The 120457-nt window shown below is 33.0% G+C and overlaps 2 protein-coding genes across 4 annotated transcripts in view; one reads left to right on the plus strand and one right to left on the minus strand.

Moving 5' to 3' along the window:
• Positions 1-4333: 4333 nt before the first annotated feature.
• Positions 4334-101169, minus strand: LOC132741887 (A disintegrin and metalloproteinase with thrombospondin motifs 18-like). Its single transcript, XM_060730152.1, has 24 exons — positions 100365-101169; positions 93761-93812; positions 68486-68826; positions 34285-34852; positions 33519-33688; positions 28736-28819; positions 27318-27477; positions 25055-25160; positions 24348-24485; positions 23525-23678; positions 22716-22811; positions 20984-21132; positions 20481-20544; positions 19728-19845; positions 16623-16753; positions 15284-15407; positions 14328-14575; positions 12839-12974; positions 11685-11811; positions 10250-10457; positions 7380-7568; positions 6780-6974; positions 6118-6262; positions 4334-4449 (listed from the first exon to the last, which is right to left on the minus strand). The coding sequence occupies exons 1-24, from the start codon at positions 100413-100415 to the stop codon at positions 4334-4336; spliced, it is 3870 nt and encodes a 1289-aa protein (XP_060586135.1). The 5' UTR covers positions 100416-101169.
• A 3882-nt stretch (positions 101170-105051) lies between these two features.
• The window catches only part of LOC132741895 (serine/threonine-protein kinase Nek10-like), a 28663-nt gene continuing 13257 nt past the window's right edge, over positions 105052-120457 (plus strand). Inside the window, exon 1 of one of the 3 annotated variants that reach the window (XM_060730161.1) lies at positions 105052-105174. The gene's annotated coding sequence lies outside the window, so the exon portion shown is untranslated. Of the gene's footprint in view, positions 105175-107146; positions 107251-109650; positions 109672-120457 lie in introns of those variants that run through there. The other 2 variants (XM_060730163.1, XM_060730162.1) reach the window with 2 other exon arrangements.

The raw sequence follows: 120457 nt of genomic DNA on the forward strand, positions 1-120457 counted from the left end.
TACTTTTATTTTATCCATTAAACAATAGTAGTATAAATTTCATAAACTGGTCAAAAATAAGTTGGGTAGCTGTGCCTCTTTTCATTGTATCCTAAAACTTAATAAACACGCCCAAGATGGGTTGGGTTATCTCATGCCTACTTCAATTGCTTAAATCTCTCAGAATTGTCTTATTTCAGAAGAAAGAAAATAATTCCATAAGTTAGCAAATAACAGGTTTGGTAGCCACGCTTATTTCTATAACTATTACAAATGTACTACACAGTACTAGTTAATTTCATAAGTTGTTTAAATTAACTAACTTATGAAATTGACAGTAGTGTGATGAAATCAATAGAAATAGGCGTGGCTTCTCAAGACAGATAAAAGGTAGGTTGTGTAGCCACGCCTTTTTCCACTGATTCCTTCGTATAATTTTTTACACTTTAAATCTTCTAGTGTTCCCACATGGTAAAAAAACAGCTGAGTTTAGAAAACTAAATTCATGGTCTATAAGCAGAGACTTTCTATATGACTATGTTTTTGTAATAGAGTAAGTGTTTAATATACATATGTTTTCAGATGGAAAAAAAGATAAAATTAATAAAATTTTCAGAGTGATTAATTATTACAAACTTGACTCTTAAGTGCCCACAATTTTAAGACAAATGTTACATGAGTATTAAAAAGTCAACAGTTAGTGAAGCGATATGGCATATATAATAATAGTATATACATGTACAAATAATACATAAAATACACTTATAATATAAAATACACTTATCCTAATTATCAAAATAAATCAGAACATTATAAATATATACAGAAATACAAAAATATTGTAGACGAATTATAGCAGAAAACTTTACTTAATGCTGGGATCCTTGCCAATAAAAATTGAGTGTAAAAAAAGTCATCAAAAGGTTTAGATACATCAAAAATTGCTTTTCTCCAAACATACTCAAATATATTAAGGACATGTTTTTGATAATTATAAAAACAGGACTTATTTAATAGAGTAATATGAAAAAATATTTTTCATGAGTGAAATATGATAATTTGCATAACCCCAAGATGAAATTAAATCCTGTACGTATTTTATTTATAGAAAACCTTCATTTTCTGTTTATTATATACATTTTACTCTTTTTTAACATTACAATTTTGGAAGAATTCCCTCTAAATTTTATGTATTGGCTGAAGGTGGAAGTAGTCTGGCAATACACCAGTGAAGTTACGGAAAATATATTTCACTAACAGCGAAAAGTAAATTTTTGCAATGAGAATACAGAAAATGTAAAACAGCATTTTATTTCATCAATATTTCTCAATACATACATGTATTCATTTATAAATATATAATATACTGTAACATCTTGAAATACTTTTAAATAGAGCGTAATTATTATACTTAATTTATTTTCTACTTTAATTAAGATATAAAGTTCACTTCAATGTTATAATGGGAGTGGTAAGGCTTAAATGATGTCAGAAAACATTTAATTATAATAAAAAACATGACAATCTTCATCATGAACTCAATGTTTCAATGTATTTAGGTAAAGTATTTCCCAGGTACTAAACTTATAAAAGAAATTCCTCGGCACTTGTCAAAATCAAATTATTACCAATGTTTTATTAATATAGCAAAATTTGAAAAAAAAAATGTACAAATATGAATTTACAAAATGTATGCATCTATTGAAATAAACAATTATGAAACAAATTTGAATAAAAATACAAAGCTTTATTCACTGGTTAGTTCTTTTCGAAAAATAATTTGACATACATACATGAATATCTTTTTAAAGGCACACTATGCCTCGAAAATTAGGTCTTTTTGCAATTCATAAAAAAATGTCAAACATGTGTTTAACAGATGATGGAATTACAGCGTATTAGACGTTTAACCCATTACCATACAGTTGTAGAATTAGACACTCACTACCTATAGTGCTATAAGTTTTATCAATAGACAAACTATCTATACATGTACACTGTACTGATAGGGGTTTATTGAAACTAATTAGCGCTGAATGTGCAGTAATGTGACATAAAGGTAGCAAAATGTAAACAAAGTATTGTGACCTTCCATACAAAATACTTATTCACTATAACTATACCGATTGCCAACAGAACTATAGTTGCAAAAGATAGTTCACGTTACATGTATATGGCAAATAAGTATTAGTTTGAATATTGTAACAAGATACCAAGCAAGCTTTTGAGAGAAAAAATAGTGGTATTTCTGAGGAATAATGGGCATTTAACACTTACCATTTGAAATAGTATCTTTAAATTTTCATCATGACGTCCCGAAAATTGATAATGGACAGTTTCACAAACGGTAACTTTTTAAAAGTAAAGTTTATTTTAGAAATCCAGGAGGGTGTATAGGTTAAAAAGTGAACTAAATAAAAGAATAATGAATGTATATGCACAATTTCTATTTTTCTACTACTACAACGTTAATTCTATGTACTTTTAAAAAGCAAAAGGTATTTAAACAAATTTCATTTCTAATCTAAATTTATGTGAAAGTTACAGCAAAATATACAAATTCCAAGATAATACAATGTAGTAAATTAAATACATTTGTTTTACACACATTTTCAGTATTTTTAAAAATAGACATAAGAACATAACATAATATGATGAGCTAACCGCAAAGTAACAGCTCATCTGTACTTCAGTACTTTGATTTGTTTCCTCGTCTGTACTTCAGTGCTTTTGATTTGTTACTCTATATAGCCAGGTCGTCTGTACTTCAGTACTTTGATTCAAAAATGAATTTTATTATAAAACACCTTGTATACTGTGCCTCATAAGGTTTAACAACAGTTAAATAACAGTTTTTCTTATGCTGTAAACTAGAAAACAAATTTTGTTGGTGCATATAATAAAATTGCAGCATATAAAATTTTGTTTGCCTAAACAGTTTGTTTAAAGCTGTCACTCTTAAACTGATGGCAAAATCTCTGATAAATAAACAGTACAGCATTTGTAACAATGTTTGATGATAAAAAATATCCCTGACATTATACCGATATTATTTAATCAACCCTGATGAACTGATAATTCACTCATTTACTGGGGAAGTTTACCCTGATAATTTTTTACATTTAATTTAACAGTTTCATTCACAAATTTAAAAGACAAAATGTATTCAAAAACATGACAAAGTTACTGAAACAAAACAAAAGATATCTACTATTTACTCAGATAAGGAAAATAACCATTTATAAGGTTTTACTCAATATATGGATAATATTTAATTATTGAGTAAGCATGCTTTGACCCATTTAACTACTTTTTAAAATCTTTTCTTACTGTCAAACCTTTGGAAAAAAAGACACCGCCCATTCCAAAAAATACCTCAATGTCTCTTTGACAAGTGGAATTAGTCGGACTAAGGTATTTATGAAGTTTATTGTGTACATATTCATTTTTGATAAAAATGAAGGAAGACAAAACGTTCTATTTATCAATAAGTGCAAGATCACTCACGCCCCTTAGCCCCAGCTTGAGCGGTACTCAATTCTCAACACTTAATAGTGCTGTCATCAACGATCCCGAAGGACCAGAAGTGATATGAAGTCTTACTAAGGGAAAAATGGTATGGCTGTTATAAAGAGGTTACACGGTATATATTATTAAGGAAAAACATTTTCAAACTCTGAAACTTCGTTAACTAAATGTATGTGAAATTTGATTTGTCATTCTCCAAACACATATCTTCTTACAAACTGTTTAATGTTGATATGTTGTTAACACACGCTTACACAAAAAATAACATATTTTTCTCATAATTGTTGGATAAGGTAGAGAGAAACAGGGGATGACGGGAGGACAGCATGCTCAACTATTCTCGGTGCTTGATGTGGATAATGTAGTTTTTTCTTTAAGTTCAAAAGGACAATAATTTTGTCAAAATCCATGTCTGATACATGCCATTGACCTTGGACAGTGACCTTTTATGCTCTCAAATAAGTGTTGAAGTTTCAACCCATTCCCTTTTAGCAGTTTTGGAGAGACCAACTTGCATGCAAAATCTGAACAAAATTGAATGCCAACGTTATGGCAGACGCCTTCCAGTTTTATTTTCCTCAAAAATAATAACCTTCATCAGTGCGGAAAACACCAAACAGTTTTTTTAAAAACACATCAACAAATTTTTTGCTAACTATTAATCTATTCTTACAACAATTGCTTGGCACTGTTTGAGTATGAATCATAGAAGAATTGCATTTTTTATTATTAAATAATGGCATAATAAGAAAATAATGCGAGTTTCCATCAATATGCAGTTTATAAGTACAGGCTGTCCGCCTCAAATATCTAATGGAAGCAATCATCATCTTTTGTTTGACAAGAGAGACAACAACTTGGTCCCGTAGAAAGAATTGATTACAGATAATTTGTGTTTCGGCACGAGATGACACCATGAAAACTCGTCAAAACACGAAGGACCTGAAACGAAAACAAATAAAACATGTTAAAATCTAAACACTAGATACAGTTTATTTAACCACAAATATGCTAGATCCAAAAGTGCTCAGCCTTTAGTTCATTTAAATTTCTTTAAGGATCATCACATATTAATTTTAGATAGCACAGTGAATCAGCTTAAAGTGTATGAGCTACTTTTCCATTTACCAAAGAATTATTTCACGTGAATACACATGCCATCTCGACTTCTTGTCACGTATTGCTATGTTTATATTTGTGTATGTATATATATTGATGCTTTGTCAATTGCTCTTTTTAGGGCTTTAGTGCAAATAAAAAGTTCTTCTTCTTCTTCTTCTTCTTCTTCATATTATGTCGGAAGCTTGTTGAAAGACGAAATGATGTTTGGAGATATTACAGTAGAACTTTTGTTAGTCATGAATTGGTTTTAATTTATTGAAAATATTACGAGCGTTCAACGTTTACAAGCGAGTTACAAAAGGTGTAACAAAAGGGACGGGAGATAACTAAATCAGCTTATATAAAAGTAAACATATCCTGTGTGATTATCATGCGACACAGAGTCACGGTACTTTGCAAACAGAACTAAATCATACTGTCTTATGATTTTCAAACACAACTACAACAATTTGAATGATAACAATTAGAGCATTTTATCACACATGTTAAGTTATATAAAGGCTGTTAGAACACACTGCTGTGTAATTAACACCTGTCACACAAAGTGATTGGAAATCATCTTTGCGACCAGAAAAGAACTAAAAAATGTCTCGAGATTGAAGGTTTCAAAATAATCCCAGAACTTTGACATATTAATGGTAAATTGAACTTTTGAGAAATCACATTGAAAAATTCGACACATAAAATGTCAACTCATCTGTAGGTTTTTATAAAAAAATTTTAAAAAAATCAAGACGGACATTTTACTTTGACACATTGATAAAATTGGCCAGTCGAGGTGGACACCTCATTAAAATTCCACTGTATTTGATAATGTTTACCAAAGTATGATGATTAAATTTGTTGGGATTAGGTTTAAACAGATCTCTTGAAGCCTGATTGCAAAACAAGTTCTAACAACTTATATAAATCACTTGTGAGTCAGCTTCCAGGAACCAACCAGTATTGGTGTCATATGAACAAACATTGTTGTGACCTGATAAGGGCTCACCCCATGATCCCTGGGTTGAGAGGCAGTCACCTTAACCACAAAGCCAACATTCTCCTTCAATATGTCAGGTTTCATGTGACACCAATTCTTTATTGATTAAGAAAGACTTGAGGTGCCCCCTGCACATTATCTCAGGTAAAAACTACTAGTAGGACTACTTATTTTTATTTAGCTTACTAGATGGGTTCCTCACAAGAAAGAATCCCAAGTCTAAGACAGGATTCGAACCCACAGCAAAACAGGGTAAGTAAGTTGAAGTTGACAATCTTAACCACTCAGCCACAAAGGCCAAACAGTACGTCTATTAGCTATGCCACTTTGGTCCAGAAGATTATCTGCCTTATTTTCTCTAAAATGATTTGACTAGGAGGGAAGGAGCTAATGTTTTTTATAGTTATTCTCTTCAAAATAATGCTTATAGCACTATAGCTCCCTCTACAGCACTTCTGATATGATAAGCAAGGAATATGCATATATCAACTAGATACAAATTTTACCTGGATCCAAACATTTTTTCTGAAAGCAGCTCTGTTTCGCTAGAGGCTTGACAGACTGGTCACAGTTAGTGGCAAGCTTTCTGTACTTTTGATGCATACAGTGAACCAGTCGCGTCTGCTGACCACGTCCACACGACACTGAACACTAAAAACAAGAAAATTACTTTAATATTAAAATAAAATCGCCACCTTAATGCTGTAACAGGTTAACTCCTGATATTATTTAATGGGAGTTAATCCTCTACTGCACTAAGGTGACAAAATAATAAAATTTAGATAAAACTGTTTTCAAATAACTTATGAATTTTTCTTCAAATCACTTTGATTCCTGGCTATTTCTATACTGTATACCTGTGGCATTGAGATTGATTATGTTTGTTTGTTTTGACTGGTTTTTATGCCCATTTCAATAGATGTTTTGGGTCATATCACTGTGGTAGATCTCACACTTTAAACCAACTTTATTAGATACTTAACCAGTAAGTATCATTACTACTAATTCCAGGATTCAACTATATATAAAAATAAAATATCTGGTCTCAACAAATTTGAAGTGTAGTCATGTATTCTATTTCTAAATGAAGAGTAAATTTCCGAAATTCAGAATCTCAAAAAAATGATTGCACGGACAACTACATGTATAAAAGCTGAAGACAACTTACAGTCGACCAAGGAGAGGCGTACCATTCTGGTAGCTCTGGACACGCCTGAACCTGACAAGACTCTGTCAGGGTTATTTCTGGTTTATCTAGGTGATTACAGCGTTTCTCTTTGGTAATTATTACAGTCCCGGACTCTGTCTTCCTCATACATTTAACAGCTCGAGTTCTCGTGCCTACATCACACGTTCTTGTGCACTGAAGAACACATAACATAGCAAAATATTGTAGAAATGATAAGATAGTAAATTTTATTATAGTAATATTCAGCTATGTACATACATAGGGAGGATATAATTGTTACCCAATAAAACAAAAACATCAGGTAATAACAGTTTTGTTATGTTTTGTTTGTCATTTTCAATATGTCCTATTACTTCTGAATTTCTATGGTAAAGACAAATCCTTTGTAAAAAGTGTTGTTGTTTTTCATTCTAACAGATGGATGCATTACTAAATTCTTGACCCTGAGGCATAAGAATGATATATAAGTTACAGGTTGGAAGAACTTGAACTACAAAATTTGAAAATAATCCGATATAAGCACAATCAATATAAGCACAATCATAATAATTAAAAAAATATTTTTTGTAATTTCAATACCTGGCTCCATGCAGTGTTGGCCCATTTAGCTGTTGGGTCAGGACACCGTCTACGCCTGCAACCTTTCTGTGAGATCGGCTGCGGATCACCAGCGTACATCGAAGCCGGATATATGACTTGACCCTTTAATGTCTTACTTCTACACACAACTGTCCTTGACATTAACCCTTTACCACAGCTCTTTGAACACTGTAAACAAATGTTCAACTTTATCTATAAAAATCCTATAAATATTATAATTTGTGTAATGGATTTGCTCTGCTTTGAATTTGGAACAGTGCATTTAAAATTCAAGAAATTTCAAAATCAAAATACAAAAATTCAAGGCACGTTATGCCTCAGAAATGATTATTTTTTTTCTTCTTTAGAAAGTGGACACACAAGTTTTACAATGTATAAATAATGGTTTAAGAGCATGTTTGATGTTTGTTACTTGAAGAAAATAGCGTGTAATGTAAAATGATTTGTCATATAAGTAGCAAATGTAAACAAAGTAGTATTTTGACTTTCATACAAAATACTTAATAGCTTTATCTCTACCAACTGCCATAATGTAACAGAAGCAAGAAATGGTTCTGAATCAGATAATTGACTGATTAGTAATTTTTTTGAGTTTTCACAGAACACAAAAAACAAGAGGGCCATGATGGCCCTGAAGTCGCTCACCTGTATATAGGCCCCCGGAGCGGGGCCAGTTTAAACCCCAGGGCTTTCATTTGAACAAACTTGGTAGACACCCATTAGAAGATGTTTCATGCTAAACATCTAAGGTCTAGCTCATTGGGTTTTTTAAAAGACGATTTTTTCAAGTTTTTTCTTTACACATATAGTTTAAAACAATGACACACCTGGGGCAGGGCCAGTTTTTTAAGTTTTTGTTATACACATATATATACATGGGTGCAAATTGAAATTTTGAAGAAACCTGAAAACTGTAATTCATAATCATTTTCCTACATAATCTTATAGTAAAACATGATGAAATTTGTCACAAAAAACCTAAGCTTCAGGCATATGCCTGAAAACTTGCACCCATGCATATAAGAAAAATGAATGACCCCCGGGGCAGGCCAATTTTGACCCCAGGGCTTTTATTTGAACAAACTTTGTAGACACTCACTAGAACATGTTTCATGCTTAGTATCTAAACCTTAGCTATTTGGTTTTTTTTTCAAAAAAGATTTTTTAACTTTTTGCTATACACATATAAGGAAAATCAATGACCCCCGGGGTGGGGCCAATTTTGACCCCAGGGCTTTTATTTGAACAAACTTGTAAGACATCCATTAGAACATGTTTCATGCTAAATATCTTAGCTCTAGCTTGTTGGGTTCTTTAAAAAAAAATTTTTAAGTTTTTACTATTTGCATATAGGGAAAATCAATGATCCCCTGGGGCAGGGCCAATTTTGACCCCAGGGCTTTTATTTGAACAAACTTGGTAGACACCCATTAGAAGATGTTTTATCCTAAATATCTGAGCTCTAGCTCTTTGGGTTCTTTAAAAGGAGATTTTTTAAGTTTTTACTTTATGCATATAGGGAAAATCAATGACCTCCTGGGGCGGGGCCAATTTTGACCCCAGGGCTTTTATTTGAACAAACTTGGTAGACACTCACTAGAAGATGTTTCATGCCAAATATCTAAGCTCTAGCTTTTTGGATTTTTTAGAAGAAGATATTTAAAGTTTTTTCTTTTGGTTGCCATGGCAACCAGAGTTCTGCATGGAATTAAATTCTTTGAACAATTTTCAAAGGTGACCACCAAAGGAACATTCCTGTGAAGTTTGGACGAAATTGGCTTAGTGGTTTATGAGGAGATGTCATTTAAAGTAAAAGTTTACGGACGACGGACGGACGACGGATGGACGCCAGACGAAAAGCGATCACAAGAGCTCACCCTGTCACTTTGTGACAGGTGAGCTAAAAACTAGAACTGGGACTGTCATAGTGTGAATATCCCTGCATACCGCTTTGTCAGAATCAACAGTGATCATTTAGAGCTCAAGGACAACCTCCTTGCCAAATATGAAGACTGTGGGTCAAAGGATTCTTAAGTTATTGGGCAGACAAGCTTTATGAAGTCAAGGCCCCTGTGACCTTGACCTCTGACTCAGTGACCTCAAAAGCAATAGCAGTCATCAAATGGTCATGACTAACCTCCATGCCAAGTACGAAGACTGTGGGTCAAAGGATTCTTAAGTTATTGGGCGGACAAGCTTTTTCTAGTCAAGGTCCTTCTGACCTTGACCAATGACCTAGTTACCTTGGCAATCAATATGGGTCATCTACTAGTCAAAAACAACCTCAATACCAAATATGAAGACTGTTGACCAAAGCAATTGAGTGGACAAGCTTTTCAAACTAAAGGTCCATATGACTTTGACCTTTGACCCAGTGACTTCAAAATTAGGAGAAGTCATTTTATGGTCATGACCAACCTCAATGCCAAATATAAAGACTGTGGGTTAAAGAAATCTTAAGTTATTGAACGGACAAGCTTTTTTTTTTAGTCAAGGCCTCTGTGATCTTGAACTTTTACCCAGTGACCTCAAAATCTAATGGGGTCATCTATAAATCATGACCAATATCAATACCAAATATGAAGACTGTCGCCAAAGGAATATTAAGTAATTGGGCAGACAAGGAAATCTGATGGACAGCCAGACTAACAAGCTGATTCCAGAATAACCCCCTTACAAAGAAAAAGAGATATGAAAATAAAGGCATTTTTAGGCATAATGGGCCTTTAAGCTACCAACAGTATTGAACCTGGTCAGACTGTATGAATGTGCAGGCAGGTCTGGCTCTATACTGGTGACAAGGGCTGATTACTTTTTGTTCCAATCGGCAACATAAAGGTCAACTTTACCTGTGACCATGGGCTTTTGTACCAGACAGGGGAACACTCATGAGTGTTACATTCTCTCTTCCTAACAGGTTTCTGTTCAGCATCACAGTACTTTCTGGGTACTCTCCTATCTTCTGTCTTAGATAGTTTCTGTAGACAGTATATTTTACGTTTCTGATGACCACCTCCACAAGATTTGTGACACATACTCCATGGCTCGCCAAACCATCTGTAATAAGAAAATAGAATAGTAACACACAATAAAAAGTTGCAATATAGTTGTCCAACATATTCTATAAGTATACATATATATATATATGTTTGTTTGTTTGTTTGTTTGTTTCATTTTACGCCTTTTCCCGACAGTATTTCAGTCATATAGGCGGGTAGTTTCCTAACCATTGTTCCTGGAGAGTTACACCAGTACTAGACTACCTTCCTCCGTGCTAAACTACCAAAGCATCTCCCGATATATATATGTATACATATGTTAATTTCATGTAAATATTTTATGATTCAGTTTAATGTTGTGATTATTGTCTTTTTAACAGCAGTATTTATTGACTTTTCTCCTTTGCATATAGTTACATAATAACAAAATATATGCATTGAAAATCTAGCTTTAGCGATTCCTTGGAAAAAAAAATCTTAATTTTTCTTAATCATCCCCTTATAACATTATATAGGAAAGTAGCTGTATTCTTAACCCTTTAAGTGCTGGACGCGAAAGCATAAAGTCTTTGCACCCAGTATAGAGCCAGGCCAGCCTGCACATCCGTGCAGTCTGACCAGGCTCTTTACTGTTGGCTGACAAATTTTAAATATTCAAATTAATATCCCTAAAATTGATAATGGACAGTTACAAAAATGGAAGTGGGACCAGTCCATTTAAGATATTCAAGCATGTTCAGGGATAATCCAAAAATACTATCTGAAATTCTAAAAGATTTTGATGTTTTGAATGTATTAATTTCTAATGTTGCTATTCATTAAAAAAAAATGAAGTAGTGGTATTTGGAAAAGAAAAATCATCAAATCCAATGACAGAAATAAGGCAGTTTTTTTTATACTCGCCACCGGTTGCTGGTATAATGGGCGAGTCCTCCAGAAGAGTATAAGTCAGTTTAGATTTAAGAACAGAAAGATGCACCAATTCCAGAAGGTTCTCCTGGTTCTTTAGCATGCCAAGTGTTTAGGCACTCATTCCATGGACAAGATTCAAAGTCTCATCGGAAAGATTGATTAGTAAATTTAGTTGGCCAGCTAGGGAATTCAACCCAAAATGTCAAGACTACAAGTCTAGCGCTGTAACCCACTGAGCTATGCCGGCCTGCATTTTTTCATTTTAATTCATTTAAATCTAAATGGACTATTCGAAATTTTAAGCAGGTTAAATCCATGACATAAATTCAGTAGGTTTTAAGTTAACAGTTTATGTAAAAAAACATGGACTGACCTTGGCCTACATGGTTGAGTATTACAAGGATAAGTTCCGGTTCCTGGTTTCTGCTCTCTGGCACAATAAGCCGGGTCCACTTCCACTCCCTTGTCTCTATGGCAATGAGCCGTAACAATCTGTTCACCTGTTTCAGAAGGGAGAAAACAAAAATTCTAACAATTTTGGACATGGAAAAAAACATAAATTTAATTGGTTTTGGAATTTAGATTTCTCCATGCTTCCCATATGCTTGAACATTACTGGTTAGTGCTATGTCATTTAACAGTTGTATTCTGATAATAAAACAACCAGAGTCATAATGGCAACCTGAGTCATGCATATTAAAAAACATGAAACAACAGCATGACTGTGCTTGCATAATTTTATCTGTTATTTATTATTCATGTTTTCTTCTCTGATTTTAAATGCAAGAATGATTATTATGATATAACAAATGAACTTATTAACACCAGAAACACTTGGAACAGCAAAGGAAGGAAATCACATCACTCTTTTTTTCCTCATTGAACACACTTTTTTCAAAAAATTTCTTCATGGTTTTTGTTTATCTGGTTTTTATGCTGATTTCATTACAATCTTTGGCCACATCTCCGTGATCGGTGCACCTAACTGGCTTTCCTGGAAAACTTATTAATTAACCAGTAAAAAGCAATTTCTCCACAAGTGACCAAATATTATCCTATATGCTTTTTGGATCAGAAGTGCAAAACAAATGAGCCATGCCATGACAAAACGAACATAGTGTGTTTGCCATCAGCATGGATCCAGACCAGCCTGCGCATCCTTGCAGTCTGATCAGGATCCATGCGGTTCGCTATCAGTTTCTCTACTTGTAATTGAGTTTGTAAGCGAACACTGCATGGACCCTGATCAGACTGCGCGGATGTGCAGGCTGGTCTGGATTGATGCTGGTTGCAAACGTACTATGTTGGTTTTGTCATGACACGGCTCATTTGATCATTAGATTGAATGTTCGATATCAAAGGTCACAGAGAAACCTCGGCTCCCCTAGGGATCAAACCTGAGCTATTCCTGAATCATAAATCCAACACACTCCTCAATGTGCTAAGTAGAAAACCTATTCAACATTTAAGGTTACATGAGAAAAAATATCAAAATTTAAAACAGGAATTATAATGTAAACATTTTACCTCCGGCACACTGTTGACTGCACTCAGTGAGTACAACACTCCAAGTAAAGTTGTACAATGATGGAGGATTATAGTTCTGATTTCTAGGCACGGTGAAACTGTAGTGAATGCCAGGGTTCTCTGATTGAATCAATACCTTTAAAGAAAATATCCAGTTTGACTTAATTACTACAAAAAACATCGCAATGTGACAAAACCAGATTTACAAGGGCCATAACTCTGTAAAATCTGTTTAAATCCTAAAACACTAAAAATTTGGGCCAGAATACCGTAGGGCCAGAACACTTTATGAAAAAGACAGATGGATTCCATTCAGTAACTCTATAAAGTTGGATTAAATGTTGTAGTTGTGATTAAAATAATATTACAATATATAATACATATATGAAGAAAAAAAAAAGGGCCATAATTAGGTCAAACCTTATGTAATCAAAATCCCTTGAGAAATGTAGGAGGTGTTGCACAAAGAAGAATTGTTCACTATGTATTACATACATGTATAAGGAAAAAAAAAACAAAAGGCCATAATTAGGTCAAACATTATCGAATCTTAAAACCCTGACAATATGCCCTAGGGCACTTTATGACAAGCTTCTGTGAAAAATCCATCAAAATCCCTTGAAAAATGTAGGAGTTAAGCACAGAAGAAATTGTTCACTATATATGCCATATAAGGAAAAAAACAAAGGGCCATATTTAAGTCAAACATTATCGAATCTCTAAAGCCAGACAATACACGCCAGGGCACTTCATGACAAAGCTTCTGTGAAAGTTCCGTCAAAATCCCTTGAGAAATGTAGGAGGAGTTGCGCACAGAAGAAACTGTTTACGTCCGCCCACCTACCCGCCCATCAACATATCTCAATCTTATAATCAGTTTTTTCCTTCAGAAAACCTGGTTAACAAGATACATACAAAATGTTGCTACAGACCTACTTTGATGACCATGAATGAAAAACATGTACTGTTAAAAAAGCTTTGGAATGTTATTCCATATATATATTATTAAGGGGTAAATTGATCTAATGTATCAAGTTTCTCCCTCTACACAGAATCCACCCCTTCTGTGGGTCACAGCAATTGTTCCTGATATAACACTAGTAACATTTATCCAGGGCGTATACTAAAGTATGTTTGATACAAGTTTCCAGTTAGGGGGTGTGGTTGCTTCAATAAAACAGAACCTGTGACATTTTCAATTTTGCTGTTTTTGACATTCTTTAGGGATTCTTGTTTTCTCTATTAATTTTCATCATAATCCAGCTCAATTAATGGTATTTCATCATAATCAATAACTGTTTAAGTAAGAAAAATATATATTTAAAAACTTAATCTGATATATAAGATATCTGATTGTCTAAGTATATTCTGCATGACTACATGATCTACCAATTGGTTCTCAAATCAAAACCTACAGTGCCAAATATTTTTGCCTTAGACATCTTTACAGCTGAAAATACAAACAATAAACTCCCCACACTTGTCTTACCTCTAACACCAAATCTTCTTGTATAGGTCCATCAGCGACTAGTGACTCGGGAAAGTTGTAAGGTCGTCGGTAAATAAACTTGGTCCCGGCTATACTGTACACTCCCTCTGGGTCAAGTTTCCAGTTTCCGTTCAGATGATATTCTCCATGCCTGTCTCGTAAAGCCAGGTAATTGCTACGGGCAATACCCACCTCTTCTACCTTAATACTACTTGACCCTCTGGGTAAGTATACCACACCCATATATGCTAAAGTAAGATAAAAATATGTGAACACTTTAATATGGCTAGTTTATCTTTAAGAACATGTGCAAATGTTGCCTAAATGTGTTGTTGCTTTTTACCTAGACAAAAGAACTTACATAGTTTTCCTGAATGTTGACACAACTGCTAAAACACAAAACCTCAAAGCCAATCTGTTTCTGATATTGTATAAAATCATGGTGAAATTTAAAATATTGAAAAGTTGATACTGATTGGACCATCATTCAGTAAATTCAGTTCTGTTCAAAAATCAGACTCTAGCTTACAGATTTAATAAAGATGGTATGGCCAGGTTTATAGTTAAAAATATATATTAATAATTATAGACAAAAACAATATGACCATTAAACAAAAAAACATCTTACAATAATGCAAGTTCCTTTTGTTTCCTTTGATTACTGTGAAAGCAATATTTTGGGAATAACAACATTTTAAGAAAAATCAACATTTTGAATTTAAAATGGCTAGGCTGTATATTCCGATATTTATACCTTTAGTTCCGTTAAATTTATATGATACCATAATACTTTGTATTTATTTGTTTTCAAGACAGTATTAAATTCATCAAACAAGCGAAAATTTAATCCCAAACAAAAATTTGTAATTTACAGTATGACATTGTAAAAAAAAAATTCTCAAAGCACATTTTTCATCTTTTATAAACAGGAATTTTATATAGAATGATAAAGTTACCATTTTTTCTAGGCTGTTGTGTGAATGTATTTTCCACTATTTTACAAGTAGAGTTGTCTCCCCTACAAACACCACATCTGTCCTTCCTAGCTGATGATCCAACAATCAGGTCACAACCAACATGCTGAAACAGTACAGGATGATACAATAAATGACGACATAATACAACATAAAATACCATAGCTTGACAATGAAACTTAACTTTCAACCTCTTAACCCTTTACCTCATATATATGCGAAACAACACACTTTTGACCCCCCCCCCCCCTCTTTAAGGTCTCAAACAGTGAAAAAAATGTCCTATTTGGACCCCAAACACATGTTTTTGTTTGAGAAATGTTGCTAAAAAAGTGAGCACTTTTTTGGCGCCGCCCCCCATCCAAAAGATACATCAGGGGGTTGCCAGAAGGGGGATGTGCCCCCTTCTGTTTGGGGGGTTTGAAGGGGGCAGCAATCCCCCTCATCGCCAAGAAAAATTTGAACTTGAGAGCTAAAAATTACCCCAGGTCGATCATAAGGTAACGTGTAACCAACGCTGAAAAGCCTTTGACTCTATCTCAATCCATTGATAAGTTGCAGCACTTTAAAATCAATTTTGATGGAAAAAGTCAAGGCAAAATAGTGATTTTTGGCAATTTTGAGATGTCCCCTTGTTGCCATGGTAACAGGAAATTTAAGACTGAGCATGTCGTTACACAGGCAATGGTCCAGTCAACATTTGTGCCAAGTTTGTTTAGTATAGAAACATTTTTCATAGTTTCATAGCAGTTTGAACTTGTAACAGGAGGCTTTTCAATGAAAACAGCCATTTTTCACAATATGCTCATGAGGGAAAGGGTTAAGGTAGTCTACCCCCCACCACCTAATGCATAACCTCCACTTTGAAGAGTATTTAAATAGGCTAGAATTACTGTTGACTGAAATTAATAATTATATTTTGTTTCCTGCGACTGTTCCACAAAACAAGCTGACAGTGATGTACAACTGAAATGGCAGATATCTACATGTATTACCGATATTTCACAAATATAAAATTAAGCAGTTACGGAGATAGAAGTAAAACTTCGAAACATTAACCAGGAATCCTTTCTAGGTCCGCAAGTATGTATAATTCAGGCATTTTCCATTAATAATATCAAGAGTCTTGGTAAGTGACTAACAATCATGACCTTGAAGAAATGTGAGGAATTTTCAAAATGAAAACATTCAATGATGTTTCAAGATTTAACTTTTGAAAAAAAACTATAAATTTATGTGGTCTTTACTGTAAGGTAATATAGCCACCATCCTGGAATAAGTTGATTTAAATATCATGAAAAATATAGAAGAGTTATCTTACCTGACATTTTCCCTGGACACAAATGTCTGTAGTATAGTCATTACACCTAGTTCCATCAGTTACCTCCCTTGGCATGGCATAGTAAAAATTGTACCCATCTGCCTTACAATACAGCTTACATTCATCTTCAGCTGAAAATATTATTCAGTATTGTAATTTAGCAACATGTTTTCACATCAATTTAAGGGGGACAATTAAAGGGAGCCAATTCTATGAAACTTAAAGAGAGACATCTTAAGTCAATAGTTGAAGTGAGACCACTTATATCAACAGTTAAAGGGAGAAAATTACTATAAAATATAAAAGGAAGACAATTGATATCAACAGTAAAGGAAGACAATTAATATCAACAACTTCAGGGAGAACTTAAATCAAATGATAAAGGGAGACAACTTATACAAAAATAAGCACAAAAATAGGTATCATAACCCGTGGAGTCTCTACACTTAACAAACATTATTTAGAGTGGTGAAAAAATAAAAACCTCTTGACATGAACAAATAAGATAACACTTACTTATGGCATGAAAACTAAATTTTTCTTACATATTTTGTTCATGCTAAAATCTTTATACAATATTTTATCATTTCTAATTTAACTTCATTGTGAAGAAAGGTCGAGACTCTTTAAAACCACTCTTGTGCTGGAAATAATTTACAGGGCTGCCGATTTTCCGCGGATTCGCTGAAATCTGTGGATTTCGTGAGCTCCTGGGTCATTTTTGAGATCGATGTAAATTCGACAAAGACAACTAGAACTAGTACTAAATGTGATTAATACCCCCACAAGACTGCTTCGGAAATGAGGATGTTACTAGTAACAGAATACCTTGTAAAAGAATTGAAATATAGAGTTATGGTTGTGGGCAATTAAAGATAGTTGTGGTTCTTGTATGTTGCATTTCCTTTCAATGTGGTTGGCCATTTATGAAGTTTAATTAAATTACTCTGTAAGAAGTCCAGAAAGACAAAGAAAAGGAACAAAGGGCAATAACTCTATAAATACTGAAGATAGAGTTATAGTTCTTGTGCACTGCACTTCCTCTTATTGTGCTTGACCATTGTATGAAGTTGTTTTGAATTCCAACCAGTACGTTTTAAGTTATGCTCCTGACAAGGAAAAGTATCAAAGGGCAGTAACTCTGTATTTTGTCAAAATGGAGTTATGGCTCTTGTGCACTGCACTTCCTTTTAATGTCCTTGACAACTGTATGAAGTTGTATTGAATTCCAAACAGTAGTTTTCAAGTTATGCTCTGGACAAGGAAAAGTAACAAAGGGCAATAACTCTGTAATTATTCAAGATGGAGTTATGATTCTTGTGCACTGCACTTCCTCTCAATGTGCTTGACCATTGTATGAAGTTATATTGAATTCCAAACATTAGTCTTCAAGTTATTGTCCAGACAAAAAATGCAATGAAAAAGTAACAAAGGGCAATAGCTCTGTAATTACTTTAGATAGAGTTATGGTTCTTGTGCACTGCACTTCCCCTTATGGTGTTTGACAATTGTATGAAGTTGTTTTGAATTCCAACCAGTAGTTTTCAAGTTATGCTCCGGACAAGGAAAAGTAACAAAGGGCAATAACTCTGTAATTAGTCAAGATAGAGTTATGGTTCTTATGCATTGCACTTCCTCTCAATGTGCTTGACCATTGTATGTAGTTATATTGAATTCCAACTTTTAGTCTTCAAGTTATGGTCCGGACAAAACAAAAAGCAATGGAAAAGCAACAAAGGGCAATAACTCTGTAATTACTTTAGATAGAGTTATGGTTCTTGTGCACTGAACTTCCCCTTATTGTGTTTGACAATTGTATGAAGTTGTTTTGAATTCCAACCAGTAGTTTTCAAGTTATGCTCCGGATAAGGAAAAGTAACAAAGGGCAATAACTCTGTAATTAGTCAAGATAGAGTTATGGTTCTTATGCACAGCACTTCCTCTCAATGTGCTTCACCATTGTATGTAGTTATATTGGATTCCAACTATTGGTTTTTAAGTTATGGTCCGGACAAAAAAAAACAATGGAAAAGCAACAAAGGGCAATAACTCTGCAATTACTTTAAATAGAGTTATGGTTCTTGTGCACTGCACTTTCCCTTATTGTGTTTGACAATTGTATGAAGTTGTTTTGAATTCCAACCAGTAGTTTTCAAGTTATGCCCTGGACAAGGAAAAGTAACAAAGGGCAATAACTCTGTAATTAGTCAAGATAGAGTTATGGTTCTTGTGCACTGCACTTCCTCTCAATGTGCTTGACCATTGTATGTAGTTATATTGAATTCTAACCATTAGTCTTCAAGTTATGCTCCGGACAAGGAAAATGCAACGGACGTCTGGACCGACCAACCGACCGACCGACCGCCCGCCCGACCGACCGACCAACCAACCGACCACCGGGTGACTCCTATATACCCCCCCCAAACTTCGTTTTTGGGGGTATAATAAATTCATTCGTCATATTTTATACAGTACCCAAAAACCGGCACGCTTCTGCTTTTATCGTTACGCTAGCCGCCTATGGTACGTCTGTAAGCACTTTTCTCATTGGTCAAATCGAGTCTTTTCCGGCATTCTATTTTAGAATAACCAATCAAATTAAGTTTACATTGTTGCTCTTGTCTGTTGTAAAAATGCGTCAAAATGTCGGATATTTGTTTTGAGGGCTGATGAAAACCTGAAGTCCAACTAAAGTGTCTTTGAATGGCTTTAAAGGCAACCAAGGAAGTCAAATTTAGAGTCCAGGAAATTGATTTTAGGGCATACCAAATCATCAGAATCCAGGAGCTGCAGGGGGCTTTGCCCCCTGGGCACCCACCAGGACTCTACTTTGGATCCGCAAAGGGGGCTTGCGCAGCCCCCTTGACCCCCAGCGTATTTTCCTCTGATTTTGCAATTTGCGGTTGGCAGCCCTGAATTTAGAGGAAACTTGGTTGTTCTCCTATAAACTTTAAACCCATGATCCCATGATTGAGAGAAAGATACCTTTACCACTAGACAACATCTCCCTGTAACAGTTTTATCATCAGCCTTAACATTGTTTGAACCCAATAAAGTATCAAACAAAAATTTGCATGTAGTATACCAATATAACTAAAGATTTACCGTCTATCGCAGTTTGTTGTCTATGTCCTCGCCACCTGTAACTCCAGCCTCGGAAATTCTCTTGCACAAGTTGCTCACATTGTAATGCACGGAAATTCTGCTCCCTTCCTTCACATTCCTATAACATGACATAGAGGCTATGAAAATCTGTGATAGATCGACCTTCTTAATCAAGACAAACCTTTAAAATGACATTATGCCCAGCCAAGTGTAAATGGCGAGTGCTCAGGTTTTACTCAAAATAACTTTATATTTTGCTATAATTTGTGGTCAGTTTTATATTTCACTAAGCAAAAATAGTCAATAATCCATATGACTCATGGAAATTTTTATGAATATTGTTCAGAATATTGTTCAGAATATCGTTCAGAATATCGTTCAGAATGGATAAGTAGAGGTCAATTTATAAAAAGAGTGGAGCAGTTTTTATATAACTTAGGTTGTTTTCATATCTTATCCTAAACATTATTCATCATAAATTATTGGTCAATCACTATAATTAAAGTCTACCACAGTGCCCCTAGCCATTACAAAATTTTCTTTCCTTTCATAACTATATCTATTAATACAGGTACAAAAAGAATCCTGTGCAGCTATTTTCTAATGAGTGTTAAGCAGTTTTTTTTCTAATTAATAAATCCGAACTAATATTGACCTTTCACAGGCAGAATTTAAGTTTGGGTTACATAAAGCTGGTAAAAGATGAAACTGTTTACAATATTTTATTTTTAAAATAATAATTTGTCCACTTACATGCAGGTTGCACATCTTATGGGTAGAGTCAGGCCCCTGACAGTTCTTCCCTCCATATTGGGGTCTATTATATAAATTCATATAAATTATTCACTAAACAGATATTCATAATTGGCATCATAGAAATATGTTGATTAAAGAAATTATGACTAAAATTTCATTGAGAAATTTTCAATAGTTAGCTTTCAAGAAAGAAGTTTTGCTGTGTAGTTAAATTTTGCACAGTTATAATAACTTATTGGTCTAGACCTGCAACTAATGGAACATTAATATTTGAAAATTGTTTCCAGGCCCGTCTTGTTGGAAAACCTCAGTGGAGTCCCTTTAAATAAGCAATATTGATAGTGAAATAGAATTTGGCTGTCAATATCCAGTTTTCTATTCATAAGCATTAAGGCAAGTGAAAAACTGTTTTTCAGAATTTTTTTTTTTTTTTTTTGGACAAAGGATTTATTAAATTATTCCATCAATATTATGAACATAAGAGAAAAAACAATTTATACCTTGGATTGTTGCACTCTCTTTTCCTTGTTTTGATACCACCACCACATGACCTTGAACAGTGTGACCACTGTCCCCACTCCGTCCACCATCCATCTATAGGGGTCGGGCCAGATTTTCCATATCTCACACATTGACCTTGCTGACACCACTGAAATTAGAAAACTGATCCTGTTAAATAACTATGTATTAAATTGTATCATTATCAATATGTTTATTTAATAAATGAAGTTTTTTGGTTGGGTTTTACATTGCACAAAGCTGAATAAGTCATAAGGTGACTTTCCAACTTTACTGGTAGAGGAAAACCTCTAATTTAAGGTGCACCTCCATGCATTATTTAAGGCATCAGGCAAGAATGGAACTCGTGTAGGATTTACAAGATGGATATTTCATATAATCAAATATTACATTACATTACAACATTATATTATAATATGAGTACAACATGTGGCATTAATACTTCATTCAATAGGAAAGAATACATAATGTATTGTAGTTTTTGTAAAAATAAAATTAATCTTCTAATACTTGAAAATTGGGAAATGTATCTTCAATTTTATAACTTATGATGTTTTAACCTTTGCCATCAGTATAGAGCCAGCCTGCACAGAAGATGTCCTACAAATTTTACATTACTATAGAACTATATTTGCGAATGATTACATATTAAAAATGCAATACAATATATAACATGTTTAACAACTTGACAACCTACACCAAGTAAAACAAAAACAAAGAAAACACCAGAAAACAACAGTAAAGCTTACTCAGAGATAGATACATATTCACAAACATTAACATTAGTAGTTATTGCATTTGTCTAGACACATTTTGTATTTTTGGTTTTATTGCACACCAACACAGTATATGTCATATGGCGCTGAGATAGGAAAGATGATTTTGGCTGACCTCAGGTGTTACAAACTTAAAGCAACACCAGGGGTCAAAACCACCTCACCTGCTGGAGCTTAGAGATGCACACACTCCAATAATTTGAACTTATTTAGTCTCCTCACATTATCACACAGGCTTGAACGATGGCTGCATTTCTGATGCCTCAACCCGTTCAGGCAACCCCTCAGCAGCAAGGGAAATCAAGCCGCATGTATTAGTCATGTGGCAAAAAAGCAAAAAACATTGATAGCTCTACTACTGGGGGAAGACGCATTATATGGCATATTCATATAATGATTTTGGCATGAGTTAGTACCGGAGAATATCAGTGATCAAGATGAATAGCACTGTCACATTAAAAGAAGTCAACTTTCCTTGCGAGTTTTGAATGCATGGTTGTAAGGGTACGATTTTGTCTCACACTAACACAGTAGAGGTTATATGGCAACATTCCAGCTTTACAGATGGAGGAAGACCTCACATGCCATTCAATGCATTATTTCAGGCACAAACAGGCACCTGAATAGATTTTTTCCACTGATGTGAAATAATTAGGCTAGTTGGATAGCTTTTCTCACATACATGAAACCAAAGTCCCTGGTGGGATTCTAACCTCAAAGTCCCTGGTGGGATTCAAACCCATAGCAGTGAGGGAAAAGTGGTATGAAGTCAAAGGTTTTAACCATTCAGCTACTGACACCCCAAAAATATGACTGTGTGGAACAGTGTTGTTTCTTACTAAATACCTGTAACCGTTACCGCTAGGCCAAGGATGCCACTTTTTACATCTATGAGAAGCACAGAGGGAAAATACATTTACAAATGGTGCCTACCTACCCTACCATTACCACAAGATGTACCCTCAGCTGCTGGTAGAAACTTCGTCTCACACATCCCTGCCCTCTTGTGACAAAACAGATTTTTACATGGATCCTGAAAAAAGAATATATCTCAATACAAATACATGTATATACAATGTTAAAATGTTTTCCTACGTAGCTAATTACTTCCTTACGTCCACCTATATAATTGAAATGTATATTCACGATTTCATTTGTTTTTAAGAAGACGTTAATTCAAATGGGCCATCTTTACTTACTTAACTAAAAACTGTAAGTAACAAATGGGAATAACTCCAAAATAAAATATAGCTTTCAGAATAACTTCCCTTGTCTTGACAACCCAGCAATCATTATACATGTAGTTAGACTTTTTCTTCTAAACAGACGATTAAAAATGTCACCATTTAATATACAGTAATTATTTTCAAAATCAAAACACTACCTCTGAAGCTCCATTTTAACTATGCAGAAAAGTTTGTTTTTTTTAATGGATTTGTTTCGCAAAAGTAACAAATCTTTCAAGAAATCAGTGAATAAAGGCTTAACAACAATTTTACTTTACCAACTCAGGTTACCTTAAGATGCAGATGTCTGTTACAAACAATATAGAATTTAACAAAATTTTACACCCGACACTCCAGCTGTAACTTAAACTACTGATTCATAATTTTCATAAAGAATCAAAACCCGCTGTGTAATTGTAGAGTATAACTTAAATTAAGACATTTGCTTTCTTTTTGACATACAAGTAGAATCAAATTTGGTAAATAAATACAAAGTAGATCTGCCATGTATGCTACACACCCGTCCAAATATAATGGTGCACTGTTTAGAGTGGCTGCCAAACTGCCATTTACACTGTGTGTCAGCATCGAATATCTCCCCGGGCTGCTTGTTCGGAAACTTGAGTTCGGCTGTTCCGCTTGAATGACTCGTCAAACATTCCGACTGCACAGCACTACAATACAATATTGAAATTGTATAATGATTGCTGGGTTGTCATAGTTGTCGTCATGCAAAAAGTTTTATTGTAGCCCCCAATTCCTCAAAACAATTTTACAGTTATCATTATGAAATGTTCATTATTTGATTATCATGACAATAATAATGAACATTTCATAATGATAACTGTAACTCTAGACACAAAAATTTGTAAAAATGTATGTTCAATAGTGACCCTGTCCTATATCACTTATTTCTTTTTGGTTGGGATATTAATCACACTAACAGTCTAAATATCATATGATGACTTCTTTGTAAATTTACTGGCTAAGAAGACATTAAGCCCCCCCCCCCTCCCCACCCCCCCACTTACAGGCATTATTTAAGGCACCTTAGTAGAATCCACCAACCACAATTCAATGTTCATGTGTTTACTAATGCCTGGTAACCAGTGGGAATATTCCACTTTGTGCTAAAGATGATTCTAACTCAAAAATTTTCTTACTACTGAACATGTAAATTAATATGCTTATATGGGTGAAAAGATATTAATTGCTATGAAAAGTTAATTTATTGAGCTAAGCTGTTTATTGTACAAGAAAAAATATCGCAGTATCATTAAATAAATCCTCTATAGATCAGTGCAATAACAGTTTCATCAACCAAGTTTTACATATTAACTTACTTCAAATAATTTCTCATATATTGTCTGCTGCAGGGAGACCAGTGGAACGTTCCACTTTGTGCTGAAAGGGTAGGTGACATGATATAACCAGTGGCATCTTTACAAACATTGTCATCCCCATCATGCATCATTCCAAAACTGAAATAACAATCAGGATTTTTATGTATATCCATAAAGATATAGTGTAACCATCTCGAGTACAACTATTTCATCTTCTTGTAAGGGATGTTAGCAATTAAATTATTTTAAAAATTACATTAAATGCAGTAAATTAAGGATATGTTGTAATTTCTCAGCTTTTGACAAGAAAAGTCTTATTGATACATTACATGGGCAGAAGACAAAGTCCCTACAAAACCAATGTCTTTCAAATTGAAGAGCTGAATGTTTGATATAAATAACTCACATACGAAAGCAGATGTACATAAATTTTGCTAGATTTTAAGTTTTTTTACTCATATAAGTTTAGATTCCTTGTAAAGTGATTAAGATAAAGTAAGATCTAAAAACTAAATTTAACCTTTCAATTTTTATTCATTTTTCCTTAGTAGTACAAACTTACACTCATATATAGTTTTGACAGTGAGAGAGAGAACGGTTTATTTACTTAACAATAACATGATACATCATAGGAACAAAAAGATTTAAATTGTAAGGGAGACAACTTGTGTTTTTTTAGAAAAAATCTATATTTTGTATATACATACTTATGTCCCATTTCATGGGCAACAGTGAAAGCAGTGGAGAGTCCTGTATCCTCATTTACTATACAACTTCTCAACTCACTACACATCCCATCTATTGGTGCAAAACCTGAAAATGTTTTTAAAAAATACCAACACTTTAATTATAAACAAAACAAACCATGACCATTTGAGATACATAGGAGAAAATGGAATGAAACTTAAAGGAACTCCAATGAGGTCCAAAAGCCTAAAGAAAAAAATAATAGAATTTCTTATACAGATCAGCATAAATTGAAAACTGTCTTTATGTGATATTCTTAGTCCAATTAGAGTGAAAAGAGATCACAATTAGAATAATTATTCTGGAAAAATGGTGCAAGGGAATGATCTGAAATTTTGCACACAAGTTATTGGTCTAGTGGCACATTAATTTCAAAAATTTATTTCCAGTCCTTTCATGTCAAAAAAACCTCAGTCGAGTCCCTTTAAGGTTCATATATATATACATGTGTATTTATATATATAAAGTAAGCAACCTTATTTTGAAAAAAAAAAAAAAAAATGTGACCATGTTATATAAATGAGCCGTGTCATGACAAAACCAACATAGTGCGTTTGCGACCAGTAGTGCGAATCCGTGCAGTCTGATCAGGATCCATGCTGTTCGCTTACCAACTCTATTACAAGTAGAGAAACTGAAAGCGAACAGCATGGATCCTGATCAGACTGCGCGGATGCATGCTAGTCGCAAACCCATTATGTTGGTTTTGTCATGACGCGGCTCAAATGAGAGGTCATACATATCCGGAGAAGGTCTACCACAGTTCTGTAATACGACTCTTTTTTTTGAAAGTGAGAAAAAATAGGTATAGATTTCTTCAACTTTCAAATGGTACCGGATACAAAATCCTCCTGATTTATGTACAAATCTAAAACCATGTGTAGAAAGACAATACTGTTATACTGTAAAATTATCCCCGGCTTCCTACAGTAGCCAAACGTATATCACTTTAATTTATACACGAAAAACTAAATGAAATGTCTGTCCATTTAAGTGTCTAGGATATAATTATAGTAGACTTATGATGTCATATTGATGTATGCGTCTAGCATTAATGTACTTTTTAAACTATTTTAAAAGGGTTGATTTTTTATTTTACTTCACAACTATCGTGTAAATTAGAGAATTTTAATTCTGTGCCAACAGGAAGCACTTTTATATACTGTTGAACTAGTGGTGTCTTGTCAGAAATTTGGTCCGCTATAAGAGCCATTTCAAGTCAAATTTATGATGTCTAAATGACAATTTATAACATATTTCAAAGATGTGATATAAATTATGACATATACTAATATTTTCCATGCAATATTTGTAGTTACCCTATCTCTGCAGTTTCATTTCTTTGCAGATTTATTTATTTGCAGTTTTATCTATTTGCAGTTTAATTTATAATTCTATTTTATCTGCAGTTTTATTTCTTTTGCAGTTTTATTTATTTGCATTACTATGTCTTTGCAGTTTAATTTGCTGTTTTATTTATTTGCTTATTTAATTCTTTGCAGTTTTATTTCTTTACAGTTTTATTTATTTGCAGTTTTATGTCTTTGCAGTTTTATTTCTTTTTAGTTTTATATCTTTGCAGTTTTATTTATTTGTAGTTTTATTTCTTTGCAGTTTTATTTATTTGCAGTTTTATTTATTTGCAGTTTTATTCATGGCTCTGAGCCCTTACTTGGGACACTACAGTACAATCAGAAATTTTTGTTAGGGATTAAATTTTGCTGAATTGGCAAAAAGAAGATTTCCATGAAAATAAATGTGTACATATCATATAGATTTAACATAATTGAAAATAGAAATTCCAAAACATTTATTCTAGCCATTTAGTCCAAAATATTGATTTTGCAAACTTTGAGTCTCACGAAAAGATCCGATTTTACATTATCCCTGGTATGAACCCAGCCCTTAGTAATTCCAGAAAGCTGAATCAGTGTTAACAATTAAGTTGCTAGACCTTGCTTCATTATTGAACTTAACTATCAACTAAAATGTTTAAAGTTAATTATATGTATTTACCACTATAATATTATATGAAATTATCTAATAAGATTTAATCTTGATATGCAGGGAAAATATCTTGGATGGACTGAAATTAGTCTGAAAAGATACAGAGATATTTAATTCAGGGGAAGGTCGGGCAGTCCAGACTGTAGATATAAAATTTTGAAGTGACATAATATACTCAGGGTGTTTGTAAGTAACTAAAGATGGCCGTCTACCTACCAAGAGTATCACAGGGAGCATCCTGGTACGAGCAGATGTCCTTGCCCGTCAGAAGTACCGCATGATCATGAAGCTTTTTACGGCCATTGTGGATCCCCGCCTGCCACTGACAGAAACTGTTTAACGTCTTGTCAGCATGATGTGTAATTCGTAGTCCTGGCTTAAAGTACAAATAACTTCATTAAAGATAAAGTTAAACCTTGGATTAAAGTACAAATAACTTCAGTAAAGATAGAACCAAGCCTTTTCTTAAAGTACAAATAACCTTATAAAAGATACAGTCAAACTATGGCTTAAAATACAAATAACTTCATTAAAGATACAACCAAACCTTGGCTTAAAGTACAAATAACCTCATTAAAAATACATTTAAACTTTGGCTTAAAGTACAAATAACCTCATTAAAAATACAGTCAAACATTGGCTTAAAGTACAAATAACTTCATTAAAGATACAGTCAAACCTATCTGTGACGACAGCTCTGGAAAATAAAATACAAATTTGTTCACAGAAAGGTCTTTCAATATAAGCTGTTAACCTTTCCCTAATATAAGAGTGTTTTGACGGCTTTTTGTCCCGCCAAAAAATTTTGGACATGTGACAGGCTAAAAATGGCCTCAGGTCGATCTTAGGGTAACTAGTAGACGACACAGAAAAGCCTTTTACTCTATCTCAATTCATTGAGAAGTTGCAGCACTTGGAAATCAGTTTTGGCAGAAAAAAACAATGCAAAATAGTGATTTTTGGCAATTTTGAGACGTCACCCCGTTGCCATGGTAACAGGAAATTTACAATTGAGCATACTGTTACAGAGCTTATGGTCTAGTCAATATTTGTGCCAAGTTTCATCAGTATTGAAGCATTTTTCATAGTTTTATAGCAGTTTGAACTTGTTACAGGAGGCTTTTCAATGAAATGGGGTAAAAGGTTAAAATGCAAGTTCATATTATATTTGACATTTTTATTTGGCACAATGTACAAATTTGACTGACCACAGGTACTTATCTAAAAATTCAAACATGGTTCACATTATGTATTAATTAAACAAATGCTAGAGGGTCTGTGGCCAAGTGGTTATGGTTGTTTACTACAAACCACCTGACCCTCACCGCTCTGTGGGTTTGAATCCCGACAAGGACTTTAGATTCTTTCGGCACTGTTCCTGGGAAAGCTGTTAGGCAGTTTACCAGTACTAGTTGCCTTCACTTTCGCAAGGAACTGATTACTTCCGTACATGCCAGAGGTACAGTGTCAATGACCGTAGACAGAATTTCATAATCAATCACTGCACCATCCAGGAATCGAACCCAGGTCGACCGATTCACAGTCCAAGGCTCTACCTACTGATCTAACCAGACAGTTACACAATAATACACTGATCATAATTCATTACATACCGGTCTAAAGAATCAACTTACTTCTCTACCGTCTAGGAACACCAGGCCTACAAGAACTATCTTAATTGGATATCCTAGACTAGGATCTTGATATAACTGGGATACCTGAAATAATAAAACACCACATGAAGAGAAGTTGTGTTGTAAAAATGGTAACACATTGATATTTCAACACAACAGGGTAAATGTTGTGTTGCCACATTAATGGCTGCAAAGCATTGCCATATTTAAATGGTTACACACTGGTATTTGAACAGAGTAATTGTTGCGTTGTCACAGTAATGGCTGCTAAGTATTGCCCTATTGAAATGGTTACACATTGATATTTGAACATTGTAAATGTTGTGTTACCACATTAATGGCTGCAAAGCATTGCCATATTTAAATGGTTACACACTGGTATTTGAACAGACTGTAAATGTTGTGTTGTCACATTAATGGCTGCAAAGTGTTGCCATATTTAAATGGTTACACATTGATATTTGAACAGTGTAAATGTTGTGTTGCCACAGTAATGGCTGCAAAGTATTGCCATATTGAAATGGTTACACATTGATATTTAAACAGTGTAAATGTTGTGTTGACATAGTAATGGCTGCAAAGTATTGCCATATCTAAATGGTTACACAATGATATTTGAACAGTGTAAATGTTGTGTTGTCTTAGTAATGGCTTCAAAGAATTGCCATATTTAAATGGTTACACATGATTGATATTTGAACAGTGTAACTGTTGTGTTGAGACAGTAATGGCTGCAAAGTGTTTCCATAATTATTTAAATGGTTACACAATGATATTTGAACAGGGTAACTGTTGTGTTGTCTTAGTAATGGCTGCAAAGTATTGCCATATTTAAATGGTTACACATGATTGATATTTGAACAGTGTAACTGTTGTGTTGAGACAGTAATGGCTGCAAAGTGTTTCCATAATTATTTAAATGGTTACACAATATTTGAACAGTGTAAATGTTGTATTGAGACAGTAATGGCTGCAAAGTTTTGCCATATTTAAATGGTTACACACTTGTATTTGAACAGTGTAAATGTTGTGTTGCCATATTAATGGCTAAAAAGTGTAGCACACAACAATGCCCACAATAATGGCGCAACACTCATGGTAACACCAAAACTGTGTAAATAATAATGTTCATGCCACATTCAAATGGCTACATATTGTGATTTTAACACAACAGTGTCAAAACTCAGTGACCTAGAAGAATAATTTATTATATGACCACCTTTTTATAAAAATAAATCTCTGACATAATGCTTTGTCAACAATAACAAACATTCTGTAAAACAAGAGCTGGCGATATGACTATTCTTAGTGCTTGATAGTATAACAAGAGCCTCGATAAAGTAAGAATTAGAGCCTACATAAAGTAAGAATTTTCTAAGTTCAAAGAGGGCCATTATTCTGTCAAAATCCGTGTTATAGTTATGGGCCATAAGACTGTGACCTCCTGTAATGCTCTCACGTGTGTTTCAACCCAGACTCTCTTCAGTAGTTTTGGAGACAACAAATTGTACACAAAAACTTAACCAAAGTGTGATGCCAAGTTGAGGCCTGGTTGAGCACAATAGCTCTTCCTGTACTTTAAATAGTCGAGCTGAAAATATAATTTCCATCAAATCCTTTCTTTTTACTATAATCTCTACCAACCTAGCATGTTAGGAAGTTTTCTTCTTTATAAGGAACAAAAGAACAAAATCTTTCATCATTTCCTTTCCACTGGAATCCCGCTAGATAAAAGATCTTTTTCATGCTCATCAACAATAAAAAAAAATCACCTTAGAGCAGTAATGGAATAAGTCCTTCTAAATTTATAGGAGTTAATCAGTTATTGCACTAAGGTGATAAAATTATAAACAAGTAGGTACAAGTATAAATCTAACATTAATGTGTTTGCTAAGCTTAATGTAATTAGCAATCATAGCCCATTAACTACATCTGCAGGTTGCAATCTTAATTAACAAAAATAAAATAAATGTTTTCATAACAATTTGCTGTCTATTACATAATTACAGTTATTTGTACTACAAGCATAGTGGTTTTTAATGACGTCAATACCATGTATTCTGTCACAGAAAAACATTCAGAAAATTGCTTACATCTGAAGAATACGAATTACTTTTATATTTCATTCCTTATTATAAATAAGACTTGTTTAAAATATAGCATAATAAAAGGTTATTTATCTGAGGAAGTATTCCTCAAGAAATTATGTATATATTGTAGTAAGGAACCAGGTGATGCTCCATGAATAGGTTTAAGACACAGGAAGGTATACCTCTTGTAGTGTCAGTGTAATTGTCACAGACAAAGTTCAAAGTGTAAAAACAACCCAAATGTTGTGCACGACACATTGTCTCAAAATGGTGATCATTTCTGTGAAATAGTTTTAAAATCCAACATCAAATAACAAAGTTATGGGCTGGACACGAATTTGTTACATAAGTACATATGTACGTACGTACGGATGGACTGACGAATGGACGGACGGACAGACAACCCGACGACTATATGCTCCCCCCAAATTTTTTGGGGGGCATAATAAAAGTATACCGGGGAAAAAATTATAATACACCTTTTGTGGTTAAAAACTAAAAATAAGTGTTAAACGTCCTCTTTACTATTACATGTATCTTTTACAAAGCACTAGATGATTATGTTAACTCTAACTGTACTAATTTTTTGGCATAGTAGAATAAAAACTAGAAATGTGTCATCATGCCACGGATGCCCCCGCATGCAGCCAAAATTTCAGATGGTGCATTAATTATTTTTTTCATTTTTAGTTCAAAGCCCTTAAAACTTTTCAATGTTAACACAAACCATTTTCATACAATGTTCAAGGCACTGAAATTATTCAGTCTTAACCTTTTAAAAATAGCATATTGCATATTTGTAGCCAAAATAATGGCTAAAAGTATGAGTGCTGAAACTGAAAGTTCAAAATTTTTTCAACGTTCAGGAAAGATAAGTTTGTCTAAAATCATTGAACCACGACCAAATTCAAACTTAAACTGCTTATTCCTAAGATGTATCTATATTATTTTCAAAGTGAAATTAGGGACATAACTCTGCCAAAACATCATCAAACCATGACCAAATTCCAACTTGACCTGCCCATTCCTTTGACATATCTATATGTCAAATTTAAGTTGAATATGTAACACTGTTGGGTAGATTATAAATGAACAGAAACTGTAAATTTCCTATTATTTTCAAAGTGAAAGGGGCATTACTCTGCCAAAAATCATTGAACCATGACCAAATTCTAACTTGGTCTGCGCATTTCAAAAACATATCCATATGTCAAATTTGGGTTAAATGTGTTGAACCATTGGGGAGATAATAAACGGAAACTGAAAATTTCATATTACTTTCAAAGTGAAAGGGGCATAACTCTGCCAAAAATCATTGAACCATGACCAAATTTGAACTTGGCCTGCGCATTCCTTTGACGCATCCATATGTCAAGTTTGAGTTGAATGTGTTGTACCTTTGGGGAGATAATGAACGGAAACTGAAAATTCCATATTGTTTTCAAAGTAAAAGGGGCATAACTCTGCCAAAAATCATCGAACCATGACCAAATTCAAACTTGACCTGTATTTTTTTCATGACATATCCATATGTCAAGTTTGAGTTGAATGTGTTGTACCTTTGGGGAGATAATGAACGGAAACTGAAAATTTCATATTATTTTCAAAGTAAAAGGGGCATAACTCTGCCAAAAATCATCGAACCATGACCAAATTCGAACTTGACCTATATTTTCTCATGACATATCCATATGTCAAGTTTGAGTTGAATGTGTTGTACCATTGGGGAGATAATGAACGGAAACTGAAAATTTCATATTATTTTCAAAGTAAAAGGGGCATAACTCTGCCAAAAATCATCGAACCATGACCAAATTCGAACTTGACCTGTATTTTCTCATGACATATCCATATGTCAAGTTTGAGAAGAATGTGTAGTACCGTTGGGGAGATAATGAACGGAAACTGAAATTTCATATTATTTTCAAAGTAAAAGGGGCATAACTCTGCCAAAAATCATCGAAACCATGACCAAATTCGAACTTGACCTGTATTTTCTCATGACATATCCATATGTCAAATTTGAGTTGAATGTGTGCAACCGTTCTTAAGATAATGAACGGAAACTGATGATGACGGAATGACAGAATGACGGAAGGACGGAAGGACGGAACAGGGTAACACTATATGCCCCGGCCATTACATGGCGGGGGCATAAAAAGTTTATTCCATGATGAAAATTTGTATGATAGTTTTAGTCATTATAATATTATGTCAAGGATGTTTCATTCCTTGCTTGACCTTTAAATGTGACCTTGACCCTTAAGCAACATTTGCAGGAATTTTATCTGATTAAAATTTATTGAATTATAATTATATAACATATCTGAACTTTAAGAAATATTTGCAGGAGTTTAAATGAATGAAAATGGCATGCTTGCTATATATGATATCCAAGTGTAACCTTGACCTTTGAGAAATATTTGTAATAGTTTAAATGAATGAAAATACCATGCTGGCAATATATGATATCCAAGTGTAACCTTGACCTTTGAGAAATATTTGTAATAGTTTAAATTAATGAAAATACCATGCTGGCAATATATGATATCTAAGTGTAACCGTGACTGAGAAATATTTGCAGTAGTTTAAATGAATGAAAATGACATGCCCACTATATATCATACCTAGGTGTAACCTTGACCTTTCAACAATGACCTTAAATATGCATATGATATAAAATATAAACTTACAATATTAAATATACTAAGGACATAGGTTGTTATATTTTCCCGTCCATGTTTCCTGTACATATCTTGATCAACTACGACTAAAGTTTCTACTCTACGTTCCGAACTTCTGTACGATCTTTTCCTTCGTGCACGATGAAACATTTTCGTTGACTTGGCGTATCTATTAAAATCTGAAATGTAACAAATGCTATGTAAAATTTAGCAGATAAATACTATGATGTAAATAAAATCTGCTTTAAATTGGAATAAAATTGTGCATATTTGTCTTATTTGACCTTGATTGTTGTTTGACCTTTGTACTCTCCACTAACTATAAAGGGCTTTATCTGAATGGCAATTTTAATTAGATTTTCCACAGACAGGTTTTAAGTCCAATATACACTGTCCTGGCCACATATGGCAACTTTTGCACTTACTGGAAAAAAGGAGTACTCAAATTGAACCTTAGGGACTATATGACTGCAGGGCAAACCTTTCAGCGGTCTATGAGCTCATACAGAAGAATTCAATTTCCATGAAGAGAATCAAACCTACACTTTAAAATATTTTAAATGTTACAATATGTGCCTGAAAACATTAGGCTAACTAAGATCATAATGGAGGTCTTTCATCAATATGTTCTTAAATAAATGAGAAAATGCAAATACTAATAAAACACTTTTTAACCCATACCTACACATAAAGAAACAATTGTCCTATGACAAACAGGGAATGAATTCTTAGTTTTCATATTGACAATGTACAATGTACTTTGGCTGACACTCACCTTTTGATGTTTGATAATTATCAGGTATATGCTTGAATAATGCTGATCTTCTATATATGATATGAGCACTTTCCTTCCCCTTGTGACGCCTTTCATCTTCATTTGTTTTACCCTTGTTGTCATGGCTAGCTATACTCTCGTTTTCTTTTAATTCTAATGCCTCATTTGCAAGTTTATCATGATTATGCAGAACTCTATAAGATTCATTTAATGATTTCTCGTTATAATATCTACTTGTATTGCTAGTTTTAACACTATCTGTGTCAAGGTCATTCTTGTTGCTAAGGTCATTTCCTGTGTTGTCATGGTGATGGTTGTCAGTAGCAACACTAATATTGTCATGCGTTTGTAAATGTGTTGAGGTGTCAAGGTCGTTCAAATACTGCTGGTTGTCATGGGAACTGTGAGAACTAGTTTGATGTGCGTTTCCATGACTATTTTGATGTGTGTTACCATGACTCCTACGAAGGTCGCTGCCATGGTGATGACGATGTTCATGTAAAGATGACAGGTGACTTGGTAATGGCTCTATAACAAAGTCATCATGAGGGAACATCAGGACTCCTGTCTGAAAATATAAAGAAATAGTCAATTTATTTAGGTCATCTGCAAACAAAAAGAGCTCTCCTTTTTTTTCATGCATATCAAGTTGCAATATACACATATAGGCATTACACCAAATCTTAAACAAGATTGCATTTATGAAAAATGCTTTGCCACCGCATTATTATACAACACTAAATAGTAATGTAGGAACAGAATTTTTTTGGATTAGTGGTTAAATCTATTGTTATTCAAATAAAAGATCAGAGTAGGAATCTATCAATGCAATTGAGTCTAGTGAATTTAGTGGTGAAAGTCATATTTCACATGGCCAAAATTCCATGACTGTACATCAAAGGACAAAAATTTATTGTGGTTTTTCACAAGAAGATTTTTTAAGTTCACTATATAATCTATGTAACACACATACATACAAACACACACAGGTGAATCGCTATATGCCACCGCATAGCAGATGCTGCGGTGGCATAAAAAGCTACTATTCTATACTTCCTACCTGGTCATTAACCATTACAACCTAATATCTTAAATCAACTTGTCCATATTTTAACCAGGGTATAATCATTTCAGGGAAAATTTTAGAGTAAGTTCAGTAGCTAACAGTGCAGACAATGATCAGATGGCACTGGTCGCATGCATATATATTATTTTGTTCCCGGCCAGCAGCATCCAGCTTCACTGGTGGAGGAAAACCTAAGGTGTCCCTCCGTGCATATTTTCAGGCATGAATGCACCTGAGTATAACCACTTACATGCTGTAAGCTAGCTGGATAGCTTACATGGCAGGCTTTAAACCCACAGCTGTGATGGACAAATGGTTTGAAGTCTAAACTACATTGACTACTTGGCCACAGACGCCCCTCTTCAATCAATCAGTCCTCAAAAAAGGTTTATATGCCAACAGATTTCACTATATTTTCACCATGGAGTTGCAATATTAAATTATGCCAAGACTTTAAATTCGACAATTCAAATAATTATCTCAGGTCATGCTTGCATAACCACTAAAATATAGGCTCTTTTATTATGTTCTTACCAATTTTCTGATATTTACAGTATATAATCATGCTTATTTTATATACTCACAATTCCTTTTTATTTTACAGCAAAAATACCTGCTTAGGCTTGTCATTATATATAAAATGGCAAATATCTAAACAGTAGATTACCTATGTTTTTGCCTAAATCGCATGTCATATACACCATGCATTAATACAATATCATGTAAAATAATAGTCACACCATCCCCCCCATGCATTCTTGTCAAATAAATTGTGGAGGTAAGTGAGAGGTATCCGATGCGGAGAGTAATTATCTGACCTTTAATTAATCTTCTTCGTACCTATTTCTGACCTTTGACCTGTAGTTGGTGATAAAAGGTGAAGGATAAAAGTCATGTCACACAGTATTATGGTTATTTGCTATGACATAATTACTTGCAAAAAATACCCCTGAAAAAGACAAATGATTATAATGGCTATGTTATAACCTTGTTTTGTTTTTTGTCTTGTCGGTATTTTAGATATGTTAAAAGTATTTCAGCTACATATTTTAATGGGTTATAATCCTTTGCCATTATTAAATGATACTGTGCAAGGATTTTTTTCTATATGTCTTTTGGAATATATTTCTTTTGGATTTAATTTTTTTGTTGCATTTTCATCCCACAACACATTTAAAGGTCATATGGCGTCTTTCCAGCTTCACTGGTGGAGGAAGACTTGAAGTGGATAACTTACTCACATGAAAGAATCCAAAGTCCCTGCCCGGATTTGAACCCACAATGATGAGGGGCAAGTGATTTGAAGATAACCACCTTAACCACTTGGCCATGGAAGTCCCCTTTTTTAATTCATCTTGTTGTTTTAAAACTAACGATGTTGCATTAATTTAAAGCCATGAAAGTAAAGGCTGGCCTGGATTTATATATCCAGCCCTTACAAGCCTTCAGAGTGAATATGAATACAACTTTACATAATCAGCCAAGTGATTTTGTTTGGTTTTATGGTGCACCAACACAGTAAAGGTCATATTGCACCAAACAGGAAAGATTCTTTTGGCTTACCTTGGGTGTTACAAACTAAAAGCAACACCAGGGGTCAAAACCACTTCACCTGTTGGGTCTTAGAGATGCATAGACTCCAGTTATTGGAACCTATTTAGTCGCCTTTTACGATCACCCAGTGATTCAATCAGTCTCGGAACAACACACATGTAAAATATTCTTTCAATTGTATAAAAAATTTCCTTTAATCATATTTTCCTTTAATTATATATCTCCTGAAAGCGTCAAGAAAATCTGAACAATACCAAGAGAATGTTTTCCAGGTGTATGAATATCATGTCAATGCATATTCATGGTACAGCACAAATTCAGCAATACAAGGTGTTAAATACAGAAAAATGATCCGGAAAAAGATCTGGATGTAATTGTACTTATCATTCAAAATAACCGAAGAAAGATTATGTAACTATTATTATAAAAAACATATATTCTTCATAGTAGAGACAGCTTTATTCCTTTAAAAAATATAACAGTAGTGTAATTGACAGAAATTATGCTCTCCTCCTAAATTTAGCATATAAAATAATCTATTGCAGACAAATCTATCATTCCATCTAGTAAATCAAAATAATTTCTTGAAAATGACGTTAAAATAGTGGCAGAATTTGCATATTTTGACACATTATCAAGCAAATGGCGGCAGATTTTGAATACTTTGACAAAGTCGAGAAATTTGACAAGATAATTTCTGTTTATATGACAGGTTACACAACTTCAGTACAGTGACCTGTTCACCTGTGTTTATCTCCCTTATTTCTCATTTCCTAAAAATTTTACAAATCTCTCTGGCGACACTGATCATGCATTATTAAAGTAAAACAGTTATCTAAAATGTTAATAATTTAGAAGCTTAGCCCATAATCTGATAATCTTGCTTAATAGTGCTAAATAGATCTAATGGACTTGCCCGAAGCTTCCATTTTAGGAACTATCTATTATCAATTTTCGGAATATCAAGATGAAACAGCTATACAGGCTGGCGTCTTGCTCAGACTATACTGGCAGCAAGGTTATAAATCTTTTTTCTGAGTTCAGTCTCAAATCTCAGCATTTTCATTGGTCAATATATAGTTTGTTTGTACACATTTATAAGCTTGGAAAAGGCAACATTTACCCATTTCTGGATAACCTTTATTAGCTTATCAGCCATCAACTAACTATTCAATGCAACATTTGATCTATATCCTTTCACACATCGGAGGATTTGTCAAAGATAAAATTTTGTAAAATGATTGATATTTTTTGCAACAACTTGATAATTATGTGTCCTTTGTGATTGAGAAAAAAAACATAAATGAATTATAAAGATTACAATTTAAAAAAGAAAATCATTTAATTTTTTAATTTCTTCACCTAATCGCAGGGACACCTGTAGACTTTATCTAAATATCACTTGAAAACACCATCATATAAATAAATTTAATGAGCAATTAAAAACCAATCACTGCTTTAATAGGAACATCAAATAAACATCCAGTATAAAGCCATCTATGAATGCAGTTGTCAAATATAAAAGAAACATGCTATCAATTTTTGCTCTTACTTTGAAATCGGGAAATTTGAACAAGTTTAATACTAAAACTACTGAGAGAGTAGTTGCCTGAGTTACAGAGGTTCTGGCCTGTCACTCTATACCGGTGCAAGAATTTTTTTCCCCTTTTATAGCTGCAACCATTTTCAGCCTTCTTTCCTTCACAAAAATTCTTTAAAATCTCAAAAAATTCAATTTCTTTTTTCAAATTCCCCTCTTTTTCACTTCTGTAAAAACACAGTCTTATTGTACTCCATAATTTTAGGACCTGTGAAAAAAAACCTGCTAATGGCACAGGCCTGTCTACATAGTTGTTTTAGCAATTAGATTAAGTTTTTCTTCAAAAATTTATCTCTTATTACACTTAAAAGAATTTAAGAGACTGTTTCAAATAAGCACTATAATAAGAAAATTAACAATTTTCAACAAGAGTTTTTATGATCTTTGGGTTAACCACATTCTTACATGACTTATTTGTACTTACAGTCAAACCTGTATTAAAGACCACCTCTGAATAAAGATCACCCTGTCCTGTTACTTTTATTAGGGCCACTCCTTAACAAACTTTCATTGATTAAATATAACACATTAACTGTTAAATAAAGACCATCTCACTATAAAGACCATGTTTGGTCTCCTCTTTAAATGGCCTCTGTTCACAGGTTTAACTGTATTTAATATGCACATGGTTTGTACTTGTATCAAATTAATTATATATGTTTATATCACCAGTAATTATCACTTAAAATGATTCCTTCACAGAACCATTCACTTCATGCTGGTTTTCCAGGAAACACTCCCACACAAGAGACATAATTACACACTCAATACAGGCTTTAAATAAGACCTGAGACTGGCTCCAATAAAAATGTTTTTGGATAGCTACTGATCAAAATTACTGGAAAAATAATATTGGTACCTCAGATAAAAAGTCATAATAGAAACAGCACTGATGTACCACAGAATATTTTTTTCTATCAACTTAAAATAATCAATTTGAAACCAATCGGTTATGTTACTAAGTAATAAAATGTCTAGAAATGACAAAAGTTCACCCAAATCAATCAAAAACTGAAGTGCTAGTACTTGAGTCTGATGACCCCTATCAAAGGATCATGTCTAAAACCATGCCGTTATTATGTGAAAATGGACAACTTCATTAAATTTTACATATTTCATAGTAAAGACACTTCATCCGGTGATTATATGCTACAGGTTTTTTCTGTATTTTGGTTAACTTTGTATTCAAAGGTGTTCAGTTAAATCATTTGTGAATGCAGACTATCAATTTGTATATGTCTTGAAATTAATAAAAAAAAATTTCAATGTACTATAATTATGGTATTTTATCTTGAACTGATATATCTTAAAATGACCTTTAAAATGGGTTCAAACCACATTAACCGGCAAAATAGGTGCACTACTTTTAACTTTACGCGCAAATGTATTATTAATAAAAAATGCACTCCGGTACATGTAATTAACTATACATCTTATCAAGCTACTTTTTAATCATAAAATATGAATCTTAATTAATTTTTTTCCTTTGACAAAAAAAAAGGAAATAATTAATTAGTTGAACATTTATCACAATTTGTTAATTATAAATTTAATGATTATCAATTGCTAGTAGGTAAAATACAAAATTTCTGAAGAATTTCATTGAATTTTTTTTTTTTTTTTTTTAAACTTAATTTGGTATTAAATTGCCCACTTACAGGTCTGGTATGGGGGATGGATTTTTATGTTTTGTAGTACACAATTCATAATAATCACAGTAAAAATGCAGTCAATTAATATATTCAAAAGCTATTTTTTTCACTTTTTTATTGAAAGATTATTTTACTTTATGAGTCATTCCATCAAAATCTTGTTTATCCTGTAAAAAACAAGCATTTGATAGTATTGCGGGCAATACAGTAGTCCCCTACCGGTCCCTCAAAAAGTTCTTTAATTGTCATACACTCCTGTGTATTGCCATTTATAATGAATTTGAGGATGAAGTCTGTATTTGAAAATATCGACCACAAAACATAATAAAATAAGTTTGTTTATATCACAGTAATGTGTTAAGTTTCCATGCTTAGTAAGGAAATTATGTTTATACAACCTTGTCATATTATTACGATGTGGGATTTTAAAGTAAATCCTATAAGGAATGAAGAAGTTGGAGTGAAAATACCAGTTTCTCGAAAAAAATCTAAGTTCAAGGGGGACATAATTCTGGAAATAGTCTTGCTAGAGTATTTAACCTTCTCAAAAATGTCGAGTGATAATAAGAAACATATATATGAAGTTTGAAGTAGATACATTAGGAAATAAAGAAGTTATTTAAAAAAGACAACATTTTTTCCCCTAAAAAATCTAAGTTCAAGGGAGGTAATATTAATATTTTTTGTGCTAGAGTTATAAACCTTGTCACATATGATGTGGTTGATGACCAGGAACTTATATTTAAAGTTTGAAGTAAACACCTTAAGAAATAAAGAACATATAGTGAAAAGGCTGAAAAATTTAAATCAGAAATCTTGAAATTCAGGCTATTTGTTGCCATAGCAACCAGAATTTTCAACATAGGAAGAAAATAAAAAGATGTGCATAATCTCCAGACTGCCATCTACCCATATTTCAAGTTTCATAAAAATATTTTCAGTACTTTTTGAGTTATCACTGGATCCAGTTTATGTGTTAAATTTGCCATATTTTCAGACTATTTGTTGCCATAGCAACCAGAATTTTCAACATAGGAAGGAAAAAAAAAGACGTGCATAATCTCCATACTGCCATCTATCCATATATCAAGTTTCATAAAAATATTTTCAGTACTTTTTGCGTTATCGCGGGATCCAGTTTTGTGGACGGACGGACTGACGGACTGACAGACTGACAGACAGACAGACAGACGGACAGACAGACGGACAGACGGACGGAGGGTAAACCTAAAGTCCCCTCCGGTTAAACCGGTAGGGGACTAAAAAGTTAATATATCAAAATAAAATTTGAATAAGCATTGCAGAAAGTTAATTTACTGTAAAGAGTGAATGATAGTGACAAAGAAAATCTTCTGCCATATTACTCTTCACTGGGTGATCTTAACCCGTGATGGTTTAAATTAAGGTGGTCGCCAACCCATCTACTTCAAAGTTGTATCAAACTGGCTTATTATTATAACACCATTAAAAAAAATTTAAGAAATATTCATCAACTAGTGTTGCTGTGAGGAATATTATGTAAAAATTTTGACTTTATGTAAAAATTGCGTAACTTTAATGTGACATCATACAATAATCATATTGTGACATCATTATGGTGTGACATCACTGTACAAGTATGATAATCCATTGTGAGACCAATGTGACAACACAAACTTCTGGTGTGATATCACTGCAACATTATGTCATAATTGTGTGACATCATTACTAATTTGTGAAGTCATGATGGCAAGATATGAGATTATGATGTGACATCTGACTGTGACAATGAGATTATGATGTGACATCACTGTGACAATGAGATTATGATGTGACATAACTGTGACAATGAGATTGTGGTGTGAAATCTCTGTGACAATGAGGTTAAGACGTGGAATCCCTTTTGCTGTGAAATTATTATGTGATAGTTGACGAAGACAATGAGATTATGGTGTAACATAATAAAAATTAAGATAATGTGAAATAATTGTGACATAAATGAGTTTATAGTGTGAAATCCCAATGATACTGAGATTGTGGTGTTACATCATGTAAAATGAAAATGAGATTATCGTGTGACATCACAAAGGTAATGAAATTATGGTGTGACATCACTAAGATAATAAGAGTATGATGTGACATCACTGTTGCAATGAATTTATGATGTGACAACACAATGATGACGAAATTATGCAGTGACATCATAATGGTAATGAGATTATTGTTTGACATCACAATGGTGATGAAATTATGGTGTGACATCACAATGGCAATGAGATTATGGTGTGACATCACTGTTGTAATGAAATTATGCTGTGACATCACAATGGCAATTAGATTATGGTGTGACATCACTGTTGTAATGAGATTATGTTGTGACATCACAATGGCAATTAGATTATGGTGTGACATCACAATGGTAATGAAATCATTGTGTGACATCATAAAAGAAATGAGATTACTGTGTGACATCATAATGGTAATGAAATTATTGTGTGACATCATAATGAAAATGAGATTATGGTGTAACATCACAATGGCAATGAGATTATGTTGTGACATCATAATGGTAATGAGATTATGGTGTGACATCATAATAGAAATGAGATTACTGTGTGACATTATAATAGAAATGAGATTATGGTGTGACATCACAACGGTAATGAAATTATTGTGTGACATCATAATGGAAATGAGATTATTGTGTAACATCACAATGGTAATGGGATTATGGTGTAACATCACAATGGTAATAAGATTATTGTGTGGCATCAAAATGGAAATGAAATTATTGTGTGACATCATAATAGAAATGAGAGTACTGTGTGACATCATTATGGAAATGAGATTTTTGTGTGACATCATAATTGTAATGAAATTATGATGTGACATCACAATGGTAATGAGATTTTTGTGTGACATCATAATGGTAATGAGATTATTGTGTGACATCACAATGGTAATGAGATTTTTGTGTGACATCATAATGGAAATGAGATTATTCTGTGACATCAAAATGGTGATGAGATTATTGTGTGACATCATATGGTAATTAGATTATTGTGTAACATTATAATGGTAATGAGATTATTGTGTGACATCATTATGGTAATGAGATTATTGTGTGGCATCATAATGGTAATGAGATTATTGTGTGACATCATAATTGTAATGAGATTATTGTGTGGCATCATAATGGTAATGAGATTGTGTGTCATCATAATGGAAATAAGATTATTGTGTGATATCATTATGGTAGTGAGATTATTGTGTGACATCATAATTGTAATGAGATTATTGTGTAACATCATAATGGTAATGATATTATTGTGTGACATTACAATGGTAATGAGATTATTGTGTGACATCACAATGGTAATGCAATTATGGTGTGACCATCATAATTGTAATGAGATTATTGTGTGACATCACAATGGTAATGAGATTATTGTATGACATCACAATGGTAATGAGATTATTTTGTGACATCACACTGGTAATGAGATTATTGTGTGACATCACAATAGTAATGAAATTATGGTATGACATCCCAATGGTAATGAGATTACGGTGTGACATCACATTGGTAATGAAATTATGGTGTGACATCAAAATGGTAATGAAATTATGGTGTGATATCACAATGGTAATGAGATTATGGTGTGACATCACAATGGTAATGAAATTTTGGTGTGGCATCACAATGGTAATGAAATTATGGTGTGACATCACAATGGTAATGAAATTATGGTGTGACATCACAATGGTAATGAAATTATGGTGTGGCATCATAATAGTTATGAAATTATGATGTGACATCATAATAGAAATGAGATTATTGTGTGACATCATAATGGAAATGAGATTATTGTGTGACATCATAATTGTAATGAGATTATTGTGTGACATCATGATGGTAATGAGATTATTGTGTGATATCATAATGGTAATGAGATTATTGTGTGACATCATGATGGTAATGAGATTATTGTGTGACATCATAATTGTAATGAGATTATTGTGTGACATCATAATGATAATGAGATTATTGTGTGATATCATAATGGTAATGAGATTATTGTGTGACATTATAATGGTAATGGTGTAGCATGAATGAGATAATGATGTGACATCAATATTACTAAGTGTGACATTTAATAGATTATTTTGATAATCTAAAGTATTACGGTATACGCTTCTTCTGCATTACAAATATATCCTAAAATGAATAAAATTCATCAACAATTTACTGCCTTCAAATATAATACTGCACTACAAGCACAATTCATGTATTCAAACATTTTTTTCTATAGAAATAAGTATTCCATATGGAAAGACAATTTTGACAAAAGGTTTCTTGTAGCCTTTATACATCTTGTCATTCCAATTGGTATTAAAGTTTAAACAGGCTACTAAATGCATTTTTATTCCATTAAAAACCATGTAAACATTTCATATTATGTAACAAGATGACCTGACATCAAACGGGGACAAACATTTTTACGTTTTTATTATTGTGACGAAGCATTGAAAATGCATTTCGAAAGAAGAGTAAAAAACATGTCCATTGTACTTGTAAATGTATAGAAAGAAACCATTGTGTGTTTTATGGGTTGATAAATAATTATAAATCGCAACTCAGGGCAATACTATTCTAACTCATTGAACTTCAAAAAACAAGGTAAAACATTTTCGCAATTAACACTAAAATTATGCTTTTGTATCAAAATGTTTAACTTTGTATCTCTAGATGTATTCATTATTTGGGAGGCGGAAAAAAAACACGCACACAATGCTTGTTATGTCTTCACTAGCCACACGCACTTAATTTAGTAAACCCTTTAAATAATAAATTTGTCACCTTAGTGCAGTAATGCAATATGTCCTTCTAAATTGAATAGGAGTTAATCAGTTACTGCACTTAGGGGATGAAATGTTGTCTCTTAACTGCTGAAGTATTTTGTAATTTTAATAAAAACATTTTTACTGTAACACTTCAAGAATATAGTGCAAGTGTGGTACACCTTCCAATTTATCATAAATATGTAATTTAAACTGTCTCACGTGTTGGTGATTGTTATGTACGAGAAATCATAATTATAAGGATTTAAGGATTTTGTAAACCATTCTGAAAAACAGCATAAGAATGGTGTGATGCATTAAACATCAAAGCTGAGCAAGGTAGAGTTATTGCCCTTATTATTAGAAGTAAAATATAGTCCTTTAGAATTTAATACTCCTTAAGAATTTAATACTCTCAGTGAAACAGTAATAGGTAACTTTTATTTTCTGGAAGAGTTATGGCCCTTACATTTGGTGGAAGAACAAAGGTCCTCATTATAAGTGGAGGAAGAAAATTGGCCCTTACTATTGATTATGTATTATAATTATCATAATACATAAATATTATGTAATAGTGTACTGTCCATTATGATTAGTGGAAGAGTAATAGCCCTTACTAATAGTTGCTAAGTAATGGTATTGAGTAAAAGACCTTACTATTAGTTGTAAAATAGTGGTAGTGACTAAAAGACCTTACTATTAGTTGTAAAATAGTGGTAGTGAGTAAAAGACCTTACTATTAGTTGCTAAGTAATGGTAGTGAGTAAAGTTGTAAAATAGTGGTAGTGAGTAAAAGACCTTACTTTTAGTTGTAAAATAGTGGTAGTGAGTAAAAGACCTTACTATTAGATGTAAAATAGTGATAGTGAGTAAAAGACCTTACTTTTAGTTGTAAAATAGTGGCAGTGAGTAAAAGACCTTACTATTAGATGTAAAATAGTGGCAGTGAGTAAAAGACCTTACTATTAGTTGTAAAATAGTGGCAGTGAGTAAAAGACCTTACTATTAGTTGTAAAATAGTGGCAGTGAGTAAAAGACCTTACTATTAGTTGTAAAATAGTGGCAGTGAGTAAAAGACCTTACAATTAGTTGTAAAATAGTGGTAGTGAGTAAAAAGACCTTACTATTAGTTGTAAATAGTGGAAGTGAGTAAACAGATTTTACTATTAGTTGTAAAATAGTGGTAGTGAGTAAAAAGACCTTACTATTAGTTGTAAAATATTGGTAGTAAGTAAAAAGACCTTACTATTAGTTGTAAAATAGTGGAAGTGAATAAAAAGATTTTACTATTAGTTGTAAAATAGTGGTAGTGAGTAAAAAGACCTTACTATTAGTTGTAAAATAGTGGAAGTGAGTAAAAAGATTTTACTATTAGTTGTAAAATAGTTGTAGTGAGTAAAAGACCTTACTATCAGCTGAAAAATAGTGGTAGTGAGTAAAAACCTTACTTTTAGTTGTAAAATAATGGTAGTGGGTAAAATACCTTATCATTAGTTGTAAAATAGTGGTAGTGAGTAATACACTTTACTATTATTTGTAAAGTATACCTTAGAATGTGGTAGAATATAAGCACTTACAACTACATTTGTATTGGCAGAGTAATGGCCCTTACTGTAAGTGGGAAAACAAATGCCTTTTACTATGAGTGGTACAGTATTGTCCTTTATTATTTATGATCATAGGTACAGTAATGTCCCTTATTATAAGTAGTAGTAGAGTAATAGCTCTTACTTTAAGCTCTAGAGTAAGATCCCTTACTATTAGTAATAAAGTTATGACTTACCACAAGTGTACCATGGCATAACCCCTCCCTCCCCCACCCTCACCCTATGAGATTAACTTTGACTTGACAATGCTGTGGTGACCATCAGCCGCGAATCAATATAGACCCAAACATGATAAACTCTGGCCTGAATGGTCCCAATGATGTGGCATAATCTCAAGACTATATTTGTCCTGAACCTTTGACCATAAAGAAAGGTTGACTTTTTATAAACCCAGTAACTTACATACACTATGAAATTGGTTTAGAATAAAATTCAAAAATTGTAATGTATAAATATAAATTTAGAAGGCTTATCTGTATCAAAATTTGAGCAAAATTGGCAATTAAAATCACAGACTGTGAAATTATTACCGACTGATCTTGTACATCACAATTTCAGATAACCCCAGACTGGTCTACACAGTTCTACTATACAGAGAAACAATCGGTACAAGAGGTGTGTTCTTATTAACCTTATCCGTGTTGTCAAGTACGCCATTATTTATGACTTTTTCATCAAAGTAAAGATCAAGGGACATAATCCTTAATTGCCCGATTCAAATATCGTCAACTTAGCTACATTTTAAAGGTATCTCTTATACCCACTTATTAAACAGATTTATGTAGCATAAATCTACCACAATCCTTTGATAAAAAATAAACATTTGCCTCATTCAGGTCAACACGTCTGATAGGCCAGACTAGAGAATTCGGCCTAAATTACGGCCTAAATCACGTCTTCAAAAAGTAGGGAACGCATAAACCAAGATAAAGTCAAAGGTGACATCTTAATAGGCTAATCAAATTACATGCATCATTGTAGCATTATCTAGAAGTACTTAGGTATAATTTTTATGTACAGTTTCTGTTTAATTCGTGTTGTCACTCGCCTATCTGCGGGAATAGTGGACTACTGTGGAACTTGTCGGAAGCAATTTTGATGAAATTGTAAATCTGTTTCTTAATTAAAGAGACTGGTTTGAGTAAATTGATAGCAAAGGAAATAAAATAAAAAGACCCAAAAAGGGTGAAAGCATATAAATTTGATGTTAGAAAGAAATTTTAAAACAATATAAAGGATTATAACTGTAAAATAAAGAATTTGTAAAAAAATATATAATAAATATTAAAATACAAAATAGGTAGACAGATCCACAAATTTTGGTCAAAGTTCAAAATAATTTATTATGAGCACTTTTAACCTTTTGTGTGGGAATAAAAATCCATGAAAATAACAAACTTAAAAGAAAAGAAGAATGAATTAAAACTTTAGACCTAATTCTCAATATTTCTAAGTCAACCCATTTCGTTTCACAGTTTGGTACTTAAAGATTCTGTAATTGACAGGTATAAACAAACTGACTATATAAATTTTGGTAAATGTCCCAAAATTGTGACAGAAATTTTAACCTGAAAATGGGACAACTAAAAAGTCTAAATCCACAATGAAAATTCATATTTCCTCCCTGTTTTACTTACATTTGTAAACAACTGTTATAAATACATAAAAACTGATGGCAAAAGGATTCATTCTTAAATGATTCAAGCATTGTGCCATCTTAAAATGCAAAGGGAAATAATTCAGAAAATGTCCAAAATTGACTTAAATTATAAAAACAAGAGGGCCATGATGGCCCTGGATCGCTCACCTGACACAACCCGCATCCAAGCAATGTCTTAAACAAGCATCATGGCCAAGTTTGATGACAACTGAGTCAAACATGTGACCTCTAGTGTGTTATAAAGATTTTTCCATATTTGGGCAATGTGATCTAATTTTTGACCGGACACAACCCATATTCAAACTTGACCTAGAAATCATCAAAACAACCTTCCTGACCAATTTCCAGGAAATTTGAATCAAAACTGCAGCCACTAGCGTGTTAAAAAGATTTTTCTATTTTTAGATCCTGTGACCTAGTTTTTGACCGGACATGACCAATCTTTGCACTTGACCCAGAAATCATCAAAACAACCTTCCTGACAAATTTCCAGAATAATTTAATCAAAACTGCAGCCACTAGAGTATAAACAAGCTTTTTCTACTTTTAGCTCCTGTGACCTACTTTTTGACCTAAGATGACCCATCTTCAAATTTGACCCAGAAATTATCAAAACAACCTTCCTGAAAAATTTCCAGAATATTTGACTCAATACTGCAGCCACTAGAGTGTTTACAAGCTTTCTCTATTTTTAACTCCTGTGACCTAGTTTTTGACCGGAGATAACCCATCTTCGAACTTGACCTGTAAATCATCAAAACAACCTTCCTGACAAATTTCCAGAATGTTTGGATCAAAACTGCAGCCACTAGAGTGTTAACAAGCTTTTTCTATTTTTAGCTCCTGTGACCTAGTTTTTGACTGGAGATGACCCATCTTCGAACTTGACCTAGATATCATCAAAATAATCTTCCTGACAAATTTACAGAATATTTGGATGAAAACTGCAGCCACTAGAGTGTTAACAAGCTTTTTCTATTTTTAGCTCCTGTGACCTAATTTTTGACCGGAGATGACCCATCTTCGAACTTGACCTAGATATCATCAAAACAACCTTCCTGACAAATTTCCAGAATATTTGGATGAAAACTGCAGCCACTAGAGTGTTAACAAGCTTTTTCTATTTTTAGCTCCTGTGACCTAGTTTTTGACCGGAGATGACCCATCTTAGAACTTGACCTAGATATCATCACAACAACCTTCCTGACAAATTTCCAGAATATTTGGATGAAAACTGCAGCCACTAGAGTGTTAACAAGCTTTTTCTATTTTTAGCTCCTGTGACCTAGTTTTTGACCGGAGATGACCCATCTTCGAACTTGACCTAGATATCATCAAAACAACCTTCCTGACAAATTTCCAGAATATTTGGATGAAAACTGCAGCCACTAGAGTGTTAACAAGCTTTTTCTATTTTTAGCTCCTGTGACCTAGTTTTTGACCCGAGATGACCCATCTTCGAACTTGACCTAGATATCATTAAAACAACCTTCCTGACAAATTTCCAGAATATTTGGATGAAAACTGCAGCCTCTAGAGTGTTAACAAGCTTTTTCTATTTTTAGCTCCTGTGACCTAGTTTTTGACCCGAGATAACCCATCTTCAAACTCGATCTGTATTTCATTGAGACAAACATTCTGACAAAGTTTGATGATGATTCAATCAAAACTGTGACTGCTAGACTGTTAACAACCCAATTGTTAGAGTGTTAACAAGCTTTTTCTATTTTTAGCTCCTGTGACCTAGTTTTTGACCGGAGATGACCCATCTTCGAACTTGACCTAGATATCATCAAAACAACCTTCCTGACAAATTTCCAGAATATTTGGATGAAAACTGCAGCCTCTAGAGTGTTAACAAGCTTTTTCTATTTTTAGCTCCTGTGACCTAGTTTTTGACCCGAGATAACCCATCTTCGAACTCGATCTGTATTTCATTGAGACAAACATTCTGACAAAGTTTGATGATGATCCAATCAAAACTGTGACTGCTAGACTGTTAACAACCCAATTGTTGACGACGAATGACGCACAACGCACGACGACGGACGCCGGACATAGCCCCATCACTATACCTCACCATGACCACTTCGTGGTCAGGTGAGCTAAAAATACATAATTGAACTGGGCTGATCAGAGTTTTACTGTTAGGCTTTAAATTCCTAATGAAGTAATAATGAAGTCTGAAGCACTTTCTACTATTCTTATTCATAGATAATTCATTGTGCCATCTTAAAATGCAAAGGGAAATAATTCAGAAAATGTCCAAACTTGACTTATATGTTTTTATCAGTAACCTGCAGGTCTCAAAATTATTTGAGCCGCATCATGACAAAACCAACATAGTGCATTTGCGACCAGCATGGATCCAGACCAGCCTGCGCATCCGCACAGTCTGATCATGATCCATGCTGTTTGATGTCAGTTTCTCCACTTGTAATAGAGTTGGTAAGCGAACCGCATGGATCCTAAACAGACTGTGCGGATGCGCAGACTGGTTTGGATCCATGCTGGTCGCAAACCCATTATGTTGGTTTTGTTGTGATGCGGCACAATTTTGTTATGTGGTCATCTACACGTCATTATGTTATAAGCTTCCCTACTTGATCTGCAAACTATAGACTTAAGCCTTTTCTTGATATTAATTGTTGACAGTCTGTCAGTGTCAGACCAACTTACCAATGTGAACAAAGCACTACACCCTCACTTGTTTATCATAAAGAGGAGGGTTGGGGGGGTGCACAACAATTATTAATGTATCACTTTGAGAGGTGAAATTTTTGTCAAGTTACCAAAATGTCATGTCTTTGCCTTTAAGAGTTGATACTTTGTGCAGCCTTTGGATAATTTTCGTTGACACTATGGGGTGTTACTGACTCAAATGACCAGCTGATAAATTTTCACACCAATTTCAGCAGTACAATGAAAGTAATCTAATTTGAAGTGTTCTTTCATTAACACTGGAGTATTCACTATAAAGACCCACCACCCTAACTCAATTTCCTCTGAACTTTGTAAAAGAGAACCCGTAAAGGTTAAAAACATTTAAGATGCATTATGCACCTTTTACTCAATTACTGTGACATGTGTACTATGAGTGACTCATAAGTTCCTTTTGTCCCGAGTAAATTAATTTTGTGCAAATTTGATCTGCGATGCTTTTATGAAACCGTCCATTAAATGTTTACATCAACAGCATCGAGCCAATGGTCTGATTGCACTGATTTTACAGACTGACGTGGCTAATATGATGCAGTACTAAAATTACTTTCGGTTAAAATGTTAATCATATTGCATTATTTTAATTATCATCATAAATACATCATAAATAAATCTCTTTACATTTTGTTCAATGAGGAACACTATGGTTTCTAAAAGTTAAATGCTCATAGAAATAAAATACTAGCTGTTATTGCAATACTAAAAATTATGCAATAAGGGCAATAGAAACCATATTAAATGTACAGTAAACTCCACTTTTAATAACAATATCAATAATAACCATAAACCGTTCGTAACGATCCAGTTGCCGCGGTTTTGACTATAATTGTTTTAAAACTGATTTTCTCTTGGATTACGATATCCCAATAGAACAATATAAATTTGGCTGTCCCCTGAATATCGTTATAAGCAGTGTTTACAGTTTACTATATTTAGAAATAATTAAAATATTGGCATATTTGTGATGAAAACATAAACATTTAATGTCCGAACAGGAAAAAAAAACATGGTCACCTTAGTGCAGTAACAGGTTATCTTTTTATACAATTTAATACAAGTTATCCCGTTACTGTACTAAGGTGACGAATTATAAAGAAATGTAAAATACATATAACTTAATTACACAACTATTTTACAATTTGAAAACTCAATATGGGTAATCCAAGAGAGGGAGGAAAGTAAAAACCCAACAAAATGTGCAACGTAAGACCATTCACTTCCATTCTCACATTACAGAGGGGCGACTTAATTTGAAAATTTACAAGCCTAATATGTAAATGTCCCAGTAGGGAATCCGAGTTCTCGAAGAATGATGTCTTTACTGTAGATAATATGCAAGAAATTCGATACAGCCATCAAAGAACGCTTTTAAAGAGTGTCCAAAAACAGCCATCAGAGTGTTAGTCAAATTTATAACTAATATACCGACAAAAATCACCGAAAATTGTCAGTACAGGGCTATCTGCTTTCCAATATTTGGACAAATTTTGTACGAAGGAAGATTAACGGCTGCTTTAGAGACACTATCAGTTGTAATAATATCCATTTAAGGCGGGAGGTTGGGATATACGAGCAATTTTCACAGCATTCCAACATCTAATTATACATTTCCCTGGCAATTTGTCAATTTTAAAAAATGAACGAGAAAATTAGGCGGGGTCTCGAAGTTTAATGCAAGTAAACTTAACACATTATGTTGTGAAAAAAAAATCAACGATCTAAAACCATTAAAGAGACAAACAGCTTAAGTTGAATGTCCTAACAAGAAGACAAATGTCCTGAACAAGCAAACATTATCACAAAACATAGAGGTATTAATCTTACATTTGAATTTTCATCAAAATGTCTCCATTTATCACCAAAAAAAACAACGTGAAGCATGAATCATTCTTATAGATTGTTCATCATTGTAACTTCATATTATTATCAAAAGTGCGGAAATAAAACCTGGAAATGATTAACGACCAAACAAAATTTTTACATCAATGTATAATATATATCTTAAATTATATATACTGCTGAGTGCTGACAATTCAAAGGTCGATGGCACGACCAACGCACAGTGGTTAAAACATCAGAAGAGTAATCTAAGGTTTATACTGGCTGCATGGGTTCAAACCCTGTCAGGGGCATTAGCCAATATTTTTTTCCGATGAGCAAGAAACTTTACATTCATTGCAAACTACTGATAGGTTCCAGGATGATGATGGCTTATTTTTTTGAAGCTGTAACTATTAAAGTTTGTTTGTACCTACAAATTAGCTGGGAAAAACCAAAAATATCTTCAATTCGGAAGTCAAATTCTTTATTAAATTCATTGATGCATGTCATTGGCTGCCACCTGTTGAAGCTAATAAAACCAGTGCAGAGAACAATAAAACATTTAAAGAGAGGATTTACATTCTGTACATTTGTTTAACTCCTCCCATTTCCATACCTTTAAAATGCCTAAAACCCACCCCCTTTTTTATTTCTGACAAATTTCAAATAAATTCAGGAAGTGCAAAGCTATATAATTTGTTATTTTATTTCATTTAATAAAATTCTTTGCTGACATACAAACAATTCTCAGTGTGTTCTCATAATATTATTGTAACAAGGAACATTGCAATGCGATGCAACCAGGTTTTCAGCAAAATATTTCACAGAAGCTTTGTCATGAAGGGGCATTTGTTTTTAATTGAACTTTTAGGAGGAATTATGGCTTTTTTAATATTCCTCAAACAAAAATGATTGAGAAATTTTATGTTGTCTATTCGCCTTTTTTTCCCAAATGTTTTAGAAAGGTAAACAGTACTTTATTTTTGCTTAATTTTTGCATTTTTGCGTCTCTTGTCATTTTCTTTTGTCAACAATATTGGCGTGTGGTGTTTTGTGCGATATCAAGAAAAGTATGTTCACAATTTTAAAAAAATACTTGAATGATGTCTTGGAAGAAACATGGGAATTTAGTGAGCGCCAGGGCACTTGATGACAAAGCTTCTGTGAAAGTTTGGTCAAAATCCATTGAGAAATGTAGGAGCAGTTGCGCACTGTAGAAATTGTTCACTATATATTCTGTATAAAGAAAAAATATACAAAGGGCCATAATTCGGTCAAATATTATCCAATCACAAAACCCCGACAATATGTGCCAGGAACTTGAAAACAAAGCTTCTAAGAAAGTTTGGTCAAAATCCGTTGAGAAATGTAGGAGGAGTTGAGCACAGAAGAAATTGTTCTCTATATATTCTGTATAAGGAAAAAATATACAAAGGGCCATAATTCGGTCAAATATTATCCAATCACAAAGCTTCTAAGAAAGTTTGGTCAAAATCCGTTGAGAAATGTAGGAGGAGTTGAGCACAGAAGAAATTGTTCTCTATATATTCTGTATAAGGAAAAAATATACAAAGGGCCATAATTCGGTCAAATATTATCCAATCACAAAACTCCGACAATATGTGCCAGGCACTTGATAACAAAGCTTCTAAGAAAGTTTGGTCAAAATCCGTTGAGAAATGTAGGAGGAGTTGCGCACAGAAGAAATTGTTCACTATATATTCTATATAAGGAAAAAAAACAAAGGGCCATAATTAGGTCAAATATATACCAATCGCAAAACCCTGGCAATATGTGCCAGGGCACTTGATGACAAAGCTTCTGTGAAAGTTTGGTCAAAATCCGTTGAGAAATGTAGGAGGAGTTGCGCACAGAAGAAATTGTTCACTATATATTTTATATAAGGAAAAAAAACAAAGGGCCATAATTAGGTCAAATATTATCTAATCGCAAAACCCCGACAATATGCGCCAGGGCACTTGATGACAAAGCTTCTGTGAAAGTTTGGTCAAAATCCGTTGAGAAATGAAGGAGGAGTTGCGCACAGAAGAAATTGTTCACTATATATTCTATATAAGGAAAAAAAACAAAGGGCCATAATTAGGTCAAATATTAACCAATCACAAAACCCTGACAATATGTGCCAGGGCACTTGATGACAAAGCTTCTGAGAAAGTTTGGTCAAAATCCGTTGAGAAATGTAGGAGGAGTTGCGCACAGAAGAAATTGTTCACTATATATTTTATATAAGGAAAAAAAACAAAGGGCCATAATTAGGTCAAATATTATCTAATCGCAAAACCCCGACAATATGTGCCAGGGCACTTGATGACAAAGCTTCTGTGAAAGTTTGGTCAAAATCCGTTGAGAAATGTAGGAGGAGTTGCGCACAGAAGAAATTGTTTACGCCCGCCCGCCCGTCCGCCCGCCCGCCGACATACCTCAATCTAATAACCAGTTTTTTCCTTCGGAAAACCTGGTTAATTATAGAACAGATTTTTAAGGGCACATTTATTCTCTGCAACATTATAAAAATCCTTAAAAGTGTTAAGTCTGTAACAGGATTGTTACTATTGGTTTATAATGGAATATAATTGCTGGAAAAAAAATCCCACATGTCATTGATGATGACAGTTTATTATCATTAGTACATCAATAATTATACTCACCATTGTTTACAGAACATTTATTTGTACACAGAATATTACTGACTATAAAACTATACAGGACTAAAATTGGAAACTCATGTTTTAACACCAAATTATCAGTATTTTGACCTCTATCCGATATCTTTAATATACAGATTTAACATACATGTATTATATTTGTTGTATGAATTATTTTTGCCTAGTAATTATAGATGACTCATGCAATGCCATAACAATATGTTTTTACAACAAGAGGTCTGTAATGGCTCTTGATTGCTCACCTGACTTCCAGTTTTTAACAGTGTTATCAATGATTCAATTTTTAGAATAGCTACTGTTACAGTAATTTAATATGCTATCCTTGGTCAACAAAATGTTTTTTAAATGATTTTACAGACTCTTTCTCACTGAGATTATTGTGTTGAGTGTTAGCATGTTTTGGTAATGAAAGTGTAAAAAAAAACTCACAATTAGGATCCATGTTTATGTAAGCAAAATAACATAACATTGCTATAAATCCAGACTAAACCAGTATGTAATCATTCTTTCAATCTTCTTAGTATGATTGCGGAAAAATCATATAAATATCAACTTGCAAACTTCGAAGAAAGAAGAAAAAACATAAACTTGGACCTAAACTACTATAACTACGACAAAGAATGTTTAAGTAGCAAAAAGAGCTGATTGAACAAGAAAGGTGACTGACCAGTATTCCATCAACCTAACACAGACTCTGCTAAGATATTATCAAACTAAACCCATGTCCATTTCTTATCATTTGACAAGAGTAACATCAATTTCAAACATGATAATTTTATACTTATCAATAAAATGCTTATCTTTCGAACAAAACTTCTGTTTACTGTCTGTTACTGTCTGTTTAACCCGATATCAAATTTTCATCATCATTTTTTATCTTTTCATTCGAAATCGTTGACCCACACTGATTTCATATTTTTGTGAAGAATTATTTTAGCATTCCACTGCAATATTTTCTTTGTTTGTTATCTTATATTTTCATATAATAAATATTTAATCAAATTCTTCAAGTGAAAAATTTTACACATTCCTGCCAAAAATTGATAAATTTGCAGCATAGAAAAAGAATTAAAATAAGAATGAAGTCTGTTTTACTTGAACAAATTATAAATCTGGACCTAAGATTGGAGTCCCTATCTTTTGCTTTTACTTAAACAATATAATTATTATTAGTGATGGAATTAGGATGAAATTTGTCCCTATCGATCATCAGTTCAGTCCGATGGGTCAAATCGATAACTTTTCGAATAAAGTCGCGTTAAAAAGAAATAGGGAAGGAATATTTTTTCCCAAGGCATTTGATTATATCCGGTAACATGAACTTCATTTAGCACTTTTCAACACAGTTTTAACCTTATATAGTCATAATTTTACAAAATTTATTTTTCATTGGATGTCAAATAATAACATTCACGTCACATTATATTACTCTTGTTTACATCACTTATTGATCCTGTTTAACTCCAAATTGTCTCTGAGATGATTTTTTGCGATCGGCGAGGTGTTCCTAAAAGAAAATTACCGTCAGAATTAATTCCCTTTGATACTTTTAAATATTTTTGACGACGTCGCGGGACCATTTTTGTGAATCGATTATTGTCGCTTTACATAACAGTAACTGATTTATAATTGGTGACTTGCGACAATCATAACATCACTCATTATTATTGTAAATTGGCCACGACAGAGTTGTTCACACATTGCGGACTAATTATCTTATGATCGCTAGCTGCATCACCCAGGGTTCAAACCCTGTCAGGGGCAAGTCATTGTTTCCTTGAGCAAGAAACTTTACACTCAGTACTGATTGGTTCCAGGAACGGATTGGAAAGTATGTCTATAAGCTTACAGCTTTCCTCACAATCTTGGTCTGCACTGGTCACCTGGACAGAATCTGTTGCAGCCCACAGGTTGGGGGTTACTAACTATATTATTATAACATGTAGTTTACCTCGAAAAATTTGAGAAACAACCCAATAATAAAAAACATGTTTAAAAAAACCCATACATCTTTGTTAAATGTAGAATTATCGGAGTAAGGTATTTAGTATTTAAGTGATAATCGCAAAGTTTGATATCTGAACGGCCATTGAACCACCGCGTTTTGATAAAGCCTATGATTAGAGCCCACAAATTTAATCTTTTCAAATGTGAATCAAGTAACAACCTCTTCCAGATCAATATTGTCCATTTTACGTCAAACATGTCATCTACCATAGTTATAGTTTCGACAACTAATATAAACATTTCAACACAAAATACTGCATAGTCATTTAACATTTTTTTTTTTAAATATTATTTTGTGATATTTTGTTTTTATTGAAAATTAGTTTATAATAGTTAGTTTGATATTCAAATTGAACAAATTAAACATTCTTGTCATTTTAAATATCTTAAACAGACTCGTATACCTTTCAATCTGCACGAAACCTTTCTTCATTTACATGTAATTAAAGGAAAATTTCAAAATATGTACTGACTGAAAAGTGAACATTCAACAGTGCCATCTGCTCGTAGTCTGCACTGGCTGCATGGGTAATTTTATTCAGTCACTATCAGACAAATAGATAAGAAAGGACTATCTTTAAAGTAAAATTCTATTAATCATAAATTTATGCATGTTATAATCCAGGAGTTAAATTCCATAAAATAATAATAAAGGACTGGAAAAAGGGTGATACATCTCGGAAGCATTAACCAAAACAAAATTACATGAAAATTGCACACTCGGTTTAATATATAAGTCAGTTTGTACATGAGGGATAATGAAAAAGTGCAACAATTTGCCCACGCCCCATCAAAACATCGGCTAAAGCAGTACTCAATTTTCAACATGTAATAGGCCTTATACTTCATTATTAGAAAAATTTAGCTCAATAGAAAGTTTTTTCTTCCTATCTCAGTGCAGAGATGGTTCATGTTTTATTGGACAATAAAACACCTCTAAAATACTTTATCTACTGATATTTTTCTACCCTTGTTAAAATTCACTAAACCTAATGCTTCCTTGATAATCTTTTTTTTTCTTTAAACTTAAGATAATATTTTTTACAACTATAATCTACTTTCTCTTTCCAGAACTCAGAGTCTGATGTTTTTCATGAAAATTATAGGGTGGTCGGTGCATGGCAATTATTTCCATATCATGAATTATCATATGAACTCCCAACCTGTGAAAAATTTATTGGGGCAAAAAAGCAACAGTTTTATACTATTTTATATCAGATAGAAAGGTGATTTTTTTTTTCAGTAGAAACTTCATGTACCCTATCAGTGTAAAGTATAGAGTAATTGGTTATAAACCTTCCTAAAAGAATTTAATAAATCAACACAAGTACAAGATGCAAACCAAAAAACTGTGCCATTTTTATCATTTTAATCCAAAAGTTTGGGTAACAAATACAACTTCTCACGACCAAACTCTGACAATTATTTTTTTTAACGATATTTTATCGGGCAAATTTTTCTAAATTTCTCTTGAATCGACTTGCATGAGTTGTTAATTTGTCTTTTTTCAAAGAAAACGCAAGACTTATCTAAAATGCAAATAATGGTACTTTAATTATCAATATGTTACCCTTTACTTGGAGATAGGTATCCTCTAATTGATTTTAAATTAACTTTTCTACCAGTGTAAATTAGGTGCAGATAATTATTTATAAACTGCATCATTCTACAAATTTTATATTGGGATCAAATTTGAATAGAAAATTTAACATGTTTTTCTAAAATAGTGAAAAAAAATATCAATTATTATTTTTAATTTGATGCAAAGATTAGATCAAAATCATTTTGGTAAAAAGTTTCAATGAAAAACAAATTTATCTAAAAATCAACAAGCACTAGAAGATGAATATTCTTATTATTTATCAATAATTTTATTAAAGGCACATTACGCCTCAAAAATGAATAAATTTTTACTTCTTTAGAAATAGATAACATGAATTTTATTATGTTTAAATAAATGGTTTTAAAGCATGGTAGATGTGATATAATTACCTGAAGAAATCAGCACTAAATGTGAAATTATATGTCATATAAGTAACAAAATTAAACAAAGTCCATAAAAACTACCTTTATACTAACTCAATATAACTGTTTAAATTGCCAAAAAAGCAACAGAAGAAAAAGAATGTTCAGGTAAATGACTAATTAGTAACTTTTTGGAAAATTTAAAATTACACCAAAATAAAAATGTTTTTTTCTTTTGAGAAATAAAATTAAAAGTTACGATTTCTGGGGCATAATGGACCTTTAATATGGAGGAAGACTTACTGGTATATCAGTTTGCAATAAAAAAATAACCTGATAAATCCTCTGATACTATGCTGTGAAATCCAATTGAATATACCAGTTAAATTCAATTCAGTAATAAGTAAATTCAATTCAAAACTAATATTCAATTCAATACTTGCAAAATTCAGAACTCATAAAAAATCAATGCATGTCACACTGAATACTTATAAAATGGAAAAGCTTATACATTTATTCTTGATGAACAAAATAATTACCCAAAGAACCAAACTTTATTTTACTTGGCCTAATCATAATTAAAAAATGCAGAAAACCCAATACACCCTATATGATTTGCCTTAAAATTGCCACCCGAGTATAAACCCAGGCAAGCCTGCAAATCTTCCCTTAAACTTCAAATGAACTGTTCCAAATTCAAAGCAGGGCAAATCCATTACAAGGGTTAAAAAACAGGTTATGTTAGTTTTGTGCTAAACTCTTCTTGTCTGGTTGATAATCTACAATAAACAAGAGCTGTCCGTAAGACAGCGCGCTCGACTTTTTTATTGCTTGCCAATAAAAAAAGTTTTTGCAGTAAAAGGCAATACAAGAATCTCTGTATTTTTAAAGTGAACAATGGCCATGAGCATTAAGATATTTAGTGAAGAATTATTTTACTGAATTGTGTGATACCCTTGAACACTGCTTGCCTATAATACAAAACATTGACAGTTAAGGGCCATAATTCAAATAAAATCTTTGACAGAATTACCTTCTCCTGGACATGTTTGGGAATCATGATTGTAAACAAGTATTCCAACTTTCAAATTAATATCTCAAACAGTTCAGTCAAAAAGTGGACTGGTACTAAAAACTTAACCAAGATTCTAAGTCGATAAAAGGCCTTAATTTTTAAAACAAATCCTTGACAGAGTTACCTTCTCTTGCGTACAGATGGGGGTAATGATGTGAAATAGCATTAAAAGTTTCAAAGCAATATCTCAAAGGGTTAAGGCAATAAGTGGATTTTACCCATATTCAATGTATTTTTTTAGTCAAAAAGGGGCATAATTCTGTCAAAAACCTTGACAGAGTTATGTCCTCTTGTCTGTTGATGAAGGTCGTGATGGTAAACAAGTATGGTCAGTTTCAAAGCAATACCTCCAATGGTTTTGAAATAAAGTGAGGTGGTACAAAAAACTTAACCAAGCTCAATACACTTTCTAAGTCAAAAAAGGGCCATAATTCTGTCAAAAACCTTGACAGAGTTATGTACTCTTGTCTGTAGATGGAGGTTATGATGGTGAACAAGTATGGTAAGTTTCAAAGCCATACTTGTAATACTTCTGAAATAAAGTGGGGTGGTACGAAAAACTTAACCAAGGTGTGACGCCAACGCCGACGCCGACGCCGGGGCGAGTAGGATAGCTCCCCTTTTCATAGAAAAGTCGAGCTAAAAACTGCACATTTTTCTTGTGTGACATTCCGTCTTTGAAGAGGGTCCCTCAACCTTCGCAGCTAGAATGCATCGGAGAAAACTTCAAAGGTTCGGTAATTAATTTATTAATGACATATCTTGATACTTCATGTAATCTATAACAACTTCTGAGATAGTAAACTGTATTTCTTTCCTTGAATTCCAAACAGAAGCTATCAATTCTAAACTTACGTCTGCTGCGAAAAAACGAAATGTAGACTTATTTCAAATTACAAACAATTATCAATATATGATGTTCAAAAATATCATTTTAATCAACAGAGATATGCTATAAATAATATTTTTAGTACCTATGTAAAGCCATTATTTTAAAACAAGGCAGTTTTTTTTATTTATTATCTGGCATGAGAAATTCTAAGAACCCAACAAAAAAATTATGCAAGCATCTGCTGATGTTTCTAAAATAAAAGAATTAACCATCTCATGGTAAATTTTTATTTCTGCTAAAGCCTAGGTGCTGGGGGCATGGATGGTAGCTAAATGTTTTTTCCAGTACTGTCCATGTTTGTTTGTTTTGTTTGGTTTTACGGTGGACCAACTTAGTTTACATCATAATGGCTCCAAAATAGGAAAGATAATTTTGGCTTTCCTCTGGTGTTACAAACTTAAAGCAACACCAGGGGTAAAAACCATCTCACCTGTTTTAGCTAAATTAGAGATGCATTTAAGACTTCAATAATTTAAACACATTTAATTGCCTCTGTAACAATCAAGCAGGGAAAATTAAATGGTGGCTGCAATTCTGATGCTTCAACCCGTAAAGGCAACACCTCAACCACAAAAACAGGCACTATCAAACCGAGTCTGCAACATTTTCAATTTTGCAGTTTTAATTGTTCTTAAGGGGTTCTTTTTTTCTTTTCTCTATTTCTGTTTTGTTGTTAGACATGGTGACCGACTTTTAGTTAATTTAGTTAGATTCATGTTAGATATACATCTGTTTAATTAAGTAATTTCAGTCAGTATTATCGTTAACCATTTCCTTGTTGTTTTTTATGCAATAGACGTGACTTGCTGTGAATTTCTAATTTTGCTAATTTCAGAGATTTCCAGATTGAATTAAGAAATAAAACTTAAAGCAGTCAACCACTTAACTGAAGGAAAATCTGAACAGTTACTGCACAGGGATGTTGCCTGCCCACTTGCACCTACTGTGGTTGCTCAGTCTGGTTGATTTTCATCTCTGTTAAATATGTAATTGACCTGAAATAGTAACTGAATATATTTGTGAATTAAATGTTTCTGGGATTGTATGTAAAGTGCTTATGTCAGCATTTCTTTAAGTCTGATGTTCCTTAAGTAATCAATCCATTTAAAATGCAGGTACTGCGGTGTGCCATTCAAAATTCATGCAGGTAAAATTTGTAACTTTAAAGGTCCCTAATATAACATGGCAAAATTGGAAATGTTTCACACTTAGTTTGACTAAGTCTGTTCATAATGGCTGTACCAGCAGCTATAAAATTCACAGCTGTCAAATTTTTCAGCAGATAATGCTATCTTGCTTAAGATAATTTGAAGCCCTCTTTTTTAAACAATATATATCTAACAAGTAGTACTTAAGTATTTTCTAAATTTGTATGTCATACTTTAGACATAATTCAATTTTTAGTCCCCAATAAATAAACTAAATGTTTTTGTTCTGAGTTAGCAGTCCAGATAAAATATGACATATGACTGATCTTAAAAGATCTGACAAAATTTTGACAGGTGTTTAAAGGACAAATTTGTATATAATTCTTGTATCAACAGAAAAATTCAAACGCTTAATTATATCAATATCTCAAACACCTGTCTAATGTTTAAAATAATATAATTTACAATTGTTCATAAATAAACATTACCTTTGTACTCCGGCAATTAAAATTTACAAATGACTTTTAATCCGTCATTTATTATATATAAGCAACATTTCTTTGCTGGCATGGTGTATAGAACATTAAAAGAATGAACAAAGATGTTGAATGTTTGTTAGTTTGTTTGTTGTTTGTTTCACAAAAGGAAACATGATTGTGCATGTTGACTATTATGGTACTCACACATAAGGTTTGAAATGTCACTCAAATTTAATGTGTACAAATGTTGAATATATCTCACATGTCAGGTATATATATGTTCAATGTCATTTACATGTACAGTATACATATGCTGAATGTCACTCACATGTAAGGTAAATTAAAATGTATGTTGAATGTTACTCATATGTTAATTATATATGTATGTTAAATGTCACTCATATGTAACATTGGTATAGAATGTATGTATGTTGAATGTCACTCATATTTTAGTTATATAATAATATGTATGTTGAATGTCACCCATATGTTAATTATCAAATATATGTATGTTGAATGTCACTCACAAATTAACTATAAATTATATGTATGTTGAATGTCACTCACATGTTAGTTATATGATGTATGTATATTGAATGTCACATATTAGTTATATATGTGTATGTTTGATGTCACTCACATTTCAGGTATATAATGCATGTATGATGAATGTCACTCACATATAAGGTACATATACTGTATACATGTTAACACTGATTGTCACTCACATGCAATGTATATTTATTTGAAATATCACTCCAATTAAGGTATATGCATGTTGAATGTCACTCACATGTAAGGTATATATATTTGTAATGATTCACTCAAATGTAAGGTACATGCATGTTGAATATCACTCAAATATAAGGTCAAATAAATAGTATAATGACACTGGTATTTGTCTGCACAGTTCACTACTAAGTCAGTATTTATTTTATAAAAATTTACCTAAATATGACAAATGGTTTTATCCAGAATAAAAGACGAACAAGTCCATTTTAGCTTTTTAGTGGGGTTAGGGTTAAAACAAATCTTATAAATCAGGATACCTATAAAAACAGTAAATCAATTATGTCTTTTTTTTCTCATAGATTTGACAGATAACAATCATGTTATTCTACAGTCAAGCCAGTCAATTTCTACCTTTTTCAGCATAGCTTTGTATTAAAGAAACTGCCGTTAAAATCTTTTTGCCATAAATTGCCCTTACGGCAATCTAAAACCTGTCAACTTGAAAGGGGATATTTCTTCTTTATTGTAGCTATTGATTCTATACCGTTTTGTATTTCTTTATTTCCAGTACGTTACATTAACTTATTAAAATAGACGTTTTATTTGACGTGACAACATCTGACCTTGCAAGGTCACTATCCAGTTGCAAAATCGGCGATAGCCGTGTCGATAAATCATTGAGATTCCATAGTTTATCATAGTGTAAATGTCAAGCGACGGGTATTGAATGATTTATTTGTGTAATCAATATGTAATTAATAATAAAATTCATTACAAAGAAGGTCTTTGGCTGACAGGCTAATTGTCCATGCTAAGGCCCCTTGGAAATCGAAAAATCCTTTCATTGGACATTTTTTCGAAACACGCAGCGCAGAAGGTCAAGAACCTCGCAATTAATCTAAACGTAATTTCTTACTTTTTAACATGATTATCTCCGGCAGATAAAGTGAGAATTATGTATGTTTCTACTTAATTGAAAATTTTTAAAATGGCATATTAACCTATATAAAACATTAAAGATTGCAAAATCTATAATCTTGAAGACAATCAATATTACATTAGTCAACAATGAAATTACGAAGCCGTAAGTGACAGTGGCCATGCCAAATTACAAATTAACCTGTAAAATGCCAAGTCACAGTTGAAATTATCAAGTCAAAATGCAAAATTACTGTGGTAAATTTCCAGTCAACATGGAAATCAGGCTGTAGCCAAAATTGCCATGTCACAACAGAAAATGTCAAGTAACAATGGAAATTACGAAGTCAGAGACTAAAAAAATTCAGGTTACAATTTCTCTTGCCTTTTAGTCTAAGTGAAAAAATACTAAATCATTTAGAAAATGCTTGTAAGTCCATTTAGAAAATGTCTTTTATTAAGTTAAAGTAGAAAATGCAAAAATGTTACAGTAGAAATGCCATTTAAATAACAGTCAAAAATGTCAATTAAGTCACAGTAGAAAGTCCAAATTAAGTCACAAAAGAAAATGCCAATGAAATCACAGTAGAAAATGCCAATTAATTAAGTCACAACAGAAAATGTCAATTAAATGCCTTAAATTCTGAGTAGATCTGTAATAATCACCACTGATAACGTTCAAAATTTCAAACAGTCTCAAGAGTCTTTTTAGACATGAAAAACTTGCAAACTTGTCAATTTTTCATTTCATTAAAACAAAGAAACTTTTGATTATTCATGATTCACATGCATAATTTTTCTTAAAATCATCGTGCACATTTTTTTCAATACAAAACTCCTACATGTCAATTAATCAACCGTCTCAAGTAGTCGGAGACTTCAAGCCAACATCTCTTTTATTTCACGACCCCATATCATAACATTAATAAAACCATTAGTGTTTATGACAACAAATCTTTATAAATTATACAACATTTTTATCAGGACGGTGACTCATTTCTACGGAAGACATCAAAGTGCTCGTAAATCATCTTATAATTGTAGTAAGTATCTTATGTAGCTGTAGTCATCTTTTCAACGACTGACTAAATTTAAGAAAGGAGATAAATGGGTAAAATATAGCAGGGTAACAGGGACTGAGACTCACATCGAAGTGTACAGGATTACTCTCTCGCGGATTGAAGTACTAGGTAATAGCTGTCGACAGCAATGACAGGTTTTACACCTGTAAGGCTACATAGATATAGGAAGTCACATGTTAAATTATCACTGTTCATGTTAAAAATCCTGTAACACAAATTTTTTATGGTTTTATATCATAAATGATTCTAAAGCTACAGTCTCACTAACATCCCGGCAGAGCCCCGGCAGAGCCCCGGTAGACGTCCGGGGTGATCCGGGAACGACCGGGGTACGACCGGGAACAACCGGGGTACATCCGTAACTCTGCCGGCAACGTCCTGGATGATCCGGGATGATCCGGGAACATCCGGCATTCGACCCCGGATGGAATAAAATATTTGATATCACCGGGATGATCCGGGAAGGTATAGCTTTGCGGGCTTCATCCTTAACTCTGCCGGGAACGACCGGGGTTATACCGGGAAAGCACCGTAGCTCTGCCGGCACAAACCGGGGATGATCCGGGGTATGATATTGCCGGTAGAGCTACGGTAGAGCTACGGTAGAGCCCCGGTATATGCCGGCAGAGCCCCGGTAACTACAGGCAGAGCCCCGGAGGATAAAGGTAGAGCTACGGTTGATCCCGGTAGAGCCCCGGCAAAGCCCGGATCATTTCAAAAGAATAAGGACAATTTGCGATGATTGAACTTGCTTGTATTAAAAGCCTTCCCATTTCCCTTCTATCCAGTATGGCATAAGGATTTTTCAGAAAATCATCATGAATTACTATTCTGGAACAATAGATATTATATTAAATAAAAATTATGTATCAAAGTTATCATTTTCGGGCGTTTTCAATCCACCGGGGTTCTACCGGGGCTCTGCCTGGATCGTCCTGGGCTCTGCCGGGGCTCTGCCTGGATCGACCGGGGCTCTGCCTGGGTCAACCGGGGCTCTTCCGGCGTCATCCGGGAACGACTGGGGAAGCACCGGTATGAACCGTAGCTTCACCTGGGCTCTGCCTGGATGATCCGGAGCGCATCCTGGATGGATAGTAGGGAACTACCGTAGTGCTGCCGGGGTAAGTGTGACCGCAACAATAATTTCATCCCGGATCGTCCCGGATCATCCCGGTAACTTACCGGGATGTTCCTGGGCTCTGCCGGGAGTAAGTGAGACCGAGGCTTTATGCTTAAATTAAGATTTATCAATATTGTAAGTTCCAAAAAGCATTATTTATAAAAAATATTACTGAATTTAACATTTCATGTTAATAAAAGGAGGCACTAAAAAAAATATTTTTTTTAAAGTCTAAGTCAATTTTTAATAAGAACTGAATGTATATATTTTAATGATAAAATATAATATGGACAAATATTTGCAGAACATATTTTACATATTCTTCCATGTTTGAAAATTGTTTTATAAGCATAATAAAATACATATATAAAATTTCATTTAAGTGTGGTAACAACCTCAATTACAACATACAGGATCTTTAAATGATCACTTAATTATTTAAATGACCACTTATCATGTTAAAAGATAATATATTATGTTAAATCATCAATATCCATGTTTATTGATAGCTAATCATGTTAAATCATACATATGAACTTTTTTTGATGATCAAGAGGGAGATTTTTCTTCAATAAGAAAGAAATTTTAGAATTTGCAATAAACAAAGAAGGAATTTCTGACATTCAAAATAGGGAGATTTCTTTAATTTGTGAAAATACCCCTTATTTTAAAAAAATTCTTAGAAAATATGTCTGCAGAAAGCGGGAGTCTCCCGCTTAAAGTGGGAGAGTTCACATGTATGTGTTAAATGTTCACTTATCATATTAAAAGATCACTTATCATGCCAAATGATCACTTATCAAGTTAAACGATCACTGATCATGATTCATTGATCACAAATTCTTGTAACACATTTAGTTTACATTTGGTAGCAATTAAACTAAACTATATAATAAACCGAAGTTCTAAATATCGCCATGTTTTTTGTATAAAATGCATTTAGATTTCAAAACAATTGTCAACTTGAAAATAATTGGACAAAATATGCCAATCATTTTTTTTTTTTAAATATTTTTCTTCAGGAATAACACAGACAGACCTTACTTCATTCTTACCTATATCATAAAAATATTTATATGGGGGGGGGGTAATTTATCTATTTTACTTATTTTCATAACTAACAACAAACAATCTACCTTCTGAATTAGAATTTAATTGTCACCTTAGTGCAGTTACAGTTATAATTTGATAGGAGTTAACCCATTTAAAACTGTTCTAAGGTGAGGAAATTAAATCAATTATTTTAGACTAAGGAATATTGAGTAACTAGAATCAGATCCGACTCAATTAAAAGAAATGTTAAAACAAGAACTGTCGGAGGAAAGTAACACTCGACTATTCGAAAAGTTGTCACAAAGTGTGTTTCATTGAGTATAATAATGCTTACCTATATGAATACATAAAATTGTCCGAAAAGGTACAAAGGCTTGTTATTAAGATGTTTTATCAAGTTAATCACTGCTTTATTATTATAAAATGCATAAAATTGTTCAAAAAAAGGCACACGTAACATATCAAGACAGTTCTGATTAAAAAGAACAAGTGTACCATACAAACATTGCAGAGAAAGAAAGAGAGATTCGTTTAAACTTACAAGTCCGTTACAAATGGAGAAAGCAGCTGGAGCGTTGTCATGGGACACCACTTCTCCTTTGTATAAACAATCTGTATCGGTGATGTCATCAGTGATGTCATCATTGCTGCCTGTGACATCATCATCGCTCCAGTTACCATGACGATGATAGACTTTGAAGCTTGAAGCTAGCAAGTCTTTATTTGGCGTAAGCTTGATATGGTACGAGTCTTGATGCGTGCTGATGTTGATGAATATTTCAGACGTTATGCTACGTCGTTGTCGAATGTGCGATAAAAGATGCGATGCAGAACTAACCACACTGTCATGTTGAAAGACTTTGGGTGAAACTATTTCAAACTCTGAAATGAATAACAAAAAATGTTTCTTAGCATAATGTCATAAGACTGATTTTTTTCTAGGTTTTTATTTTCTTTAAAAATGTTTGAGCTGATAATCAATCAATTAAAAAGAATTAATCAATTATTGCCAATAGTTAAGAGGCAAGATTAAGGATGCATATATTCAAAACTAAATTAAATGTCACACAATTTATAACTGTATGATGTTATAAGAATATGGGGGGGGGGCAAACAAATTGGGGGGGGCTAACATACCGAGCAGGGGCAAATGTCCGCTTACCTTTGAGAAAAATTACTTTATTTAAAGGAATTCTGATATAACGTTTCATATGCTCAGGTAGACATTATGTTGAAAACAATAATAATAAGCAACTCTAAATTGATTTGAACCCACAATGATCAGAGATAAAAAAGATTCATAGAGTGAAAATGCAACACCTTGACACTGACAGCCAAGGTCAGACTCCACAACAGTTAAATACACAGATTATTATTAATAACTCAGAGTAGGTGATCTTAAGTCTGTCACTCAATTTTCTATTTCAAATTAACAAAATTATTCTATATTAATATTTTGATAAACAAATGCATTACTTAACTAAAATAATTTTACTTAAACAAGTTATGTGTCTAACAAGTTACAGACATCATATCAAATACATATGTACTGACTTGATAGAATACAAAATACAATGTAACACCTTTTTTGCATCAAAGGTCAGTTTCATGTAATTAAATTACTTTGATACAATTATGTTACCATAAAAGCTCAAATTTACAACTATATTACATAACATCTTCAGATATTCCAGTTACATTACATCAAAGTGGTTGGGGAAAAAAATTCCTCTGACACTGGTTTACTGTTAATCATTTCATCTTTTATAACACCAAAAGGCAGACAAATAACATCATATTTTTATTTTCTTAATTACTTGTCACCAGATCATTTTCCAAACTTAACACTGGTGTTTTCACACCAGATTAAACACATACAAAAGAACAGACAGACGGTTTTCTGTGAAATATTTATGATATTCACTAACCTTGTCTCATTAACAAATCAAATTGTAACTTTATCATGTTACTAGAACATGTTCTGAAGTTTTTGAGATCATTTAATAACAATCAAGTGTGCTGTGATTGCAGAGGCTGCACTTGATTCACTAGGTCATTAGGTTTTCTTGATAAAATATTTTTTTACAAGCAGACAAGACATGGAAACATGCATCGTTGGCAACAGATCTGTGTAAATCAAATTTAAAGCAAAAAATAACCAAAAAACAAGGCAATGAATTTCTGATCCACATTTCAAGGACATGGGAGAAGTGATAGTAAAGCAGAAATTAAAATAAACAGTGAGTTCATGAGAATAAAGCAAACAAACAAAATGAAATGAACAAGTAAATAAATAAATATTTACAAACAAACAAATAAATAAATAAAACAAGAATATGTAAGTAAGGGAGCGTGTGTGCTGCGTAAAGTACAGCTGTTAAAGTTAGTGAGCTTAAGTACCGTAAGTAAGTGTGACCTTGAAATTTCTTGCAAAGGGTATAGTATACTAGAAAAATTATTTTAAATACATGCATGTATTAATGCATTAATAAGTCAATTGTCACCACATCACCTTCACCCCTGGGGTAAATTTTAGATTTACAAATCCCTCTGGTAAAGACCCAACCGTGAGGAATCTATGAGCCAGACAGTGAAAACCCCACTACAATAGAGTATTAGAAAAAAGGAATCCATAAAGAACGTCCAAAAGGACAAAATTGAAAATGTGGCAGGATTGGGCTCTGAAAGTTTGATTGATCCTGTTCATGGACGATACTGAAAAGTGCAATTTACCGTCCACGTCCCCTAGCACCGCCTTTAAAAGCCTTGACACAGTAAATTTCGACATATACTCAGCCATCTTAGTGTCAAAATAACAGCAATGCATTGATCTGGCAGACTGATATGGCAGACAAAAGGTAAAAGCTTAGCATATTAAACCCCATCACCTAAGCTTATTCCTGCCTTTTCCTACAGGATGGGTGGGCTGTGGTCATCACAGCTCACAGACCTGAATCATTTTTACCTTTACTTTGATTTGTACATCAAAGCACAAGAATAAAGCATTAAAGTTGCATGATATGTTAGAGTAAAAAGAATTTCATATCCATTTAAAAATCAATTTTCTTCAGAAACATGGCCTTTTTGTAATCATTAGAATTAAAAAATGCAAGCTTTTTGCATTAAACTCTTAAAGCCCAAAAATTTCATGCCCATGACTCAATCAGATAAAAAAAAAATTATATATCATAAATACACAATTTGCTCACATATCAACTAATATATCACTACTTAAAACTTGAGGTAGATGCTCAAAAGAGTTTTTTGTGTAGCGAAAAATTAACCGCAAATATGAGTGATTATACCAGCAGCATCTTTTTAAGTAATTTTTTGTGGGTAACCGCAATACTGCAACCCGCCTTTAATAATATACGAAATATAAATTTTATAACATCAAAAAAATCTCTTATCAATAATAATTCTGGCGTGAATTTCTTCTTATTTGAGTCACTGACAGAATGGAAGAAAAAATATGGTAAGAAAATACCAAAATTTCTGTATGAGTTTTAAAGATAAGCATTGTTTTTTGTCACATCACATTACAAATAACGGCATTTTCAGACAGGAATGTCAACATAAAAATTCTTTAATATTTAACACCACTTTAAAAGTGCACTTTAAAAGTGGTGACCGTGAACATGCGGTTAAGGTTGTTGACTTCAATCAAACTGCCCCTCACCGTTCGCTAAGGGTTCAAATCCCAACAGGGACTTAAGATTCTTTCATGAGATGAATATTTTCAGCAACCTTATAGAATGTCGCTGGTTTTAGTTGGATGCCCATTCAAGCCTGAAATTTGGCCAATAGGGCACCAGAGAGTCACTCTCCCTACCCCAGTAAAACTGGAAACGTTGCTATAAGTCACCATGACAGTGTTGGTACACGTGCGATGTAAACTCAAAAAAAAAATGTGCAAATAAACCTACTTTACCCTTAACCATGCTAAATTTGTATAATGGACTTGCTCTTCTTTGCATTTAAAACTCGCTAGCCCTGACCACCCTAAATATCTTTAATGAACTTGTCCATCTTTCAATCTGGACAAAACCATTCATTATTTTCAAGGAAAATATATCAAATATACACTAAAATAGTAAACAGTGCAGACCATGATCAGACAGCACTGAAACTGGTCACTACACTGAATTGCAGGTCTAAGCCTGGCTCTTTATTGCTGCCATAGGCAAGTCATAATCCATTACGCCTCGCAACCTGCAATTTCATTAGGTTAACAAGATGTGCAAATAATGAATATAATATTTCAAAGGTGTATTCATAAAATTGTTATCTCTTAACAAAAATATGTTAAGCACATTACAGGGTGCTGTGATTCATTTATTAAGTATTCATTTATTGGTAATTTATAAAATAGCAAGTCTTTATGCTTATTACACTATACAAACAAAAATACCAAAGATAAACTGGAATGAGCAAAATTTTTAAAATATGACTCCTACATCTTTTAACACTGTTTAAAGGAGCATGATTCACCCAGATTCATCGTTTTAATTTTCATAAATTTTAAAGGAACTCCACCGAGGTTCAAATTTTTTTAGCCTCAAAGCATAAAATTTGATTTTCTTACATAGGTATCTGCTGAGGAATTAAAAAGATAGCAGACAGAGATATAAAAGATAATTAAGAATAACTGAAATATTTGGGGGTTGTTTTTTTTTTGCTATTCTGAGCCCAATTTGACCATTGGGTCAATTTTTTTTACTATTCTGAGCCCAATTGAGCATTGGGTCATTTTTATTTTTTTGCCTATTCTAAGCCCAATTTGAGCTTTCGTCATTTTCTTTTCTTTGCTATTCTTAGCCCAATTTAAGCTTTGGGTGATCTGGTAATATTTTCTTATTTCATCATGATTTATCTCCCTTTTTTTCAACATTTTAATGCTAAGAAAATAAGTGATTTTGCCATTGTCATTTCGTTTTAGTTTTACTGTTTAATTTTACATTATGATCTATCATGATTCCTCTCCTCTTTTTTAGGTTTTTTTTTCCGGACTTTCCAGAATTGATATAACTTAAAATACAATAATTATGTACAGCATGTTCTCTTGGCAGATTTCTGGTCAGAATGCAAAAACCAATTATCAAAACATAAACTGAACTGTTCACAGTAATTATCATTCATAGACTATAAACAGTAATTATTAATTACACCTAATTTATCACTTGTAATTTACTTGTAATTTACAACATGTAAACAGTATCATAGGTGTTATGTTTTTTCTTCAATCAATCATACATTAGGTAGCATGATATAGAGCTATCTGGTATTATTATATAATGATGACAAGTATGAACTTTTCTATACTCTCTAATATATTATACTTTATTCTTATTATATTTATTACGTATTAAAGGCCCATTATGCTTCAGAAATGCTTTAATTTTTATTTCTGAAAACCTTTTTAATTTTGGTTAACTTTTAGGGTCCGAAAAGTTACTGATTGGCCATTTTTTTTATCTCTTACTTTTTGGCAATAATAAATAAATTACAGGTATAGTGAATAAGTATTTTGTATTGAAGTCAAAACACTACTTTGTTTACATTTTGTTACTTTTATGACAAATTATTCACAAACATCGCTACTTTCTTCAGGAAACAACATTCACTAAAACCATAATGGCATTATTTAAACATTTGTCATTTATACAGAAGAAAAATTTATTTGTTTCTGAGGCATAATGTGCCTTTAACAGAGAGAGTTTTTTTTAAAAAAAAAAGGCTTTTAAGCTGCATCACCTACTCGTTCTGTAAAATTTACTTTATGTACTTGATTATGTAAATGAAAAGATTACAAATAAAATATTGTTTAACTAAATATTATGTAAAATTGAAATCTATTGAGGGTGTTTGGGCCTAAGCAAAGATTTACATTGTTTATTAAGGGATTATAGGCAGGCGTGGCAGATGCTGCACCCTTTCATTACTTAGATAGACTGAAATAAAAAAGATGTGTCACTGCTCTTCCAGGATCTTTAAGACACTGTGGAAAATCTACAGACAGGTATCTCTTTTACACTTTTTCATAAGCGGTTTTCAGTCAAATCCTGTCAGCAGACATTGCATAATAAAACATATTTACAAACGGCGGCATTTTTGGATTCCATATTTATGTCCCAACATTGTAGTTTAACCAGATTTTATATTCTTCCAAGCTTTTTCAGATATAAATTTCTCAATTTATGTTAAGTTAAGATCTACTTATTTAGCGTTTTTTAGGAGCTGATTTAATCAGATTGTAAATTTCTTAAACAGTATATCAACATACCATTAGTTACAATTTCAAAATCAAACCTATAGTTTCATAGAGGCCTACTTATTTATTTTTTTCACATGAATTTTGAAGTAACTGCCTAAGTGTCTTTTTGAACAAATAGATATACATATTTGTGACTTTATAAAGCTTATTTGAACTTGGCTCATTGTTATTTATTATACATGTACATGTAACTGTATCAAATGGCAAAGTAAAATACGATGCCAAGATTGTAACATCTTTTTTATTAAAATGAATATATACTTTAATTTTTAACAAGAAAATCAGCTGCCAAGTATTATGAAAACAGGCCTTCCTTTAAAACACTTGTTTTAAAAGAAGAACAGAAACAGCATTTTAGCTGCATTTTTGTCACATAATTATGCACACTTCAACAAAGAGTAGAAACGGAACACAAAAAAGAAATGGCTTCATAAAAAACATTAGCTCACCTGTTTTAATTAACTTTCATGGTTTTTTATATCTATCTAATGTGTCTGGAAGTTTTTTTTCTCTCTCTCCTATTACTTTATGCTATTAAACCATTATCATAACATCATTGTAGCTTCATTAAAAGATGAAATACGTCCTGAACATTGTTAAATAGGCCAAGAAAAAAATAACAATGTTATATAAACCATGAAAAGAATAACATTGTTTTATAGGCCATGAAAAAATAACATTGTTATATAGGCCATGAAAAAATAACATTGTTATATAGGCCATGAAAAAATAACATTGTTATATAGGCCATGAAAATAAGAACACTGTTATATGGGCCAAGAAAAAATAACATTGTTATATAGGCCATGAAAAATATAATATTTTTATATACGCCATGAAAAAAATAACATTGTTATATAGGTCATGAAAAAATAACATTGTTATATAGGCCATGAAAATAAGAACACTGTTATATGGGCCATGAAAAAAATAACATTGTTATATAGGTCATAAAAAAATAACATTGTTATATAAGGCCAGGGGAAAAAAGTGTGTTTTGTTTTACAGATTTTTAAACCAATTTTTGGTCATATCTCAGCTGTTGATCCACATAGCTTGCTTTTTTAGATAATATAAACCAGTAATTACAAATTGCTCCGCAATTAAGACTTGTGATTGACAAACCTGCATGATTTCTGTATCAGAGGTGTGAGAGACAAATGACCATAAGACTCCATATCCCAGATCAAATTGTCACTGAGAAATTACACATCGCCGGAGGATCGTACCAGTGTCTCCTGGATTACTAATCCTATACTCTCTCTATTGAGCTTAACTTTGCCTTAAGCCTCGTGCTTTTCACAAGAGTCTTAACAGTGTTGGCTACTCAATTCTTGCACTTTGATAATGAAATCCAATAGACTAGCAATACTCATTGCATCTGATTTCACATAAAATTTCATCTCTCAAGTTTTGTTGTTTTTGTCTTTGTAAATATGACTTAAATCATGGACTTTTTTGAAACCAGCCTTCACTTGTGCACTCTCAACAAATTCCAATTTGATCAGTTTGCACAAAGTCTAATATTATAATGATTGAAATCCAATAAACAAAAGCAATAAATAGAGGATATTGAATGAGTGTAAGTTCAATACTGAATTTATTGCATGAGTTGAATAAAATTATATTATGCGAGCCTCTGGCGAGCATAATATTATTTTATTCAACGAGTGCAATAAATTCAGTAATTTGCTTACACGAATTTAATTTTCTATTTATCACATACCCAAAATAAAGACCCTTTGAATTGAAATAAGAGTCAATTTTCATTGACGCGCTTATAGTATAACGCTAACATTTAGCGCGTCGTTACACTATGTTTATATAATGCTAATGACGTCACGTCAAAATATATGCACGGCCGTGCAATACCATATTTACGGAGTCGCAAAATCGGCACGGGTGTGTGATAAAATGTTTTAAAAAGACTAACTCTGGAATTAAGAATATTTGGGTTTTTCCCAGCTAATATCGTAGGTACAAACAAGCTTTTACAGTAACAACTTTGAAAATAAGCAAAGTCAGGTTGACTAATCTATTGTGACCGGTAATGCACCTTGAAGATATGTACCAGTAAAAGTTTAAGTTTGTACCTACGGATTAGCTGGGAAAAACCTTCATATACCAGTTCCGGATTATAGCATCTATTGTGCTTATCTGAAAAGATTACTGCCAATTGCCAGCCTTTAATTATCTGTAGCCTGTGACCATCAGAACCCAATTCTTTTGTATCTTAAAATTTAACTAAAGAAAAATTCAGCATGTTAACAGTTATGAAAATGACACTTCAGCGCAAATTTTCAGAAACATGGGTTATAGCCAAATGATATTTATTGTTGCTAATTGAAACTTGCAACTGATGTAAGCTGTCTGTGAACAACAGGTGGTAATAGGCACTGTAGTCTTATTATAAAAAACACTCAAAGTTTTAATATATGAATGATAACTCTCAAAATATTTCTGCATCTTTTCATATTTTTCATAATTTTTGGCAGGGAATTAACCATTATGATTTACCACAAAAATATCTTTCTTTGTAGTTTTTTTTTGTTCATTTTTTTTTTTTTCATTCCTAATGATTCACAGCAAAGATGTGTAATACAGACAAACATGAGTCAAGAGTTCTGAACTTCCATGAAGTCTGACTAATTAACAAAACTACAAAATTACCAACAGTCTTAATTTTTAACCGTCAATGGCAATAACAATAGGCTTATGTCCAAACAAGGCTCTTTACTTTTGGAGGTAAATCTTTGACTCTATGAAATCCTATAAACAACAAGTGAAAAGATCTATAATGCAGACAAAGTGTATTATAACAACTCATCAGTGAAATGGTTTACAATAGATGTGTATTTATTACAAATCTCTCTTTAAAAACAAATTTTTTCTCCATAAAACAAATATAAGAGCACAAATTGCATTCATAGACAAATTCTTTGCCAAACACGTATTAGAACGGTATTCTCAAGCAGACGTCATATTAAGAAACTATTGCTATCTCAGACGCATAAAAAATATCGAACATCTCCCTTTAAAACAAGTATGTTGTTAAGAGTGCACTCCAAAACACAAACAGAGACAGCTAGGGACGTGAGAAAACCTCTTCGGAAGCAGACGCCATATCAAAGAGCTACAGATGTAGCAGACGCATTCTCAATGATACATTTTTTTGTATACTTCATACAATATATTAAATTCTTGCAGCTAATCCAGCAAAATAAACACACCTGTACAACCTTGTGCCGAGCCGATGAAAAAATTACGTACCACTATTTAGTCTGATGCAAATGAACCGAATCTGGATAAGTTATATCTGTCTGTCTTACCAACAGGTATCAAAATCCTATAATTCTCCAAAAACACATATCTATATAACCTTACAAGCCCAACAAAATTATTTTTTATTAATGAAGGTTTATTCAAATACAGTAGGGAACTACTAAAATGTCTTAAAAAATAGCTTTTTAAAGGGCATTAAGTTGATTTTGTTTTTAAATTCTAATATCTTACAAATTGTTGTAAAAAAATTTAACGAAATTGGTGAAATAACAGTCTTTTATAATCAGTGGCTCTTGATATTTTTGTTTAAAATCATTAGTGAATGAAAAGGACATTTAAAGGTTTTGAAAAAATGAACACAAATTAACCTTCACACGGGCAATAACTCTATAAATATTTGTTTAGAATAATTTGGAAACCTACTGTAAAAATGATAAAAAAATACAAAATGTGTATCATGTATAGAGAAATTAGTTCTTTAAGGCCAAAGGGCAGTAAACCGTTGATTCAAAGTAAAGTTTAAAATAATTTCAGAATCAAATATGCATTTAAAGGTTTTAATGACCAAGTTCTTTACTCGGGTAATATGTCAATGAACTCTTTACTTTGTTTCTAATCAGTTGGCTAGTCTTACTTTATGAGTTTGTATGTAACAAATTAAATGGAAAAAAAATCATAATTCTTCTTTTGATTTCTATACCCCTTGTTTCTTTGATGGCTCACCTTTAATTTTACCAGATGCATTGCAGAAGAACAAAAGCCATTTTTTTTCTTTAAAACTTACATTTGATACTGCCAAAATTATACTATGCCGAATCAAAGTGAACATTTTTATAATGTAAAATACAAGGAAAAAACGCAGCATGTATGGGCAGGCATATTAGCACATGGCTTCAATAATATATTTTAAATTCGTTCAAGAGACATGCTGTTTTTATTTAACTTTTTCTATTCTAGTTTTGAGTAATGGACTTTAAATTTGAAACTCATCCTGTGTACAAATCAACCACTTCTAGATTAGAACTATGTCAGTAGGACAGTAAGACATAGGTACAAAATGAATGAATCTTGTCTGACAGACATAATGTATGTACCACAAAAGCAAACAAATTTGACCTACAAATAAAACCAAACCTACTTTTGATTTTCGACCTCTAAGTGTGACCTTGACCTTGGAGCAACTGACCAGAGTTTTACACATTACATAGCAACTGGAAACAAAAATAAACCCAATTTTTCATCACTGCCCTTAAAAATGTGACCTTGACCTTCAGGCTAAGGAACTTAGACATTTGACCTTTCAAAGTTCAGTGAAACCTTCACCTACAACTTGCATGAAATACTTTGTTTCATGATGCCCTATAAAAAAGACTAAGTCAAAATCAATAGTAATTAGGACTTATAAAAGCCTACTTTAAACTTAATGAGGAGTTACAAATTCTCATTAGGACTTAGAGCTGTCATCGATATCGACAATATCGATGTATCGTTGATATTTTTTTGTTGATCAATAATCGATACACATTTTAAAAAATCGATACTTTTGACTAATAAATTAATTGTCTAGAAATTATACAATTCACCCAAAATATATGCAGAAACAATTATTTATATCAAATGTGATGTTTTTGTTATATAGTGGAAATATTTCATAGCAATGGTGACAAAAAATATTGTCTAGAAAAAATCATGCAGTGGACAAGACTCTGTACAGAACACGTTTTTGACTGAAATCATTGAAACGGGTATGAAAATGAATGACAGACAAGTGAGTATAGGATATTATCGATATATCGGTGTATCGTTGATTTTAGATACTTGATATCGATATATCGTTGATATGCTTTGCACTGAATCAATGACAGCTCTATTAGGACTCTTATTAAGGAGTAACCCATGCCTTATAAGAACTAAGAAATGGTTAATTATAAGTTATAAAAGTCTAATTAGGACTCTTAAAACTCCTTAACTGGACTTAGTAATTGCTAAACAGGACTTAGTAACTCCCAATTAGGAGCTTTAAATGCCTAATTAGGACTTAAAAACTCTTAATTAAAGTCAGGAAAGCCTTATTATGACACTTCTTACCTCTGCTAAGTTAACTTAACAAAGTCCTTATTATGGTTCTTTTTCACAAAGTCTGGCATCATTAAACAAAGTCCTAAACAAGCTTTTTAAACTCATATTGGGAGATTTTGGTCCAAATTAAGAAATTCCTAAATAAAAGTATGTAGGTACTAATTAGGAGTATGCAAGTCCTAATTAGACATTTATGTCTCCAAAAGAGCCTTTTCTGAACCCCTATTCATGAGTTACAAAGTCCTAATCAGGTTTTTATATTTCCTTATTAGAAAATTGTCCTTAGTTGCAAGTAAAAAATTCAAAATTAGGTTTTTATTTTCTCCTAATTGTCATTGAAAGTCCTAATTCAAGATTTCAATATCTCCTAATCAGAGTTTTATGGCTCATTATTAGTACTTTTTATGTCCTAGTTTTGACCTAACCAGGTGTTTTTTCTCCTTATTAGAAATTCTTAAAACATTAAATTTGGCAACTGGACACTTCTCTAGTAATCAAATAGAATTCAGCACTCCAAGGTTTAACAGAATCTGTTGTCTACATATATCTAAACAGTGTGACATGTTGTATGGCACATAAACCCTGTCAGTGAAAAGCGAGTGGTTTATGCCCTTATATTTGGGATACTTTCCTATATGTTAATTCACCACCTTTAGTTTTTGCATATTGTAATGCTCATTATGAGTATTATGACGTTCTACCAACGTCGTTACATTAGGAAGTTAGCAAGCCTGTCATACTGCAAGCATTCAAGATAATCTTACACTGTGCAGATATTTTAAATTATCACACCATACTTAATTAATAGGATATCTTTTTTTAACATTTAAAAACCGAAGAAAAAAAGTAAAAAGGAAGTTAAATATGAGACAGTTTGCACAGTAATAAATATTTTTTTGCTTGTATTTTGCAAGAAATGTCATTTTTCTGCACATCACATCAGCCATATATGACAACACTAGAGCCAAGAAGACTTCCAGTATCACAAACTTTTTCCTTATTTTTGTTAAAAAGTGCGAAACTAGGTGAAAAGTCATCAATTTTTTGTGCATACTATGATAAATATTTCAAAATCTGTTTCTTTTTTTGTCTCCCTCTTCTCATTATGCGAATTGTGCACAAGAATTTTTTACACACATCGTAACTGTTAATTGTGTCACATAAATTTTATAATAAGAGTACAATTAGGTCATAGCAGGTGTTATAACGTAATAACGGCATTCAGTATGTGAAGTGTTTTTCCTTAACTGAAGACTTTCACCATTAAACAATTAGCAAATATAAAATATATCATAAATAGTTAATGTCAAATATTATAAATAATGCAATTTTTAATGCATTTTACCATTTTATCTCAATCAATATGTGCATGTTAAGAAAGTCAATGTTACCATTTAAATAGGCAATGTTATACCATTTTATCTCTGTCAATGTTAGCATTTATGTGAAGTCAATGTTACCACGGAATCTTAGTCAATTTAAGCATGTATAATTTATGTTATTGTAATGTTACAATTTAAATAAGTCAATGTTACCCCTTTATTCTCTGTCAATGTTAAATAACATTTATGAATAGTGAATGTAATCACTGAATCTCAGTCAATTAAGGCATGATTGTATATGTTATTAATGTTACCAATTAAATAAGTCAATTTTACAATTTCACCTCTGTTAATGTAAAAATTTATATACAATCATGTAAAGTCAATATTACTTCTAAATCTCAGTCAATGTGAGTACCTATAAGTAATTTATGTTTCCTTGAATAAATCAATGTTACCATTCAATCTCTGTCAATGTTATCATTTTATTTCTGTCAATGTTACCACGAAATCTCAGTTAATTCAGCATTTATATCTTGTCATTGTTACAATTACAGCATTTATAATATATGTTGTCAATGTTACCACATATTCTGTTAATTAAGCACTTACATACAGTCAATTTCTATAGCACCAGTTATACAATAAATATTTGATTTTTTAAAGTAAATGGTACCATTTAAACTAAGTAAGAGATGGCATTTACAATTAACAATATATCACTTTTTTCAGTATTTGGAATGATAGTCAATGGAACCACTGATTTGCTAATTGCGTCAGTGTTGGCAAGATTAACCAGTGTATTCAGTGAATGTTACCACCTACACATGACTGGGATCATGCTATAAATTATATATGTTCATACATTGTATGCAGTAAATGTTACCACAAATATTCATTAAGTCTTGTAGACAGATTACTCAGTAAGCTCTTGTAAGCTACAAAATATAATGTGCTATGTAATGTTTCAGTGGAACATCAAATAGAGTGATGAGTTTTATATACAATAAATCCCTTTATTATAATAGTTTGTAAAGAAAAGAAAAAAAACCCAAGATTTCCTTTATAATTATCTATTAAATCAACAAACATCAGCAAATTTTCACCACAAACTAAAGTGCCAACAACAAAAGTCTAAAACTAATGAGAAATTTTATTGCAACATTTTTATCGCCGACATCTTCGCGTGCATTTTGTAGTCGTATTTTTTCGAAAATTTACCATCTGAAAGAACTTCAAAAAAACATTTTGATCTCACACAACCTCAGCACTATCGGAGAAAAAACATCGAGGATTATATTCAAAAGATTATATTTGTTTGATTTTATCAACGATTTAACGAAACAATCTTTCTCTACCTGAAATATCTAAGAAAAAAGTTTGTCTGATTACTTAGCTTTCCTAAGAATTATTTCAAGTGCTTAGGGTGTATTCTAGGTTTATAATTAAAATAATTAGCTGTGGAGGAGGAATTTGAGGTGCATATTTAAGGTAGCTCGCTACTTTCCGACCGAAATTTGACAATATCTCAGATCTTGATGATTTTTGGTATACAGATATGTAAATATGTAAGCTTTACTTCTGCAGTATTATTTCATAAATAAACAGCGTTACTATGACGTCAAAGCGCCCTCTATCGGTGCCGGCGAAATTGTGTCTTTTTTATCAATAAACCGGTCTGTTCTTATCAATTTTCATCCGATTTCATACATTATAATTTTATAATGTTCAATAAATGTATGTCTTTGTAATGGTGTCTTTCTTTAACATTTACTTAATATTCTGCTATTTTACGTCATTTTTCTCTACGTTCTGACGTCCATATTTGATGCAAATATCGCGCGATATCGCAATTCAGATTGTGTAATAAAGAAAATTCAACACGGTGAATTTTGCTATAATTTTCCGAGCGTGTAGTGAGATAGTGAATGAAAATATTTATGCAATAAAATTATAGGGTCAACGCGTAAGATATTTTGCTATTACTGTTTTAAAATAAAATAAAGGGTGAGTGAAACGTAATGATTTTGGTGACGTTAATAGATGTTGGAGTTCAAAGGATAATACCAAATAACAATTTTCTTACGTCAAACATTACGATAGTAAGAAAATGTATAAACAACACAGGGACTTAATGAAATGTATATTTTTTAAATTGTTGATTATTTTCTCATTGAAAGCATGCGCTAGATGAGCACATTTACAATGTTTAATCCGACAATCCCTTTTTAAATACTTTCCTAATTTGCAGGACACAGTCTCGTACATCTTTTAATTCTAATTTTATAATGTGATGTTGTTAAAGTGTTATATTATTATATGAATTAACTAGTTTCAGCGCAAAACAAGATTCACATATTGCTGTATGAATGAAGTAAGAATATTAGGTCGCTTAGCTTATACCCGTAGAATATTTATTTTACGTAACATTCAGCCTATAAACGTTTTCATAAAATCACATAAAGGCAGACGAGCCTCGGTGTCAAAACACATCGTAAAATGCAATTAAAATAGAAATGCATACAAATGTGCCGAAGTAATAAAATTCAGAAATAATATTCAAATATGTTAAAGGTACTCCACTGAGTTTTTTGACATGATGGAACTGAAAATATTTTTTCCAGATAAATGTACCATTTGATGTAGGTTTAGACCATTAATCTTTGTGCAAAATTTCAGAGCATTCGCGCACTTCGTTTTTCAGAATAATTATTCAAAATGAAAAGCGTTTAAACGCTTTTTCACCCAAATCTGGCTAACAAAAGCATAAAAATACGATTTTCAATTTATTTTAAAGTATATTTCTTAACTATCTTCGCATATATTTCTGTTTAAAGTGCCCCAGCACATTTATGTAAGAAATTCAAATGTTATGTTTTTGGCTTTTCAACCTCAGTGGAGTCCCTTTAAGAATATTTAAAAAACAAACTGTACAAGAAACAAAAAACCTTTATTTTATTTTTATTTTTGCTTACCATTTTTAAGTCTTTGCAATACATAGATTATATAATTATAATCTAATTAAAATGTCATGATAATTAGAAAATGAGCACTTATGTGACAAACTATAAAACTATTTTGGAAGCAAAATCATACTGAATAAAAAAATATATAAGCATATTCGCAACTGCAGACTCGAATGTGAAACACCCAATATAACCATTACTCAACTCGGATTCATTACCGCTTTTTCATTACAGTATATCATAGCGGCCCTCAAAGTATTATTTATTTCTAAAGAGTTCCACTACATTTTACCTCTGTAGAGCAACCACTCTAGGCAACAAAGGGCATTTCTCTGTAAAAGTTATACTGTATATTTAAATTAAATATAAAATATAATTATTAAATAACTTGTGCAACTTTTGTTACCACTGAATACGAATAATGTATTATGTTGACGTTATCTTGTTTTTTTTTAATACAATACAGTTTGCTTTATAACAAAAATAAAAAAATTATAAAAAAAAACAAGAAAAAAAAAACAACCTCAAAACACACTATTATGTTAGCAATAAAATGGACTTCTCCCTTATTAAGGGAGATCATAATCAGGTTTTTAACTTTGAATATTCTTCTGTTGCCACGTTGTAATCTACGCTGAATTCGGAAGGCATGGATTCGAGACACGATTGCGTATTGTACTAATAGATTATCCTTTAGAATTGTTTACTGTGTATGAAATGTTTCAAGGTCCACCTCGGACTCCTGTCATTCATTTCCAAAGAGAAGTTGATACTGTGAGAAACACTGGTTTCGTTAAATTCCCTCCGCTATAATGAATTACTGTTGAAAGCGGCGTTAAACTCAATATTAAAAAATAAGAAGATATAAAACATAAAATGCATAGTTCATTATTTTCATAGGCTCTACTTAGCACTGCATTATGTGCAGACAAAAAACGAGCTTCTCCCACAACCATAATCACACAAATTGAGAATCCTACATAATACCCTTCAATACAAGGGAATCTTTCCAGTTGATCATATATTTTTGAAACGTAAATTTGATTCATTTCCTACCAGAGACATAGATGTTATCTATGTCTCTGTTCCTACTAACTGATATATACAATTCAAAATTGTAACATATGATAACACGGAAGTTTATGTTGTACCGAGATACACATAACATGATGACATGATGACATTGCGACTGTACCAGCTTTTTCATTCTTTTTTTCTGACATTCTTTGCAAAATTTATGTTTTTATAATTTCCACTTAGGTGGCCTTTTAATTATATCTTTCAATATTCTGAATTGTCTTTCAGTCCTCGAGGTATCTATATCCATTCGTTGCAGTTTTTCAGAGATTGATACCAACGTTTGCAGACAGTTATACCCTGATTTGTTGTACATGTATATAAATGAAGATATTCATCGAAATCAGGCATCTGACAGGACTTTTAAAAAAACATTTTTACGGCACATGTCTTAATACTATTGTTGTTGATGGTTTTCACACATTTTTATACCTGTCAGTATGATATTTATCGTAAAAGTCATGAAATTTCCTTGAGAAAATTATTTGACGTCACCAAAATCATTACGTTTTATTCACCCTTTATTTTATATTCAAATAGTAATAGCAAAATATCTTACGCGTTGACCCTATATTTTTATTGCATAAATATTTTCTTTTATGACTTCACTACATGTTAAAAAAATTATAGCAAAATTCACCGTGTTGATTTTTTATTATTTCACAATCTTTATTGCGATATCGCGCGATATTTGCATCAAATATGGACGTCAGAACGTAGAGAAAAATGACGTAAAATTGCAGACTATTAAGTAAATGTTAAAGAAAGACATCATTACAAAGACATACATTTACTGAACATTATAAAATTAAAATGAAGGAAATCGGATGAAAATTGATAAAAACAGACCGGTTTATTGATAAAAAAGACACAATGTCGCCGCCACCGATAGAGGGCGCTTTGACGTCATAGTAACGCTGTTTATTTATAAAATAATGCTGCAGAAGTAAAGCTTACATATCTACATATCTGTATACCAAAAATCATCAAGATCTGAGATATTGTCAAATTTCGGTCGGAAAGTAGCGAGCTACCTTAATACGCTGCCATTTTCAGCGTTTAAAATTTTAATTGTTCACAGGTATGCTGAGTAATGACTGAAATTATAATGGTCCGCTTATTATACTGCATAATTTTCATAATTTCTAACAAAAACTATAACAACACTGATTTCTCCTCTGAATAATATATATATTTGACAGCCAAGTTTGGCAAGTCCATTATATTTATGAGGGTAAAGGTTAAATAAATGATTAAGGGGAGTGATGCCCTAGTTGTTAAGGTGTCTGCCTCTCAACCCAGAGATCATTGGTTTGAGCCCTTCTCGGGTCACGACCAATTGTTTCTTCATATGATACCAGTACTGGTTGGTTTCCAGGAAGCGGACTCGAAAGTAATTAATATAAGTTGCAAGAACTTGTTTTGCAATCAAGCTAAAATAAATATGTTTAAACCAAATAAATGATAAATTCCTTTATAAAGGAGTGTAAAATTAGTGTAAATAACCCTTACTCTGCTGGGAAAGATGACACCAGAATAGCACCACCATCCAGCCTGCACACCCATGATGTCAAACCAAACAAACTAACTTAAAATTTTCATCATTATATCCCTAAAATTGATAATGGACAGATCCAAAAATAGAAACTTGTCATGTCCATTTTTGCTGATTAGTGGTAAATTAAATAATGATCAAATTTTACTTTGATAAACGGACATTTGAAACTCATTACATTGTATTTTATCATAAAAGATTTCTATGATTTTTTTCCCCCTCAAATATAAAAGCATTATAAAGATGGCCCTCGTGGCTGATTATCAAAGGTTTAATATGTTAATAACATATATACAATGAAATGAAAGATATTTTAATTATATAACAATTGCTTAACAAATGGTGTATCTGACACCAATGCCTATCTCTAGAGATCTGATCCTACCACAAAATAACCCTATTTCAATAAACAACTTAAATTTGAGATTCTAGTTTAATAATTCCTTTCTACACTATTATGCTATACAAACTTATTTTTTGCACCTATTAGTACCACCCAGATAGCATGAAAGAAAATCGGATAATTTTTCGTCAAATACGTATTTAACTCAGCGTGACTATACAAACGAGTGCTCGACTACAAACTAATTGAGTTCATTTTACACAACAGTGCTGATCCGTTTTATACGGAACTATTCACTGTGTAATTTTAGTAACAAAGTAGCATATGGGAGAATGACATCGAAAAGTTAACTAGCCGAGTAAAAATTTAAACATTTCATTCAACGCTGCCACTCATGAGAAAAATTGAGCATGATTAAAATAGTTACATTTGACCGAGCGCTCTATTTGTCTTAAAGCGACTGTGACAATATTTATGTTTATAAATACGACAAATTAGGGTACGCAAGTGCTATAATATGGTATTATACCACACGTCAAGTAGTAAAAGTCTGTGATCATGGTGTAAAAAGGTAATCCCTCCCGTCAACAATGATCAGACGCAATTTTTTTCGTGACTTTGTTCTTTTATTTCCAATATTTGAAAAGGGTATCAGACTATGTTACACTGACCTTAATAGTGACATAAACAAAAAAAAAGAAAAACACAGTCGCAACCTTATAATCTCAAATTTACTGTTAATATTAACACTTATTGTTTATTTTATAAAGCACTTTTCAAAGATTGTATATTGTTAAAGTTCAAATAAAATGGAATTAATACTAAAGTAGGACTGTATGAACTGTAAATTTAATAACTTATTGTTAAATGTTGAATAAAGAAAACCCACTTAGGGGGCATTATGTTTTTTTATAGAAATTGTCCGCTACTTATAACTCAAAATATACATTTATGGGCTGTCTGTAAGCTCTTACATATCGGTAGCAAAGTATTTTATTCCATTTTTTGGTTGGGTTTTTTTGTCACACCAACACAGTTAAGGTTATATACTGACTTTCCAGCTTAACTTGTGGAGAAAGACCTCGGGTGCCACTCAGTGCATTATTTCAGGCGCAAGAGGAGGCCTGAGGAGATTTACTTTTAATTTGGCTTTATTTTAAATTTCAATGTATGAGGATGCTAAAGTTTGGAAGATTCAGGATTCTAATCAGGTGTGTAAGGTTGGAAAAGTCACCTTGTGACCTTATATTATAACAGTGTCAGGGGCAAGCTGTTGTTTCCTTGAGTAAAAACTTTACACTCAGTACTGGTTGGTTTCAGAAACGGATTCAAGAGTGTTTCAGTAAACAGCTTGTAACACACTTAAACTACAATAAATTTGTATTAACAAACAGTGTCAGTAAGACTTTAAATAACCTAACCGAAAAAGATTTGAGCCGCATCATGACAAAACCAACGTAATGGGTTTGGGACCAGCATGGATCCAGACCAGCCTGCGCATCCACGCAGTCTGATCAGGATCCATGCTTTTCGCTTACAACTCTATAACAAGTAGAGAAACTGATAGTGAACGGCATGGATCCTGATCAGACTGCGCGGATGTGCAGGCTGGTCTGGATCCATGCTGGTTGCAAACCCATTATGTTGGTTTTGTCATGACGCGGCTCATTTATTTTTTTACAAAATCTCACAGTGCAGGTATGTTTAACTATGATCGATATCTGACAATTATCAACAAAAAGGATGCAGCTTAACTCATATCTTAATTCAATTTCCCATCATTAATACCAAAAATCTATTAAAACATCCTTGGATCAACGGAAATGATCCTGCATTAAAATATATACAAGTACATCAAGTATGATTCAAAGTTAAAGGCACAATAGGCCTCAGAAAAACATAAATTTTTACTTCTAAAGAAAGGGCAAAGTTTGAAATTTTCATAATGTTTAAATATTGCTTTAAATGAATGTTAGATGCTTGTTACCTGAAGAAAGTAGCAATAGATGTGAAATAATTTTTCATGAAAGAAGCAAAATGTAAACATAGTAGTATTTTTACTTCCATACAAAATACTAGATCACTATAACTGTACTTTTTGCCAAAAAGCAACAGATGATGAAAATGGTTCAGGTAATTGGCCGATGAGTAACTTTTTGGATATTATTAAAAGTACATCAAAAATCTAAAAAACATTCAGTAATAAAAATTAAAAGTATTTCTGAGGCATAATGGGCCTTTAAAACGTATATAAAGTATACTGATTTTTTTTATCACATTTTTTAATCAAAAATTCTGTGCAGTTAAATCTCGGTGGAAAAATAATTTGCTACCCATGCATGTATCCATGATTGAGTGAAAAGTTAAAGATTATCAAATAAAACGCAATATTTTTACTTTATCTAACGAATAAATCATTGCGAAGTGATGCTATTTAAATCTAATCAGAAACCAACCACTTGCTGCCTGTTAACTAGGCGTTTATTGAAATTATAACTCTATGTAAACCATGGCAGGATGCCTGTATGAAAACCTATGTGATTACAGTAGTATCCTGTAAATTACTTAATAAATGCCATGTTTAATCACCATTATAGATCTCCTGTCTTTCCTATTATATCTTTGTGCTGTTTTATATATTGTGTCGGGTTGTTATTTTTTTTTATTTTTATTTTTTTTTTTTTTTTTTTTTCCAGTAACCTGAAATTAATCTTTATTGTATAAAAGCACAAAAGATCAGCATTTTCATATACAATGCTGATATACAAAAAATTATCATACAATTCAGATATACTCATTACTGTGAATTCATTTAATTTCGTGGACATGAATTTATTTCCTGGTTTTGTCACAGAGAACATGTTAGTGGGTACTTGATTCAGGGGATTGTTTATTTTTCCAAAAGGTAAAATGTAAATAATGTAATCCAAAATAATCTCATAGCAGACAAAATAAAATTTTGTTGGATCTTAAATTTGTGGACTGAACTATCCGAGATAACCATGAAAATAAGTATGCCACAAATAATAATGATTTTTCACAATGCTAAAAGTAGGGGAAAGACATCTTCTAAAAAGATCATTTAAAAAATTTTGATCATTACCGGTAATTAAATCAAGAAATAATTGTTTCTATAGCTACTGCCCTTAAGAGCTATAATGTAAGAATTATCATTGTTAAACTATTTCATCTACATGTTAAAGCAAAAGTCACAAATATTATATCAAGTGGCTAGAAGTAACATTGTCCTAATTCAAGTCCTATGGTCCAAATTTAAGTCTAATGTCAAAACTGAGGTCATATTATGTACCTTAAGTTCACTAACATTGGAATGACATTTTCTTTAAGTCCTTTAATGTTATATTTATAATAAAGTACTTTTTAGAATAAAACAAATTACTTTAAATAAATATATTTCAATTAAATACTTTAAATGCTTTATTTATTGTCATATTGCCTATTCCACCAGTATAAAGCTTAACCTGCCTTCACTACACATAAACCAGTCTGTCCTACATTGGATAACAACATGCCTTCCCCACATATGAACCAGTCTTCACTACACATGGACAAGCCTTTATTACACATGAACCAGCCTTTATTAAACATGAACCAGCCTACACTACACATGAACCAGCCTACACTACCCATGAACCAGCCTACACTACCCATGAACCAGCCTACACTACACATAAACCAGCCTACACTACACATGAACCAGTCTTTACTACACATAAACCAGCCTACACTACACATGAACCAGTCTTTACTACACATAAACCAGCCTACACTACACATAAACCAGTCTTTACTACACATGAACCAGCCTCTACTACACATGAACCTGCCTACACTACACATAAACCAGCCTACACTACACATAAACCAGCCTACACTACCCATGAACCAGTCTTTACTACACATGAACCAGCCTACACTACACATGAACCAGCCTACACTACACATGAACCAGCCTACACTACACATGAACCAGCCTTTACTACACATGAACCAGCTTACACTACACATGAACCAGCCTTTACTACACATAAACCAGCCTTCACTACACATAAACCAGCCTGTCCTACACATACAACAGCCTTCACTATACATGAACCAGACCACACTTCACATAAACCAGTCTCACTACACATAAACCAGCCTTCACTACACATACACCAGCATTCACTACACATAAACCAGACTTCACAACACATAAACCTGCCTTCACTACATAAAAACCAGCCTACACTACACATGAACCAGCCTTCACTACACATAAACCAGTCTGTCCTAGACATAAAGCAGCCTGCACTACACATAAACCAGCCTGCACTACACATGAACCAGCCTACACTACACATGAACCAGCCTACACTACACATAAACCAGACTACACTACACATGAACCAGCCTTTACTACACATAAACCAGCCTACACTACACATGAACCAGCCTTTATTACACATGAACCAGCCTTTACTACACATAAACCAGCCTACACTACACATGAACCAGCCTACACTACCCATGAACCAGCCTTTACTACACATAAACCAGCCTACACTACCCATGAACCAGCCTACACTAAACATGAACCAGCCTTTACTACACATAAACCAGCCTACACTACACATGAACTAGCCTACACTACACATGAACCAGCCTACACCACAAATGAACCAGCCTACACTAAACATGAACCAGCCGTCACTCCACATAAATATGCCTTCACTACACATAAACCAAGCTTCACTGCACATGAACCAGCCTTTATTACACATGAACCAGCCTTTATTACACATGAACCAGCCTTCACTACCATAAACCAGCTTGCACTGCACAAAAACCATTTTCTACATCACATAAACCAGCCTGTGGTACACATAAACCAGCCTGTCCTACACATAAACTAGCCTGCACTACACAGAAACCAGTTGCCCCTACCACAAACCACCCTGCACTGCATATAATGTGCATTCTGACCATGATAAATGCTGCTTAATCATGCTGAAATAAACCTCCCTTATATTTAAACTGGTAGTTCAAAATTCAAAGAAAGACAAATCTATACAAAATTAGCAGGGCACTAGGCAAGTGGCTTTGTATATAAATCATTTTGATAAACTATTCAACTTCATCTAACTAAACTACTTGTCTCTAGAGGTCCTAGTGATTATATATAGGTTGCATATTGGAATGAGAATTTTACTTTCATTTTTATCTAATTTTTATATCCTGCTAAATACAGGAGTTCTGATTTATGCTTTCTGGGATTAGAGAGACCCAGATAATGTTACTGGTATCATAAAGCTCGTGATAAAAAGTTTAATCATTTTGATAAGTAATGTTGGAAATATCTTGTGAAATGGTCATTGTAGATTATTTTCATACATTTATTGTATCTACCTATTTCAAACAACATATTAAACATCCAAAAATCTTTGATAAAATATACCAAATGCCTTTAAAAAAAATTATATTATAGTACATAATATCAGTTTAAAAATATCTATCCATGATTTTAGACCATTTCAAATTTTCAATTAAATATCTGGCTATATGTTCCCGATATTACCAGTAATCCAAGCAAAATAAGAAATTTAATACATTAAATAATAAAAACAATAACAAAACTAGAATAAATGGTATGAATGACAAAGATCCTAAGTATATGTTAGTGTTTATACGTGCTGTTTTACAGAAATTAGAAACTTCCACTTAGTGGAAAGCTTTATTTGGCTTCATAAAATTAATATTCACTCTATTATGTCACATCTCAGTTCTATGAAGCAATATGAAAATCAAAAAGCGACTGTGAATAGAAATTGATATAGTATCTATGTTTGTTCTTCTATGCAAATTAACACACATAATTTTTTAAAAAACACAATGTTTTCATTTGATGACAAATAAAGCTGGACACTAATATTATCAACTATGAATGTGCGCCGTTTTGAAGAGTGAAAGTAGTTCTCTATGTCAAAATTATAATTAATGCAGACATTGAGGACAAGCTCACGTTCTTTCACCATTAAAAGGTAATAAATATGTTTAAACATTAAATGCAGATACTACAATATTTGCGCTAATTTTTATGAAAATTCTTATATTCTAAAATTGTTCTAATAAGTAAAAAGTTTTTGTGAGATTTAACATAACCATATAGTATGATACTTAACCATACATAAAACTTACGCTTTTTCTCTATTTTAAAGGGCAGAAATATTATGACAAAATATTTATTTTCAAATTTGCATCAACCAATTAAATCTACACATTTCTTTACTATTTTCAATTTTTTTTTAATTTTTTTTTTATTTGTCAGCTCACATTGATCTTGCACACTGTTTTTAGTCTCTTAATGCATATGTATACTGGTTGAGTGGTTGTATACTAGGTGTGGCATGTAGATGCGACAATGTATTTCTATTCAAGTGTCCATTGTTCATACAGTTAACACTTGCTACAAATGTACTTGTATTGTTTCACACAAAAACAGTTTTGTTGTCATGTACTTGGTTCATTTTGCTGACAATTAACATATATAGAAAATGCAAAACAAAATTAAAACACTGCATTCTTCTTTGATATACTGGTTAATAAGTAAGAAAGACATCCTCTTTTATGCCTCTTTAACATAAAAATGTAAAGGGGATGGGGGCAGGGCTTTATTTCCTCCTATAGCAGGGGCCGTTTGAGGGTAACTCCCCTCCCCTCCCCCCCCCCCCCCCCCCCAAAAAAAAAAAAAATCTTTAAAATCATGCAGATTTCCCAAAAAATTTAATTGACATGAACTTTTTCTTCTTCCCCTTTAACAAAAAACATCTTATTATTTCCCAAAAAAAGGAAAAAGGCTGGGGTAAAAGCCCTTGGAAGGGATGGAGAGAGAGACTGGCCGAGAGACCTTGCACTAACCTTGAGGTATATTGTTCTTGTCACTGGTCAATATTCCATTTATTGCACATATCTGAAAAACATAAACATTGATTTATAATATATAATTTGAAATAGTACGCCATACTGGTTGGGGACCATCAACCACACACTTTCTGAACATTTTTCCATACAGATTTCATAATTTTAAAGCTAGAGATCTGAAAATTTGACACAGTACAGCTAGGTTCTTCACCTATCTTGAAAATTAGTTTGTTTATTTCTGATTATGTTGACATTTACATCTGAGGCCGATCAATGATGGAATCAAAATTACCTAAATTGTCCACACTACAGTAGCCTAGCCAGTAGTAATTGTTTTATTTTACAACTTACTACAATATTTTCTAAATTGCGATAAATGCAGAAAAACAAAAATAAAATACAAATGGTGTAATTTATAAAGGGGAAGTAACTCGTCCACATATGTTAGAAAATAATCTTAAAATGCGCAATTTTAATAAGGCAGTGAAATAACGGAAAGTTTTTTTTGTTGTTGTTGTTTCTTCAAAAACTTAATAACGTTCCAAATTTCCTAATTTGTTTGGTTAATAAATATACAACTACAGTATCGTTATTTCTCGAAACCCGTTATCCAGCACAGAAATACTGTATCTAGTATTTATTTGGCGTTTTTAAAAGGGGGTGTTTGTGGTATTTTGTAGCATTATTGACCAGACAAATAAGCTAAATGCCTGTGATATGCAAAAGAAAATATATACTAGTATTTATGATATAAACCGATATAAACCGCTAGTTAATAGACAATGATGATGGTAAACATGCAAAAAATATGAAATAAACACTCGTACAAGCGCATGATCTTCTCTCCAATTTCAGTAATATTCTACAAAAACAAGCGTTTAGCTGCCAGGTGTGAATGTATCATTGAAGCTCTATCAAAACGGCAGTATATCACACATCAGTCTTTAACGTGCAATATAGTAAGATAGCCTTGCCGTCAGCTCATAAAATGTTTAATAAAATTTCACGATAATGCAATATGATTTCGATGTATTGATAAATAACCGTGCAGTCTTGTGCCTATCATTTTGCTTCACACGAGAAATAGAGGTTTCTATCATTTTATAAGTATAACTACATCATAAATGTCATTTCAACAAGAAACACGAAGACGCTGGGGATTTAACACACCCAACATAAAAATATAGGCCTAAATCGTATGACCGATTTCGATATCAAGTTATATTTTCAGAGATAAAACTGCACGGAGCTTACTTAGACATGTTAAATTTGCTCAATACAGTAGCACGGAAGATCTTTTTCATGTAATTGTTGATATTCCGAACCAGTTCTTCAATATTGACGCAAATGAAAATCTTAATCCTAAATTGGCGCAAAATTAAAATTTTGATTCACTTGATGTTCCGTTATGTCAAAACAAAAATCTAGATTTGTTCACTATCGGCCGTTTTATAAAACCATTACAACCTGGGATCATATTCATATATTAAGAAGTACCAGACAACATATCAATCAAAGCTAACACTTAAGTAGATTGGTTTGCTCATGACTAGGAGTTTACGGAAGGAACATATACTCCTTCAGGCACCGGAGTACGAAGCACATATACGACAACCACATGCTCTGAAAGAGATCATTGGGGTAAAAGCCAAAGAGCATAAGCGAGAAGAGATTATTTCAAATTCCATTTGTTGCTTTCGAAATAACCGGAACACCAGCATTTGGCATTATTAACAGCTTGTGTCAATCCTTATAAGTCACTATTCCTGTTATAGAAACGCCTTTCCGTCATTCTAGGGCTGTATGCAACGTTACCGTCCGAACAACAGCATGTAGGCGGCAGAATACACAGAGAAGGACCTTACAGTGTTAGTACCAAAGTTCAAGTTTGAGGCATTTCAGTTTATTTACTGTTGCATTATTTTTTTTGTCTGTAATGCCCACTGAAGACTTAGTCGTTTTATTTTTCCTGAGGTAGTACATGGGTACAGCAGTGGGCTTGTTTCAGTGGCGACCGTGTTTCTATTACATACACGGTGTAGAGAACCGATTCATGGAACCTCCGTTTCTAAAGTCTTATCTGACAGACAAAATTGTTAGTGGTGGAGCGTTTGAATCGAACTTGCATATTATATTCTCACAGTGCTCTATGCCTTTATTCTGTACAATGTGCCCAGACTGTATTTCATATTACTGGCTAAAGTAAGGTTCTCATCAAACAATTTAGCTAAACCGCAGACAACATCAGTAGTTCATCACGGGTAAACCGTTTGGCAGAACTTGATTTGACGCGTCGTAAGGCAAAAATGATTTGGACAACTATTGCCAATTCAGTGTAAACTTCCCGTAGTTTGTTAAATACGGCTTCATGTTGTCTGCAAGTGCGACTTAATTTTTCATTACGAATACTTAAACGCATGACACGGATGTTCTGCCTCATTACATATTAATGTCACAGCGACATTGTTCTTAAATGTTAAAAGCGCTATTTTTCGGCCCTTTCCGTCAGTCCTCGGATAAAAACCTCGAACACTACAGTAAGAATACACAGAACGTCCATAGTTTGACGGAAAGAGCCGGGAAGATGCAATCGTCTGAGTACTAGAATATTATTAAACGGAAAGTTTGATTAAGAACGGTTAAGAAAAACAGACATTTCGTTTTCCTGCTAACGTCCGTCACGCTATACCTTCGTCACGGTATATGTCAAATTAAGGAGCTCTTCTTTGAATCACTTCTGTACTTTGCTCTGATACACTCCGATATGAAAAAATAGGTTGATTATACAAATGTTTTCAAACAAATCTGTTTTTCACTGTTTATCAAAGATGAAAAGTTTCCTCCTTTTTTTAAATCTAACTTAGTGAAAAAAACTAACAAAAAAAACTCGTTTAAAAAAGATGGATGGATAAGTTATTTGAAAAGTTGTAAATTATAATTACTTAAATTATCAAATTATCAGCCGTGTACTTCTTGAACCGTCTACAAGATTATCTTTGATCATAGCATAAAACATTGCACATCAAAAACGAATTAATGTAAAGTTAACTACATCCCGCTTTATGTTAACTAATCAGTTTTTTTCCGAAAAAAAATGAGTGTTAAACCACCGTCGATAACCGGTCATACTCATGTGCAGCAAAGTCAATTTCTTCATGATAAATGTGAACTTCTCTTAGTGAATTAAACAACATAAGGCCGATTTCTGTAACGTAATATTTCCTTGTGCTATTGAATAAGCATATTTTCAGAAGCAGTATTTATGAATTTGCAAAAAAATGGTTACATGACATGCGGCATCTTCAAATGCCTTCAAAAGTATCACGACACTTATGTTTTGACAGTGTTTTATATTGAACATAAAATAGTTCGTGTTAATGACCGACAGACATCTTTAAAAACTGTGATTTAGTGGATATTTATTCATTCATTCAGTAATTTAGACATACCGATTTCTTTATTTGCGATAGTGAAATGGTGCATTTAAATACATGTAAGTGAATAACGCTGGACAAACAAGAATCTATGGCCCCTAGGGCAAGTTATGGAAAGTCGTAAAGTCTCCTTTGGATTCTGAATGCCGGTGAAGTGGTTGTCTAATATCATCACATCTTCTATATTCCAGTCTTTCCTGTTTTAGTCGGTACATTCGGAGTACCTCACCGATAACCCTTTAATCCTTTAACAATCGCGACTTCTCGGCATCTTTTCGGAAAGGAATCTGGATTATCATGAATAACTGGCGAGGTGTTCCAAGTTGGATTGCAATTGTTAAATAAGGGAATACAGTGAAAATCGTAATTTTCTTATTTAGTCATGTCATTTCAGCCCAAACAGGCAGTAAATACACCTAATTAATTAAATGAACATTATGCCCCAGAAACAAATACTTTTTTCCTCTACGTGAGTTTCAAAAAGCTGACATAAAAGTCACAAAATGAAAACAAACTAGAATTTTGATTTCTATACAAAACACTAAATTTCTATAACATTACTTATTGTCTAAAGGCAACAAAATCCAAAGAACTGACGGTTCAGGTAATAGGCCAATAAGACGTTTTTTTGGAAACTTCACAATGTATATCAGGACACCAAAAATGGAAAAAAAACTTTAGGGAAATAAAAGTGAAAGCATTTATATATGGGTCATAATGGGCCTTTAAAACAATTCATAACAGTTTGGTCATGTATTGTTCTTACATGTGTTGCAATTGTTTTGTTTTTTGGTGATTACAATTATTCAAATTATTCAAATACATTAAATTCTCAACGTGCTATTCATATCATATTTCATAATTGAGCCGCGTCACGACAAAACCAACACAGTGGGTTTGCGACTAGCATGGATCCAGACAAGCCTGCGCATCCGCGCAGTCTGGTCAGGATCCATGCTGTTCGCTTACAAACCCTATTACAACTAGAGAAACTGATAGCGAACAGCATGGATCCTGATCAGACTGCGCGGATGCGCAGGCTGGTCTGGATTCATGCTGGTCGCAAACGCACTATGTTGGTTTTGTCGTGACACGGCTAATTTCATTTAGCATTCATATAACATACATATATTAAACAATAAAATACATGCAATGCATACATTGGTACTATTCTAAATGTTCTGTTGCGGGAATGATATATCCAACTGATTAAGAACGCTTCCGTTTGCAAACGACATTTTATAAAGTCGAATACCTGTTTTGTGCGGTTCTTTTTAAATAGTATCTTGGACGCATGTTTGCAACATTTTTTCTTCTTATTAACGTTTACAGTATTTTCTGTACTTTCTACCGTCATTATTGTCTTCTTCACAAATAACTGTCAACTTCGCCGCGCGAAGTTAGCGGTAGAGAACATATAAGGTTTCTGGTATATTTACTGGTATATGACAAATTCTATCATTCGGAATGTCTCTCCGATTACCACTAATCAAACAAACTCCTCACTTTGGACCATTGCGCAAAAGTCTGATAATCAACCCTTATCAAAGAGGCAAAAATTTTCGAGACCAAAACGTAACGTAAAACAACCTCCACTAAGAACTTAAACTCATGACATACCTAGTGCTTTTCTAGCCTAATCGAATTGAATATACCCCCACCCGTTTTACAAGCTATTATACAGTTTTAAGCTCGCATAATTTAAAAAAAAAAGAAAAAAAAAGATCCAAGGGCACTCACTTGATAATTTTCATATTTAAAAGCCGATATCGGAGAGTTGTACTCAGTGGCCATTTAGCGGTATTTAAATAGTTTATCGGAGTTGTATTCTGATACGAGCAATTCGTTCAAATTTTACATCAATGTTGAAGATGTACCCGTAACAATAAATGATAACGTGTTTTTATCTCTGCTCCTCTTCTAACTCTATCAAGTGTTCAAACTAGAAACACGACTGTACGGCTGTTCGTCTGACGTAAATTTATGAAATGATCAAAGTATTGGTAACCCTCGGTGATAAATTGCTACAACCACCAAGTGATACTCCTTCTTTGATAGACCTGTCGAACACTTTAAGTGTCTTTACCGACAGATTAACACTGTTTAGATTAAAAGATACCCGATTAGACAGGTGTTTGCTTAGCCGCTACACATACAGAAGGCAATTGAACCCTTTCCGGACAGTTCCATTCTATATATGCGGTAAAATATATGGGCTCCGATTGGTTTAGAACTTAATAAAATTACCGATATTGCAAAATCAAGCTATAATTTTCAACCCCTAAGTAACAAAATTGTCTATTCTAGTTCTTTACAACAGACGGAGTCATTTCAGACGTTTTGGTAAATCAGTCAATCAAACCAGACCTCGTTTATTTTTAAATAATGGAAACCAGGTTAAAAGTATTTGATAACAGAAAAATGAATGGAGAATTCTAAATATGTATTTTAAACAAGATAATGATGTTATAAGATAACTCATACGATATCAAATTGTTTTTTCTATTACAAAAACAGACATTCGTATGAAAGTTGGGATTGATTCACCGGCTGTCAAGATATACATAAATACACCTGTATTTATCAAAATTGACCGAAAGTCTGCAAAAAAAACGCCAGAATCACTGCAGCGTTTAGAGCCCCCATTGTGAATACAACTAAATTAGAATCTGCACAACAAGCAAAATAGACGTCTGCATTGATGATTAACATTTAACAACTATAACTTCCTATATATACATACACCACATAATTAAATTGTCATAAATATAGCCTAAAACTCACGTGCATTTCAATTTAAATAAAATATTCTAAGGTTTAACTTTCGCTTATATACATACATACGTGCACACATTAATACGAAATTAAAAAAAAAGAATGTTGCAACTGAAATTAAATGAAAATTTTACACAAAAATGCATGAAAATTTATTGACTGCATTTTATTGCTATAACGCCAAGGTACTGATAGTTTTATAGCATGCTAGGTAGGTGCAAAATGATCATTAATAAATAAATAAGATGTAATATCTAAAAAAAAGTACCAAGTATTAAAATTCTTAAGCGATTATACCCCCGTAAAACATATTGCTTTGCATTTATCATGTGATGTAAAAATGAAAAATATCATTCGAAATATATATACATGTATATGTAAATTATACTTACCAGAATTAGTGATATCCCAATTTGGGTATAAATTCCTAAACACCTTTTCATTTTCCTTACTCCATAGTTTTCCTTCCTTAAACACTGCCAATCTTATAGTCCACATTTGTTTTATATTTCTCAATTCATTACACAAAATGATATATCATTGTTTAAAGTAGAACTTAGTCCGAGACTCTAATTGTACACTACAAGCCGAACTAAGGGATATATGTATGAAAACTACAATGAAATATTACACAAAGCTTCCAAAGTAAGCATTAAAACTTTATCAAATACCGCTATCCATGTTTTCTGCACGTTATTACCATATTCTCAATTGTTTTATATAAAGCTAGCGTACGTCTCTCCGAATTTTTTCATCAAAGTGTATAAATGTAACCTTTAAGTCTATTTTCATAACTTTATCTTAAACCAAATTGAAAAAAAAAGATATTAAATTATGTACGGTGGATACTCTGGCCTAGCTACTCGCTTTTATTAATCTACGAAAAAGTCAGTAATATATCCCGCAAACCCCCTGCCTAACTCTTCGTCGGAGAAAAAATGTCTTAAATTTTCTTTCATACCTTTTCGTTTATATAGCTTGTATTTTTTACAAAGTGTAGTAATTACAGATAGAAGCGCGCGTACCGTTGTCTGTCAATCGCCAAATTAACTAGTTGTCCGCGTGAAGGCACGCTTCTTCTCCCGTTTCCCCCTTTGATACCAGAAAGGTAACAGAAGTTTAACAACTAGTTACCGATGATAAAGTGCTTTTTTCTGCAGTTATTTCTCAAAAAGAATTTAAACCTCTTTATTTACGTACAAAAAAGAGAGAAATAAGCTATATGTTTCGAACTCATAAAATATCAAAACTTAAAACAATAATTTTCGACAAATAAACCATCTTATGACGATTATTGACTATTTTTTCACCGTATTATTGAAGTGTATGTACTACTGTTGAACTTGTTAACCCATAAACCATAAACCACAAGTATAATATATAAACGGTTTCTTATAAACTATAAAGAAAATTTAACACATATATATATATTCTGAAGGTATCCTGTGTGAAACAAGACAAGAAAAAATCGTTCACTGAAATTCTCTGATAACACCAAGAAAAAACATTCAAAACGGTCTTGGTTATGTTTTTGGCATTACAGGTGTCCACAGAGTCTTTTTTAGATATTGTTAAAAAAACATATAAGTATAATGCGTCGTAAAACGGATTACATGTATATGTTTTTTTTCATTTTCCATATTAAGCTGGTATACGAGACAGCCGCTATAAAACACATTTTATTCGTGTGGTCAGCACAATATATCAAATGGCCTGACACTGACCAATGAAATATTGTAAGTAGAAGGTGGATGGACATCTCGCTCGTACAGTGGCGAGTTTAGTACAAATGATAATGTAAAATTATTTTGTCCAGCTTTTCTAATTTTCCCGCGCACCTGTTAGCTGCGTCTGACCGCACAAAGTCATTGCGTGCTAAAATTCGTTTTTATGTGATATCCCAATAGACCCCCCATTTGTGAAACAGCAGATGAAATCTTTCAAAGAAATATATAATTATCAAACTTATAAACGATTTTTTTTTTGTCGTCTGCTACAAACAAATATCTTTCCAACATCTGTTCATAGGAAAAGTTATGACTCACGTACTATTCACTGACAAACCATAAATATCGCAAAAAGTATAATGTACTAAAGCGCACTTGCTCTGACTATGACCACCACCGTGCTAGGGACGGCAAAATGAAAATGACTTCACATAACATGAACCACGTGAAATGCGAAGAACGCTCAATCCAGAAGGAAATTGCAAAATAATGATCTCCGCAAAGGGAAATTTGCATTACGGTTTTTCTTTAATAAAGACCGTTTTTGTTTATTTTTTGTTTATTTACTTTTATTACTTATTATTCGCTTAATATTGAAACCAAATAAGATAGACTTCGCGCGAACGGCAGCAGAAAAGTCCGCCTTTTTCACGCTATTAGGACTACCTTTGTCCTTTCTGTGGCATAATTTTGATTCGAACTCTTCCTACTTTACCACGGTAAGTTTTAACAGTTGCAAAACCAGAGTCAGGATCATTCTAGCTATAAACTTCAAATGTAATAACTTTAAATACGCATTAAAAGCTGTACTTCAAAAGTGTTACCTCTTAATTTAAATTCTAACACAAGATTTCAACAGATGGAGTGCAAATGTGAAATACAATAAGCCACTCAAGCTTTCATAGAATTGTTTTAATTTACATATTAAATTACTCTCCTATAACAACTGGAAATTATACTTTATTGTAAAATAATGCAATTCTGTAATAAAATCCGCCGCGCTTTCATTCATATTTGTTTCACTTGTAAAGCATTTATGACGTGTAGTGTACGCTAAAAATGACTAAATATGCAGACGACAGGGATATACTGTTTTAATACTCGTAAATTTTGTGTTAAAAGGGCGCATCCACAATCGGAGACATGATATTATTTCTAACTGTACGACGCGTTAATATGTACGTTACTCTGCTTTTGGGCAAGAGTTTAAGTTTGAAAAAACATACATGTAAGTCTTATTTATCAAATGTGAAACAAGTTCTTCCATCTTATTATTATCATGTTGAATCGTTCCATGAAATTAACAAAACCTCCGCTACAGTGGTCCCACTTTGAGTCGCTGCACAGACATTCAAATCACTGTAGGTTTGGGAATAAACCAGTAATGACCAAATGCATCTTTTCGATGCTTTCCGTCAAACTTCGGATATTATTGATAATAGCCTAGTTGTTCCGATTGCAGTTCCGATTATTGTTCGAACCCACGATCCATGTATTGAGGGATAGACACTGTGACCACATGAACTAAAAAAAATCTTGTAATCAGACTATTCAAAGAACTTCATGACAATAGCAGAATTTTGTTCTAACTTTTTGTATATCAACTTTGATTTTGACTAAGTAGAAGTGAAGAGTTTTAGTTTATTGCAAGTGTGTACAATGTATATGAAGGTCACATATTTTCTTTTAGTTTTATTCTTAAATAGAAGTTCACAGTTCAAAATCTTAAACAAACGATTATGATGAATTTGAAGTCCAAATACAAATTTTAAACAAACGTTAAGTCATGGATTTTAATATGAGTCCATACCTTAATTAAACGAACACCTAAGTGATTGGTTGCTCGCGTGAATTATTATTCTAGAATTGCAGTTGTACATTTTCTTTAAAATCATCGATAAAAGCATTGATGTTTTGGGAATTAACTTATTGTAATGGTTATATGACATGAGAATTTTACGCGTCAAAGGTTTCTGGTAGCCCACGGATAATGCCGAGATGTTCCGATTGTGACAATTGGTGCGAGATGTTCCGAATGTCCGATATTACCATAGGCTATATTTAACTTAAGTTTAGTCAAACTTAGCTTTATTTTTGTCTGGTATTTATATTAAGACATTGTTTAAAATATGAAACCTTAAAGTTTAGTTTATTTTTATATGAAGGGAACAAATTTGTAATAATGTAAAATTCTGCCAGATTTTGCAAATAATGTAGAACAATTCTTGGCACACGCGGCACATTTTGATATGCTACTACCACTTTTTAATCTAAAATTCAGAATGGTTCTTAAAATTAATATATGAGCCGTGTCATGACAAAACCAACATAATGCGTTTGCGACCAGCATGGATCCAGCGCAGTCTGATCAGGATCCATGCTGTTCGCTTACCAACTCTATTACAAGTAGAGAAACTGATAGCGAACAGCATTGGTCCTGATCAGACTGCGCGGATGCGCAGGCTGGTCTGGATCTATGCTGGTCGCAAACCCATTATGTTGGTTTTGTCGTGACGCGGCTCATATTAAATTTACTTTTAATAAATACGTATGAAAAATTGAGATGAGTTCATGTAACATTTTACAGGTTTTATTTCTTTTTAATATTACCAAAGTATAATTGCAGTGGATTTAAAATACACAATCAAAATGTGTGCATGACTGTGTAATTATTTTTGTACATGTATAAATGGCTTAAATTCAAAACGGAACTAAAACTGAATACAATTTTTTTCAAGAATATCATTGCATAATCAAAAGTATTTATAGACATTTTCGATAATTTTGTCTTGTCAATGATTTGCTATAAATAGCTTGAATAGTAAACTTCAAAAATCTTCTCCAAATCCCCCATAGGCGTGCATGTCGCGGAAAAGGCACACGGCAGGTCAAGGTCAAGTCATCCTAAGTACCAGGGATGATAGGTTGACCTGTCGTGACTAACCCGTCCTGCAATGGGTCGTTAGGGCCTATCATGAAACAAAGATGCCTTGGAAATAGTGTCGCAACGTACGAAGAATAGGACTTGGGCAGATCTGTATGAAGTTGAATTCCCGGATGTGGCTATAATCAGCGGCCCGGCAAGGACGCCGTAGGTCTCGGACATACGGTTAGTTCCTGTGCCGAGTATAAATAAAACCCCAACCCAACCACGTACACAAGCGCGCGCACACACACATCATAGGTAAATTCCGTATATATATATATATATATATATAAGAAGGAAACAGACAACTGCTGGATAAGCAAAAATGAGACATAAATGGTTACTTCTTTGAAATAAAACCCATCTGAATCTGGTATACATTGTAAACAAGTTTAATATCATAAAAGAAAGAACTTGGATAAATTCTTTCGTTTTATTCTAAAAATAGATAGAACATATTGTGACGTAACTGACGTTGACGTCACTGCATAAACGTCGTTGTCTTTGGTAACGTCAGAGGAAAAAACAGCAAAAGTCCTGCATTCTGAGGTATGACTAGATTTTGTGTATAATTTAGTATAATAGTTTTATATTTCTCGTTTTTACAGCTAAAATACCAGCATTGGTATGCGCTTGTTAAAAGAAATGTAACAAATGGTTTCAATTCATTGACACCAGCTAGATGATATTGTATATAACAATTTTAGCCTTGTTTCATGTAATGCAGCCGTTGTGTATCTATATTATATTTACGTCCATGTTTCACTCATTGATTTGTTAAATGTATAATGATTTAATGATACCATAGCAGTCTTACGTGAACTGTTATATACTGCCATTGACAGGAAAATTTCGTCGCACCAACTGTTCTAAGAAAGCATAAATTTCAAGTAAATACGAGCCGTGTCACGACAAAACCAACATAAAGGGTTTGCGACCAGCATGGATCCAAACCAGCCTGCGCATCCGCGCATTCTGATCAGGATCCATGCTGTTCGCTTTACAAACATTATAACAAGTAGAGAAACCGATAGCGAATCCATGCTGGTCGCAAAAGCATTATGTTGGTTTTGTCATGACACGGCTCATATTAATGATTAAACCGTAACCTGCTGGAACCGGAAGTGGTTAGTCTGTGTCACGTGCATATAGCCGGGACCAGGCTCTCTATTGTTGACAGCTCAATTTTTGTGTTATGTTTACGAAATTCTTTATACATTTAAACCAAGAAATTTCATACCAAAATTCAATTTGGATAAAAACAGATCTGATCTGAAGTCAGAAATTCCAGCAGATCAAATGCAATGTGCCGTACAGTCAAACATCAGCTAATTGCACATGATACTAGTATACCATAGACTATAATTTTGCTTTATTTTTTCTGCGTATTCTCCTGTCGGTGTGAGAATAAGCATAAATGAGCCGCGTCATGACAAAACCAACATAGTGCGTTTGCGACCAGCATGGATCCAGACCAGCCTGCGCATCCGCGCAGTCTGGTCTGGGTCCATGCTGTTCGCAAACCCATTATGTTGGTTTTGTCATGACGCGGCTCAAATATATTTTACATTTTATCAACAAGAGAAAGCCAGGTATACCGAAATTCATGCACTGTTATTATCATTTCTTCTTCTTCTTCTTCCGCTTCTTCCACTTCTTCTTCTTCTTCTTCTTCCCTAAGTTAATGTAAACAAGGGAATTAACTTTGATATTTGCGATGGATTATTATTGCTAAAGTTACCTCCCTTCTCTAATATTGTAATGAACAAAAGTAAAATGAGCGGGAATTATTTAAAAAGGAACGTTGTCGTGCTGTGAAAGAATTTACGACTGGTCTCTGCTATTCGTGACAATATCATCACGAGAAGTTATCAACTACTTGAATGAATTGACAATTTTGGGATCTTGTGACTTTATCAAATAATTTCGAGTATTATAAATAAGAATCAATCAGAAAATGAAAAATTTCTTGACAGTAAACTTTGTAAATTACTATACCAAAATAAATATCCCCCCCACATACACACACACACACATACAAAGGCGAAAAATAAAAATGACGGTTTCACTTTTATTGATGTCTATACATAACCTTATCATAATCTTCATGCCGATGTATTATGGGTCGTTTTGCACACATTTGTATGTGTTTTAACCAAAATTAGGCAAAAGTGGCGTGCCCTCATCAAACTGTACAGAAGTGTTTGCATAAACGGCAATGAATTGCACCGTGCCCGTGTAATAGGTTGAAAGAGTACATATGTGTGCTCCAGTCTCACTGAGTGTTTCCAGTAAAACATTAAAACATAAAACAAAATTCAGTCATATACTTACCGAAAACAACAAACGGCCATATTTTATCCACCGCTTCTGCGACGAATACTCCACCGTCGCTGCGGTAGACCCACCGCTTCTGCGAAAGCTATGGCCAGTGTGATCTTAATCTATGTCAATTTTTACACTTTGTTTTAATAATTGTGTAATGATAACTGTTACATTAAGAAGAAGAATTTCTAAAAATAGATTGCCACGCATTGTGACGTAACTGTTGCTGACGTTGTTACATGAACGTTTTTATCATTGGTAACGTCAAAGAGACAAACAGCGCAAGTCCAGCATTCTGAGGTATTGCTACTTCTGTTTATTTATTATAAAAATAAGTAGATATATTGCTACTTTTGAGGGAAAAAAAGGAATTAAGTCACTGTGACGTTTTTTGAAAAGAAAAAATGATAACTGCTTATTTCTTCTATCCGTCTAAATGGTTAGATAACGAAATAAAATGTGTCATGAACTAAAAATAAATCATTAGAGGGACATAAATGACATTAAATATGTTTAGCATTTTGTTAAAAACCTTTCTTACACTACACCTGCTTGTCGGAAATTTTACACCGATGTACTCTTCGTAATCAATGTCAATTTATATGAAAATTCATTTCGGATCCATGCCCGCTTAACGTCCTTTTTTATTTGTACTGTTTTTTGGGGTAATTTAATCTCCAAAATTGTCAATGATGTTTTCTCTTCATTTGCATAGTTTTTACTGAGATTCATATGGATATGAAGACACTGCAGCAATGTTCGTACGCTGTTGCACGTGAAGTGATCTCATTTTAGTAACGTTTCAAGTTGCTTTTTAGTTAGATTATAAGCAAAACATTTAAAACTAACATAAAGTGATTCTGAAATGCTAGTATTAACTGAACACATTAAGCATGCTGCCAACGACAGATTTGCACGTGCGACCATTGCAAAGATCAGCAGGCACCTCTGTGCCGCCAGGGTATTTCAATTAGTCTATTTGAAGGACCCTGGTGCCGCATGACCACGGTCTGCAATGTTTGATATTTTGAAATTCTATTTAAATATGATGAATGGTTATGACGAGATTTAAAAAATGGACACGTCCATTTAAATTATTTAGCGTGGTAATGGTTAAAAATCTCCACGACTTTCTTATATTCATTACATTATGATACTTATCTGTTCAGTGTATACAAAAATATAAAAGTTCACCAGGTAAACTTATCCATAAAGTCTTTAAGTTGTGTTTTATCAAATAAGTGACATTTGCCTTCATCACATAAATCTAACATAGCAATTACCAAACGTTTACTGTTTTCAATGCTAATACAATCATTGTATGCATCTCAGGGGAATTAAATATGTTAAATTGTAAACTTTATCTTGGTGAAGTTAGTTCCCTTTTTAAAATGAGTGTTGATGCATTCTGTATTGTTGTTGCTCACGCAGTAAACTGTTTTTGTTTTCTTTTTTTAACCTTAAGAAACATTCGTTTATTAGACATATTCATGTACAAGCAAATCATTAAACTTCGAAACCTTTTTGTGCGTTGTAACATTTACCACCACTTTCAATATACATGTATTTGATATATCTATCAAATATTAATATGTATTTATTTGACGCTGAATAAAACATGTCCCTGAAAAATATGCTCACGATGCTTGTATACAATTTTAACAATTAAGATCAGCCGAAATAAAAGTTTTCCCTAACATGGTCGATTTTAATATATGCTCATTCTTAATTAATTTATGCATATATTCATATTTTAGAAATGCTTGTTGTCGAGTAAGTTTTTCAAATAGCTGTAAAGATATTTTTCAGGATACATCGCCAATGCTTACAGACACCTCATCCTTAGACACTGTACTCTCTAGAAACCTGAGACACTTTATTAAAAGGTGAAGTGTGGCGGCATGGCCGTGTGACGAGTAACCTAATGGTCGCTAGCCGCATGGGTTCAAACCCCGTTAGGCGCAAGCCGTTGTTTCCTTGAGCAAGAAACTTTACACTCATTGCTCAATACGTACTGGTTGGTTCCAGAACCGGATTCAAAAGTGTGTCTATAAGCTTATAGCTTCCTACACAATCAAACTTAAATCAATTCTGTATAAACCAAAGGTGAAATGTCCTCTATATTTAAGATTTGAAATTTCGGCCGGGGGGGGGGGGTTTAAGTGTCTTGTTCCATCGCCGAGTTACAAACTATTTTTTATAGAACATTATGAATTGGCACTAGGACGCGTATGGTGTCGATACCAGAGATCGACGAGTATTTTTTCTAATTTTTATAGATATAGGAAAGGATCGTTTATAAAATTTTCGTTTAAATCTAAAAATAGCATCCAAACCTATTGTGACGTCACAAATACCGTGACGTTAACTATAATAAAGCGTTGATGTCAGTAAACACCTTAGAGGAAAGAACGACAATGGCTGTGACTAAAAAAAGAATTGGAGCACCACACTAAATACCGTATTCCGGTATATACCGGACAAGGCGCTTGAATGATAAAATGCTAAAATCTTGTCTTTTTACCCAACGGAATGAACTTTAACAGGTCTAATTCATCTTTTCACACCGAATCAAGTACGATAATCAAGGAAAAATGTAAAAATCGGCGAAAAAAACGATATTTGTCTATTTTGTGATCATGATTTCTGCAAGCGTCTAGAGGTACTGCTCCAATCCTGTATTGAGCTAAATCCAACGACAATAGAGTCCAGCATTCTGAGGTTGGATTAATTGTTTTTGCTTTTTCTTAGATTTATTGAATAGTATTCAAAATAAAATATAAGCAAATATAATGCGAAAAGAAAGATTTGCTGGAAATAAGATAGTTCAATAAGGGTTAAGCTAGAATCTGCTGCTGCAATATAAGCATAAAAAAATGATCTGTTATTCTTATTCCGCGGCCAATACTAGTTTGGTTAGGCAGTTACTAGGTAAGATTTATTTACCCAAAATAATTATTTTTATTTCTATCTGAAATTATATGAAATTCAAAACGGATTGTGAATGTTTAGCATCTGTTATGTGATTCAGTAGAAGATAAGGATCTCAAAATTGATAATTATACTTTTGAAAGGAGAGACAGGGTATTAAAGGGTGGCGGTGGAATTGTAATATATATCAAAGATACTGTTTCTTATAGAAAGCGAATTGACATAGAAACGCAAAATGTGGAATCTGTTTGGTTACAGGTTAATTTTTCACACAATAAATCTGTACTGTTAAATTTCTTATACAGGCCACCTAACAGTAACCAGTCTTGGATTGTTTTCTATGAGCAGCAATTAATTACTGCAGAATTAAATAATCTAGATTTGTATGTAATTGGAGATATGAACATTCATACCCTAACAATTTTAATAATAGCAAATGGGCGCATATTGTTCAAGATTTTGGCCTCAAGCAATTAATCCAATCTCCTACTAGAGAAACTATAGATACATCTACTATAATTGACCATTTATACGTATCTTCCCTTAACCATATTTATGATGTGAGTGTCTCTAATTTAAGCTTAAGCGATCACTATCCATTGTCGTTTACAATAAATTGTGTTACAAGAAAGGAGGCAAATGCTTTCTCGCATAAAACGATAAATTATCGTTCTTTCAAGAATTGTAATGAACAAGTATTTAAAGATGATTTGAATGCTATTAATTTTGATATGATTGAAATTATTGCAGAGCCAAATAACTCACTTGATGTTCTATACAATATGATTGAAACATTATTTAACAAACATGCGCCTGTAAAAGTAAAGCGTATTAAAAGGACTAAACAACCAGATTGGTACTCTGACGAAATTAAAGAGGCCCGCAATAAAAGATATCACTATAAAAGTTGTAAAGACTGTATTAATTATAAGTTATGGAGAAATAAATGCCAGGCTATTATTAAAAAAGTGTAAGAAGATGTTCTATAACAAGGCAGTTGAAGATTCGAGAGGTTGTAAATATTTATGGCAAAATTTAAAAGACATATCAAATGAGAATAAGCAGCAACCGTCTTTACCAATCACATTAAACATTAATGATGTTCTTTTTGAAGGAAATGTGAATGTTGCAAATGCCTTAAATAAACATTTTACAGAAATTTCAAAAATAATTAAGAAATCTAATTTTAATGTTAACAATTTTTCGTATTTAAAAGATTTTCTAGATCATAAACTTAGACATAAGCAATTTGACATTGATTTCATAACCACATTTGAAGTAAGCAAATATATTGACAACCTTGATAAAAATAAATCTTCTGGCATTGATGGCATTGGTCCTAATATGTTAAAACTATGTAAAGACTCTATAACGAGAGCAATAACTTCAATTATTAATAAGAGTATTTCACTAGGTATATTCCCAGATAAACTGAAACTAGCACGTGTTATACCTTTACACTAAGGGGGAGATAAGTCAAACCCCAATAATTATAGGCCAATATCTATTCTCCCAACCATTTCAAAAATTCTTGAAAGGCATGTTGCAAATCAGCTAAATAATTATCTTCATTATACCAATATCATTAATGAACACCAGTCAGGTTTCCGGAGACATCATTCTTGCCAAACGGCTTTGATCCGCCTTATAGCTTACGAATATTGATGATGGAAATATAATAGGTGCTGTATTTTTAGATTTTAAAAAAGCCTTTGATTTAGTTGACCATAATATACTGATTCATAAATTAAAACTTTATCATTTCTCTGAAAACTCTGTACAATTTTTCCAGTCATATCTCTCTAACAGAGAGCAAATGGTAAAAGTCAACAATGATAAATCTGAAAGCTTACAGGTTATATCAGGCGTGCCACAGGACTCAATCTTAGGTCCTATACTGTTTCTTTTATATGTAAATGATATATCAGTCACTACGAATTCAGACATTGATATGTATGCAGACGATTCAACATTACACATAGCTGACCAAAGTTTGAGTAATATACAGTCTGAGTTGCAACTAGACTTACTAAAATAATGGAATGGTGCACTCTCAATAATATGGCCATAAATCCAGAAAAGACCAAGTGCATGATAATTGGATCAAAATGTAAAATAAATAACATCGGCAATCTTTCTCTGCATATTGAGAATTCGAATATAAATAAGGTTCATTGTCAAAAGCTACTTGGATTGCATATTGATAACTGTCTATCTTGGAAAACACATATTGACAAAACATGTTCTAAGCTTGCTTCTAAAATATCTCTGCTGAAAAGAATTCAAATATTTCTTACACCTGAAATGAAACAATTATTTTATAACGCTTACATTGCCCCTACTTTTGATTATGGATGTATTATTTGGTCCCAATGTAACAAATCAGATCTAAATAGAATAACAAAATTACAAAAAAGAACCGCCAGAATTATTTTAAAAAACCCGTAAAAACAAATTCTCTTGATATGTTTCAAAATATGAAATGGTTATCTTTTCCATCTAGATGTAAATACTTTTCTGGAATTATGGTATATAAAGCGATGAATGAATTAACGCCAGCATATATTTCTAATCTAATTCCGTTATCTCAAAATAAAACTTACTTACTAAGATCAACACGTAAAAAAGATAGTATGCATAAACGACCTAAACAAATTATTTGAAACGTACTTTTAATTATTCTAGTATGGAGTTATGGAACACTATATCTTTAAAAATAAGAAATATTTCAAGTCTTAAATTGTTTAAATCACATTTCAAACATTTATTATTATCTAGAGATGAATTATGTCTTCTTTGTTGATTAAGATTTACTGAATGTTGTAATCTTTACAATTGCTTGAATATGTCCGTTGTTATGTTTATGTTTTATTGAAAATAAGATTTTATATTGTATTATATGTGTTGTATCAAATGCTTTGATGTATTGTCTTAATAAGTCACCTTCGTTAAATAAAGAGTTTATTATTATTATTATTTAAAGTTTTGAACCAAAGTTTAAAAGTTAAATACACATACAATATATGTTCCATTTTTTGGTACAATACAATAACACGAGACATATAAAGACGCGGTTCTCACTTCAATGTTTGGTGAAAGATTTCTTTTTGTAAGGCAAATATTTTTGGAGAAGTTGTGATTTTTGTGGGTAGGTAGCGGGAGGGGAAACAAATATTATTTATTTTAGGCCCATGACGAGACATACTGTGTTTTCGCTAAAAAACTTACATTGACATTGTGATTCATCGGTACCGTTTAGCCTGGCTAAATGAAATAACTTTTTTACAGGACAAGGATGGCATGAGGAAAATTCAATGTAGTGATGGGCATTAGCTAGTATCAATTTGACAGTTGCTGCATTTGTTTTGAAATAGTTATAGAGTCTAAGATAATTAAATTGAGGGCTTTTTGAGTTGTTTTTTTGTTGTTGTTGTTGTTTTATTTGGTTTTTTTTCACATGCATTTAAAAGCATAATCGTAAGAAGATGCCATTTTGGTGCCAATAATGTTGAATATAGTTATCTTCACCAAACCGTAAGTTGTTTCTAGTGTGCACTATTTCAATAAGACGTAAAATGTCTGCAACTAAATGCGGTTGCCTTCCAGTTCACAAATTTAGGTTATATTCATATTCGTTGATTACATCAGTATGGGGTATATTACTATATAAAAATGACACACCCATTGTTGCAAATAGTGATTCTGTACAAATATTTGTTATGTTTTGTAGTTTTCTAATGAATTCTGTGGAATCCTTAACATATATGAGGGTTATGATTCCATTTTGTTTAGTTCCGCCCTTTTCTCGTTTCCCGTGTTGGGATTTCTTTATGGATTCCGTTTATCTCTTTTATACGTTCTTCATCGTTTAAATATATAGTGGCTGCTAAGAAATTCATGAATATTATTATTTTGCGTGTGAACATTAACGGCACAAATTATACACCGTGGGTAAGCAACTTTGGTCACGTGACCACAAGTCAAGTTTTAAGTGATTATTTTTCTATCGAGCCGATTTAAAATATGCTACATAGCCTACCAACCGCTGCATTTCCGATGCTTTCTAAAAATACATTTGGTGTCGTCTAACGTTTTGTATTTTCTGAGAACATTTAAACAATATTTACAAATTTGTTGATGACAACTACACATAGTCAGTGCTAAGTAAAATTTCACGATTTGAAATGTATAAGAGAATGTTTTAATGAAAAAATAACGTGTTTCCTGTTGTCATTTTTTGTATTTATTCTTACAGAAATGTCAACGTACACACGATAGTGGTCTGGGCATAAGGCTGCAACTTCGGAGTAATTGGCTATTTCCAACAAAAAGTTGGCTTTCTATTAGATTGCCCTCTCAAACTGTATATCAGTACTGATTTATATAAAGAAAACAGTATTTAAACGCAAATAAGCTTAAACAACCTTTAACGTTTTTTTAATGTTATTTATTTGTTCTTTTGTGTTGGTTTTCTTTTAGAAGAAAAAAAATCCAGTTACTCAGACTGCTGAATGATTTGCTGAATATTTTATACTGTATTAACATAGATCATATGACAGTAATTTAATAACGTAAACGGATAGGATATATATATATTTTTTTTAATGCGTTTATTTAAGGTCGCCCCGGAAAGCCCATATGGGCGACCGTACACTCAAGTCGGGCCATCCTAGAGCGTCCCACCGAGATTTTTTCGTCGATTTTTTTTCCGGCTTTTTATTGGTGGAGGAAGACCCCAGGTGCCCCTCCGGGCATTATTTCAGGCACGAGCGGGCACCTGGGTAGAACCACCGACCTTCCGTAAGGCAGCTGGATGGCTTCCTCACATGAAAGATTTCGACCCGAGTGAGGATCGAACCTACAGTGGTGAGGGACCAGTGATCTCAAGTCAGCGACCTTAACCACTCGGCCACGGAGGCCCCTGGAATAGGATAAGCGTCCGTTGCTCAACAAAGCCAGTGCCTTCCGTAACAACAAAAGAGTCCAAGGATAACGATGACGCCGAATTACAATTTTATAGGTATTACCGGTATTTCATGACCAGCAGTTGCGTCACTTGATATAGAGAATAATAGGTTGGTGCCGTGGATGGAGAAAGTTTATCTGGCGAGGCGGAGGAATTTATTGGGTGAGCCGAAGGCGAACCAAATAAATTCCGGAGCAGAGCCAGATAAACTTTCTCCATCCACGGCACCAATCTATTATTCTATTTATCCTGTCATCGTTTTTTTTTAAAGAATTTTATTAGGCAAACTACCTTTAATCACACTATCTTAAATGTTTCTATATAAACAAAGAAGGCCCTAATTTTTCTACAACAATGCACTCGCCGTTCTTATTATCTCCCTGTGTCTTTACACATTGAGGGCGCCATTTTGTTTGAAAAATGTGATAAATAAAAACAATTTTTTGTCGAATTTTGTTGTGAAAACTATCTAGAATGAAAGAAAATGGTCTAACTAAGAAAATGAATTCGAACACCAATATCTTTTATTCAGTCGTTAACGCTGTACAGACGTTTAAAGTATTGTTTACGTGACGTCACAATGTAGCGCCAAACAGCACGTGCAAAACAATCAAATCAAGTATGCTATTTTAATATCGCAAACGAGCTAAGTTTTACATTTATTTCACTTTTAATAATTTTTATTTCGCTTGAAAAATTATAGAGTGAAATAAAATAAACAAACAAAGTTTTATCAACGTTTCCAAAATTCGTTATTCTACACACAGAAGATTTAACGACAGTTTTTATATTTTTTCTTGAAAAGTAGTCTGGAAAACATGCATACCACGTGATCAAGTGCCGTAGATCAGTAAAAATATACGGCACCTTGTTATCGGGCCGAAATTGATACAAGTGACAGGATAAATATTTATCCTGTCACTTGTATCAATTTCGGCCCGATAACAAGGTGACGTTTATTTTTACTGATCTACGGCACTTGATCACGTGGTATGCATGAATGGGCACCTCTTTGCCGGACTACTTTTCAAGAAAAAATGTAATTATTATTATAATGTGGTGGTTTAATTTTGGAAACGTTGATAAAACTTTGTTTGTTTATCTTATTTCACTCTATAATTTTTCAAGCGAATTCCTGTTTAATTTTGAATCATTTCCATAAATAAATAATAAATAAATGACGGAGTTAAAAATATAAGCAGAATTCAATCATTTGACGGTCAAGGACATTTAGAGGTGGAAATCAAACCTAAATTATTCAACATGTTCGTTTGATCACAAGTGTTATTTTGTTCAGGTATAAATGGAATCAGTTCATAAATTAAGGTTAAGGTCATTAATGAGCCAGGTTCAATTTGAGTTTGATAAACATTTTAGGTCTTATCCTAAAGAATGTTTTGTCTTAATATGAAGTCAATCCATTCATTAATAACAAAGTTATAGCAAGTTACAGCAAATAAGAAGAAAAAAAGACCTTCAAGATAAGTCATTTATGAGTAAAGGTCAGTGTCTGCCTCGTTAACTAGAAGGCCTATCCTAAAAGATTATTATGTTAAGTGTTGTTTGCAATATTCTAATTACTTTCTTTGTTCACTTGAAAATATTTCACCTTTAATTCACATTGCATTAATAATTAGCATGGGTCTGGAGGTTGGCTGCTTTAACATACTTTTTCACCTAATTTCCGCCAACAGAAATATTTTTAACTATTGAAACTAGATTAAATCCATCATTTATCATAAACAACAAGTATTGATATCAGCTTACTTATTGTCCATAAAATAACTGTGATTATATTTAACTGAACATGGCTTTTTCTGATATAATTTTTTTATTGCCTGTTAATAATGTTACTTTTTTCCTCTTACTACTCGTTTGTGAGAAGTCCCTTATCATAACCCCTCGAGCAAGGACAAGAATGTCTGCCTTGTAAAACACTTTAGACCTAACAGGGTTATTTACTATTTAGGTGTGAAAATTCAATTGCATTAACTCAATTTCAAGTGTACTAACTGTGGGAATTCCAAAATAGTTATGAATCAGAGCGGGCGCTGTGGTGCAGTGGTAACACTGTCTGACTACAAGTCTAGGGGATGCGAATTCGATCCCCCGTTTCTCCACTAAAAATACTAAATACTAAAAAATTAAAAATAATTAACAAAAACTACTCACACACTGACATGACACACAGGACACTACTCACATAGGGCACAACTCAAACTCTGATCTGACACACAGGACACTAATCACACACTGACACACAGGGCATAACTCAAACACTGACCTGACGTACAGGACACTACTCACACACAGGACACAATTCACACACTGTCACACAGGGCACAACTCAAACACTGACTCGACGCACAGGACACTACTCACACACTGATACACAGGACACTACTAAAAAACTGACCTGACACAAAAAAGTACTACTCACACACGGACACACAGGGCACAACTCAATCACTGCAGTGACACACAGAACACCACACACGCGCACGATACTACGACCACACAGGAAACTAATGTAACACAGAATCACAACATAATCACGACACTACGGTCACACAGGACTCACACTCAAGACATTACGGACACACAAGACACTACTCACACACTGACACACAGGACACTAATCACTCACTAATACACAGGTCACTTCTCACACGCACAAAACTACGGTCACACAATACACTACTCACTGACAGAGGACATTTCTCACTCGCTGACACACAGGACACTACTCACTCACTAACACATGATATTTCTCACTCAATGACACACATGATACTACGGACACCGGACACACACGACACTACTCACACGCATGTCACTACGGACACACATGACACTTCTCACACGCACGTCACTACGGACACAGAGGGCACTACACACAAACAACTACTCACACGCACGTCACTACGGACACGCATGACAGTACTCATTCGCACGTCACTACGGACACACAGGACACTACATACACAGGAAACTACTGACTGACACGCACGACACTACCCACTAATCAAACACTGAGTGTCACATAAGGACACTACTATAAAACTGACCTTACATACGGCGAGTCTGCAGACATTTTCACAAAAAATCTTACGATTTATCTTAAGTTTTTCACTTACGATAATCGTAAGTTAAATCTTAAGTCATTTTCACAAAGCCACTCGTAAGTTAAAATTTTATCTTAAGATAAAAAATTCACTTACGATAAATCTTACGACAAAAACATCCCTAGCAACGTTCATTTGCATGCTCTATATTTGATTCCGGTTTTAAAATCAAGTAATCAAGAGCTTGAAATATCTATTGAACACAATCAAATTTCAATAAGAACACACAAAATGATTCAAACTGATATAATTTATATCTTGATTGAAGATAATTATATATATCTAAAAGATTCAGAAAGAAGGTCTACTATGTTATAAATAAATAAAAATGTACCACTAGTACATGCTGGCAATGAAATCGAACTCACCAATTGTACAAATTATAAGTTTTCAATAATACTAGTCTACAGTATAGTTCACATTATTTTTAACTATTCATAACCCTCTCCATCGTGACGTCATCAAGTCATGACGTCACAAATGTATATGTTGAAAAATAATTGTACCTCAATTTGTGTTATTTAAAGCATACTGTTTGCTTTAATATTTAGATGTCCTACATCTTTTTGTTTGTTTTTATTCAGTTTAGGTAAGAGATCTACATGATATACATGGTGTACTTGAAGGTATTGTCCCAGAGTTGATGTGGCCAAGTATGAAGACAATACACAAAAAACGTAAACATTTAAGATCTAGTGTTAGTGGTTTGCGAACAGCAACGGCAACGACAAAGTCGAGCTAAAAAACTAATGAACTTAACGTAAACGTAAACACCCTATCTTGTAAAATGGATCCATCGTGACCTACTCACTACTTGCAAAGGACATAATATGTCGGGGTTGTTTAAGCTTATTTGCGTTTTTAAAAATGAATGTACTCAAAACTGTTTCATTTGTATAAATCAGTACTGATATACAGTTTGTAAGGGCAATTTAATAGAAAGCCAACTTTTTTGTTGGAAAAAAGCCAATTACTCTGAAGTTGCACTTATGTTCCGACCACTATTAATGTACGTTGACATTTCTGTAAGTTGGACACTTTTTAAATACAATGTACATTGTAAATACAGAAAATGACAACATTCTCTTATACATTTCAAAACGTAAAATTTTACTTAGCACTGACATCACGGGGATGGAACCCCATATGTATCTCAAAAATGAGCATCGGTAAAAATTATATGTGAATTTCCGCTGCACCAGATGTGAATTTTATATAAATGTATAAAAATATGAAAACTTACCCTGCGATTGTTCTATTTTTAAAGTCACATCTGGTGCTATGCTTCACATCTGGTGCAGCGGAAATTCACATATAATTTTTACCGATGCTCATTTTTGAGATACATAAGGGGTTCCACCCCCGCGGATATGCTAAAGATATAGAGGATATTGAATGAGTGTAGTTTAATACTAAATTTATTGAACGAGTTGAATAAAAACATATTATGCGAGCCTCTGGCGAGCATAATATTGTTTTATTCAACGAGTTCAATAAATTTAGTATTGAATCTACACGAATATAATATTCTATTTATCACATATATAAAGTAAGAACAGTAAACTGTAAAAATGAGTAATTTTTCAATGACGCGCCTATAGTGTAACGCTAACATTAGCGCGCTTTAACGCTATGTTTCTATATAGCGCAAATTACGTCACGTCAAAGTGTTATCACACTAGTGTAATATCGTTTTTATTAAATGGCTTTATTACATGCTTTTTGATGGTTTATAGAAATATATCAGTGATATAAAACTGGTAATTTCACTGTTTGAAACAGTGAAATTACCACTTTGATAATTTCACTGTTTTGAATTTAAGCCCCTTACGTTGTTTCAGTGAAATACCAGCGTGCACAGAACTGGGTACCAACTTAATGACGTGACGTCGTAAATGACGTCACGTTGTATTATTAAATGGCGCGCTTTTCATTCAGTATTAGGTTTAATGTCTTTTTAAAACGTTTCTTTGCATAAAATAAAAAGAAAATTTGTTAAGTTTAGTGTAAGATCGAAATATATTTCACCTTGTGAACATCAAAAGTTCATATTTCACTCGTGGCTGCGCCACTCGTGAAATATACCTTTTGGTGCTCACTCGGTGAAATATATTCCGATCTTACACTGAACTAAACAAATATCCTCTATTTATTACACTCCTGCGCCCCAGTTTATGTGATAAATAAAGTTATTAGCAACACTTTTACACAATAGTGTGAACGTTGTCATTGACAAATTTGTAAATATTGTTTGAATGTTCTCAGAAAATACAAAACGTTAGTCGACACAAAATGCATTTTTAGAAAGCATCGGAAATGCCGTGGTCGGTAGGCTATGAGGCAAAATTTAAATCGACTCGATAGAAAAAATAATCGCTAAAAACTTACCTCAGCCGAGCTATTTTGGCCGTGTACGTTGACCATTGTGGTCTGATTATACCGCGCGGATGCTTACCCACGGTGATTTATATTTTAACTTAAATAC

This window comes from Ruditapes philippinarum, unplaced genomic scaffold (genome assembly GCF_026571515.1).
Source record: "Ruditapes philippinarum isolate M1 unplaced genomic scaffold, ASM2657151v2 ctg1339_1_1_1_1, whole genome shotgun sequence".
Classification (NCBI taxonomy): Eukaryota; Metazoa; Mollusca; class Bivalvia; order Venerida; family Veneridae; genus Ruditapes; species Ruditapes philippinarum.

Coding starts and splice junctions, on each gene's coding strand:
- LOC132741887 (XM_060730152.1), bottom strand. CDS start 100,415: ATGAAAAGGTGTTTAGGAATTTATACCCAAATTGGGATATCACTAATT. Junction 68,827..93,760: donor CAAGAACAATATACCTCAAG/GTTAGTGCAAGG, acceptor TATTCATTTCAG/AGTTTGAAATAGTTTCACCC. Junction 16,754..19,727: donor ACAACAAACTGCGATAGACG/GTAAATCTTTAG, acceptor TAATATTTTCAG/CTGAAGATGAATGTAAGCTG.